General features: G+C 43.0%; 13 protein-coding genes and 1 long non-coding RNA gene across 22 annotated transcripts in view; 5 read left to right on the forward strand and 9 right to left on the reverse strand.

Moving 5' to 3' along the window:
* The first annotated feature begins 3,759 nt into the window (after positions 1-3,759).
* slc1a7a (solute carrier family 1 member 7a) lies at positions 3,760-34,038 on the forward strand. Its single transcript, XM_068702009.1, has 11 exons — positions 3,760-3,900; positions 11,323-11,402; positions 22,300-22,515; positions 25,280-25,322; positions 25,795-26,026; positions 26,251-26,350; positions 27,025-27,258; positions 28,167-28,361; positions 31,141-31,275; positions 31,619-31,718; positions 32,389-34,038. The coding sequence occupies exons 1-11, from the start codon at positions 3,760-3,762 to the stop codon at positions 32,653-32,655; spliced, it is 1,743 nt and encodes a 580-aa protein (XP_068558110.1). The 3' UTR covers positions 32,656-34,038.
* Positions 34,039-34,784: 746 nt separating this feature from the next.
* scp2a (sterol carrier protein 2a) lies at positions 34,785-50,881 on the reverse strand. The gene is made up of 16 exons (XM_068702010.1): positions 50,761-50,881; positions 49,387-49,444; positions 49,188-49,259; positions 48,894-49,025; positions 48,641-48,705; positions 47,827-47,953; positions 47,635-47,698; positions 47,457-47,543; positions 47,159-47,309; positions 46,250-46,397; positions 45,048-45,155; positions 41,859-42,012; positions 41,387-41,483; positions 40,769-40,898; positions 38,654-38,733; positions 34,785-36,918 (listed from the first exon to the last, which is right to left on the reverse strand). The coding sequence occupies exons 1-16, from the start codon at positions 50,809-50,811 to the stop codon at positions 36,823-36,825; spliced, it is 1,620 nt and encodes a 539-aa protein (XP_068558111.1). The 5' UTR covers positions 50,812-50,881; the 3' UTR covers positions 34,785-36,822.
* A 910-nt stretch (positions 50,882-51,791) lies between these two features.
* czib (CXXC motif containing zinc binding protein) lies at positions 51,792-55,402 on the reverse strand. The gene is made up of 8 exons (XM_068738050.1): positions 55,371-55,402; positions 55,195-55,278; positions 55,002-55,058; positions 54,812-54,893; positions 54,674-54,705; positions 54,287-54,364; positions 54,093-54,158; positions 51,792-52,101 (listed from the first exon to the last, which is right to left on the reverse strand). The coding sequence occupies exons 1-8, from the start codon at positions 55,374-55,376 to the stop codon at positions 52,024-52,026; spliced, it is 483 nt and encodes a 160-aa protein (XP_068594151.1). The 5' UTR covers positions 55,377-55,402; the 3' UTR covers positions 51,792-52,023.
* A 672-nt stretch (positions 55,403-56,074) lies between these two features.
* Positions 56,075-61,880, reverse strand: uck2b (uridine-cytidine kinase 2b). The gene is made up of 7 exons (XM_068701663.1): positions 61,767-61,880; positions 59,427-59,586; positions 58,661-58,757; positions 58,339-58,481; positions 58,133-58,230; positions 57,805-57,853; positions 56,075-57,507 (listed from the first exon to the last, which is right to left on the reverse strand). The coding sequence occupies exons 1-7, from the start codon at positions 61,872-61,874 to the stop codon at positions 57,374-57,376; spliced, it is 789 nt and encodes a 262-aa protein (XP_068557764.1). The 5' UTR covers positions 61,875-61,880; the 3' UTR covers positions 56,075-57,373.
* A 283-nt stretch (positions 61,881-62,163) lies between these two features.
* On the forward strand, positions 62,164-67,291 carry aldh9a1b (aldehyde dehydrogenase 9 family, member A1b). 3 transcript variants are annotated; one of them, XM_068701656.1, is made up of 12 exons: positions 62,164-62,279; positions 62,505-62,732; positions 63,272-63,417; positions 63,759-63,888; positions 64,008-64,142; positions 64,813-65,009; positions 65,187-65,327; positions 65,418-65,606; positions 65,688-65,775; positions 65,897-66,038; positions 66,212-66,324; positions 66,521-67,291. In XM_068701656.1, the coding sequence occupies exons 2-12, from the start codon at positions 62,549-62,551 to the stop codon at positions 66,613-66,615; spliced, it is 1,560 nt and encodes a 519-aa protein (XP_068557757.1). In that variant the 5' UTR covers positions 62,164-62,279; positions 62,505-62,548; the 3' UTR covers positions 66,616-67,291. The 3 variants fall into 3 exon arrangements, with proteins under 3 accessions (XP_068557757.1, XP_068557760.1, XP_068557758.1); XM_068701659.1 differs by having other exon boundaries at positions 62,164-62,275; XM_068701657.1 differs by having other exon boundaries at positions 62,164-62,732.
* Positions 67,292-67,296: 5 nt separating this feature from the next.
* On the reverse strand, positions 67,297-70,020 carry zte38 (zebrafish testis-expressed 38). 2 transcript variants are annotated; one of them, XM_068701661.1, is made up of 12 exons: positions 69,717-70,020; positions 69,359-69,503; positions 68,985-69,048; positions 68,768-68,804; positions 68,635-68,655; positions 68,514-68,540; positions 68,338-68,405; positions 68,106-68,254; positions 67,781-68,013; positions 67,622-67,670; positions 67,503-67,543; positions 67,297-67,369 (listed from the first exon to the last, which is right to left on the reverse strand). In XM_068701661.1, exons 1-12 carry the CDS (start codon positions 69,765-69,767, stop codon positions 67,322-67,324), a joined length of 933 nt encoding a protein of 310 aa, XP_068557762.1. In that variant the 5' UTR covers positions 69,768-70,020; the 3' UTR covers positions 67,297-67,321. The 2 variants fall into 2 exon arrangements, with proteins under 2 accessions (XP_068557762.1, XP_068557761.1); XM_068701660.1 differs by having other exon boundaries at positions 67,326-67,543.
* Positions 70,021-71,026: 1,006 nt separating this feature from the next.
* Positions 71,027-74,769, reverse strand: prdx1 (peroxiredoxin 1). Its single transcript, XM_068701662.1, has 6 exons — positions 74,693-74,769; positions 73,325-73,441; positions 72,970-73,123; positions 72,741-72,863; positions 72,378-72,508; positions 71,027-71,518 (listed from the first exon to the last, which is right to left on the reverse strand). Exons 2-6 carry the CDS (start codon positions 73,428-73,430, stop codon positions 71,436-71,438), a joined length of 597 nt encoding a protein of 198 aa, XP_068557763.1. The 5' UTR covers positions 73,431-73,441; positions 74,693-74,769; the 3' UTR covers positions 71,027-71,435.
* A 3,553-nt stretch (positions 74,770-78,322) lies between these two features.
* Positions 78,323-81,909, forward strand: LOC137892749 (histone-binding protein N1/N2-like). 2 transcript variants are annotated; one of them, XM_068738111.1, is made up of 14 exons: positions 78,323-78,438; positions 78,586-78,696; positions 79,066-79,146; positions 79,243-79,346; positions 79,464-79,748; positions 79,852-79,943; positions 80,063-80,142; positions 80,257-80,330; positions 80,436-80,624; positions 80,721-80,902; positions 81,147-81,197; positions 81,350-81,430; positions 81,524-81,642; positions 81,731-81,909. In XM_068738111.1, the coding sequence occupies exons 2-14, from the start codon at positions 78,596-78,598 to the stop codon at positions 81,735-81,737; spliced, it is 1,446 nt and encodes a 481-aa protein (XP_068594212.1). In that variant the 5' UTR covers positions 78,323-78,438; positions 78,586-78,595; the 3' UTR covers positions 81,738-81,909. The 2 variants fall into 2 exon arrangements, with proteins under 2 accessions (XP_068594212.1, XP_068594213.1); XM_068738112.1 differs by having other exon boundaries at positions 78,591-78,696.
* Positions 81,910-83,269: 1,360 nt separating this feature from the next.
* On the reverse strand, positions 83,270-93,801 carry gpbp1l1 (GC-rich promoter binding protein 1-like 1). Of its 4 annotated transcripts, none has more exons than XM_068738093.1 (12): positions 93,759-93,801; positions 90,773-92,179; positions 90,264-90,378; positions 87,829-87,958; positions 86,111-86,442; positions 85,924-85,999; positions 85,639-85,835; positions 85,378-85,521; positions 84,589-84,744; positions 84,298-84,422; positions 84,044-84,146; positions 83,270-83,933 (listed from the first exon to the last, which is right to left on the reverse strand). In XM_068738093.1, exons 3-12 carry the CDS (start codon positions 90,321-90,323, stop codon positions 83,763-83,765), a joined length of 1,494 nt encoding a protein of 497 aa, XP_068594194.1. In that variant the 5' UTR covers positions 90,324-90,378; positions 90,773-92,179; positions 93,759-93,801; the 3' UTR covers positions 83,270-83,762. The 4 variants fall into 4 exon arrangements, with proteins under 4 accessions (XP_068594194.1, XP_068594193.1, XP_068594195.1 ...); XM_068738092.1 differs by lacking the exon at positions 93,759-93,801 and adding an exon at positions 93,609-93,749; XM_068738094.1 differs by lacking the exon at positions 93,759-93,801 and adding an exon at positions 93,490-93,557.
* Positions 93,802-94,073: 272 nt separating this feature from the next.
* Positions 94,074-95,715, forward strand: LOC137892742 (transmembrane protein 69-like). Its single transcript, XM_068738098.1, has 3 exons — positions 94,074-94,239; positions 94,437-94,483; positions 94,639-95,715. Exons 2-3 carry the CDS (start codon positions 94,445-94,447, stop codon positions 95,344-95,346), a joined length of 747 nt encoding a protein of 248 aa, XP_068594199.1. The 5' UTR covers positions 94,074-94,239; positions 94,437-94,444; the 3' UTR covers positions 95,347-95,715.
* Positions 95,716-96,161: 446 nt separating this feature from the next.
* Positions 96,162-101,123, reverse strand: ipp (intracisternal A particle-promoted polypeptide). The gene is made up of 10 exons (XM_068738091.1): positions 101,069-101,123; positions 100,333-100,745; positions 100,010-100,221; positions 99,558-99,777; positions 99,263-99,418; positions 98,956-99,123; positions 98,640-98,777; positions 97,875-97,997; positions 97,472-97,692; positions 96,162-97,384 (listed from the first exon to the last, which is right to left on the reverse strand). Exons 2-10 carry the CDS (start codon positions 100,658-100,660, stop codon positions 97,160-97,162), a joined length of 1,791 nt encoding a protein of 596 aa, XP_068594192.1. The 5' UTR covers positions 100,661-100,745; positions 101,069-101,123; the 3' UTR covers positions 96,162-97,159.
* A 6,427-nt stretch (positions 101,124-107,550) lies between these two features.
* On the reverse strand, positions 107,551-114,023 carry LOC137892741 (phosphatidylinositol 3-kinase regulatory subunit gamma-like). Of its 2 annotated transcripts, none has more exons than XM_068738097.1 (10): positions 113,686-114,023; positions 111,457-111,571; positions 111,257-111,355; positions 110,992-111,172; positions 110,774-110,890; positions 110,488-110,627; positions 110,188-110,364; positions 109,983-110,057; positions 109,689-109,859; positions 107,551-109,564 (listed from the first exon to the last, which is right to left on the reverse strand). In XM_068738097.1, exons 1-10 carry the CDS (start codon positions 113,738-113,740, stop codon positions 109,288-109,290), a joined length of 1,407 nt encoding a protein of 468 aa, XP_068594198.1. In that variant the 5' UTR covers positions 113,741-114,023; the 3' UTR covers positions 107,551-109,287. The 2 variants fall into 2 exon arrangements, with proteins under 2 accessions (XP_068594198.1, XP_068594197.1); XM_068738096.1 differs by having other exon boundaries at positions 110,488-110,630.
* A 17,153-nt stretch (positions 114,024-131,176) lies between these two features.
* The window catches only part of sgip1b (SH3GL interacting endocytic adaptor 1b), a 17,716-nt gene continuing 9,663 nt past the window's right edge, over positions 131,177-139,229 (forward strand). Inside the window, exons 1-8 of the mRNA XM_068737906.1 lie at positions 131,177-131,566; positions 136,061-136,124; positions 136,463-136,508; positions 136,995-137,051; positions 137,401-137,458; positions 138,049-138,224; positions 138,372-138,383; positions 138,939-138,950. Of these exons, the coding sequence (XP_068594007.1) occupies positions 131,557-131,566; positions 136,061-136,124; positions 136,463-136,508; positions 136,995-137,051; positions 137,401-137,458; positions 138,049-138,224; positions 138,372-138,383; positions 138,939-138,950 (435 nt within the window). The 5' untranslated portion in view covers positions 131,177-131,556. The remainder of the gene's footprint in view (positions 131,567-136,060; positions 136,125-136,462; positions 136,509-136,994; positions 137,052-137,400; positions 137,459-138,048; positions 138,225-138,371; positions 138,384-138,938; positions 138,951-139,229) is intronic.
* LOC137892626 (uncharacterized) lies at positions 134,597-138,889 on the reverse strand. Its single transcript, XR_011105424.1, has 3 exons — positions 138,737-138,889; positions 135,510-135,684; positions 134,597-134,801 (listed from the first exon to the last, which is right to left on the reverse strand). It is a non-coding gene; the product is annotated as an uncharacterized lncRNA (long non-coding RNA).

Here is a 139,229-nt window from a genome sequence, read left to right on the forward strand (position 1 = left end):
TCTTTCTAATACATAAAGTGTTACTCTGCTTCTGTTGCTTTGCATGGTAGCATAAAACCGCCTCTCACGGGGTCTGTGACGGAGCAGGAGAGAGAGAGCGCACAACGTCTCCAAAAGCCCGATTTGTCGTTCTATAACACTTCAAATCTCCTTCAGTGACGTTGCATTCTCTGACGTAGAGAATTTAAGGACAAGATAACACATGGGAACCATAAATATCCATCCCAGTATCTATTGTGCCAATTGGTGCTTTGCAAACTCTTCTTACAGCATTTGGATTTTGAGCGAGATCCCCACGTCCCCGTGCTAATCAACGACGGAGGTTTCATTCACCACAAGTAGCAGCGTTGAATGAATGCGGAGATGTCGAATGGCCTGGTTCTGATCGACACCTAAAAGTGGCCTCTTGGCTTTTTTTTTTTTTTTTGAAATTACATGTTCCAAAAAAATGGCAGCAGCGATTAGCCGGCATCTGAGTCCACGTCTTTAGCCGCAGACAACATCACATCCTGGAGCCCGGTCAGGGATTACACAGCAGCCTCGCAGCAGATGTGGCATCTGGGATTACAATTAGAGTAATATCACCCATCATGTGAAAGCTTGTTACGTTAACGTAACAGGAGAGCCTCTGGTTCTGCCCATGTGCCACATGCGGGGGCATTGTTGTTAATGGAAATGAACTAAGCTGTTTCCATTGTGAAGGACTTGGATGTAATCAGCATGATGGAGATCTGAAGGTGTATGCACAGGGGCTCTTCTTTTTTTTTGCTTTTATTGTAATATCATTTGTGTCTCTCCTGTCTTCATAACTTCATGAATCGACTCTGGGCCTATTTTTTTTTTTTTGCTCTCTTGACACTTCTCCTCCTGTGGTCGATCATCTCCCATGGTTGTTCCATTTCCTTTTTCCTTTTTCTCAGTTACTTTAGCTTCAAATCCCTCCTCCATCCTTGGGTGTCTCTGTCAAACACAAGCCGTCCTGCTCCCTGTTTTGCCTCTATTACAGGCTGTAATAAGATAAGATAAGATAATAATCCTTTATTAGTCCCACAGCGGGGACATTTGCAGGATTACAGCTGCAGAGTGAATAGTGCAAACAAGAGACATAAATAAATAAAAAAAAACAAGTATAATAAATAAGTAAAACACATAAAAAAAAACAACAGAAACTAAGATGTGATATAATCTGACTGAGTGGTTGTTTATGTTGCACAGACAATTGAAAATGCACAGTGGATACATTGGAATTATGTTGCATAAATGAATGAGGAATTTGTCTTTTTTTTTTTTTTTTTGGTATGTGCGATCTTCTGGGAGCAGTGTTGCACATGTGGGGCGACCGTGGCTAAGTGGAGAGCAGGGCCGTCTGCGGTTCAATCCCCGGCTCCGCTAGTCTCATGTCAATGTGTCCTTGAGCAACACACTTAAAGCCTACGGTGTGTAGATAGATACTGAATTGTAAGTCGCTTTGGATAAATGTAATGTAATGTAGGTTGTGCAGTCTGACAGCAGCAGAAAGGAAGTGCAGAAGTTGTGCTAAACACAACCTGTTAAACATTTTACCCAATCAGAAGCCAGAACAGACTGCAGTCATTATTGGCCCTAATTAAGCACCCTGCAATAAAGAGCTGCTTATCCTTCCGAACACACAGCAAATCCAGACAACGACATTAACGATACAATGAGCCCAGAAGTTATTGTGTCCTGTGTGGCATCTAATGCCTTTTGCATACAAATATTTCTCTATTTTACAAATGGCTCTAATGTTTAACCTATTTGTTCACGCAACTGAATAGTTTTTATTCTTTTGATGGGCTTACCAAAGCACAAAACTAAATAAAAATGTTCAATATTGGTCTAGAAGTGAGTTTTTCTTATCACGCTGTATTTAGTCTTTGGGCGCTTGGGACTGCTGGTTGTTTTTAAAAGATAAAGGGATTTTGATTGTTTTCAGTACACACATGGGAGGGGCTCCTATCTATCTATATATTCCAATTAAAGTTGCACATAACTATAATTAAATATGCAGCAGGTGAATACATTTGCCTGAGGAGCCATCCTCCATTAGCTGCAATGCACTTTCAGGAAGTATGTGTGTTTGTTTCAATTAAACCTCACAACTACTGGCTCTCGAATACATATAGGAACCTCTCTCTCTCACACACACACACACACACACACACACACACACACAATGAAGAATAACTTACACAAAATCAATAGGGACCCTAAGAAACTGTATTTACAAAATTTGGCCTTTGAAATAAGTCTTGACCTTTTTAACCTGTTGATCTGTTGGGGTCTCACGACTTGACTCAGAAGACATATGGAGAGGCAATGGCTCACGAGAAGAAATACAATGTAGAGTAGATATTTGAACTATTTCAATCAGAAGACGTGTATATGGCAGAACTGTCCATGGAACCACCTGACAGTGAGAGTGGAGACGGTGGAGACGGTGGAGAGGATAGTGGGGATTGGGAATATGGGGCCGTATTCATGTGTAAATTGATAAACTGATCCGCTGTTCGGGTCCAAATCAATGAATTAACCGATCGGAGATCTTTCGTTAAAGTTCATTTAGTGCATCTTGATCTTTGTACTGAAATCCAGAAATTGCATTATACATGGCATAAGTACCCTCATATTGTAGGCAATGTTTCTTTTTTGTTGTTATTATTCCCAGGTTGTCTTTAGCCAAACCTACATATGGCTTTAATACTGAAATATATATATACTGAATATAATCAGTAATAATATTATCTCCAGATCCCCTGTGCTCTGAGAGTGTGTGAATTAGTGAGCCACACGCTGTGTGTTCAAGTGCTTATTTCTGTGTTTACCTTCAATCGTGTCCTCGCCACTGTGGCCGAGCATTTACTGTACCTCTGTGAAACAAGCCAGCAACTCACCAGGGTTGTAAGATCCTATTTTATTTGTAGCTTTTATCTACTTTATGTCACTTCAGCAATTTTTTTCTTCTTCTTTTTTTTTTTTGCGGTCTGGAACAATCCGCTGTCCAATTGTTCAGAGAGCTCTTTAATCCAGCCTTAAATCTGAGTCGTGCAGCGCAGCCTAATAGGATCGTAGTATTAACCCTGATGACAATACCACCAGCTGTCGCAGAGCCCCCTGCTGGCCACCGGGAGGAATGTGTTGGGGGGGGGGGGGGGTTTAGCGAGACGCAGGGGGAGGTGACTGACAGAGAGAGAGGAGACAGACGCAGATAGTCGGAGATAGAGAGTGTGTGGTGCGCTTACTCTCATGTGGAATAATCAAGGAAGCTGTTCGGAGGAGGAACGCACAAACTCATGAAGTCCTTCGCTTTTGGACGACTACCTCTTTAATTTTATTTGAACCCCCCTTCCCTCCTTCCCCTCTGTTAACCAAATCCCAACTTTTTTTTTTTTTTTCTTCCTTTAAAGTTTTTTTGTTCTCATCCGTTTCTTCTCTCAGTCCCACCTACTCCTTCGTCAGTCTGCATCCTTTCTATCTCGCCCCACCTCGCCGCGTTAACGCTCTTTCTATTTCTTCCGGCGTGGTGGCGACTGTTGGCCCTGGGCTGGCTCTATATGGCTGAATAAGTGGTAAAAGAAGGGGGGGTGGGGGGGGGGGGGGGGTGGGGAGGCTTGCTCTGGTGGTTTTCTCTCCGGGGGGCGGGCGGGGGGGGGGGGGGGGGGGGGTTGCGAAGTAGCAGTCAGGACCAGGACAAGGAGGAGGAGGAGGAGGAGGAGGAGGTGGAGGAGGTGGTGGAGGAGGATGGCAGTGGCTCTGGATGAAGTGTGGGGGCGGGTGAAGAATGTCTGCAAGCAGAACGGACTGCTCATCCTCTCTGTGCTGGCCGTGGTCATTGGCTGTCTGCTGGGCTTCTTCCTCAGAGGCAAGCAGCTCTCCGAGCAGGTCAGTTGGATAAAATGCCTGGTGATGATTGTGACGCCTGGCTCCCTCCCACACACACACACACACACACACACACACACACACACACACACACACACACACACACACACACACTACACACTTGCCCACCTTCCTTATCTCCTCCCCTCCAGTGTCCATGTGTGACCCCCCCCCCCCCCCGTGTCCTTCTTAAACGCCATGATGTATTTGGACACCACAACTCCTAATACAAGCAATTCCCTGTTCCCTGCATCTACCTTTTAACCTCCACTCCATGTGCTGCACACCAACATTTTCTCACACACACACACACACACACACACACACACACACATTAATGCACAAATACAAAAAAATGTCTTTCTACTAGCCAAAAGTGGAGAACAAATAGCCATGTATGTTACTTGTGCAAAACACACACAAACGTATATATTAGTATCTTTGTGAGGACACAACATTGACTCACATCCTCTGAGGCTTCATCATAACTGCTAATTGCCAAACGCCAACCTTTACCCTAACCTAGCATTAAAGGCAGGAATGGAATATTATATTAATAATTAATGTTTTCTTTAATCAACTGAAAATAGGACTTGTTGTGTTTTCGCCGCCTTATTTCTACAGTAGCCCAGAATGGACAAACCGAACACTGGCTCTAGATAGGGCTTTTTACATTTTCACGTTGGCCACTTTAGAAGTTTCAGTTGGTTGCCATCTAAAACATCACTGCTAGATACCGCCAAACCTTCACAGTGCTCCTTTAAGACTCTACAACGGGTAGAATTCACAGTATACCCACTCAGCCGCTCACAAATTCACTTCAAATAATAAGGTTTTCATCTTAACTTCATAAAACAGCCTCTTTTTGCCTATTCAAGCCCATCTAATTCTACCAAAGTATAGATTTCCTTCACCACAATAGGACCATTCATGTAAAAAGACAGGACAATGTTCTGAGGGTCTTTACCTTGTTCACACTGGAATTGTAAAAGAGTGTAAAAAAAAAAAAAAAAAATACAGCATTAAGACGTTTCTGATGAGAGGAGAAGAACACCAACACTACATGGCAGTACTTAGCTTGTTCCTAGAATGCCATTAAATTGGCTCATCCAAAAGTAAATTTGTCTGATGCAACGGGGGACACTGAGGCCTAATGGAAAAGACATGAGAATTGGGGGGTTTTTTTCTACTTTTCAGTAACTCATCAGTCGCTCAGATTGCCCGTAGCTTCTCAGTTGGACTCAGCGCAGCCATGGAAAAGGATTGCCAGTGAGGAGATTAGTTGTCAATCACTCACAGAGACATGAATTCAACTACATACCATTTCTGTTCACTTATATAATTCATACGTGACTGAATGGAAAGTGGAATTAAATAGTTGGAATTTATAATTCATACGTGACTGAATGGAAAGTGGAATTAAATAGTTGGAATTCAGAGAATGCTAAGAGGCCGCAGATGAACGGAGAAATTACAGTTCTGCAGATAACTGAGTGGATTATTTCTCCGAGCACTTTGACACCGAATGACTTTACGAAGAGAGACAAATGTTTGATTTGTGTAGAAAGCATGCATGTGTGAAATGAAATGTGACAGAAAAGCTACTGCTTAAAGGGTGCTTGAAAAATGAAAAAGGTTTTACAATTGGGTGACGTTGGAGGTGGAGGAGGCGGTGGGTGTAGGCCATATGTGGGATTATGATGTAACATGCTTGTAGGTATTGCCATTAATATTTGAGCATGCCTGTGCAGTCAAATTCATTTCTGATGGGGGGGGGATGTCAGATGTGTGCCTTCCAGATGATTCTGATTCCATATGTGTCGAGCAAACTCACACTTATATAAGTGAACCTTTTTTTCTGTCTGTAGCAATTGCTGATGCAGCTTACAGCTCAAAGTCAGTGAGGTGAACAAATGGCTAAATCACTGCATCCTCCTCCCACATGGTCCGGGTTATGGTGGTAAAAAAAAAAAAACGCAGCTCCGGTTCGCTTGTCCTTGATAGTCACTGACGTCAACACAGTGAGCTGGGACTGTGGTTAGCATGCTAGACACCTTTACTCTCTCAGCAGGTACAAAGGAAATAGTGTAGTATTCATTTTGCATAAATTATAGCACATATTCAAAAAAAAAAAGCAGCTCTGTATATCACACACACACACACACACACACACACAATATTTAACAAGAACATTCAAAGATGGATTGTTTCTTGATTGATCAGATTCCATGCTGCTCTACCAGCTCAAAAGGAGATTTTTTTTTTCCCTCTAGTGAAAAACTGTCTCTGTTTCTGCCACACATGACATAATCCCAGCATGCATTGGTCACAACACAATCAGTGTCTCAAACGTTCCTCAAGCAGACAGGGATTTGACAAAAGGCTGGATGCACGAATGTAAAGACGAGCTTCCTGCATTAACATTATCTACTGTATCTATTTTCACGTGTGTGTGTGTGTGTGTGTGTGTGTGTGTGTGTGTGTGTGTGTGTGTGTGTGTGTGTGTGTGTGTGTGTGTGTACCAAATGTCTAGCAGGAGCAGCCTGAGTGTTTGTTCTACTACTAACAGATGAGGGACTCAGTGACAGCTTGTCCGTCCTGCACACAGACAACACACACACACACACACACACACACACACACACACACACACACACACACACACACACGTGCACTCTGAATATGTGCACAGACTGAGAAATGACAACACAAAGCATACAAATGTACCTGGCCCCACTCCAAACACACACACACACACACACACACACACACACACACACACTCAACCATTTGGCCTAAAAGCTTCGTCTCTCCAAAAAAGCTTTTATTGCTCCATCATCTCACTGCACAGATGTGCTGCACTCTTCACCTTTGTTTTGTTTTTCTATTGCCTTTTTCTCCTCATGACTTATCGTCATGATAATTTTTGGTTTTATTCTTACATAATTGTTAAGTTTTTAAATCTTAGCATTGTGTTAAGTCAGATGCTTAATGCATTTCACATTCATACTCGTTATTAGACGGAATAGCTGCACTCGCCGACATTTTGTTCTTGTTTGGAAAACCTTTGTTAAACCTAAATTAATGTATTTTTTTTTACCACTTCATTTTTCTTTGGGTTTTTTTTTGGCCTCAACATATCAAAGTCTTCTAAGTTGTTATCAAACAGCATATTTACACACCCAGCAGCATTAACATCGTTTCAGATTCAGGTGTTTTGGTCCTTTATCCACTCTCCTTTCAGCTGTTTTTGGTCTCCACCAGCTCCTGAGAAGGATGGCTCTGGCTCTTTAGAGGCTAAAATGTGCCCCCATGTTCACCAGCGAGTTGTGTCTCTCTGCCGTTTGGCGCTGGTACAGGTAGCGCACTAAAGGTTTTTTGGCTGAAAACAGCTGCCTGCTCAGCTGGAAACAATGTTGATGAGATTAGACTGGTGAGACTGAATCAAAACGGTAAAGTTTCAGGCCGGAAAAAAACAAATCCAAACTCTATAGAGCGGAGGGGAACGGCACAGTCAGGTGATAATTATCTGTGGGTTTATACCTTTCTTTATATTACACACTGTTATTCACATCAAAATATTGAACACTGCAGCTTTAAGTGACGTTGGCTTGGGCAATGTCTGGTCCATGTTCTGAGCTCTTCACCTTTTTACCAAACGGTGAAGAGCTCATTGCAACGTTTTCTATCCATGTCCAAAGAGGATGTCGATAGGTGAGGGACTCACTGACAGTTCATTGACAGCAGAGACCAACCCACCTTTTACAGTCATCTCACAAGTCTCATTACAGGTGTTGAGGATTACTACTGCATATGTGATACGGTTGTAGAAAACGGGAGCCGTCAGAAGTCTGATAATTTACCTCATGTGATGTCACTTGAGTCAGCATCAGAAAGGGTTTAATGCTGCTTTCCAGACAACTAGGAGGTCAGATTTCCTAGTTGAAATTTCCAAATTCCAACCTCCAAACCTTCCAGGTGAATGACACCAAACGTAAACCAAAACTACGGCCGACTGTGACGAACACATTTTTTTTTTTTTGGCAAGTGTTCACGCAAAGCCACTCTTAGCAATGCAGCCTACACATTTTTATGTCCTTTTAATGTTTTATCTACAGAGACAATAACTCTCAGAGGTTGTTTTCCTTAACCTGCTACCCAATTACACAGCAACATATTTTGACATCAATACACATGCAGGTCAGGTAGGAACTTGACTAAGCAGGAACTGCGACTTCGAGTGGCGATCCATTGTACTTCTCAGTCAACCCGGCGTCACTTCCAACTGGTCAAATGCCCCAAGGTTGGAGCGACGCACCAGGTCTTTCAACCAACTTCAGCATAAAACACACTTATCATCATTACTAGACAGTCAGAACAACTGACGTAGTACAGATAAGGAGATAGCTCTGTGTGGACTATCTCATTGTTACTCCCTTGACTCATTTGTCACTCGCTAGTGTCGTTAGTCAGTCGAGTCAATGTCTAATCCTAAATAAGTGGTTTTGTTGCCAAAACCTAGACTGCCTGTGAGAGGGGCAGCTAAAGCGTCATAGTTAGAAGCTTAGGGCCACTGACCGAGCGTCGGTATTTGTCGAGTTGGAAGTGACAATGTGTTTTTCTGAGTTCTGAGTTTTCTGGAACGCAGTATAAGTCTACAAGTTTGTGGCTGTAGAGAAGGATAAAGAAGTTTGTGGATAAAGAAGTGAGCCTAGCAGACCTTCAAAGCCCATCATCAGCTGCTATTAGCCGCTTTAGATTGGAAATCCACTCGCTCATTTACTCGTTCTGAAATGAACTAAGTAATAAAGCTTTGCCTTTTTACTGCTTTGCACTCCAATTAAGTTGCAGTTATGGATTGTTCTTTTCTTGGTGGATTAAAGGGACCCGATATCCGACACCTTTGTGGTAACTGCTTAAAATCAAACCCATAACAAGCAGGAAACGAGAAGACAAACACGGACATTGTGGAAATGATTTTGTAAATTTGGTTGTCTCGTATATTGCAAATGTTGCCATATACACTATCTGACTTCTCTTCGATTGCAGATTTTCAGTAATCAAGTTCCTTCCTGATCACAATTGCTTTACCATACAATAGTAATACAACTTATAATTTAAATAATGCTTTCATTCATGTCTACATTTCAGAATTACCAATCTTAAGGAAGTCTCTGCAAGCTGTTTGCCATCCTGTACATACACCTAAACCAGTGTATGTTTCATCATGATGAAACATACATCATGATGAAACATACAACCTTTTTCACGTGAAACTCCACACTGCAGCATCTGTGAATACAGATGAGGAGACGCATAGAACAGATAGCATTCAAAGAGCACTGTGGTGGATAGTTGCTCCATTTTTAATGACAGTGTTTATTAGACTGAGACTTAATTCTGTTCATTAATCTTTGATTTAAATCAGTAATAAGCTACATCAGCTAAATGTGTACGGAACATGATGTTCAATTAAATAAATGGCGACGGCATAATGCAGCACGGCACTGTGTTTATTAATGGACGGAGGGGGAAGACAAAGTCGGAGACACGTTATTTGCAGTACATTCTAACCAGCGAGGTGTGAAAAAACGTGCTGACCACGTGTCGGTTTTTGTTACCCTCGCACTAACTGAGGTTCACAGTGTGATTTAGCTTGTGTCATTTTCAGGATGACATGCAAAATCTCATCTTCAAACTCTTGATCAAATAGGGGTGACCATGGCCTTAAACCTTCATTTCTAATACTGTTGAAGAATTACTTGAACTCAGGTCTGCTCTGTTTAGCAACCATCGAACCAACTATTGGATGGTTTGCCATAACATTTGTTCAGACATTTGTTCTTTTTCATTTGAAAAAGTCTGTTAGGGGAGTGGCACTTTTTTTTGGGGGGGCCCATTTGGGGCCGCGGGTATCCGTTGTTTCAGACAGTTCATAGATTGGTTCAAGTCATTGGTCATAGTGAAATTTGACAACACAAATATGAACTTTTCTCAAATAAAGAGAGAGAAATAATTTTCCTGCTTGTGAAGGAAAGACGGATAAACTAGTTTTCATATCCGCGTCATTCCCAAATCCTAATTCTTAAAGGGGACCGCACACAATGGATGGAGAACGGACCTGACGGTCTAATGACATCACCAAAATAAAAATAAAAAAAAAAATATATATATTTTTTTAAAGCCAATAATGCCAAATGATTTGGGGGGGGCTAACGACGCCCGTGGATCAAAGTCCATCTCGATATTTGGAATAGACTGAAGCTTCTTGCAAATAATAAGAACCTTTTCTCGACCACTCACACAGACACAGAAAAAGCATATTGACAAATGGGAAAAGTTCAAGGATATTTTCAAAAACAGTTGGGGAAAAAAAAAGCATCAGAGTCTCCAGGGAGACCATTTCATCGACAAAGAGCATAGTTTGAGACCTTGAATTTCTAGCAGGAAGCCAGATGGGCAAAGAGCTTGGTGGCTTTTCAGTAACATCTAACATTTTTTAAAGGGCCATTCAAGCTTCATACGAGAGCAAAATAATATAAAACTCATGTCTGAAAGCCACTCCACGACCCACTGTTCGTTCTCTCTCTCTCTCTCTCTCTCTCTCTCTCTCTCTCTCTCTCTCTCTCTCTCTCTCTCTCTCTCTCTCTCTCTCTCTCTCTCTCTCTCTCTCTCTCTCTCTCTCTCTCTCTCTCTCTCTCTCTCTCTCTCTCTCTCTCTCTCTCTCTCTCAGCTCCTGTCAGAGGTTTCGAGACAGCACAAGTTGGCAGATGTCTGGTTTTGATAGTAGCTTCTTATTTTTGCAATATTGCAACAATGTTTAGGTGATAAAAAAAAAAATCTTCTGCAGATTAAAGAAATAGATATAACATGTTAGAGGTGCTAGTAGAGGTGTTTAACCTTCGGACAACGCTAGGCTAGTTGCTTTCCCATGTGTCCTGTCTTTGTGCTAAGCTAAGCGGCTGCTGGCATACAGACCTGAGAGAGGCTTCGATCTTCTCATCAAACTCTAGGCAAATAAAGCAAATATGTGCACAATTGCAAGAAATTAAGATAGGTCTTCATTTTTGTGACTCTTCTTAGCATCAAACCCTCTTTTGTGAACAGCAGGAGCCGTTTTTGAGAGTTTTCAAATAAGAAACTCAATCATGCAAAGAGAACTGGCCAGACAGTCAAACTCATTTCAATTTGTCCAATATTATGGCGGCGCAGTGATTGTTTGAATCTTGATGTCTTGTTAGAGCAGAAAAAAAAACAACTCCGCAGCCATGAGCACATTGCATTACAGATTCCGTAACTAATAAAAAAAACAAAACAGGACTAATGCAGGTCACCATCGTGAGCGAAATACTTCACACCACATATTTTGCTTGTACAACTCCGTGTTACAAACTGTGTTGTGTTTTACTCTGGCACTTGCAGGAGGTGAAGTACTTCCAGTTTCCCGGAGAGCTGCTGATGAGGATGCTGAAAATGTTAATTTTGCCCCTCGTCGTATCCAGGTAAGAGCAACACAGCTCCACACAACACACATAAAGAAAAGTCAGGTTCTGCAGTTGTACTGTACTGCATCGTCTATGCTGAAATGGTTTGACCCAAACTGAACTACGAGGCAGACATATCTGTAGTCACTGGTATCGCTGTCCTCCACCTATAGAGCAGGAGGCGCGCTGTTGCCTCTGGCAGCAGTTAGTATTATTTTGAACACGTACTAATGTTCTGCTGAGAGGATTGAGACGGCAGCAGAATGAAGTGGTTTTACTTCGTAGTGACGTCAGAAAGAATTTATTAGGAATGTTTGACTTGGCGAAGAGCCCTGTGCTACACTGAACCGCAGAGAGTGAAGCCATTTTGAGAAATTACAGTCCATAATAAGACATGTCCTGATATTAATGTGAATTTGTTTAAGTGCTTTTTAATATTGCCTCAGAGACACTTTGCAACACACTTGTTGCAAAGTTGTTTGTGGCGCTTGATGACAAAAACAGGTCACTCACTTTAGTTGATGATTTCAATATTATTCCATAACCACCTTTGACTTGGAGTCACAAGTTCAGACTTGTCTTATTGGAAAGGCGTTCTTGGAAATGTCGGAAATTACTGTTGAAACACAAGATGATGCTGGTTCATTTGTAAAGCACTTTTCAAAAACAAGGCAATTGAAAGTGCGTTACACAAGACATGAAAACAAAAAGGTATTAAGACAAGATATAAAAGAAACACAAGTCAATATAAAAAGACAGGATTTAAAAAGAGGATATAATAGAAGATACAAATAAGCTAAGATTTAAAAAAAAAAATTGATTAAAGAAGTTTTAATGATCCGTTACATTGCAGTGCAAGATATTAATGAATAGTTCTGAATTGGATTTAATGAAAGGCAGTGATGCAAATGCGCTGTATTTATAAAAATGTATAAAATTGTTTCGAAATCTTGAAAAAAAAAAAAAAAATTCTCTGCTTGAAAACGCTGAGGGCTCTGAAACCATAGCGACAAATGTACAGCTACAGTATACGACATGTTGGCCATCTCACTGCTGCTGCAGTTCGGTTGTGACGCTCAGAACAACGTAGCCACCATCTAACAGCCGCAACATAAGCGACGGAGTAGTAGGCTGAACGGCCGCACGCTAAGGCACACAGAGACGGGCCGGTGAGGAGACAGACGGGGCCGGACGGCTGGTAAAATGACTGCATGGCGATTAATGTAGACGAAAGGCACAACCTAGATGACATTTTTTTTCTGCACCCAATTACCCTTTTTCCAATATCAAGGATTAAAGGGTAATGCGTATATAGAAGTAAACCTGTTGCCCTTTTATAGCTTCGGATGCATTCTTAGAAGCGTAGAGTCTGCCAGATTTTCCAGTTTGACTATTTTAGGCCCAAAGCTCTTAGTTGCCTGCATGAGGTCAGTGATGTCCACCACACACACACACACACACACACACACACACACACACACACACACACACACACACACACACACACACACACACACAAAAACTCCCAAAACAAATCATGCAAACGTACCGGTTACATGCTGGGTGCTTTGTGCAATAAGCTACTTACAATCTATGCAACAGCAAAGACTGGATGAGAAGTTAATCCTCCCTCCGTCACGCTGTCCGTCTCCCTCTGTCTGTCTCTCTGTCTCTATCTTTCTGTGCTTCTGTGTCTGTCTCTTGCACGTTTCTCTTTCCGTCTTAATCTACGTTGCTTAAACAAAAAAGGCAAAAAGGGCAGCAAGACTCCTTACCTGTGCCTTTATTCATGCTAGTGGTCCACTCTCCCAGTTTCACAGATTCAGAGCAGATTACTTCAGTGCAGGTTTCCAGCCAAACATGAGGCACGTGAGGACAAGCGATGTTAATTACATCTAATCTGAAACATGCATGTAGGCAGGGCGCCAAAGCCAGCCAGGTTAAACATCATTTCAGCACATGGGAACGTTAAAAAGGCAATCAGGGCAAACATTCCACCGGCTGCTGGAGCTTCTGTTGAGTCTGAAACACACCACGTGTTTTCATGGTGCCTTCCTTTGACTCGTTTGAGGTAAGAATGGACAATGACGGTGGAGGGCAAACTCGTGTTTGTGCTAATGTCTTTCTACCCGCTCCCATCCACTCGGAGATGATTTGTGGCATATCTGCATATCTTTGCAAACCTCTGCAGACACGCACGTCAATCCATCCACAAGGCATAAGACACAGTCTTGATCGATGTCCTGCTTTTCTCTCTCTTTGTCTCTTGTCTTTCTCTTCTGCTATACCAACTAGTGACAGCGGAGTGTATCTAGATTGGGACGCAAAGAGCGGCTAGTTGACACGGTGCATGGTGCAGTAGGGCTTATCTAGGGGTGAATATCCGCCCCAGCCCTATAGCCTGCCCGTCCCTATTTTTTTTTTTTCTTCCCCCCCCCCCCCCCCCCCAGCACCATCTGCGCATCAGCCAGAGCGGAAACCAGATTATCCCATGTACACGTCACACAGAATCAATGGGCACTCCACTTACCGCCTCCTTATGTTTCAGGTTTCTTTCATTTTCACATATTAAATGGAGCTAGATTTTTGAAAAGAACATATTTTTATTCTTAGTTTTTTTGGTGAAAGAAAGCGTTAGCATTTTGATAAAGCGCTCTCTCTTATGTATCAATGCTCTGACTGAGATCTGAAGGTGAAAAGCAGTTTAATGATATGCAGCAGCCGCACAAACGTATGGCTATTCAGAGTGTTCGTCAACTGATGTTACTAGGGTTGTAATGAGAATAATATCACAGATTAATGGTATTACATTATCATCATCAGAACAGAATTATAATAAACCTGATAAAACAATAACATGTAACTTTAATATGTCATATAACTAAAGCATGTTAGTTTATATGTAAGCAGCATTCCACTCTATGTATTTATCTGTATGTCCACGTGACTGTTAGTGTTTTCCTCAGTCAGTCTCGTCCTTATGTTGGCTTTAAGCTGCACTGCTCAGTTGCACACAGTGAAGAAGAAATAATTGGCATGGAAGATAAGCGTTGAGAGACAGATTTGCGTGGGTGTGTCCCGCAGGTTGTTTAGAAGGTGTTGAGGAATATGAATATCATATATCCTGGAACGTGTCTCATTTAGATGTGAAGTGAAAGTGTTTTGTCCTCAGAAAATGACGTTAAATGTACGGTTACTCCTAAACCATGAGCGTTGTTGTCAGACTGAAATTCAAATATGTGATTGATATCCTTGGATACTGTACTCATTATCTCCGGAGGATAAAAAAAAAAAAAATAGATCAGTGCACAACAGACATTTAAGTGTTGTATTTCTTGGAACAACATGTTTTTCCAATTAAAATGCAAGTTCACTTTAATTGCATTTATATTTTTTGTTTCATAGGGCGGTATATATTCATATCATCCGCAGTTTGTTTTTTTGAATATGTTGAAGGGGTTGTTTTAATGATTTTAATGAATTGATATTTGTCTTGCCTATTTTCCGTCCTCACACGTAGACTGCCTGTGAATATTTCTCTGACTAAAAGAACAAAACAGAAGAGGAAAAAAAGTGCTACTGTGAGACAGCACTAATGTAGTGAATAGAGCATAAAAGACTGATTTAAGTCCATGTAGCCTTTTTCCCTTAACGCCATGGTGACTCAGAGGTGTCGTTTGAGCACAAGCCATGCGCTCATCAAGTCCCATAGTGATGGTTGGTTGTCAGGCTGTGTGGTGCAGGTCATGATGTGTGTGTGTGTGTGTGTGTGTGTGTGTGTGTGTGTGTGTGTGTGTGTGTGTGTGTGTGTGTGTGTGTGTGTGTGTGTGTCTCTTCAGCTCATTGCAGCCTAATTTTGTTTTGTTGGTTGTACTGCAAGAGAAAAAAAAAAAGGTTTATATAACAGAAATGATGTTCGGGTCAATTTGAAAATGGAGGCTATAAAGGGGTCAGAAGTGTCAAGTTTAGACCATTTATTTCTTTGAAAACGTGACAAAGTATTTCTTACTCCCTCCCACCATGTTTCACCCCATTTCTCACACACACACACACACACACACACACACACACACACACACACACACACACACACACACACACACACACACACACACACACACACACACACACACACACACACACCTTTTATTTTCCTGCGGGAAAACTCCGCCCACACTGAGCAGGGGAGGGTTGCTTGGGAGTCCTACCAACATTACACTCTGCAGATGCATACAACACAGCAGAATACTGTAGGACAACATGAGCAACATAAACAAAGGATGAGGCTCTGGAGCACATCCTTGATCACGACAGTGAAATAGGGGAGGATGTGTCTGAAGATGAAGACCATCTTGAGGTCAATTCAGATTATAATGGTACTGATTATGAACCATCAGATGAGGAAACTGATATACCTGTTCCTCCAAGCGAGACATTCGTGTCAGAAATTGTGAAATACAGTGATCCTCCTCACCCAATACACGTCAGCCAAGACCGTCTGCCGAAAATATTATAACGACAAAATGTATTTGAACAAAGCACACCGTGACGACATGTCACTCGTGTGCTGTGTAGACACAGATACACGCATAAAAACACACATTACAGTCATTTAGCAGACGTTTATATCCAAAGCGACTTACAATTCAGTATCTATCTACACACCGTAGACGCAGCTACGGGAGCAATTTTGGGGTTAAGTGTCTTGCTCAAGGACACATTGACATGAGACTAGCAGAGCAGGAGCCGGGGATTGAACCCTCTGATTGAAAGGCGGCCCTGGTCTCCACTTAGCGACACACACACACACACACACACACACACACACACACACACACACACACACACACACACACACACACACACACACACACACACACACACACACACACACACACACACACACACACACACACACACACACACACACACACACACACACACACACACACACCTTGATTTTGAGTGAGCGGGTCAACATGACCCTGAACAGCAGTGGTGTCTCATTTCTATTTTTCTACATCACCCCATGAAAAAAAGAAAGTTTCAAAATGTAAAAAAAAATGTAGAAATAAATACATGTTATGGTAGACTAATGCAATTTATATCTAGGTTTTTCCAAAGTACCTAAAAATTGTTTAAACATGTGTTTTTCATGAAAACAAGTGGGTTATCTATTGAACTACGATCTATGGAGGGGTGAATAACTCCATTCCACTAAATACTGATTGAATTGTTAGTAATGGAGTTGGTGATGAGGTACAAACTATATTTATTAGGATTTTTTGGGTTTCTGACCACTTTTGGATGATTAAACATGCACCGGGTCAAATTGACCCGGGAACATCATTGCTGTACCTAAGAAACGAACATAACAGGAGGGTTAAATTCCTGCAAAGGAATGTCATTATGAGGCCATTCAGGAAGAACGTCTAATGTCACACACATTCATAAACTGCAATACTCACTAGAGAGTACACAACATTGAAGAACATAAAAGTACAAGTAGGATCTTGTTAAAAGGAGGGCGTATAACTGATTAGTTAAAAGGAATGTTTAACTAGTTATGAAACAGACTTGATGTAATACTGATGCCACTATGTGACCTACTGTCAGCTGGAAGATTGGCTATTTCTATACGGTGATGGTGGATCATCGCAATGCCTGTCATCAAGTCTGATGCAGGTTTAGACCCAAACACAGATGAAGAAGAGTTGACGAGGCAGCAATAGAGTACTAGTAGTGATTTAATGAGGAAAGTAACTTACAGCAGGAAGGCCCAAAAAACAGGCGAGGAACTGGAGACAATCCAACAAACTAAGAATCCTAAACACTGAGGAAAACTAAACACAGCGAGGCCTTGGATAAAGAAACCAGCAGACGACCTGAAACAAACAAACTAAATACATAAGAGACTCATCAACTAATGAAACTCAGGTGAGGTAGAAATAAGGCAGGAAGTAAAAACCAACATTGCACATGAGCAAGGTAACTTTCAAAATAAAACAGGAAACAGACTAAAAAAATAAATCCAAGTCCATGATTAGTCTATTCACAGCTGACTAGCGTGTTAGCGGTTAGCTCAAGAAGCTACAAAAGGTCACCAACTAGCCCAGAGAATAGTCATTACCAAGCCCAACCGAAGCACGGTACAGCTCATTATGTAGATACATGACATATAGAAACGTATCGTTTCGAGATGACTGCCGGAAATGTTTCTTAATAATGTTATTGTTTTGTTTTTTTTTCTACCTTTCTGGGAACATAAACCCAGCATCTGACAGCAGCTCAACAGTTCAGGCAGCAGAGTTTGATGAACAAGAGGTTTATCGTGAATTGGTTTTCTTAATCTCAACGTACAGAGAGACAAACAACACACACACAGCAATGTACTGCAGGGCACAACGTATTTCTTTGATCCCTGACTCTGGTGGCAATAAAACCACGCTAACCCAAACTATGAGCACAAAGCTCAACTGAGAAAGCAATCAATTTGTGTATTAATTCCTTAGAGCATGTCTGTTTTGTTGCTTCCTATTTTTCATTAAGCAATGGCAAAAGGACCTTCTCTTGGCTTCACTTTGATGTGGCCTGTTTCCCCACATCTCCAAAAGACTGGATCACTCCACGAACAATAGCCCACGTCACAAGTCTTGACCTTCACGTGAACTGTTTTCACAGACACCGACTTGTTTCGAATTACTTGCGGTGGCGAGTTCAGTCTCTTTGGTTGATGAGTGTGTCATTGAGAACTGATCCGGAACAGCCTTGAAGGAACATTTTCTCATAGAAAAAAAAGGAACGAGATGAGTCAATGTATTTTGAATTAACATTCATTCGATGTTGTGGCAAATTCATAGAAATGTCCTGGATTCCTGATATCTATTTGTTCTCCATTAGTAGTCACCATTTGTTGTAGTGAGCTGCTTCTTTCTTACAACTACGGTATCCTGAATTGTGAAGCCGTTGACATCCAGAGACTTTGAAAATCCCTGGAGCATCAAACGGTGAAACTGCCTTGAAGTAGAACATCAATGATCTGAGCTGCTGAAGCAAAGGCCACAGTGTCACTGCTACATTTCATGGATGCTGTGGATAACCCCACTCCAAGGAGCCTCGGCCTTCTCTCCTCTCATCTGGACGAAGGATTACTGTAAATCTCTTGCTCAGCAAAGGTGCAGGACTGTAAGCCCCTTATGGTCAAACAATCTTTTGGCAGATCTACTATACGTGTACTTGAAACCTCACGATCGAGGCAGCTATAAACATGACACGTGACACGCTATAATCCCTCTTTACCTCCGACATCAGAGAGGATAGAGATCTCGATGTATATAGTCTGTGTTCAGTATCAGCAGGCAAGCTATTCAATTTCCTGTCAATATGAAGCAGAACACAACAGCTGGAATGCGTGTTTTGGCGCCCCAGTTTTGCAGAGGCCTGTTGAATCGTGGTTCTTGGTTTTCCTGCTTTGTTGTCATATAAATATATATATGACCGGTTCTTGTGAGTTTGTTCTTGTCATTGAGTTAATTACGTTGATTTTGACTACATGCATTGCCCGTTAATGACGAAGCATCCCGTCATGCTGGCGTCACAATGAGGTTAGTCAGGAGGTGGTTCAACAGCACCGAGGGCCCAGGTGTAAAATACACCGGCCCGCCACTGGGTTACATCATGGCTGGGCTTATAATAAGTAAGCAAAGTAAAATGTTAAAAGAAATATATTAGACTACGGGAAAAACACGTAAATTCAAAGTAACTCACCAACACTTTGGAACACAAAACAACCAACTGTCTTCACTCCCTCAGACTCCCGGAGCATTTTCTCAAAATGTACCTCAGGAGTTGGTGGAGACCGAAAACAGAACCACGGGGAGTGAGTATTAGTTCACTCTGTTGCTGTGAACTACTTGTTGGCCAAGTTGCCAAGTGCAGGTTATAAAGGAGTCACAAACCAAAAATGGCCGGGTACCATTGAGACATTATCAAAACGATATCTGGGAATATCTGACAGCAGGTGTGAGGCGTTACAATATTATCTTTTCCCCTGTCTGGTAGCCGGTTTAGGAGGACGTGTGTCAGAGGACGTGAAAGATTGTTCGTATTTTAATCCTGCATTAATATTCTATTCACTGATATTCTTGTATCGGCTCACTCTGAAGTTTTTTATCAGATTCACAGTTTTAATGTGGCACATCGAAAAAAAGGTCGTGGGAGGGAAATACGATGTTTGACTGTGATATCATCGTCAGATATAAATGCAGAGCGTAGGGAGGTGGAGGAGGTCACGAGGTAAATCCATGCAATAGCAAATGTAATCTCCCCCCACCCACCCACCCACCCACACACACACACACACACACACACCTTTTGACCTCCCAGTTGCAGTTTCTGGTTTCCCAAAGAGCTGCAGTAAAAACATCAAACATCTGCACATGTAATTCCGTTGAAACAGTTTGTCCGACATTTCCCAGAAGATTGATGTTTCGTTGTGCCGTCAATCCACCTCAGCTTGACTTTCTACTTTCAACATTTTGATTGTCCTGCCGGAGGTCGTCTAATCCCTCCCCCCCAAAATGACCAGTGCTGCAGCTGCACCTGTTGTCTGATATAACAAAATGATGGATGCACGGTGTTTTCACCACAAGCTGTGTATCTCATCCACATTGTAATTCCAGTCACATCACTCAGTACCAAACGAACGATTGTCCCCATTTATAAACACAACAATTTACCAGCAAATTGCATTCATATAATCGGCACACCTTGCCGGGTAAGAATGCATCATGAGGGCTATTATGCTTTTGAGATCTGTGCAAAAGATGTAGAGCAAAGAGGAGCAATCCAACCAAAGCTGTGATTTTGTGTCGTCCTTCGAGATTGAGAGAAGTGTGACATTCATTAATAGAGAGCTGGTTTTAAATAAATAATGATTCTTAGCCTCTATTGAATTATAAGGAAGAAATTCATTTTTGTAGCTTGACTCTCGACTGCCAAGATAAGGAGCATAACTGCAGCAGTGGGGTTGGTGCTCCTGTGCCTGCTTAAGCCGGTTCAGTCGGTCAGATAGCTGGCTTTTCTTTCTATTTGTGGCAGAAGTAAGTAGCAATCATTTGCTTGATAACTGACGTAAGTTTCAACTTGTCAACTCAATGGAGTGAGCTGATTGAAAGGTAGGACCCAGGACAGGCAATCATAGTTTTCATTTTAACACTTAAAGCATAAAGAAGAAAGAATAACTTGACAACCCAATAGACCCATTTGAGGTTGCATTAATGCATTCCTGTTTCGAGCCACGGATACATGACAGAACATTTTAGCTGGATATATAATTTGATGGTTGTAAAATTCTTCTTGGTTAGAAAGAAAATGATTTAAACCTAATTTCTCATCAAACCCTCAGCAAGAAAGCAATTACTGGCGAGCGTATCTCACACAATCTGTTACTTGTGGCTACATTTCAGTCGTGCTTTCAATTTATTTTTCAAGGCTGATGTCCTACCTGGTCCAAAATGTGCTTAAGTGATGTAGGAAAATGAATCTGGACTGTTTGGATTGTAGACTACATCGATACATGTCAGCTTCTTTGCTGCACATTTGATTGTATTGGTGCAGCTAATGTTGTGATCCCATATATATATATATATATATATATATATATATATATATATATATATATATATATATATATATATTCTGGGGCTGTAGTGCAGTAAAAACATTTCACTTTTTTTAAAGATGTAAATATTGAGCAGACTCATCCCCAATGTGACTGTGAAAGCCAGACGTGATTCAGAGATGATACATGGAGGGTTGGCAGGATGAGGTGGAGCACAGGCAGCGACTGCAGGGAAAAGTCTCAGCAGCCCCCGTCCAAACAGAACCAGATCACCAGTTGAACAGGGAATCCTCTCTCTCTCTCTCTCTCTCTCCATTCTCTCTTCCATTTATCATGTTAACCCATAAGAACCCAGAGAACAAATCTGAAAAAAGATCTGAAATATTACATACAGTATTTGTCACAATGGGCGTTTACGTATGAATGTGTTACTCATTAGAAAATCAATCAACTTTGCCTTTTTTTTTTGGGCTTAGTAACAAAGTTATGCCTTTTTTATTTGCAATTCCACAACACATATCAAAATTATAACTTTTATGGTTAGGTTTAACCAAAAATTCTGATTTGTTTTGCAAGACAAAAATGTCTTCTCCTTGTATGACCTTCAGCGCATCCTGAACACTGACTCTAGTTGAATTAGCTAAATCAGTTGAGCAGCTCGTTGCTGTTGTTCTTATTGTGACAAATACGTCACATTGGTTTTTCTGAGACTAGTATAAGTTTTTATATATAAATCAGTTTGACGAAACATGGTTAGACATGTTATCAAAGTAGTAGAGTTGTTAAACTTACCTTTAGCAACAAAAAAACAAGCTTTTTGAAATTAGCTATAGTTCCGTCAAATGTGCTGACCGGCACAGGCAGCCGAGTGATGTCATGGGTTTACCCAAATTAACTCACGGTCACGTGACCTCACCAGGATGTGCAGCAGGTGTCACTTAGGGACTTCCAGAGTTAAAATCAAGGATAAAACTGTTTACAGATCTTTCCAGGATATGTCTGTGGCTTCTGATATAATGATTACAGCACAGTGCTGTAAAAAGGGGTACACAGCTCAGAATGGCACGATCTCACATTTCACAAGTTATAGAAGAGAAGCAAATGACAAAGAGACAGACAGGGTGACAGGGTGACAGGGTAGCCCCCCCCCCCTCCCCAAACACAGAGGCAGAACAAATAAATTCTTTGACAGCAGTTTCACAAAGTCCTTCTCGATTTCAAACCTTAACCTCTACCTCCCTGTCTTTTTGTCTCTCTGCCGTTTCTGTCTCCGCCTCCTCTCCATGCTTTCAGTTTGATGTCAGGTCTGGCTGCCTTAGACGCCAAGTGCTCCAGCCGCCTGGGCATCATGACCATCTCCTACTACCTCTGGACCACCTTTGTCGCCGTGGTGGTGGGCATCCTCATGGTGTACATCATCCACCCGGGTGGAGCCGCTCAGAAGGAGGACTCTGAGGAGAGCAAGAAGCCGATGACCAGCTCTGCTGACGCTCTGCTGGATCTCATCCGGTAAGAGACTGACATGTATCTCCTGAATTTAAAAAAAAAAGTGCCATGATTCATTCTTTGAAATCTTTGGAGTGTCTTGTTTATCTTGTATGTGTTGGAGATGTACAAAAAAACAACAACTAAATGTTCTATGGTTTTGATCTCCAACCCGGGGGGTCATGATCTCCAACCCGGGGGGTCATGATCTCCAACCCGAGGGTCATGATCTCCAACCCGGGGGTCATGATCTCCAACACGGGGGTCATGATCTCCAACCCCGGGGGGTCATGATCTCCAACCCGGGGGTCACGATCTCCAACTCGAGGGTCACGATCTCCAACCCGGGGGTCACGATCTCCAACCCGGGGGGTCATGATCTCCAACCCCGGGGGTCATGATCTCCAACCCGAGGGTCATGATCTCCAACCCGGGGGTCATGATCTCCAACCCCGGGGGGTCATGATCTCCAACCCGGGGGTCACGATCTCCAACCCGAGGGTCACGATCTCCAACCCGGGGGGTCATGATCTCCAACCCGGGGGGTCATGATCTCCAACCCGGGGGTCATGATCTCCAACCCCGGGGGGTCATGATCTCCAACCCGGGGGTCACGATCTCCAACTCGAGGGTCACGATCTCCAACCCGGGGGGTCATGATCTCCAACCCGGGGGGTCATGATCTCCAACCCGGGGGTCACGATCTCCAACCCGGGGGTCATGATCTCCAACCCGGGGGGTCATGATCTCCAACCCCGGGGGTCATGATCTCCAACCCCGGGGGTCATGATCTCCAACCCGGGGGTCATGATCTCAACCCGGGGGGTCATGATCTCCAACCCGGGGGTCACGAAATGAATCTGGCTATATGCACATTGCATTGTCTGTGCAGACTAAAGGGAACATGTGTTTTATAAGCACTGAGAGTAAAAATAATTGTCTGCTTGTAACCTTCAACCTGCAGAGCACCTTCATCTAAAGCTGTTTCATAACACGGTGGCCGTGACATGTATATTTCTAGACCAGTGCTGTTTCACGTGGACTGGACTGGGGAGTAATGCTTGAGGTCAGAGCGCAAAGCCTGTTGCCTCGTGTGCCAATGGGTTATTGTGCTAAGCTAATTAGCGCCGTTGAAGGCTGTAGTGGCCGTGTGTTTGAGGTGAACCTGGGTCAGCGGTACAGTGAGAGACATGACAGCGAGGCCCTGAGAGCCGCTGTGTCAGTGTTACAGTCGGTCAGTGGGCTAAAGTCAGCGGCATGTAACGCAGAGAGCTGTTGACGTAACGTTCATGGCGCTACATATCGCAAACGTTCAACGAACTACGAACGATTGTCATTCAAAATGTTGATCCTTTTTTTAATTTTTGATAACAAAATCAAATCACATGAGTCACTTTCAAGCAGAATGTAAAAAAGATGGAGTCATAAACTGGCCAAGCCATGAAATCCAACTATGTACTGATCATGTGGCAGAGGTGAACTCTGACGTTCACGGGTTCTAAGTGTGTGTGTGTGTGTGTGTGTGTGTGTGTGTGTGTGTGTGCGTGTGTGTATTTTACAGAGCACAGCTGTGCTTTGGATTTATCTCGCAAAGCTTCTTTACAGCGTTCATCTATCATGCAGGCATCGGTGCTCTAACAAATGGTCCCAACTGTCTGCAGTGGTGTGTGTGTGTGTGTGTAGGTGTAGGTGTGTGTGTGTGTGTGTGTGTGTGTGTGTGTGTGTGTGTGTGTGTGAGAGCTATAAGTATGCATAATGAGCACAGTATGCATGACTATGTGTGTGTATACTTGGATGCATTAGGGGCACAGGGGTCAGAGTGGTTCATTAGCCTGCTCAAACACAGGATAGGCTGCTGAGTGGTTAAGTGGTCAAATCCATGCAGCATACTGACTCCAGTCCACTGAGTCCCCCCCCCCCACATTGTCCTCGTATGTCTTATGTGTTCATTCAATGTCTGTTTTGTAAGTCCTTTGTAATTCTAAAATAATGATTGTATTCTTTTAGACCAAAGGGACATTTATTATCAGAAATGCATTAAGTTGGCGGCGAAGGACAAAAAAATTTTTATTATTGGAGTGAACCTTAATCTAATAGTTTTTTGAGTTGCAGCCTCTGGAGGTAGGCATGAAGGGAAACGTCACGCATTGCACTGTGTTCCTGCATTATTACATTATTGTTATTGTGTTCTGTGTGTTCTATGGTGTTCCCACTGTTTCCACATTGTTGTTATAGCATTAAGTGTGACATGCTCCCTAATATAAGAACATGGCTCAGCACAGTACAGGTTTTTAGTATGCTGGCGGGTCATTAGCTGACTTTTTCGCAGAGCTCTCAGTCAAGGCAGTCAGTAGCCTATAAGTGCACCTGACGAGCGGGTCAGATCTGACAAACCATGATAATGGAGAATTATAGTGCACCAGTATATGTGGTCAAGATGCAAACCAACAGGACACATTTAAGTGCATGTATTAAGTAGTGTAAACTCAGATTCTCCAGAGGTTCTCCTGACATCTGGCTACGAGTGTTTCACCTTCCTACTATCTGAGGAGCTTGTCGGTGCGGAAGAAAATGAAGATTGTGAAGATGTTCATGAGCCAAGATCAATGAAGAAAAGCAGATTGACTGACTGTACAAACTGCGTTACTTTCGTGTGGAACATAGTTTTATTGATTGTTCTTGTTTTTATTCAGTGTGACCTTGCATTTACTCACTTATAGCTATATAACACCTATGTGTAAAGTATTATCTGAAGGACTTAAACGAGTCTTAAAATTCTCTTCCCCAGCAACATGTTTCCAGCCAATCTGGTTCAAGCTACTTTCCAACAGGTAAGTAAAAAAAAAAAAGTCGAAGACAAAGACACACTAAAAAAGAAAAATCACAAAACGATGTTCAAAACCCAAACAGCTGCATCATCACTAATTTGATTTCCTAGTTCCAGTCTTTATGCTAAGCTAAGCTAACTGCTTGCTGGAGGTAGCTTCTTGTTTAGACATCTAACTTTCTACAAGAAAGCAAGTTAGTGTATTTACCGAAATGTCAAGCAATTCTTTGTTTTAGATGAATTGTAAAACGATATGTTACTTAGTATATAAGAATCATCTTTATTATAAAATACCATAGAAACAGAGTTAATGAAGTAACACACTGTCTATCGCGTTCATGGTCATTTACTACTGTAATGTGACTTTTCTAATTCAAAAGTGACCCCCCTCCCCCATTCTGCCGCTTTGAACATCTGTATCGGTGTTCATGGATACTCTGCTGATGTCGGGGCTTGTGCTGTGCTTTGGTTTCAAGTATCGAACCCAGAGAGTCCCCGAGCTCATCCCCAAACCGACGGTGGCTCAGCTCCTGGATGAGACCACCACGCGCAGGGTCTACATCTACGGCATCCAAGATGACAACGGCACAGATGTGCAGAACTTCTCCCTGGATCTCACGCCGCCACCTGACGTCATCATGAAAACCTCCCCCGGTACCAGCGAGGGCATGAACGTGCTGGGGATTGTGATTTTTTCCGCCACCATGGGTAAGCGGTTAACCATGGATCCTGCACACACATCTCCAACAGAGTAACACGGAACAATGCACATACAAAAAAATTAAAAAAAATTAAAAAAAATTGCATAATTGCAGTCTTGGCAATCTTTGAATAGGTTGGTTTGGAATGCGTCATTGTAGGTGTACGATTGATGCCTTTATCAATTAATGACTGCAACAAGTGTTGTATTTATTTATTTTTTTCCAACGCAGGAATAATGTTAGGAAGAATGGGACCCAATGGAAGCGCTTTGGTTAACTTCTGCCAGAGTGTGAATGAGGCAGTGTTGAAGATTGTCGCCATTGTCATCTGGTAAGCGTTGTTGTATCTTGGAAGTAATAAGTAATAAAAGAACACCAAAGAAGAGCCGTTTAGCTGATACAATTTTAGCTGAAACAGCATTAGGAATTTCTCATTCTTAGCTTTGGTGTATGGACGACAATGTTGGTCTGCTGGCCATGAATTTAGTAACGGCATTCATGCTCCCCAGAGAATGAACCCTACTGATATTTGGGATCGCCTGACTTTTCCTCTAGAGCCAATTTGAATTTGTCATTTATGGTTTTTAGTGAAATGTCTCAAAAACTATCGGATAGATTGACGTTTCATTTGGTACAGATATTCATGGTGCCCTGGGGATGAATCCTCATGGCTTTGGTGGATTGGCAGAACATTTTGTTCAGATAGTCGTGGCTAGACAAAATATCTCTGGGACATTGGTCATCACTTCCAATGTCTCACAAATTGTCATAACAATTGTTCCAGACAGTCATATCTTTGGCGATCCCTTACCTTTTGATTCTGCATCATGTGAGCAAATTAGCATTTAGCTCAAAGTACAGCCTCACGGGGCAACTAGCACGGCTGTCGGAGAAGTCTTGTTGAACAGAAAATGCATGACCGTTAACATTTGATTATAAATTGTCTAATGTTGAATAAAAACATGTATTTATTTTATGAACATGCACACTTTACCTCCCTTACAGGTATTTCCCTTTTGGGATTGTATTTCTGGTCGCCGGTAAGATCTTGGAGATGGATGACCCTTCAGCCATGGGGAAGAAGCTGGGTTTTTACGCCATCACGGTGGTAATGGGTTTAGTGCTGCACGGCCTATTTATCCTCCCGGCCATGTACTTCTTCATCACTAAGAAGAGCCCCATCGTTTACATCAGAGGCATTCTGCAGGCCCTGCTCATCTCCTTGGCCACCTCCTCCAGGTAGGCCCTGCTTTGTTGCACATTTAATGTTTTTACTTACAATGAGTACAACCATTAAGCTTCCATTCAAGGTTCACCAGAAACAGATGACTACCTACCTGCCGAGGTTAGAGCATAAGACATGCTTTTGAACAGTATTGCCACTGTAAATAGAGTGGATCATAGAATTGTCCTTAAATGGATGTTTGTGGGGTTTAACTGTGACCCTTTTGACATCAAAACACCACGTCTTTTATGTTAAGAGTGGCTATATATTTTATTGTTTCCAACTACACTACACTTTGCAGCTTTTTTTAAAGGGATTAACAACATTACTAATATGTGTCAGAGTGTTCACCCCTGGTTTAGAATCAGTAGGATGACATATGTTAGTCTCGTGACACATCTCCCCTGTTGATGAGAAACTATTCAGAGGTCCCTACAAATAATAAATAATACAACGAATATATTTGCAGTGTCATTATGTGTCACAGCTAACTGGGAGTTAGAACTAAATAATAAAAGGATATTTTTTGCACCAGTCAGGTCCCCCATAGCTAAGCTAAGACTTTTATCACACGTTTATCATCTCAAAAAAATGTATCCAAATTTGCATGCATACTGGCTATTCGGCAGTTTGACAGTTTTATGGAACTTATTTGAATATTTAAATGTTTGCTATACTTACATTATGTTATTGTACAGTATATGTATATCAACCCCAGTACTAGCATTTTCCCCCATCAAAACATTTCTGTCACATACTTTCAGTTTTTGGTTCTAATATCAACAGCTTTGTTTTGCGAAAGGGCCCCCACCGAGAAAATTACTACATGGAGTAATGTGTCAAACCCATCATAATCAGCTCCTGTATTTTGTGATATTATTCAATTATTGATTATTATTATTATCATTATTTCCTGCTGCAGCTCTGCCACTCTGCCTATCACCTTCAAGTGCCTCCTTGAGAACAACCACATCGACAGACGCATCATCCGCTTCGTGCTGCCCGTCGGGGCCACCATCAACATGGACGGCACCGCACTCTACGAGGCCGTGGCGGCCATCTTCATCGCCCAAGTGAACAACTATGAGCTTGACTTTGGACAGATCATCACGATCAGGTAAGGCCGGTCGACCTTCATCCAATATCAGAACTGCTGAATATACAAAACAGCAGTTTATGTGATTTAATGCATTTTGTTGGATGACTTACAGTAAATTTAAAAAAAAAAAGGTCTTAAAGGGCCACTCCACCTAATCGTAGCCCCGGTTTATGTCTCTCACACATATTCTAGCTGCTGGTCGCGTTAGCATAAGCAATTCTGATAATGCCAGTGGAAAAAAAGTAATCATGCGTGAAGATGTATTCCTCCTCTGTGACATTAAACACAAACACAGAGAGTTGCGCTATATTCAGCAAGATGACGAACAGCAGGGGCAGCTATGCTCTGACATTATGATGAGCTGTGGTTTCATAGAAGGTTATGTGCTGTAACTAATTTCAGAACCAGGCAAACTCTTTTCCCCTTTTTTCCAGTCTTTATGCTAATCTAACCTAACCAGCAGCTGCCTGTAAATTCAAATCGACTATACAGATATGTGAGTATGCTATCCATCCTCTCAACTAACAAATTGGCAAGCTTGTGTCAAACTATTCCTTTAAGATGATGATAGCTCTTTGGACAGAGTCTTATCTCAACAGCAAGTTTGCTGCCCAAAGTGTGACAATATTTGCACATTTCATCTGGGTCAAAAGAATGGTGAGGAGGGGCGTACTCGTGGTGTTTTGAGTGCAACGTGAATTAATCTAACGTCACATATTTAGTTTAATTCTGAATTAATACAAAATATTATGGGATTTACTAGATACACATATATGTAAATGTCACACGGATTACGCCTCATATGAGCTTCTTAGTCTGATCTGATTTCTGCTAAATCAGTCTGGAAGCCCCGGGGACACAGACACACAGACAGACACACAGACACACACAGACAGACAGACAGACAGAGAGACAGACAGAAACACCAATGGTCCTCTTCCCACCAAACGTCACCACCACAGAACATTTGACCACAGGTAAACCAACCCACTCAGGTCCAGGGAAATGGTCCTCTGATTTCACGACATGTCCTTCTGTAATAACATTATGAAGCAGACCTCTGCTCATGGCGGCAGTCTGTGCCATTCCCTCATAATCCCTTTGGCGGTAAAACCCATATGACCCGTATTACTCATCTCCCTTGTCACGCCAGAATTATAATAATTTTTTTTTTCCCTCTCTCCGCATCCTGTTCCCGTGCCGTTTGGCTGCTGACCATGAAGCTGATCCATCTGCATGCTAACCCTAACCCCCCCCCCCCAGCCCTGCTGAGAGACAGTTTGTCTCAGAGGTCCATGTCTCGAACAAAACATCCGCTCAATCATTCTCGCAAGATGTATTCAAATACTTAGCTTGATAACAGGTCATACTGCTACAATGTAGAAAATATTGTGTTACAAGTAAAATCCTCGCATTGAGAACTTGACCTACAGGTCTCTACATCAAGATGTACTCAAAGTAAATTCTCGGTATATAATATATACGTTACTAGCTCTGTACTTTGCATTGACACGTGGATGTGTGTCATTTGTGTATCCGCCACAAAAAAAGGATCCTTGACTTTCCGCTCACATTGTTTTCATGCTAGGTGAAAAAAGGAAAATCCATGGACATTCAATGGAAATGTATACGAATCACTAGATTTCAGTTTCATGGCTGTTTCACGAACTGTCTTGAGAATGGATTCGCATTTTGGCAGCATTTTAACGTCGTAGCTGGTTGAGGTAAAGCAAATTTAAACTTCTTTACTTTATGGTGTTGGTTCATCTCATCCTGAACCCCAGGATTGTGGACTGGAATATGGAAAACCATATGATTTGACAAAAATAAAAACCTGTGATTAATAATCATATAAAATGTATAGGTTATTATACCTTCACTGTACTCCCGAGCAGTGATTGTCCAATTACAGCCGAGCAGTTGTAATTAGGCACAATAGGCCCGTCAAGCTTTGTAAATCTCCAAATGCTGACACTGTAAATGGGACTGTAATAAGAGTGGTGCTTGATATCTAAAGAGTGTGTAGGCTAATTACATTACAGTCATTTTAGCAGACGCTTTTAGCCAAAGCGACTGACAAGAACACGGATATTCAAGAGAACTGCTAGTCACCAGAAGTCACAAGTGCATCTCCTTTTTTTTAAACAAGCGTCTAAGAGCAAAACAGTGCAGTGCAGAACCAAACCAATACGAATGACTCTTACCAAAACCAAAACTATAAGACTAAAAGTGTAATGAATGGATTCGACTTTGTTTTAACTGCTCTAGCATGAGCTACGTTATGCTAGCACGCTTGGCTACGGTACTAGATCACTGAACATTTCTTCTAAAGGGACATTATGTTATTAGCTCTCTGCATTATTTTGTGGGGTGAAAACACCTCTTTTCATTTGACAGTGGAGATTCAGTGTGAACTGCAAATGAGCCGTTCTTGAATGGAAGGCTTGACAGGCTGACAGCCTCACCTTCCTCCAGTTCAGAAAGAACATGTAGACCTTAGATTACAACTTGTTCTTGTTGTAATGAACTTTTTCTATTTTAGCTGATATTTTTTTTTACTCGTATTGCTATTCTATTTTGCCCTGGTGTCAGTATTACTTCTATTACACTTGATAATCATCACTCTATCGTTCATATACGTTTACATCTTTGACTCTATTGTCTTTTGTCGTTCTTCTGCTGTAACCTTTGAGCAAACACAAGGATTCCCTTCAGTATTAATACTCCATCTTATCTTACCTTTGTTCCTGTACGTTATAAAAAGGAATGCACTCTGTTCCTCTGTCTGTTATCTCAGCATCACGGCCACTGCAGCCAGCATCGGGGCAGCGGGAATCCCACAGGCTGGACTCGTAACCATGGTGATTGTTCTGACCTCCGTGGGTCTGCCCACCGATGACATCACCCTCATCATCGCTGTGGATTGGGCTTTGTAAGTAAGGGTTCATCTCTCCGTCATGAAAGCTTGAACAATACTGCAAGCCAAACTCTGGATGTGGTTATGACAATCAGTAAATCAAATCTGTAGCTTATTAGCTGGAGTTTATATAAACCGTACCACCAAAATAGTGCACAACAGGTACCATACTTGATGTGTTTGGAATATCATAAGCCGCTACGTTGCAGAAACCTGCATCTCATTGAACCAAATGACCACCAACTCTATGAACTTTAAGGGACTGCAATGAAATATTCTGTTTTAGATCAGGAATAATATCTTGTTTTTCCCCGAGCTTCGTGAACACGGTGGATGACTTTGTCATTTTGTTATCCAGGGATCGATTCCGGACCATGGTCAACGTGATGGGCGACGCTCTGGCCACAGGCATCATGGCTCACATCTGCAGAAAGGATTTTGTCAAAGAAGGGGAGCAGGTGAGGCACACAAACCATCCGTGTTGTCTTCTTACGGCCGTACGGACCTGTGTGTATGAATGTGCTGTTTTTCCCTGCGTCGTCGTTACGTTAAGCTAATCAACGCCGGGCTCCAGCTGAATATTTAACAAATAGTGAGCGGCGTCAATCTTCTCATCTCAGGCTGAATGTAGAATATCGTCAGTGGAAATTGTAGTAAACGCATGCATGGCATGGTTTATCCAGTTTTACCATCAATATTAATGCAAAAGCTTTACGTTTTCTCTTTCATCTGTTGGAGGTCAAACCCAACGTGATTCTGATAATGGTGAATATGTTCACAAGTGGCAGGAGGCTACATTGCATCTTCATAGTCACAAGCTTGGCATCGGGCCATTTAATCTGTCGGTGTGACAGCAGCGTATAATCGCACATGGGAGACGGTTGTTTTTAGGGCTTTCTGCCAGAACAAACCGACATGGTAAGGTTTAGGAAAAGATCGTGGTTTGTGTTGAAATGAACCCTTTCTGGCGGGGAAAAAAAAAAATCCTGAAAACAAAACTTCTCCCGTGTGTCGTATAATCCATTGCGTTAACTTTTCCAACCTTTTTTGTACGAAAGACACATCTGCAAATGTAAAATCCCTGCGATTCTGATTCCTCTTCTCCTCCGCGATCGCTGCGTCCACCAGGTGCCTCTGATCTGTGAAACTAAGCCCATGATAAGCATCCAGCAGATGATGACCTACCAGAATCAGAAGAACGGCTGCTACCAGCCGCCTCCACCGGGCAGCAAGCAGGGCCACCTCTCCCCGGATGTGGCTCGCCTGATGCAGCTGGAGGAAGGCGTCCGGCCGCTAGAGAAGAAGAAGCACGCCCACTCCTCTCACCACAAGAGAGAGCACAGGGACAAGGACCACTGTTCCATCGATATGAACGGGCTGGAGACTAATGTATAGAAGCAGCTGCTCGGCCAACAGCCACTGACACGTCTGCAGCTGCAGGACCGGCAGGGAGAGGAAAACATGTTAAAGATGGAGGTGATTAAGTTCACCGAGCATTTCCCCTCCGAGAAGGAGAGCAGCCCAGGGTGGATATGAATACAGACGACCCTGTAAAAAAAGAAAAAGAAAAAAAAAAAAAAAAAGACAATTTTTGTTTTTCTACATAACCTGAATAACAACCCACATTTGTGTATGTTTTGTGTGTGTGTGTGTACATATTTATCAGATATGTATTTGGTACAAGCAGTGACAGTGCGCTGCTCTAGCTGACAGTCATTTCAAACGGAGGCACTCATCCTGTTCCTCACGAAATTCCCCCCACCCCCCAGATCTGTGAGTCAGCCCACCTCAGTGGAGCGGAAATGGAGACCGTAATGGCAAATACCAGATATAATTTAAGGAACCTATCCAGCTGTGGACAGAAAACATCCACTCATATCTCTTCTTATTCATTCTGATCTGGTTCGGTATGTTTTTAGCAGAATATTTGTTTGTTTTTTTGCCTGTTTTGAGCATTCTTCCAATAAATTAACTTAATAATGCACACAACCAAGAGTGAGACATTATAAGATAATTGAGCTTTCGCAAGAAACCTTTACTTTAAACACACGTATGCAACAGTTTGGGTCACATTGAGGAAAACAAATGTCTCATATTTTGAAGAAAGGATTATGTTCTAATTTATCAAATGTTGCCAGCTACGTCTTTCCCTACGCTTCTCTTCTCTGCCTTGTTGTCCTGAGTCTAGGTGGGTTCTCCGCCTCATACCTGCAGTACTGTACGGTCATTGCCCGAATCGAGACAAAGAGACGATGAAGGTCACGATGAAATCGAAGACGAGTGTTTGCCCTCGTGTTGAAGTCGTGTTAAGTTCTCCGTGCGCCCCCATGTTTTCCCTCTTTTGCCTTAAACGACCAAAGGAGAAGCATGCGGGACCAGTGCGCTGATGAAGTACCCTGAAAACAGCTGAGACGACGACAACGACAACAACAACAACGACAACAACAACAACGCAGGTCGACAATCACAGGTCATACTCGGAACCCTGTCCATATGTATGTGATATATACTGTACATGTGTGTATTTTAAAAGTTTAAAAAAAAAAAAAAAAAATGTAGTTTTTATGAAAATGTCAGAGTGTTTCAAGAGCTGCCATTCTGTATTTGTAAAAAAAGAGAAACGTTTCACTGTAGTCCAAAAATGTATAAAAATGTATCAACTCTGTAAAAAAAAAGAAAAAGAAAACATCAAAGAAATGAAAAATATATAAAAATGTACAAATAGTGTACTATTGGAGTTATTTTCAGTGGTTTGGGTACATGAACGTTTGAGGTACAAGAACTACAGGTGCAAAAAAAAAAAAAAAAAAAAAGGACTAAAAGGTGCAATAGAACACGCGTTTAGTGCACCAAATATCTACAACATATATTCCACACACTGCATCCATACAAATAGTTTTGATTCAAAACAAAAAGCTCTGAGCAGAAGCAACAAGAGCTGCCTTGGAGGAAGACTGGGTCATAAATATCAGAGAAACAACATTATCAAGGCAGCTTCGGAGGAACTGTGAGCATTAAGCTGCATGATGTTTGCAGTTCTTTATAAATGTGACCGCTGTGGATCCATTTTAGCTCCTCTTCGCAAAGATAATCAAAATCCTTTGTTTGCGTTCAATACCTTTAGTTCCCATGTTCTGTGATGAAGTAGATATTTGATGGCAGATAAGACTCCTTTCCTTGCGTCCCACTCACTACTCATCAGGTTCAGTGATGGAGTTCTTAAAGCAATCGACTCAAGAGAATTCTAGGGACATGAGGGAAATTCACTGTGCAATGATAGATAGTGAACATCTTCTGTACAGTGGTCTCTGTGTTCTGGTGTTTAGAAGAATCTAAATCCATCTGCAGTGCATTACAGTCACTTCTCCCTGAAAGTCAAAAGGCTCGTATTTGTTTTTGGTTGTTTAATTAAGTTTGTCTCATAAATGTCATAGGAATTGGCAGCATCGGTCCACATCACAGTGTCTGTTAAATTTACAGATGCAGGCTCGATTTCTTTTCAGACCGTATTAATAGGCAGATGGTGAACTTGGATGTTTTTTATTTTTTAATTTTTTATTTACAACACTGTAAGCAGAAGTCTAATCAACGAACAAATGTCAAAAGACCAGGCCTCTGCAGTATCGATGGGTCTCACTCAAATAAGGTCCAATATATACCAAAAACCAGCCGAGGTTATTTATTCGATTGAGTCGAGCTAAAGTTGACTAAAAGGCGAAACCGAGCCTGAAAATCCTCCGCTAACATCAGTGCGCCTCACCTCATCCCACCCCATCGCACTGTGTTCGTTACAATACAGCTCCTAAAGAGCCATTAGCTCACTGCTAATGGTCAGTGAGTCAGGCCAGACATGCAGCTTGTGCAGCATCTGAGCATCACCATTTGGCCAGCTGGCCACTTGGCAAAAAAGGGACAGGATGGGGGGGGGGGGGGGGGGGGGGGGGGGGGGGGGGGGGGGGGGGGCTAAAGGGAGTTGGCCGGATAGGAGCAATTAGGAACGCAGGCTGGATCTGGCAGAAGGTGCCCTTTAGCGGGCAGAGGCCAAGAGGGATAAATGAATAGGAAAAAAATGGAGGAAGAGGGGAAGTAGGGCACAAAAACAAACTAAATCCCTTTGTTTGAATTAGTAGAGAACTAGATAAGCCTGATAGTACACAAGTCTACTTTTAAACAGAAACGACACTGTTGTATGAACAAGTATTTTCTAATTTGGATGCAGGATTTAGACAAACAAAAGCATCATGGCCTTATTACAAGCTGTGGTTCGCAAGGGTTGCGTGTTAAAAAAAAAAAAAATCTCTTATTTGAAAAAAAAAAAAAAAAGAAAAGCGATTCAGAGTCTGGATTGTATGCGTTTCTATTTGGAGTGCCAGATTGCCGACACTTCGGTACTCTGTACTCTTTAACGAGTGAGTCTACAGGTGCGCCTGTAGTCATCTGGGGCTTGATGGAATGCACACGAGACCAGCGGGTCAAGTCATTAGAGACACACCAGAACGCAACAAACCCATCACACTGACACGTCGGGCTCGTTTGAGATGAGCTGCGCCTCGCCTGTAAAGTGAATGACAGCAGGCGGCAGCAGCAGCGGGGGGGGGGGACAGTCCAAGTCAGACAGTTTTCAGCTGCCTTCTAAGGATAAACAGGAAGTCACAAAAACATCCTATTGGAGCCGATCTGTAGTTTACAGACCTCGTTTGAATTTATTCATGTGCGTTTGTAAATATATATTTATGTGGAAACTTGCCGCTCGTCTTGATGCGTGTTGTATAAATAGGCTTTATGACGATCAATTACACAAGATATGTTTTTAGATTAAACCTTCATTTCACAACACGAGACTAATAGCCAACCATCTAGCGTCAAGTATTACAATTACATGAAATGGGATTTTCTACAGAGCCAATCAGCTCTTTGATCTGGCGACAGCCAGGAGTTTTCCCATCATGCCCTGGGTCATGCAGTCGGCGGATAGCAAAGCTTTTTTAAGATATATAAACCTTACTTGAAGGAAAAACAAAATTTAAGAGGTTGTTATTGTCAGAAAAGGATTCATTTTATTTATTATTTTAATTAGATAACTAATTTAAACTATTTTAATTAGATAACTAAATTCGATAACTGCTATCATTTACAGACGTATATTAAATACATATTATCTATCAAAATGGTGGAGACCAAAAAATGGCTTCAAACCACAATCTTAATTTCATAGATAGAAATTAGAGGCACATTAAGGTTTCGACTACATGATTAAGCAAACATGGAGAAGCATCACATACGTTCAAAATCTGCACTGATGTTGCATAGAAGCATGTTAGAGACAATCAGAAATGATATCAGACTTTAGGATGATCGGTCAAGGAGATTAACAACATAACAGGATATTTAATACTAGATATACTCTATGCAGTGCTCCGATTTCAAAGTAGCAGCTGGAATTAAAACTTTATCGATCTCTCAAGATCAAACGAAGGTTTTCCATGAGCTCGTTGATTAGCAAAGTGCAACCGGAGGAATCGTTGAAGTGCTGCTCAGAGGACACAACGCTAGCTTAGGCTCTCACAGCTTGGCCTTCCCCGGAGAAATCTGCAGGTTCTGCAGCTTCATAGCGATGCCCATGTTCCCAGTGATCTTCAGCTTCCCTTTGAAGAATGCCTGCAGACAGCAGTTAAAGAGGACCAACATTAGAATGGTCCAACTTCATCAGACTGCAATTTTAATAAAAAAAAAAACATTCGGTGAAAAAGAAAACCTGACGTTTTGCTGAGACTAATCTTTTAAATGCACGACTCAAATTCTGCAGTCTGTCTCCTCGGGCAGAAAGGTGGACTGCTGGAGCGCACAAGCCGAGGAGAGAAGGCTACTATGGGCGGAGCTATCGGACAGGTATTACCACCCAACCGGTACATCCCCACCTGCTGTTCTATCAAATGCAGCCTTTTTCTTTTTAAGATGATGTAACGTGACCCAATGAGTGCTGAGCTCAGTTAAATGATTGGTTTCGTCTTGAGGCCTCTGGATGTCTAAACTGAACACACAAAAAAAAAAAAGAAAAGACTACATTCAGGCTCAGAAGCTTCCAGCTTTGAGCCTCTAGATATCACTCGGAAATCTACCGCAACTCATTATTTTGAATAAACTCCCCCTCTCTAAACGGTAACCGTTGGAACCCGTTTATTCGTTTCCCTAAAACTATCGGTGCTCAAGAGGCTGTAGAGAGTTGCTCAACAGCCCACTTACAGCTCCACAGCCAGAGGGTTACATGGACGAATCATTTACCAGCCATGTGGGGATCATGTTACATCATCCTAGAAGTAAAGATTTGATAAACTAAAAACATTATATCCTACTTGCTCGATATCAGTTCTAAGAAAACACACTGAAATCCTGAATTACTTTATCTAAATGTAAACCATTGTCTCATTCTTTTATCATCCGTTTATTCATTAACCGTCTTACACTCACTGTATCATCCAGTTGTGTGTGTGTGTGTGTGTGTGTGTGTGTGTGTGTGTATAAAAGTGAGTTAATGGTATTTTGTATTTATTTGGCGTCACAATCATCCTGATATACAGTATATAGAACGTGATATTTACGTCTCTCTGCGCTTCGGTCTCGGTGCTTTCTGACTGCCAGTTGGATGCAGCTGCGCTGGCAGGAACGCTTCAGTCAAAACTTGGAATTTGCTAAATGTTCCCAGCATGTCAGTGTTGATAACATTGACCAGAGCTTACAGGGAGGCCGGCGCAATTAACACCTTCACACTGCTAATGACAATTGACGGCCTTTTGTTGTCGCTTTAAGAAGCGCGCTGGCTGACTAAGCGGAAATGTGTCCATACAGAAACCGTTCAAATGGATTTAAGTTGGTTAACGGGCGGCAGACCGGGACGTATTTGCCGCATAACACGCAACAGATCAGCTCCTAGTGAAAAGAAATGCACGTCAATGGGAAGAGACAAGAGATGGGTTTGGCTGCTCAAAAAAACCTGCACCAGAACCGAGAGCATTTTAGGACTTTTTTTTTTTTATGGATTTAATACAGTAGTGTGTTAAATCAGAGGCATTCAGGGAGCTTTCACACAGAACCTGTTTGGGTTGGTGAAAACAAACTCTGGTGCTTTTTTTTTTTTTGGCGTTTAGTTCCATCAGTTTGTTTGGTGTGAAAGCAGTCAATCAAAGTGAACAACTGGACTAAACATCTGGACCAAAGTCCCTTCCCAACTGGACTGTGGTGCAGTTTGTTTACGGGGTGAAAGCAATTCAATTTGATGGATATTGTCAATTGTTCGTAAATCGACCCTGTATATTTACACTATTGTATTATTCATGAACCTCATAAGAGTCACCATGCGAGCACAGAGAGATGCGGTGAACGTAGAACTACATACCGTCTGAGGATTCAACTTTCCCGTCATCAGTTCCATAAGGTCCTCGTCGCTCATGGATAAGGTGCAGTCAGCCTTTGTACCTAAAAGAACAATAATGAAGAGGCTTTTTCCACCATGGCTCACTACCGCAATTTATCAAATGCATTATAATAAAACACACACACAGAAACAAATGCATATTTACCGTTCCTTATACACACACACACACACACACACACACACACACACACACACACACACACACACACACACACACACACACACACACACACACACACACACACTAAGGAAAAATAGCCGCTATGTGCTAAGAAGACAGACCCGAGAAGAGAATGTTAGTCATCATTATGGCAATGCTCGAAATAGAAAAGCACTCAAGAATACATTTGGATGAAACTTCCATTTGCCTAAAAGCATTCAGGTCCAATGCAGTTTATGCATCATGAAAATTGTTCCGAGGCGTTCTGGAACAAGCCACCTGAATCAACCCCCCAGCCCGTCAAAGAAGCAGCATGCACAACCATTATCACCGCGATAGGCATGATGTCTGCCTCCGGCATCGCGTTGATGGATCGATACGCTTGTGGCATCAAAAAGTGGAATCAGGAGAACACAGCTTTGTTTGTTTTTTACTGCAGAAACTGTGTATATGTTTGTGTTATGAATTGCTTATCGTCCTGAGCAATCCTTTCAGGCGAACAGTCCAAAAAACAGTGTGCGTCATGAACGCCGACGGCAACGCGGTGCATTGAAGTTGTGTGTCAGACGGCGAATCGATGAGCTGGAACTCACTTTAAAGCTCCGTGACGCCAGAGGGGGAGCTGCAGATTCAGGTCATAGTCACCTCCGCCAACGAGGTTACGCTATCGGGGTTTTTTTTCGCTTGCTGGTTCGTCAGCAGCATTACAGAAGAACTAGGCAGGCTGCAGCGTGGATCCGGGGGTGAATTCACACCTGATTGTCTCTCATGTAAACAGCCTCTGAGGTCTGCGCTCACTCAGTGCCCTTCAAGTTCTCTGGAAGTCATTTACTGCGTTGATTTTTTACTTCTCAACAAAAAAAAAAAAAACACTTGTGAGACAATGTACATTTTCCTGTGGCATCATCATCATTAGGGCACCTCATTTTCAATCTGCGATATGTTATAAAAATGTAGTTTAACATTAGGAAGAGACAATATTATCAAAGTTTCTTTCCATTTTCTGGACGGTGAGTCAAATGGAGAGTCAATGGTACCTTCAGAAATAACGGTTTGGATCCAGAGAGCATCACAAGATGAGGCAGCCTAATGAAAACAGCCAAGGGGGCTATTTCTGAGAGAGTGTGAGTGTGAGTGTGTGTGTGTGTGTGTGTGTGTGTGTGTGTGACTTCTGCCTCTGGCGTATTGACGATATATCAAAACGCAGAAAGCATCGTTTCTGCGACGCTCGTTACACGTTTTTAATTAAGTTTCATGTTTTCATATGATTTATCCTTTGCAGCAGCTTCAATCGACATTTAAATCCAAAGAAGACATTTAAAAGATAATTGTTGTGATAAGTGTGTTGAAAATGTCACCTGCTTTGATTGCTTCACTGGTGAGTTTTACTAGACTTGTAAATTACTAGAATTACAACTACACAGCCAGAGGACCAAAGCAATGTCTCACATCTTAACCAAACAAAACAAATCAATTAAATAGCAACCTTTTAGTTGTTTTGGCAAGAGACTCCCTAATACACCCCTAGACAAACATGAAGAGTTTCTCAATTTAAAGGTGTTTTTAAAAGGGGATTGAACCTATTTATCTTTTTCAGCTCCAAAGACAAAGAGCCGATCAAAGAAAGTGGTTCAATCCCGTTTCTTTTTTTACTTCCAAAACACAAACCACGACATATATGCATGTGGTCTCTGAAAGAAATGAACTTCAGTGAATACTAAATGTTCAGGCGCTGCCGAGAGGTAGACATGACAGAGAGAAGTCTTACAATGTGAAAATCGAAAACAACATCCATGAGTTAAAAAGTAGGAGAAAAAGGCCTGGGATGGAAAAAAAAAAAAAACACACTGCTGCAACCAAAATAATGAATTAACATTATTTTTTTTCCTCGACAACACCTCCGCTGAGATACACACCTGGGTCAGTGGTGACGGAACCTTTGCCATTTTTCACATCGACAATCCAAGTCCCCTCTTTCCCATCTGGTCCATCCTTCACTTTAAAGGCAAACACTCCGCCGATCTTCTTGACGAGCTGCTCTCCGTCCTGCAGAGGCATCAGAAGGTGTTAGACGTGACACATGGTAGTTGTGGGCAAGATGTATTTGCTACCTGGGACAAATGATCATGCCAAAAAAAAAAAAACAGTCTCTAAAATATACTGTGGATGTCACCCAATGTTGCGGAACCACATTTTAGACCCCTTCAGCGGTCAAATTCTTCAAACAACCCAAGCTATTCTGGGCAAGAACACCTTGATAGTCACCTGAAATCATGTCAGCTCTTGAGAAATGTGACCAACACTTGCAATCACCAATCAAACTGAACTCTCCTGCATTTGTTCAGAGCCACAGATTCTAATAATAACCCAGTGAGCAGCACAGCGATTACTCGACGTAACATTGGAAAGGTGGGAAGTGAGGGTTGAACATCCAGAACGAGGAGAAGTAGCGAGTAAAGTTCAAACCAATAAGAAAGGATAGTTATCGTAAAGGTGTGAGGTGTGATTTTGTTAGTGACAGTGTGCCGTTCTACCTGCTGCAGCTGTTTTTCTATCTCTTTGAAGACAGGGTATGCTTTAAACCCCTCCAGACCGCTGGCTGAGCTGGTGGGCACTGCAGCTACCGAGGAACTGTGGAAAGCAGGTAAACAAAAAAAAAAAAAGATTCAAAGTACACACGATGAGAAAACGTTAGCGATCTGAGGTTTCACTTTGATTCAAACGCATGTGAGGCTGTACACATTTCAATCTCGATGTTACACTGCAGAATAGAAACGGTGGATAAAGCGCTGCAGTGTATCGAGAGCCCAAATGACGAAGAGAAGCTCTGTAATTGTTACAGAATATAGAAGCGGGTATCCCACGCATTACGCCTCTGGCGTATTAATCAGCAGATCATCTGTCTTTTTGAGACTGCAAAAATGGATTACTAATAAAAAAAATAAATGCTGCATAAAGAATCTAAACTGAACTCATACATACATTTATTGGAAACTACTTGCTCACCTGGACTCCCGAGGGAATCCCAGCCTGTAGAGAGCGACGACGACAGCTCCTCCTAAGCCAATGTTGTGTTGCAACGCCACCTTTGCCCCCGGGACCTGTCTCCTGTCCGCCTGACCACGCAGCTGCCAGCACAGCTCTGCACACTGGGCCAGACCTACGAGAGGACAAGGAGGCAGAGAAGGAAACGAGGGTCACGTGACCCATACGGGGAGATGTGGTGCAGGCTGCCAATGCAATGTGTGGTTATTGAAGCGGGAAATGGCTGAAAATGTATCATCACACCCCAACTGAAGAAGAGAGGTACATTAAACAAAGTGAGAAACACTCAAAAATAATTACAGATGTCATTATAGGGAACTGTTTTTTATTTACACTTGGTTCAATATGTTTTGGCTGTGGGTCAGTCTGACTGTGGGTCTGTCTGTCTGTCTGTCTGTGGGTCAGTCTGTCTGTCTGTCTGTCTGTGGGTCAGTCTGTCTGTCTGTGGGTCAGTCTGACTGTGGGTCAGTCTGTCTGTCTGTGGGTCTGTCTGACTGGGTCTGTCTGTCTGACTGTGGGTCAGTCTGTCTGTCTGTGAGTCAGTCTGACTGTGGGTCAGTCTGTCTGTCTGTGGGTCAGTCTGTCTGTGGGTCTGTCTGACTGGGTCTGTCTGTCTGTGGGTCAGTCTGTCTGTCTGTGGGTCTGTCTGTCTGTGGGTCAGTCTGTCTGTCTGTGGGTCAGTCTGTCTGTCTGTGGGTCAGTCAGTCTGACTGTGGGTCAGTCTGTCTGTCTGTGGGTCAGTCTGTCTGTGGGTCAGTCTGTCTGTCTGTGGGTCAGTCTGTCTGACTGTGGGTCTGGTCTGTCTGACTGTGGGTCTGGTCTGTCTGACTGTGGGTCTGGTCTGTCTGTGGGTCAGTCTGTCTGTTGGTCAGCCTGTCTGTTGGTCAGCCTGTCTGTGGGTCAGCCTGTCTGTGGGTCAGTCTGTCTGTGGGTCTTGTTTATATGCGCGGTTCTCGTAGCAGCACCACAGGCCAAGCATTCAGCCCATTCCTTCCAGCCATGTTTTGTACGGTCACCGCACTAGTGCCATAAAACACATTTCTTTTTAGCAGCTGATGTTTTGACAACCTGAGCGCAGCAGAAACCAGCTGTAAACACAACATATTCTCACCATATCAAGCTAAAAGGGCAAACAGTTGCTTAGTTACACATCCGGCAGACACAGGGAGAAATTAGCATTCATTTAGAGTTGTGTTACTAGTCGCCTAATAATAGTTAGATTCAATTTCAAACTCCTTTTAGCTCTCTTTTGGGTGTCATTTAGCTGTCAAAAGTCTGTCTCTTTTAGACAGCTCCACTTTATTCACCAGTTAATTGTTAACATTGTCTGTCTGACAAAGCTTTTTTTTTTTTTTTTTTTGCTTAAAACGTTGCTGTCTTTTTGCAGCTGTAAACAATGCTAATGAGAGAAGTGGAGAGTAAATTTGCCGACTGCAAAACCAACACAATCAACTGCTGACAGATGCTAAAACTCTCTGTGGAGCTGAGGGGGAAGTGCAGAGTTAGAGGTAACGCATTTGTTCCCATTACAGTCATTCGATCCAATGTGAATGCTAAATATTTTACTAAAATGTCTAGTCAGTAGCAGAACGCTCATACCGGTGCCTTAAACAAAGAGGCGGAGAATGAAAAATGTAGTTTAGACTCAAAAATACTGAGTTGCAGTAAATCATTTTTTTATACTTTAGTAAACAAGAACACTTAGTATGGACAACAATCCCGTTGCATGTCTCGGTCCCCATGTCTTGATTCTAGTGTTAAACACAATATCTTCACTCAGAGGGGTGATAATAACTCCTTGATCTCGGCAGGGACAGCTCCTGCGCTAGCGTTACAGCTAAGCATTTCATCCCTTCTCCGTAATGAGCTTTCGCATTTCTCGATTATGCCAGTAAGCTAAAAGGACTTAAGGGTTAAGACTTCTTCACGGTGCGTCTCTTACATCCTGCAGCTCTCTCCTAATCTTCTCCGTGGAGGACTTGTTAGTGTCAGAGCAATTTGGTCGAAATGCCATTTGGAAAATGTATTGCAGGCTTGGCTACTTATCCAAATAAAGAGCCTCTGGATATATCGCCTTGGATGTTATTCATACATAATGAAAAAGAAACGTTCAGAAATCGTCCTCCGGTAAATTCTTCTAAAGAGAGAAAAATTACACGTTTGATGATCACATTTTTTTAATTCTGAAGGGGAACGGTACGTGGTAATTTACCACACACACACACACACACACACACACACACACACACACACACACACACACACACACACACACACACACACACACACACACACACACACACACACACACACACACACACACCACTTCTTCCTGAGGCGGGGCTCTCTGCGCGAGCGAGTGAGTGAATTAGTCATCTCTATTTCTGCTCCCGAGGTTAGAGGTGACAATGAAGATTAGGAGCAACACCGCGGATCAGACGGAGCTTAGCGCTGACCGGGGCACTCGCACACCGGGAGAGTGACCCAGGAGATAGAGGGAGTATTGATGAGATGAATGGGGAAAAGTCAATGCAAAAAATAACGAGGTAGAGGGAGTGAGGTGTGAGGAAAGAGGGGGCAGAGAGCAAGAAAAGTAAACTCAATACCGATAATAAATCAACGGAAAAAAATCTATCGATCAGTTTGAAATGAATGACGGAGAAGACAACAAACGTTCACTTTGTTGTCGCCCATCAGTGTGTGTGTGTGTGTGTGTGTGTGTGTGTGTGTGTGTGTGTGTGTGTCTAACATTAAACAGTACATGCATGATAAATGTTGGACCTGCAGAGTCAGCTGCACCGTTTAGACTTACGACATGAGAGATTACAGCGGAGGCTCAGTCTGCTGCCCTCTCACACGCAGGCTCACCGCGTTACTAAGGCGGTCATCACTATGTGACACACGCCACCTAGTGGCCGCTGTGGAATATTGTTTGAAGATTCACACCAGCGTGCGCGTCACTATAAAAACACAATTCTTTATATCTTGTGTACAGTGTAGCGACTCCTATTCATCCTCCGCTCCAAACAAGTCAGAAATAAACATTAGCTGCAAATGCTTTTAGACGTCGATCTGGCAGTTTCACTCCCTACCAGGCTGGATTATGCATCGAGTGACTTGTCCTCCTGTATGACAAGAGGCTTGACCTACCTGTGGCACCCAGAGGATGTCCTTTGGAGATTAGTCCTCCGCTGGGGTTGACTACAAACCGGCCTCCATATGTGTTGTCCCCTCTGTCGATCAGCTCTCCCGCTTTACCTGGTCGTGAAACACACGAGACGATCACAAAACAGAACAGTGTGAAGTGTTCACCGCGTTGTATTCTGACACGCTAATATGATGTCATAAGTACATGCACGGTGTTATCAACAAACAGAACTTTGTTTGTTTATAGAGTAATGAAAAATGTGATTTATTAGTTATAAAAATGTAAATTTCAAGTGAAGACAAAAGAGCAAAGATGAGAGCAAACTTAAAATATTTCATTTGTATATGTACAAAGTACATTCATCAAGTTAAGTTTGACCATCAGGAAATGAACATCGTAGATATTAACAAAGTCATAATTGCATCAAGACTAGTCAGAATTTGTATCCAAGCTCTCCTCTCTATCACGGCATTCTGACGCCACTGAAAACTCACGACTCGTCACACATCTGTAGCGACAGCTGCAGATGTGACTAAGCAGAATGAAAGTTAAAGGTATCTCTTAATGAAGTATCTCTAATCAACAGTAATTTGACATCTATAACTTGACCATTAATATCTATTCATTATTTTATATATATATATATATATATATATATATATATATATATATATATATATATAAATAAAACTATTCCTAATTTTGACATTTGACTGGTCAGAATTCATTGTAGAGGTTTCAAACTGGATTTACAACTAGTCATAATAAAGTTACAGATATCTACAATTTACATTACGGATATCTGAAACTGAATTGTAGATATCGGAACTGAGAAACCCCACATATGACTGGAAAAAGTAGTTTGACTTTGACTGTAATGTAATAAAGATCTCTAAGATTAGTCAAAATATAATTACATACATCCTGAATCAGAGCTTTGAATAGACAAAGGTATGCTGCAGACATCAGTAATGAATATGCAGTTTAACTAACTCACTTAGCAAAACAAAACAAAAAAAATCATCTGAATATCAGATTTATATTAAATTAGTTCTCAATAAGGATATTCCTTATTATGGCACATTTGCATGTCTCTGTATTCTCTAAAAAGTAGAAAGTGAAATTCCGGTGGAAGGAGGACAGCTAAGCGTATTCATTCCTGCTCTAAAACAGCAGCTTAGGGTTTCCGGCGGTGCGGTCTCACCCTCCGGACACAGACCCAGAGCCTCATACGTGATGAGCTCATTGGCTGAGAAGCAGTCGTGCAGCTCAACCACGTCCACGTCGCTGGGCTGCAGACCCGCAGCTTCATAACACTTGTTGGCAGCCGACCGAGACATGTCATATCCCACCTGACCGGAAAACCCAGAAATAAGGATTTCAGGATCACATTTAAAAAAAAGGAAAGAAAATGATCACAACAGAGTTATCTTTCAGGTGATTTCTGCTCTCCCATTTAGACATTTTGTATTATAATGACCTCAATATGTCACCCCTTGTGTTTTTCCTACAATAGGGGTGGAAGCTAAGTAATCGGTCGTTTCAAGACGGTTTCAGGGTATTAGAGCTGCACAAATAATCAAATATTATTCACAAAATAAACAAATAAATAAACAGGATCAACTGCAATCCTGATTGTGAAATGATCCGCTCATAGATCATCTTAGATCCGCCTCCGAAAACCAACAGTACATCTTGAAAACGATTATACAACTCAATGGTGAGAGTCCTCCCTGGAGCTTAACGGTCTGTTCAGTTTCAGGTTTATTTAAAAAACCATCAACTTTGAGCTTCAGATTTGTACTTGGATTTAGACTATTGAATAGTGAAATTGATATGATTTGGTTCAAATATTAGGGAGCCCTTTCACTTTCAAAAATACTTGAGTTGAATATTGCAAATGCAATATTAGTTTGCAAGTATCTCTCCATTATTGGCTGCAACGCAGCAAAATGTGTCATCATTAAAGTCCTATTAACCTTGAGTTTAATGTAGATCCAGACAAGGGGAGAACGTTACAGAGACGGTGTGTTGCCATGACACACACACACACACACACACACACACACACACACACACACACACACACACTTTGTTAATGTCAGTTCCATACCATCTTAATGCAGCTGTTTTCTTCAAACGTGGAGGCGAGGTCAGTCACCATCTCTTGGGCCACGATCTCCACCGCCTGGTTCTCCAGACCGTGTTTCCTGACGAAGGCTTCGCTGGCCAAAACCGCTGCTCCGGCGCCATCCGATGTCGGGCTGACGAGAGAAGACGAGCGGGACAAGCTGACGCGTCTTTGATCAAATACATAGAACCCCCGTCCTGACAGTTACACTCGAGGCCGGGACGATCGATGCATTTTGAAGAGATGACGACGCTAACTGCAAATCGGCTGAAGCTCTTACCAACACTGCAGCAGAGTGAGGAAGTCAAACACCTTCCGGGAGTTAGTCACCTGCTCCAAGCTGTACTCATCCTGGAACTGGGAATACCTGCATGAATGCAGACACACATATACACTTGAATAGAGTATAAATTCAAGGATATTTTTGAAGAGACTCTTTAAAGTGAACCCTGTCTTACGGGTTGTTGGTGGAATGCTTGTGGTTTTTCCAGGCAATTTTGGCAAAGTGTTCCGGTTTCGTGCCTGGAGGAGATTTAAACATCGACACAAACGTTTACCGTGTATCATGTAGTAAAACCACGACCTCAATGCGACATCCGTCCATCACTGTCACGTGTTAGACCCTGCGAGATGTTTTTTGGAGCGCGTACCATATTTCTCCATGTGCTCCCTGCCGGCGTTACCGAACATCTGCGCTGCCGCTGGAGCTGCCACCATCCCGTAGCGGTTGATCATCACCTCCATGTGCTTGTCCATTGGATTGGTCCTGTCCATAAACTAGAAGCAGGTATTTGTTAAATTACATTTCACCTTAGAGAATTGTGGTATAATCTGGCAAAATTGACATTTATACACCAACAAGCTGGAATTTCCAGAATGTTTAATAATTTAGAAACAGAAGGGTGCCAGAAAACAAATGGGCCATAAACATCTGGAATGAGCCAACACATCTCTAATGGCATATAACATAGCAGTGTTTGTTTTGTTGATAATATATTTCTATATTTTGGTGACAAGTAAAATTAATTTTGATGCCTTTTTGTGTTTGAGGTTTGCTTTTTTTTTTTTTTTTTTTTTTTAAAAAGGCAGATCTCTTTATTACAGCCACCACTCGATCCCCTCAGCGCTCCTGTAATAGGAATTCACTCAATAGCAATGAGTTGCTAATGAACACTGGAGGCAGAGATGCATTCATTCATCAATAAAGAGCAGCAAGAACTAATTTCTAGAGTCTGCTGTGATGCGTTTTTTTTTTTTAATTACACATCAATGAGCTGCATCCCTCTGAGGACGACTGTGGAAATCAGCTGATGTTCTCTGCTGCTCGCAAAAACCCACACAATTACAACAACACCTATAGACTGTAAAATAATGTGACGTGTTATTTTGTCCACCTCCTCTACATCCAGTACAACAACAACAACAACAACAACAACAACAACAGCGTCACAGTTCTTTTTATACCTTTGCAGACAAAGAGCCTCTCTCCATCTTCTCAAACCCGAGGGCCAGCACACAGTCAGCGAGACCTGCCAAAAAGAGACGGGAAGTGCAGAGTTCACAGTTTCAGTTAAATAATAGATAACGGATTTAGTCTGTTTAATCTCTGTTGTGTCATCGTTAGAATCCACTGAAACCGTGTCAGCCTCCTTATTAAAAGTATAGATTTTTTTTTTTTTGGTGGTTTATCACTTTCAAGGCGTCCTGCTCTGCTCACCTCCCTTAACCAGCTGGCGAGCCATGTAGAGAGCGGTGGAGCCCGTGGAGCAGTTGTTGTTGACGTTGATGATGGGGATCCCGGTCAGGCCAAGGCTGTGGTAAATGGCCCTCTGCCCACATGTGGAGTCCCCTGAGGGAATGAGATCGGAGAGAAGACGTTATTCCCGATTTCTTTGACTGTTTGTTTCACTAAGGTAGTTAAAATATGAGAGACACTTCGACTCATACAGGACGTTATAAGAGTGTAGTACGAAAATATGTAGTATGTAGTACAATAACAGTCACATTTTACCATAGACATATCCTACACAGGCTTGTTCAATGGCAGAATACGGGATTCCTGCATCTGCCAGAGCATTTTGACCTAAAAATAGGATGAAGACATACAGTAATAAAACACTTGTTATGCATCAAGATCCATTTCACAGATATATTCAGATATGGTATCTTTTGAGCGACGGAACAACGTCCATAATCCGAAAGATAAGCACCCGCTTCCTTGGCCATGTCAGGATAATCGTAGTCGCCTCGGCGTCCAGGCTTGTCGAACTGCAGCAAAAATACAGAGAAGCGGGACAGACGGTGAGACTCAAATCGACACGTGCGTTCACGTCTGTTTTCCTGTTCTCAAGTACAGGATGACTTCAACATTCGACGCTACTGTCACAGTATGAATCACATGGGATGAAACTTCAGTGAGAGTCACACTAATCAAGCTGTACGTGTAAAAGGCTTGTGATGAACTTGACTTGAAAACAGAGGTGAAACGATTAATCGAAAACTATTTAGTCGTTATCAAAACGAATGACAAAGTGCTCTAAGTCTGGCATTTTCAAAATAAAAGGATTTGCTGCTATTCTTTGTTATACACAGCATTGTTTAATAAATATTTTTTTCACCATTATTTTTACATTTTTGATTGGTCAATTGCTAAAAACACACAAAAAAACATCTGCAGCAGAATAATACAAATATTTAGTTTTATAAAACTTATTTATGGGGGCATGTATTTGAACACAAAACATTTTAAATTATCATCAATGTTTCATTTTAGGGAACATGGAAAATATTCCCTTACTTTTTGGCAACATTGTCCACTGAACACATTTGTTTTGCAACTTGAAACAAGTTGGAATATGAAGCGATAGCAGCAATGGAAGAGATACACAAACACCTATGAACAGTTAAGCACTACTGTTCCCATCCTCAAGAATCACAATCAAACCAAACTAACATGACCTCATTCATAAATAAAATCATTATTAATTAATTTTAAAAAAAAAGGAGCAAAAGAGCTGTAATTCCCATCACTAAATTATGACGGGGGGGGGGTGAAGTCATGACCCGCCCTACTCTACATCTGATTGGCTAGAACTGTCGGTTAAGCCAATCAGATGTAGAGTAGGGCGGGTCATGACTTCGTGTGAGGAGACGACCCTTTGCACAGTTCGTAACTGTTGGCCATGAACTATGGACTCAAAATAAGTGCATGAGATACAAAGCAACGTACGTTCAGCAGTCAACCCAAACCTATTGCTACATGTCTTGTTAAGACATGCTAGACGCAAACCTAAAGTGCAACAATGCTACCTTGTTTGGGCTAAGCTAACTTAGCTAACGCTAGCTGATGTTTACAATGTGTAGTGTCAGGCGTGACACGGATCATTGGACGCTTGTTGAAAGAATATGAGCGCAGTTAAAAGTTCACTACACTTTGGCCTGTTGACTAACCGCAACAAAAGACGTTTTAAAAAAAAAAAAAGGAACATGTCCAATCTGGAGCCAACTATGCTAGCCTCAAGTCTCATAGGGACATGTCGTATTACTGAGACAATGACAGTATTAACTAATAATGTTGACATTACCTTGGTCATGCCCACACCGACGACAAACACCCTGTTCTTTCCAGCTGCCATGGTTGGTTCTGTTCAGCTGGTCCACACTGAGGCAGGCAGGTCTGTGAGGAGCAGAGAGCAGCAGCGCTGACTCCACTTATACAGCAAAGATCGTCTGTATCCAGGCTGATGCGTCACTCGGAAAGAAAAAAAAAAACACACCTTTCTCTGGTCATGCTGGAGCGAGTTAAGACAAAAAAAGTGCTCTCTTTTAAATCTTATTACATAACTTTATTATTACAGTTGTTGTCATCTTTGGACAGATTTGCATAGCTTCTGTGAAAATAATCAGGTGTCTGTGGCAGGCAGTGTTTCATTGACACATTATACTACTTAAGGCTGGTGTACTATAGAGAAGCTGAGTAAATGTAACAGATTTAGTAACATTTTAAGCTCTCATTTGTCCTTATATTTGTGTTAAATACTTTAATGTTAATAGTTTCTCTCTTTTAGAACTTTACATAAATACACTTTTCCATTGGTGCTTGCTTAAGTGTTATATAAAATGTGGCTGACCTGAGCCTTTATAGATGGAATAAATGGTTTTACTACACAATGTCTGTTCATTTGATCATTGTAAAAAACTAATTGTTTCCTGCTGTGTTTTTTTATTGTCTTAATTCTATTTTATTGAAGGGGAAGTCTACTGTATGATACAATATATCCCCACCCCTGTACATTGTTAGCAATTTCTAGACAGTTTACAGTACTTTGAAATGCTGACAGAGTGAGAGATCTGACGTTTCTTCTGCTTCGTCTCCTTGGTTGACAGCAGTCACCTCTCACTTCTCTCCAATCAGCTCATGTTGCTCCTCTTTTGGTTTTTGCTAAAGAGGACATCTTTTCTATTTCAGCTGTATTACAGCTATTACAGCTGTAATAAGTATTTTTATTGTATCATCTCACAGTTTGGTTGTGCTATAAGTGTGGTACTACTACATGCCTACTGACCATTTAAAGTGGCTCTCAAGTGTGCATAGAAAAAGCTCAACTCAAAAATGTCACCTTTTCATTTTATTGAGGCAGTGGAAAAACGAAGAAGCCTTAAACATGTTGATCAATCCAAGACGTGTATAGACAACCTGTGGTTTTAATCCACACCTGTTAATGTTCATCATCATCCAAACCTCGCCACCTCAGCACCCGATGGATCCTCGATGGCCACTGAGAGACCTGAGGATGTTCGGCTGTAGTGTTCATTCGCCCACCTCGGAGGCTCTTCACTTGATGACATCAGCACTTGATGAACTGGTGAGTGACCTCATATATTCCCACCGACTCCTTGGCTTCCTCATCGTAGTCTGTCCAGTCCTGAAATTCACAAAATGTGGGTTTGTCAAATGAATGAAAGAACCTGCAACTAAATAACTACTGGTATTAAACTTCACACATAATGAATGATATACAACAGTGCAGCATCAAAGGTTGACATCCTGTTGAAAGTCAAATATTCTCAATGAAGAAATTCTAAACACAAACTGTCTCTAACGGACAAGTTGTTCCCTTCTTTAAACAGACAACATGTAACACACAAAGAACTCAAAGAACTGTAGGTAGTATGATACACATATACACAAATAAAGACAATTATGTTACAAAAACACACACACACACACACACACACACACACACACACACACACACACACACACACACACACACACACACACACACACACACACACACACACCTAGAAACAAACTAAATCAAAGATATCAGGGAAAAATATTCAGAGTTAAAATCAAAGAGAAAAGTAATAAAACTTAGGGAGTGAATTAGAGAATGTCTGTTAATGAATGAAAATTAAATTAATTCAGTGTCTTAAAGTACCATCATCTGGATTTGCATTGTAACAGAAAATATACTTAAGATTAAAAGAAGAAAAAAAAAAAAAAAAAAAAAAAAAGATTGTGGGATATTTCACAATCGAAAAAAAAGAGAAACTGTTTCTGTATCATGTTTACAAATGGTAGAAAAAACATCAACGTCTGTAAGTTCATTGATAAGATAATGAGTGGGGTATCGTTCATGTAAATGCCAAACCCTCCTCCAGTGTATCTTCTCAACTTTAGACCTTCAGAAACACTTGCCTCTAGGTCCAGTTGTATTCCTTTCATTGTGTCATAGTATCACACCAGAACTGAAGGGGACACGTTGTTCCCACTGCCATGGCCGTAGCCAGCAATGAGTCCTCAAGGTTTCAGGACAACGGATGAAAAACAGCCTCTTGGCTAATTCTGGCGCATTTACAGCAATATTTTTGTTAACGTGCACCGTCCCTTATCAAATAAACCAATACAAAAAAAAAAAAAAATAATAATAATAATAATAATAATAATAATAATAATAATAATAAGGGTGGGACCAAGCTAATTAGTTACTAAAGTGTCCACTATCTCTCTGAAGCTATGACTTGAAACGGACAGATATCAATAAGACAGATATCTGTGGTGGTGACGATGAGCAGGGTGAAGTGACTGGAGAAGACAGAGTGAGTGAGTGAAGTGTGGAGAGAGAGAGAGAGAGAGAGAGAGAGAGAGAGAGAGAGAGAGAGAGAGAGAGAGAGAGAGAGAGAGAGAGAGAGAGAGAGAGAGAGAGAGAGAGAGAGAGAGAGAGATCTTCTTGATGATATATGTACAGCATTAGAAGATATTATTGATGTTAACATCATTTGTACAGTTGATGATGATGATGATGATGATGATGATGTGCGGCTCCATATCTGAACCACAAGCGTCAGCAGCGTACAGTCGGGCGCTCTTCTCTGCGCTCCGGTGGCGCGGACGTGATGGTGAGACGTCTCTGGTGAAATATTGAGCCGACTCTGATTTGAGATGACTGTAGGACAGGTACACTGTGTTCTTATCATACTATGACTTTATTCTTGACTTCTCAGAGAACAGATATACGGGAGACGCTTTGACTGCGCAGAAGGTTTGGGACACGAGTCTTGCTGAAACTCACATGAGCTTTTGAAGTCCAGGGATTTATAAATGAATGAATACATCATTGCCACATGAACAATTAAAGAGATTACAAAACAGAAGACACAAAAGGAGATGGGAGAGCAAACCTACGTGTGCTGACTAGAGTAGAGATAAAGAAAATACTTGATCTACAGGAAATATTTGAAAGCAATACAGAATACCTGAGAGTCTTAATGTAGCCCATTACATTTCCATATCTTGAATTGTCACCTGCCGCCTGAATTTTCCTTTACATTTCCACCATTTTTCACCAGAACGCAGAAAATGACGTGTTTGACGCTCACTAACTTTTAAACTCTTGACTACGACACTTACTTTTTCTTGCAGGTTAATTTCAGGAAACTTTGTTCCAGACTCCGCTCCTTCTGCAGCGAAGCCAGCCTGGAGTGAGTTAAATAGAGACGATCAAATATTATCCAGTTTATAGAGTTTGAGAGCATCAGGCTCCTGGCGTCATCGTTAAGGTTATTAGTAACACCTGTGCTCCCTTTACAAGTTAAAATACTCACTTGAGGTTGGAAGTCGATGGGCTCCAGACCTCGACACTCGAACTGCACCATCGTCTTGAAGCGCTCGTTGTCCTCTGCCTTCAGCCCAGCAAACATACGGAAAGAGAGACACAATGTTAACGGCTGGGGAAAAAAAGAAGCAGCATTCAACTAACTCATTTGTGTTAGTCGACAAGACAGAGAGAGGATTTTGAAAATCTTTTTTTTTTCCACCATTCTGCTGTTGCTTAATTTCAGTCATGCGTTCAAGTGGCAACTACAGTGTATGTTAGTATCTGTGTGCAGCTGCACTGGAGAGAGGACAAAATGCGTCTGACTGTCTAGTTACACGAATACAGACCGGTGACGTGTCAATAGTTTCAAAAGTACAAGTAGACGTTTGCTTACATTATAAGGTTTGATTGTGTCTCCCAGGATATCTGTTAAAAAAAAAAAAAAAAAAAAAAAAAAAAACGGTTTACATATTATACTTCCAGACCTTTTATCTCAGAGACAAAGTGAGTCAAATGGTATGTCAGCTCGTACCGATTGAATTTTCCCTGGCACAAAGTTTACACTTCTGCACCATGCTGGCACTGCTTCTTCCTCCTTTTAGTGGCACACTCTCCTGTGGAATAGTTAAAACAAACAAACAAGTTGGACACCGTGTGTGTGTGTGTGTGTGTGACAATGTGGGCAAAATATTGCCTAACTGTGCGAACACACGTCTCTTTACCTCTAGGGTTACATACTGCCATTTATCTGGGATCTCTCCACAGTTTCCACACTTCAGCTACGTTGAGGGGAAATGACGAGGAAAAAGCATTGCTTGTGTAAATGAGACAGAAGGCGAGAGAGGCTGTGACACATCATAGGTAAACAGTGGAGTGAGTTAAATAGTTAGCATGCTAGCTTGACAGCCACCCTACCTTCAGAAACCAGCGGAAATCGTCGCCCAGCGGTCTCACGTTAGTGACATTTTCCAGAGTGGCTTTGAACTGGAGCCCAAATTTCTGTCACGACAAAAACGAGAGGTTAAAATCCCCCCAAAGTTAGGAAAACTGCTTCACTGTTTACATCAGAAACATGCTGCAGCGACACATACCACCATCTTGAAGCTTTGCCTGCTGCCTTCAGGTACACCTCGTAAATGATGGCTTCTGAGGCGTATGGGACGAGTTTTTATTTAGTTCTGTTGAAATCGAGCAGCACAGCTTTGCTTTAGTAATAATGTAGCTGGGAATTCATTTGGGAACACGTGGATCGTGCTTACAATATATATATAAAAAATCATACATCTAGAACAACCTACACAACATTGCTTTGTTTTCATATTTACAGTTAACAGTTTGTGTTTTATTAATATATATATATATATATATATATATATATATATATATATATATATATATATATATATATATATATATATATATATATATATATATATATATATATATATATATATATATATATATATATATATATATATCTTGGTAGTTTTAAACATTCGCAAACATCGCATTACAACTAAACCATCACACGCATCTAAACAGTCAAATTTCCGTTATCACTTTAAGGGAGCATAACTCCAGTCAATTGTACCCTCTAGTGGTCACAATAAAAGCACATTGAATGACCTACTTATTGATGACCCGTGTAACACTACTTCACAGTGAGAAGTCTTTGTTCGCATAACCACCACACACACACACACACACACACACAAACACACACACACACACACACACACACGTTTAATAGTCAAATAAAGTACATTAACAAATAATCACACTCTTCAGACAAAGACACTCGGCTGCATCAGTTTATTAACCATTAAGCAATTGCCTCGTAATAAGTGTAACACAGCCTACAGTACAAATCTCCTGGTACAAATCATTCATTCAATTTCTTTATACACAATAAATACAGCAAGTGGAATACAAAATTGATTCAACAGTTTATTATACCTTGAAGTTAAAGAATGGAAACTGGCTTTTTAGCGTGGATACTTACTGTAAACGTTAACCTGAGGCAACTTTGCAGAGGCATTGTGGTGGGTCTTGGTGGTTAATGGCCACACACCTGGGAAAACTAATATTGCTGTGGCATTGAACACCTTATTCTGGCATTTGAAAATGTTTTTTTCCAACCTGAGAGTATACATGTCATATCTTAAATCGTATTTTTAAGGGCTCTCATGAATGCTAGTCTATCCATTTAAAATTAGGAATATTTAAGTAAATCATACATCCAAATTTAAATAACCATCTTGTAGTTAACTCAACAAAATAGTGCTTGTGTAAATTAGTTGTGATTGATTTGAGTGTATCCCCAAAGTGTTACCATACCCACAACACTAGACTGGGTGAATACAGTGGTCAGCTGAACCTACCCAGCCTTTGGCTTCGTTGACCTGCACCTGACGATCAGTACTGAAAAGTCATGTGGTGTGTCGCTGCTGCTGCAGCAGTCATTGTACAGAGTCAGTGTTGTGGATACTTTGTGGTAAACAGAGTGAAACACATTCCACTAACACGAGACGAGGGAACTCAAATACCAAGAAACGAGTTGGAAACACTGCCAAGATTGTCGGTACAAATACAGAGTGCAATCCTGGTTTCTTCAACTCGTGTTATAATCTGCATCCTTCTCGTCTGGCACCCGACCAAACATGCATCAGTCTCCCCTGCTGTTAGGGATTCAAGTTTTATCAGACATTGCAATAAAGAAAAAGGGTTCCCCTCTTTTATTCATTAGCGGCACGATTTACCATGGAGCAGCAGGGGATACATAAAATAAAAAAAAAAAATGCAATTTGGGAGGAAAATGCATGGGGTCAACTTTTAACCCATGGTCTCATCACAACAACAGCTTCCTGTTTTAACCTGCTGACAAAAAAAATAAAAATAAAATCTAAATCCCAAGTTCAGTAATAACAATGAAAGTACCCAATAACAAGAGTAGTCATAATAAAAGGCATTTCAATTAATTTTGCGTCGCTTCCCCCCCCCCCCCCTCTCTTAAATACAAGAATGCCAACAGGCATTATTTACAGCGCAACCCCTCCACACCCCTCTCCGGCCTGTGAAGAGAGGTGTGACGAGGTCAATGAGGCCGGCTGCTGGACTCCGAGGTCCGCCGCTGGCGTGGAGTGCTGTGGCCGTTCGTGCAGCCATTGTGGCGCTTTAGTCCGCCGTTCAGAATGTCTTGGATGTGCTGTACTATCAAGTTGATGGCCACTGCAGGAAATGAGGAAGACAGATGTTTTACACACACAGTGCCCCACCGATTTAGCATTGCACTCCTGTAACAATGTCAGACAGACGAAGAAAAAGTGTCAAAATACAACTCTCTAGTCAAGACATTTTGGCGATTTGTTGCTAATAGCAGCTAAAGTCGTCTCAAGCAGCAAGAGGAGGAAGCTCCAATAAGCTCACTTAATTGTAAATCCTCATTCCAAAACATGTCGTCTTCAAACCCAACTGATGACCAGCAAAAATGCAATGTAGGCGTAAGTGTGTAATAATTGTCCATACCAAGGTTATCTGCTCCTCGTGGAATAATCACATCTGCATACTTCTTCGTCTGGTAGAAATAAAGATACGGTCAACGCTTAGGTCAGTTAACTGGCCAAAAAAAAAACATTTCTGATGACCAGATATACATACACTGAACAAACATACATACACGAATTGTGACCTAGATATGAATTCATTTTACAGTCAAAAATAAAACTCAGTGCTCCCTGGTTAATAAACAATGTAATGCAAGGTTATTGATTCACAAAAGCAGACAAATACATTAAAACCAATATATCAGTTGTACTCTGGACTCTAATGCCTGTAAAGTAGAAACATCACTTACTGGTAAACAGAACTCCTCAAAGGCTGGCTTCACAAAAGTGATGTACTGAGCCAGCACTTGTTCCAGCTCTCTCCCACGCTCACTGATGTCTCGAAGAACTGAAACCACACAAACACAACATAAGTACTAGTCCATTAAGCACAAGTTTAAAAAAAGGGTGCAACGCTCCACACCCTCTGCGTATTAACCCAACTCTCGCAACGCACCTCGGCGAGAGAGCCGTGTGTCTGGATCCGTGTCGACAAACAGCTTCATCTGGAAGAGATCTCTGATTTCCTGCGCGTAGAACATGAGGATGCCCTCAAACAGGACCACATCGGCCGGGTACACCGTAATGACCTCCTCTTTCCTGAAACACAGAGGTCCTCCTCGTCAGCGGCTACATTCAGACATGTAGTATGCAAATATTCCAATCGAGTTTATCAGGAACCGGTTCAACACGACTATCCGCGGTAATCTATTCTGCTGGAACATGATATTGGGTGTTGACTAAACAGTAACTTTGAAGTGTTGCAGATAGGTGCTCACCTGGAATGAGTGACAAAGTCATAAACTGGGATCTGGACAGTCTCACCCTGCAGGATTTGTTTGAGTGTTTGCTTAATCAGCTCACTGTCAAAGGCATCTGAGGAAAAGAAAAAAAAAAAAAAAAGGGCAAAACGCTCAGTTAGGATCTTTGAGAGACGTTGTGTAACTCAGCCCCTAGTTCAACCGGCTTGGTGTGCACCAATGCCCATGTGGGGGGACCCCCCCCACCACCGCACGTTTGGTAACCCAGGAATCCCTTTCCTGTAACAGGTGTTGGGTTCAGTCTCTGAGCCGTAGAGCAGCTGCCTCTGAGAAAGGCCTGCTGACTGTGGGGAGTTAAAACCAGCCGAGAAAGGAAGCAGGAGCTTCGGGGGGGGGGGGGGGGGGGGGGGGGGGGCAAAGTCAGACTCCAAAAATGGAGTTTATGCTTCTGCCAAGACGCAGTGATCATCAACGTGGCAGCAATGCGTGCTGCTGAACACAAGCCGGATGTTTTATATCATCTTGGTAAATTGCTTGATTGAACCCTCAAGTTATTTTAATCTAAATCAGAAAGCATTTTTTTAAATCTGTGTAGTCCTAAAGCAGCCTCAGCTGTTATTGCATCTCTTTGGTGGAGAATTTCAAAACCACAAACCCACAGTGAAACTGCACTTGCAGAACCTGGTTTCAAATTCGTTGGGGCAACTGAAATCTGCGATATGAACGGCACACATGTGCCTTGCTGTAAACCAGAGGGGATATATATCCCATACACTGTGCATACCTGGGTGATCAAAGTTGAACTGGCCCTTAAGTGCTTTTGCCTTCTGCTCTGCAGTCAGCACCTTGTAGAAGCTGTCCTGGCTGAGGATCACCACCTGCCGCTGGTGGTGGTCGATCTTGTTCTGGCCCAGCAGCTCCATGATCTTCTCACACACGGACGACTGCAGAAACAAACAAATGGGGGAAAAAAGAAAAAAAAAGATGAACTTACATGGGTGTGTGGTTAAAAACCTGCAGGAACACAACCGTCAACCCAAATGTGAGTGAAAACGTGTTTCAATTTAGTCCAAATTGATTGGAATTAAAACTTGCGTTTCACCCACAACCACATATAACCAGAAATAGGTTGTGTGGGTAATGTCCCACCTTGTGTGAGGTCAACTAACAATCAAAAGGTGAAATGCTTAGTGGTCCCACCATGTTTGTCCCCACTGACCTTCCCAACCAAATGACTCTCATACCCAGTGCTGACTGGGCATTCTCCCGTTAACCGGGGCTCTGTTGCCTTTGTGTAAATGAAATTGTAGTACAATGAATTTGGACAACCCCCCCATCCCCCCTTGATAGGGGGTAGAGGTTGTGTCAACACACTCAAATGCAACAAATTCAGAAGACCAGACTAATAAACACTGACATTTAATAAGGCAAATCTACAGCACAATTGTTTATGCTCAAACTCTAGATTCTAGAGTCCATAAATAATCCATTGTTATTCATTAAGTGAAAAGCAAGCATTTCAACCGTAAATCACCATCACAAAAGCCCAAAGGTGGCACTTTCCTTCATATCACTATAAAATAAATATTAGTTTAGAGACAGATACTTGATGTTCTAGTCACTTGGCGGGGGTTAGTAGTCTATTATATGACAATATTAGTTTAGTACTGTAAATAGGGATTGATGGGTTAATCGATGCTTGGATTTAGCGACAGTCTCTAAACTTTTTTTTTTTTTTTTTTTTTATTACCGGTAGAACAAAGAAATGCTTCTCTGTATTCAACCAGAACTGCCGACCCATCGTTAAAACCCGAGCCTCAGCAGTGAGGCCGAGAAACACAAAAATCTGCATTTCTGCCACGTTGAGCTGGGGGCTGCTGCCAAAATTCTCCCAATCCATGAGCAGTCACCTTACGACTTAAGACCGGTGTAGTCCGGCGTCAAAACAGTACAGGCCACCCTTCCTTCAGCGCCTTGTGTAGGGGCTTACAGAAAGAAAAACACGGACTCGTTGCCAGCGCGGAGATATATGGGACAAAGTTGGGAGGAGGGGCTTAAACCAGAGACAGCAGAGTGGAGGAAAAGAGGCGATTGTCTGCCCTCATGTCTAATTCTGTGAACCTACACCGCAAGTGAGGCCCGTTAGAGCAAAGATTCCACGCTTTCGTTTTTAAATGCCATTGAAAAAATGTGGTCGTCACTGACAAGCTTGTATGTTCAAATAGTGTCTCAAGGCGCGGCCTTTGGGGACACAGAAAAGTCGCAAAATACACCGGTTCATAACAAAGAGAACGACGTCATAGAAAATATTCACATCCGTGGAACATGGGTGCGTGTGTGTGTGTGTGTGTGTGTGTGTGCGTGCGTGCCGGTGGCGTGCACTGTCGCCTCAGTTACTGTAAAAGGCAAATCAGGGAGGGTATACGTTTAACTAGCGGATGAAAAATAAGTGTCTTTTAAAGCTTATTTCAGCTAATTACATACTACAGTAGACTTATAGCACGGTCAACATCGGTTTGTTTTTTTTATTAACCTAAACAGAACAAAAGGATGTGGACGCGATGGCAAGACATATTTAGAGCCCGTGTCGGTTAGGACTGTTACACCAACAACTAGGTTGTGTTAACGTGATTTAACTTAGCGTTAGCGGTTATCCCAGGTCACACACTCGGGTGGCCTAGAGACAAGTTAGCTCTCATTGTCTAGCTATCGTTAGCACAAACCGGTGCTGCTCCAATGTGATGGAATTTAGCCGGGCAGCTAACTTGGCCAAAGTAAGCTAAAGGCTGACATCAGTGCTTTCCACGTAGTCTGACGGTAGTTGATCCTGCTAACTACGACATGGGAAAAAAAATAACTGAACAAACGGGAAATTCAGTAACGTTAATGTACAACGGGCGTTGTTAAACGCGGACCAAGTAAAGCCGGTGATAGCGGTCGGTTAGACAGATGATAGAACTGTCAATCAAAACCCAAACGTTGAGCGCATGGGGGTTGAGTCGCTGTAGCCACGCGGTCAACTAGCACCCGGCTGCCGACAAACCCTCTGCCGTGATTAAGCTCAAACTAAAACAACGGCAATTCGCAAAAAAACCCGTAATATTAGCTAACTAGGAGTGCCAACCTTGCCGCTAGCGGTGCCCCCGGAGACACCGATGAGAAAAGGCTGTCGGATAATGTTGTTGGTGTTCTCGACACGGTCCTTTAGGTGGGTCTCGCTGTCCCCGGCCATGCTTGCAATGTATCGTCAGAGCTGCTGTGCTGGAACATAAATGAGGCGGAGCTCCTCCCACAACGCCGACGTTCATTTTATTTATTTTTTACCTTCATGTGTTTACATTTATTTTGTTTCAGTATAGGTTAACTCTAATACATGTCAAGTGTATAGTCGATTAAATTAGTAATTTGTAAATATTACCTTTATACATATATGTTTTTTGTGATTGACAGTGATAATAACCAACCGTCCGTTATGTCTGTAGACTCCAGCAACGGTCATATTTCACTTGCCCCGCCTCCTGGTTGCTCAACAGCAAAATCATGTCGTGAACCGAACATTAGCGTTCATGAATAGTTATTTACGTTAGAGTTAGAGTTCTAACCTTAAAATACGCACCATTTGGGAAGAAGCCTGTAAGTAAGTTGAAGAGTTAAAGACAACGGTGAAACATGACAAATGGCAGGGCGAGGAAAAAGAAGTCTGCACGTTAACAGTTTTATACACTTGTCGCTAACTTTAATCTGTTAACCGTTAGTCGCGTGAAACTCCTTTTTGACGTTTTCTAACGTTAATGTTGTCGGTTTTGTTCAAATGAAGGCACGGTGTTACATTACGTTTACCAGCAGAATGTATGTTTTCCAGTTATCGGCTAAACTTCAACCAATAGAGCCATTTGGAGCAACGTTATGCTCCAGAGGCTCGCGGCGTCCCTGCGGCTGCCCGCTGCTGCGGCGGCTCCTCTCGCGGCGGGGGTACGATGCGTCTCCTCGGGCTCAGTGGAGATCAAGGACCCGCTGAACTTCTGGGCTGGGAAGAGACAGACGATCCCAGAGACATGTAACAAGGAACATGTTTACGAACCTGCAACAGGTAAGCCGCACGAATATTGATTTTCTGTTTCCTAACTGGACTTTGATCATTGCTGTGTGAAACGTCTGTCTAGTGACATCTGACCTGTGAGCACAATATACTGTATTTTGTTATGTTATCTTGACCTTTCTGATAGTCTTTTTACACTATACATTTTCCATTTATGACATTTACTTATTCAAGGATTTTTTTTCTTCAGCAAGACACTCCTTTACAATGCTTATCCACACATCCATGCAGTCACACATGGCCACAATCTTTTGCAACCAGTTATGGCCCCTGACCAGCTTCAATGGGCAATATGGCCGCTCCCTAGCTATTATAGCTCTTTGTGGTACACTGCAGATGTTTCACTCTTATTGATCTTAATGTCTTAAGGTGCTTCTCAGCCTGAGAGTAATAAGAGAGTGTCAATGTATTTAGTATAATACAGGCCTCGTCTTTATTAATTAAAGGATGACTTTGAACCGGTAAAAACTAAACGAACAAGCATGTTTTGTACTTAACCTGTGTCACCGTCATACGTTTCACTGTTGCAGGGCGAGTCTTGTGCCATTTGGAGCTGTGTGGTGCTGCCGAGGTAGATCAGGCTGTGAAGGCTGCCCAGTCGGCGTTTGGTCATTGGAGCAAATTGTCTGGGATGGAGAGGACGAAGATCATGATAGAAGCTGCCCGTATCATTGAGGTGTTTTTTTTTTTTTTGGTTTGGTTCATTTGCTACCCCTGGTTTCCAAAATCATTCAGTGTGTTTGTAATTTGATTGAGGTCCTCCTAAAATTAGCATAACAAAGATCTAAAGAGTGGGAATTACTATCCATTGTGTTTTATTTCATGTAAAAAGGAAATACCAGAGACATCTCTACTGTCTCAGTGGAACATTTGAAGAGGTCAACACCTCAGCAACACTTGTAGTATAAAGAACTCAGCTGAATGTTAAACACCAACAATTCATGAAAAGAGTTTTTGTATTTCCAGTGTTGCTTCTGAGATCTTGTCTAACACACTTACTCTGGCTCTCGTGTTCAGAGCAGGAGAGAGGAGATAGCTGAAATGGAGGTGGTCAACAATGGGAAGTCCATCACAGAGGCCCGTCTGGATGTGGACTCTGCCAGACTGTGTATAGAGTACTATGCAGCCCTGGCTAGCACTCTAGCAGGTTGGTCCATATCTGTCAGTATTGCTCTATGCAATACATTATTTACATTTAGCCTAGTTTACAACGTCACCTTTTTTATACCTGTTTTTACACAATACTTTTGCCTTCTTTTGATCCAGGCCAGCATGTCCAGTTGGCTGGAGGGTCCTTTGCCTACACCCGCAGGGAGCCTCTGGGAGTGTGTGTCGGCATCGGTGCTTGGAATTTTCCTTTACAGATCGCTTCCTGGAAATCAGCTCCAGCCCTGGCCTGTGGTAAAGGATCCCACTAAAGTTACTAAAGACATAAATAATAACCTTGAGGACACCTAAATGGCTTCCCCTGTCAGGGAGGTTATTTAGCAGATTATCTCAAAAACTACCTTAAGGGATTCAGTGACATTTGTTAAGAATTTAGAAAAACATAGAAGATTTGGGTTTGGATAACACCACTATGTCCACATTTATAAAGTATTCATATAACTCCTCAACAGTAAGTCTTTAAAGTAAGAAAAGGTTTTTAAGGTTTTGGGATATTGGATGAATCGGGTTGTTTTTCTTCATAACGCTTTGTCATTTTTCTTTAGGTGGTTTCCAAATTCTTTTAGGTTTGACTTATTTGGCTTATTAACTGCTACAACTCACCCGCTTACTCTGCAGCCAAGTTTAAATGCACATTAAAAGCATTCTGAAAAATGTGAAGGCTTTTCACCCGTAGATGGTACTACATCAACACAGTATGTTTAAATCCCAGTGGTCATAAGTCTGTTTCTTTGCCCAAAATAGCCCAATGTTCTGATGTAATAAACCCTAACATTCTAAAGTCATGTTGTGCTTATTGTGCTTATTGTGCTGACCTGGCATCAGTCTGACCTCTGAGTGATTTCTCGTTAATTAAATCAAGTCAAACAATGGGTCTCGCTCTGTTGTCTGTCATCTGAAACAGGCAACTCCATGGTGTTCAAGCCTTCACCGGTGACGCCCGTGACAGCGGTCATGCTGGCGGAGATCTATGCGGCGGCCGGAGCTCCGGAGGGGCTGCTGAACGTGGTGCAGGGCGGCCAGGAGACCGGCAGCTTACTCTGCCACCACCCGGACGTCGCTAAGGTGTCCTTCACCGGGAGCGTGCCCACGGGCAAGAAGGTCGGTGCTGTTTACGCGGTAGAACTTAAAAATCCGCGCACCGTGTCAACTTTGACTGGTTTTAATAGCACAGTGTATTAAATAGTAAACACGACCGATCGATTCCCTAGATTTAGGATTTGTAGATCCTAAATGTGAGCAGAACAATCAACGGTTATTCCTCCATGCGACCCACAGATTATGGAGATGGCCTCCAAGGGGGTGAAGCCGGTGACTCTGGAGCTCGGGGGGAAATCTCCTCTGCTCATCTTTCAGGACAGCGATCTGGAGAACGCTGTGAGGGGAGCTCTGATGGCCAACTTCCTGTCTCAAGGCCAGGTCGATATTGTATATTTTGAAATGCTCACACAACATGTGACCAAACTACAAATTAAAAGCATATTATATTTGATTTAAATGTAACAACAGGTCTGCAGCAATGGTACAAGGGTGTTCGTTCAGAAGGATATTCTGCCTGAGTTTGTGGAGGAGGTGGTGAGGAGGACGCGGGCAATCCAGATCGGAGACCCGCTATTGGAGAGCACACGAATGGGAGCGCTGGTCAACCAGCCACATCTGGAAAAAGTGCTCTCCTATGTTGATCAGGCAAAGAAAGAGGTAAGACTCGTCGTAATAATTCATTTTGCTTCTTGTGCAGCGACTTTAATGAGACCTTTTTGTAAATTGCTCTGTTTGTAGGGAGCTACAGTTCTGTGCGGAGGTGAAGCTTTTGTACCATCAGATCCCAAACTCAGAGGTGGATACTACATGACTCCATGTGTATTGGGTAAGACCTCCGTGAATACAGTGCATTCAGAAGATGCACATCTTTACTCTTTGGTACTTTAGTGCTGCAACCTATTTTTTTTTTTTTACCAATTATTACTTTTCTAATTGCGGCTGTTCAGGCGACTGCACGGATGAGATGACCTGTGTGAAGGAGGAGATCTTCGGTCCCGTCATGTCTGTGTTGTCCTTCGAGACGGAAGAGGAGGCGCTGCAGCGAGCCAATGACACCACCCTGGGTCTGGCTGCAGGAGTTTTCACCAGGTGAGGGCGACCTCACTACTAAATGAGACTTTTTCCAACCATGATTGTCTGGAAACTTGGAAGAATCTAGATTTAAGTTGAAGGCAGCAAAATGACCAGTAGTTTCAGTAGAATATAACAATCGATAGATCAGTAAAGGCACGTGTAAATATTATTAAAATGAACTTCTGTAGGGATGTGAGGCGAGCCCATCGTGTTGTGGAGCACCTCAAGGCCGGTTCCTGTTTCATCAACAACTACAACATCACTCCAGTGGAGGTTCCCTTCGGAGGCTTCAAGATGTCAGGTACAGACAGACCAGACGCCGCTGGCCTGGTATTTGTTTTTCTTGAAATCATTTGAGTCTGCTTGAAGGACTATCGAGGTGTTATTTGTGATATTTTTCTTATTCAGCACCATCTTACAAAACAACAGCAGCAGCTAATCTGATCATTGTTTTGAGTTCTTCCATTTTATTTCCTTGTAATCTCTACATTCACCAGGCATAGGGCGTGAGAACGGCCAGGTGACGGTGGAGTACTACTCGCAGCTGAAGACGGTGTTTGTGGAGATGGGAGACGTGGACAGCCTCTTCTAGGACCCGCTCGAGAGGAACAATGGAGCTGTGACATTGACCCAGAGACCGAAAACCGACGGTCTGGACCAGAACTAACACTTCAGGGAAAAGAGCTCAAAGTGATGAGGAACACGCCTGGATCAGAGGAGACAGCAAGTCTGTACGGAAAATACGTTCAATATTTTCTGAATGTGAAATAAATGTAATTCTGAAGCAACTAGCTATGTAGAATAGCAGGAAACCTAAAACACATTTGAATCAAAGTTATCATCTGTGTGAAATGGATCAAATTAAAGATCGCTGAACCTTGATTGATTTCAGCTCCTAGAGAATCGAGATGAGTTTTGATGTTTTCTCACTCTTGATATATTCTGTCGCCTATGTGCAAAATAACTTCACAGAGTTGTACTTCACAACAGAAAAGGGTTTACAAGTCGAGCTTTATTTCTAGATCAATATATTTTTATAAACACAAAAAAGAAAATGAGCCCCTTGAGTGTTTGATTAAATTCATCTAGATTGCACATTTCATTTATGCTTTTTGTACAATGTTTAAATTAGAACCAGACAGTAACATCCTGCCTGGTGGCTAAAATAAAGATGTAAGGAACCAATCTTGACATGTTTTCATGTCAAATATATTGTAACATAACATAAACCTGTGTTTAACATTTCAATAAAATGAAGAACTAATTCATGTTTGTGACTGTCGGAGCTTTTGTTTTGTCTAAATTCTTCTTTTCTTTCTTGACAGATTTCTGGCAGCTGCATTTCTCTAAGATAGACGAAAAGAAATAATCACCTGTCAAGTTTGCATTGTGTCATATATCGTATAATATAATAATTCAAATATAGTGATCCGTATGAGAGGTTTCCACTGTATAATCATGCCTCTTGTACAACTGTACCTTTGCGAGGGGTCTTTTAGGTTTCTTGAACTGTGCAGACTCTGTTTAAAAGGAAAAGTAACGGTGTAAACCTTCTGATGTGTTTTCACAGTTTAGTCACAGTAGCAGCACAGACGTACCGTCTTCAGAAGGTAGCTCCTCTTCGTCGTATGTATCCTTACGAGGATCCTGTAATCCAGGAATGAGCTAGATTTAGCAATTTGTGAAAGAGGGGCCGAAGAGGGAGACGAAGACTAAACTGAAATCCAGCCTTTTAATATCCCTCTTTCTGCACCCACCGTGAACGTTCGACTCTCTGGAGGATCGCTCTGGGAAACCTGCTCGGTCTCCTTCAGATGCTTCCCTTCTTGAAGCTTCTCCAGCCGGCCTTGTTCCGCCGACACGCGCACTCTCAAGGCGTGAAACGCCGTCTGCACCTCGCCCACCTTGAAGTGCACAGCCACGCCTTCGAACCAGAGGCTGTCACATTCGCCCTCCTTGAAGCCCGGTGGTTGGTAGTCAGCTGGGGTGACTTTGAAAGGAGAGCAGGATGGAGACGTTTACAGGCGCGCGAACCCCAAGAAATGACACAAGATTCTTCAGAGACGTTAACGCATTCCTTACTGTCGTCGTAATAGTAGAGCTTCATGGTGAGGTACACGTCGCTGGGGAGGACGTCCAGGTTCTGCATGAGCAGGAAGAGCTTCCTGATGAGCAGCACCGAGGCTCTCTTGGTGTCCTCCAACGTCACCTGCATCTCCACGTCGTCGTTCCTGCGGTTTCCCAGAGTCATCATCACATATGGAGGCTTTATCTAGTACATCTAGAGCAAACATAGAAACTCTTTAATCCGAACCTGAGTATGTCCATCTCTGGTCCCTTCTCAGTGTATTTGAATTTGAACTGGTAGGACTCAATGATGCACTGCAAAGGGAGAAATGCTTCTCAACGTTGGAATTACGATTTGACAAAAATAAGTGTTTCTATTCAAAATCTTAAATCGTTTTTTCAGTATTCTCGGGGGAAGCTTACATTTGGGTCGTCTGGATTGGTGTACACCTAGATTTAAAAAAAAGCATGTACAGAGTTACTGCTCTGTTTTGTAAGCAATGTGTGAACTATAAATGTTGCCGTACCGACTTCATTTACTTACCCCAATGAATACAATCTGGAGCTGTTAAGAGGACAACGTTGAATAAAGAGTAAAACAAAAACAAACAAAAAAGTAGCAGCATGGATCAAAAGATGAAACGTTACAAATTAAAAGTATTCACGGATGCACTTACAAACTGCTTCTCTAACGCGTCAAAGCAGCCCATCATCCTGGAACATAAGAGATTAAAACAGGACGAAGACATCAATTAGGAAAAGGAAATGTCCTTCAGCCACCTAGTGATCATCACTGCCCACTTCCTACTCCTGGTGTTCAGCTGGAGTCTGGCTGCTAGACCGAAATCACTGCTGTATGTTCTGGAAGCATTAGAGCAGGAGTATCATAATTACCATTTAACAACTTTGCTGGCGCCAGCGGTGTTGCAGTCCTCACGCAAAACTTTGATGCACAAATCTGGTGGAATGGCAAAAAAAAAAAAAAAGGTTTAAAAAAAGCAGCATGTATTAGTTACTGATAATAAGCAACGTGTACCACCATCACCCTGTCAAAGTTCTGTGCATTTTCAATACGATTCTACTACTCGAGGTCTAAAATTGTATTTTTCTAGATTTCTAGGTTTCCAATAAGGCTGAAATTGCCATGTCGAAAAACATAGTTAACAACATGTGAAATGTGTGAAACGAGTTCTGATATTGCATTAGGTTTAATCCTATGAACATGCATGAAATGTTCCTTATTTTTCCTCTGGTCATCTTGTGGTCACCTTCCAGATATCTGGATCTGTAGGCATCCTCTGGAAAAATCCCCCTGAGGTAGGTGATGGAGGAGACCGCCACAGCCATCATCCTCTTCACGAAGACGAGGGACTCTTGCTTTGTTTTCAAGTCCTTCAGAAACAACCCGGTCCACTAAACCAAGACGTTGAGAAACAGGAGAAAAACATCTGGACTAAATTGGACTTGAAGACCACGCGATGGCGCAGTTGTCCACGTCAAGTGTCCCCCCCCCCCCCCCCCCCCAGAGACTTGACAATCATGATGAACATGGATTTATAAAACGCAGAAACTGATTAAATCAACTCATAAACATGTCGTTTGCTAGTATGTGGTGTGTGGTCAAACCTCGGCTGTTTCCTCTTTAGTCTTCCTGATGCACATCTTCCCAGCGGCCATGTTCTCCTCCTCTGGCGCTGAGGGATCTCTAAAGCTAACGGTTAATTAACCAAGCTAACAATGTGACGACAGGCTACACCGACATCAAGCTAACAGAACTAAACTATAATGTCAGTAACGGAACCTTTCCTCACATACATATTTTTATATGTTTGCTTTATGCTGTCTTGAAAAAAGCCTATCTCAAGTCTAAACAGGTTAGGCTTAAGTTAAAGTTACTCAAACGGTATAGTTACTCAAACATTAGCCAGGATATCGTAGTTTGTCTTTCCCGCCAAAAGTATCGCCGTCTCTCTACAGAAATGACCGGAAGTCTATTTGTAAATATTTATCTAATATGCCTTTATACGACGTAATAATCAGGATTGAATGAATAAGTTATTAATATTACCTTTCCATGAGAAAATAATGACTTTTTCTGCACTTAATCCACTTCCATGGATTAACATTAACGTCTAATTTATGAATTTAATTCAAATACTTTAAGAGTTAATTTACTACCAGAGGTGCTTATCAGTTAGCAGCAACAGCACAGGTGTAATGAATAATATTAATGATGGCCCTGTTTGATTTAAGGGTGCCAGTCAATAATGCGCAATACAGTCCGTAAATGGAACACAGTCATGATTTATGATTATTAATTTTCGCACTATAGCAAGGAAAAACGTCTGCCGTGAAGTTTTAGAATAAAGAATAAAAGTCTATCTCTCAGGGGTCTTTTCAGTTCTAGTTAAAATGTGGAATGGCGCTATGTCGAGGTCACTGAACTACATATATTCAAAAGAGTCTAAGTTAAGGGTTGTTCTGTCCCAACAGGTGAATTAAAACAGTAGAGTTGAGGAGACGTCAATCAAACCTGTGGATATATGCGATAGTAATGAGGACTAATCAGCCAAATTAAGTGAAAACACCTGTGTGTGGCAGTGTGCAGGGGCATTTAGCAATCAAGTAAGCGTCTGGTAACCTGTGAGGGAAAGCTAATATATTCTAAACTTCACTCATTACTCAGTGTCACAACGCTATACATGGACATAATTCAGCATAAGCCTCAATCTTATTTAAAATACTTAAGACTGGAGTTTATCTTCCACCGTAATTGTTCAATGAGGTAATAGATGTGATCAATATAAAACAATCATAGTGCCACAATCTAACGCTGTGCCATTTTGAAAGTACACAAAAAACATATACCTGACCATGAAAAACATCCCAACATTCCCTTTGTGATGTTTTGAAGTGAATATGTTCTTTTAGGACAGTGTTATTAACTTCTTTATTGCGATGAAAGAACATGTGTTCACTGTTAAAAAAAAGAAAAAGCACGACATGACATAGAGATGTGCTTGCGGCTTCAGTCTAATAAAACTGTTTGTAATGGTCCTTTGCAGTTAACAATAGCAAGGAAAGACATGAAAGAACAAACCGACATTTAGCTCAGCCCCACAGTAAAAACAGCATACATTACCACCACAACATTACACAATGAAATACTTTGGTCATAAGTGCACTATTCACTCTACAGACGACCGAACGCACACAGCATGTTGACAACGGATTCTGGCTCCTAACTACTCCTCTACAGGCACAGCGGCTGACTTAAAATATTGTTCTCTGGAAACGTAATCTCTAAATGAAATCTCCTACAGCAGGCTGCAGACTCTGGGCTTATTACTGCTTGGAGAAGAAGTCTTTGCTCTTCTGGACGTCAGGTTTGATGGTGTCACTTCCTGGTTTCCAGCCGGCTGGGCAGACTGAAAAGATAAGCCTGTAATGAGTCCTGGCCCGGCAGACGAAACAGTAAAGACTTCTGCCGATATGTCGCACATATACAGTGTGTATATATAACCTGTAGTGCCTTTGGTTTGAAGCAGGGAAATGCAATGTCTTATAATGACATTTATTGCCCTCCTTTCTACATTCATTTCTCAGTTCACATGAACATCAGCACTGATAAGAATATCAAATGTTGAATTTGAATAAACCTTTTTTTTTTTTTACGGTCTTTGCCCCGTCTGACATTTATGTCGCAAAATTCATTTTAAGATGAAACTTGAACACATATTTGGGTCGTGGAGAGCGAGGTGAGAGTAATTATATCACATTTCAAAAAGCTTACAGCAACAGAAGAGTTTAATAAAATACATCATATACTTTAAAGGGCCAGTGTGTAGCATTACAGGGGATTTATTAGCAGAAATGTAATATAAAAGTCATAACTATGTTTTCATTAGCGTAGAATGAGTCCTTTCTATCTACATAGAGAGCGGGTCCACCGTGTACAGTAGCCCAGAACGGACAAACCAAACACTGGCTCTGTTACGCTACCTGAAGGCCACCGTAGTTCTCAGATACGCTTGTGACACTGCTGTAACGTGAGCTGCAGAGTGCAAAGCCGTGGTACAACCAGCCGCTCTGTCTGAATTACGTTGCGCCTGAAGTAGTGTCATTACGGTAAGGATGGCCTCTGAGCGAGGCGAGTGGCGTCTCCACAGTTTTGCACTCGGCAGCTCATGTCAAAGGGAGAGGTGAGCGGAGAGGGTGTTCAGTTGGTTGCAATCTGTCGCCAGGCTGTCCCTTTAAGGTCTGCAGTACGTTACAGCAGTAACTTACCTTCTCCGTGTTTGTCAGTGAACTGAAAGGCTTGGACCAAACGCATGGTCTCCTCGACAGAGCGTCCAACTGGGAGGTCGTTGATGGTGATCTGTCTCAGGACGCCCTTGTCGTCAATGATGAACAGACCCCTGAAGTAGAGAGAGAGAGAGAGCGAGAGAGAGAGAGAGAGAGAGAGAGAGAGAGAGAGAGACGTTGACGAGTCTGCAAAGACGTAATAAGCGAACGCGGGAAAGTTCATGTTTCAGTCGCTGCCTGAAACGTCTTTAGGTCGGCGCATTTAATGAAAAGAAAGTGTGCCATCTCCCTCCAGCTGGTTCTAATGTTTCTGATCTTTATCAAACTCCTCATTGTTAAACCCACCTGTAGGCAATGCCCTCATCCTCCTTCAGGACACCGTAGTCTGTGGAGATGGTGCGCCGTGTGTCAGACACCATGGGGATCTTCATGGCACCCAGACCGCCCTGCTTTCGTGGCGTGTTGACCCTTTGAGAACACAAAAACAAAAACAACAAAAAAAGGAGAAAAGTGAGACGTTTGCGAGAGCGAATCCACACAATCGACGTGTAAAAAAGGTAAAGCGTGTAACTACCACGCAAGATGGGAGAAGTGGGAGTCGACAGAGGCGGCGATGATCTCGCAGCCGATCTTCTTGAAGTCGTCGGCAGCGTCGCTGAAAGCGATGATCTCAGTCGGACAAACGAAGGTGAAGTCCAGCGGATAGAAGAAAAAGACGACGTATTTCCCTGCACCAAAGGAAAAGAACACAGATACATCTGTTGCGTTTGTAATGTCACAATGGATCTGTGGTAATGACAGGCTAATTCATTCTAGTCTTCAGTAGTGTAAATGAAAGTCTATTCGATACATTGAGAGCAGCAGTGACTCAATAGTCCAGAGGAGAGCGTCATCAAAGCGTGTCCTTCGCTCAACAGGTTGAGGTGTACCTCTGTAGTCTGACAGCTTCAGGTCCTGGAACTGTCCGTCTGGCATCACCGCCTTCGCTGTGAAGTCTGGGGCCAGATTTCCAATTTGTGCTTTGCCTGCAGCCATCTTCAGTCTAACTGGATAACAGAAGAAGGAAACGGGTCGATGTGTTACGCAATCTCTCCTCAGATCCACAGCTGTGCATTGTTTCTTTTGTGTGTACAATCATGGATAAACCAAGACAAAAAAATGTCTCCTTGTCTCCTTTATGTAGAATGTCCACCCAACCTGTATATTTTCCTGTCTCTTATGAAAAGCACGATGAGTTCATGGGCTGCAACTAATCATGATTTCCCGAAAACAACTCCTCTGCTGATGATTATCTGGATTAATCAAGTAATTGATTGTAAATAAAAAAAAAGTGAAAAATGCAGATATCTGATTTCCAGAGCCCACGGTGACAGTTTGAAACATTTTAAAACCTAAGTATATTAATTAAGCTATGCATCAAATCATCCCATCTGAGAAGCTGGTGCCAGAAATTGTTTCTAATGTTCGCAAACAAAAAATTTAACAATGAATTTATCAAATAGTTGGTAATCAATGAATCGTCAAGCGTCATATCAAAAGTATTTTGATAATGGATTGATATCTGTTGACATCACCTTGGACTTGGACATTTTTTAAAATTATTTTCCTAATAATCAAAGGTGAAGCAAGAAACGTTTTGTTGTATAAAGCATGTCTTCTTCAGAGTGAAGCCATTCTTACAGAACTATGCAAATATCAGCAACATAAAGAATTAATAAATTGTGTAATAATGTCTGTAATAGCTCTTATAAAACCAGAAGAGATAAAGAAAAACTGAAGATTGTTGCTAAACTCAAAATTAAAAACGACAGGTTGATAAATGTACACAGACCTCAATCAGCTCTGATTCATATTCAGCACCAAGCACTTAAACTGGCAACGACCGAAACCTATGAACCATTTCCACTTCTTCTCTTTTATTAAATTAACAGGTGTTTCCTCATATGGATATCCACAGCAGTGTTGTATCATCAACAGCAGCATGACAGATTTGAGTTATATCTCCGGACCATCAACTCTGCCATTAACCGAAACTTATGCTCCTTTCTGTCAGTGGAAACTTCCGGTCAACAAAGACAAAACAACAAATTATAATTTTCTTTAACTCTCAAATCGCTACTCTTAAAACCGCGTCGGTTTTCCAGAATGAACAAGAAAATCAATTTGTAAAAATACAAAAAATAAAAACACTTATTGAACTGTAGATCCTGCAGCTAACGCTACGAAACTAAAACAAACTAGCAAACTAGCAAAAGAGCATAATAAAAACATAATGAAATGCATTGTATAACACATACCTCGGTTCTTTTCACACCACAGCAGCAGAAACAAGAGAGTGCGAAGACTGGCAGACTCGAGTGAGGGAATATTTATACCGAGGCTCACTTCTCGCGATACTTCCGTCAAGCTCGTGACTACAGGCGCTTTCAGTCGGTCCACTGTCAACCAACTTCCCGCAACACATCATGACTTGCACTTTTCCTTATGACTTTTCTGGGGAATTTTGTGCTCTTGTGAAACCCCCTATGGAATCAGAAGAGGAGGAGGAGGAGACCGACAGAAGTAGTGGCCCACAGGAAATATCCTCCACGCTTCATTTTTGAAAGTCTCGCTCTTATTTAACAACCCCTGTGGGACACCTGGCCTCTATATTTCATACATCTTCAGCAATCAGGACGGCCTAAATGAGTTCTACATACAGTTGTGATGCATAACACTGAATCTGTTAATCTAAATTTTTAGAAACAGCTGGGTTTTATGGCTTTTAGTTCCCAATTCCAAGTTGACAGGCATGCAGGAGTCATGAGGTTTCTTCATATGACACCAACCTCTTCCAGGAGGCAAAGCCAGAATGTTGTTGTCATCATGATTAGACATTAAACAACACATTTACATTGCTCTCTGTTGCAGTATTTTAGTAGCTACCTTATCATTGATTTACTGATAAACTTTCCCGTTCAGGAAAGAAACCTCGACCCCATAAAACCCACATTCTTTCATCTAGTCTGTGGACTGATTGTTGTCACCAGAGTACATTTCAGAGGAAACTGAGGGAACTAATTTCCGTACTTAGAATAGAAACGGGAGTGCATGACAGATACAAACTACAACTAATTCAATGTACTTCATTTATATTATTGATCGACTTTGACCATCGCACTTTAAAATGTTCATTATATCATGCTACGTAAGACCATTACATGCGCCGGCCAGTTTACTCCACGCTTCCTGAATTCACTACTGAGCTCTTCTGTATTTACAGTGGCACATGTGGGTGGTGCACTGTTGCAACACCTTTGCACTATCTTGTGGGCTGCAGAAGGCCTTTTTCATTCTCATTTCCTCCTCGCCACTGCTTTATTTATTCAATGACTCAAGGCTAGGGAACACCAACTTCTGTCTCTGCTTTGTCACACTGGGAGCAGCTTCTGCAGTTAAAAGGGAAGTTTAATTGGCATTTCACCCCTTACCAAAGAGAGTGTGTTATAAATAAGACATATATCATTTATTAAGAATGCCTTAGTTTTTAAGTTACAAAATATTCCGCTATTGTCACAAAATATGCTGGTTTAACAAACATCACATAACTTCTGTTGACATATGGTAAGTGTTGGGAGAACCTGTTGAGTTATATAAGACAATCCTCTTAAATGATTGGCTGTATGGCCCTGATGTCACACTGAGAAGTATGTTAAGACCCTTCTTTTATTTTATAACCCCTCACTTTTATAGTTTATTGAAAAGAATTGAGCAAAAAAGAGCATTTACCCATTCATTTTGATATTCCCAAATTAATTTCCCCTCACACATGTATTCCAGGCAGTTGGACAAAAGTGCAAAGCTTTGACAGCTAACGTGTCTAACTTGTCTAACTTGTCTAACTTACACAAGCGTAATATCCCGTATTTTGCAACACGCCTTGTGTGTGACAATTATGATACTTCAAGAAGTGAAAACACAATGAAAGAGAAGTGAACCATGGTGTCACAGCGTCACATGACGTATGGGTCACAGTGTCAAACTACAGCTGATAATAAACACTCTTTAGTGACCCTGAAAACAAATCAAATATCAGAGTAGAGATGCTGACGCCTTGATTTTTAAGGAAATGAAGCTCTACATACTGTCTGTTTTTTTTCAGTGAAATTCGTGCTGTTTTGCACGAGTACACCTGAGTCTATAACCTGCAGGGACAGAGGATGTTATCCGCTCAAACAGCCTCTTCTCTTCCAGCCTCTTTTCTCCGCTGTCACCAAGCGATGTCTTTGCACGCCGTAGCCATGGCCACCGCATCAAGGGCCAGATAAGAGGGGGGCCCCACACAATGACCTCCTGTTAGAAGCTCCGGGGTGGGCTGTAGTCATCAAACGCATCCCTGTGTTCAACAGCCGTTTCACAATATGCACGTAATTAGCGCATCTGCTCCACGGCAAGGATGTTTGAAAGGCACTCGTGTGTCCCTCATCGTGGTCACATTCAGCCACGCAAATGATCAAAAACAGTTTGAATGGATGACAAAAAAATCGTGCAAAAATACTGGTGGTGCTAATATTGGTTATTTAAAGCAGTGCCGTGTCTCCTTTGAGTAATTCCCCAAATTCATTAACATGAGGGTATACACAGCATGTTGAAAGGCTTCACATGTTGGTTGAGCGGTGGATTGATGGTGGATTGATGGTGGATGCATCGCTGCTGTGTGGGGTGTTCATCAAAGGTGTATTGGTTGTAAGCTCCAACACAACCAACACATGGAAGCAACAGATCTCAAAAGAGTATCGAAAGGCGTTTCAATTCCTTTTAGAGTCAAATTAAATTAATTTTTTTTACATGAAATTAAAAACTTGAACCGGTTGAGAATGTTTTATTGAAATGTACTTCTGTTGTCATTGACATGGAATGAAAGGAAACACAATATAAGACATATGAGACTCTTATCTAACTCTCGGCAAGAAAGTGAACAAGTGAATGACCCACAATGTCTTGTATTTAAAGATACAAATATACTCCTGCCCTCTTTACCAGTGAATGAGTACACAATGTATAGACTATGGCAAACAATGAAACATGTTTTGTAAAGCCTTCAACCTTCTGCAATATTGACTTTTACCAAAAATAAAAAATAAAAATCCCCTCTCCAACTGATTGCCTCTACGTTGAAAGACATGTGAGCTAAAACGAGCTGTGGTTTGCTGTGCTGGTGGATTTTACTGTGAAATTATAGCTGTTGTCTCTGATGATGACACTGTGAGGAGGGTTGAGTGCAGTTGTCTCAGTGTGAGGTTGATTGGATGCCAGGCCCAGACTTGTGTTGATGAGGCAGGGACACGGTGGAAGCCAGCAGGAGGTGTTCAGACAGTGTCCCTCACAGCGGGACATGACAGCAGCACTACACACACACACACACACACACACACATACATATACAGTACCACCACCACCTCATTTTTATTATATTATACTGAACAGCTTTAATACAACAGTTGCTTACAGTTAGGCCTAGTAGTTATGGACACCTAAAAATGCTCAGTATCATATAAAATACAAAATAAATTTGTTTTCTTGACAGAAAAACAGCTGCAATGAAATAAATATGACGTGAAAAAAAAATCAGAATTCGATAAAATGTCGTTTTAACAGGCTGGTTTTCAAAATTACATCAGAATTAAATCAAGTATAATTATAAAAGGTGTTTTTTCTCAAACATGTATTGATTATTTCACGTTTTTTATTATTATAATAAACAGTTTTTTTCAGTATTGCTTCAATTCATGATTTAATAATATCATTTTTATTTAATTTCGAACACTATAGTAGCCGGTGTAGCACTCTTGCAGTCAACTTTGTATTGGGACAAACGCGCTGTGCCTTTAAGAATTATCCCGCGCTGGTTTACGAACACGGAAGTCGACCGGATAAGGCAGGAATATTTCGCGCCAAGTTGAAACAACGGCGTAGTAACTCTGAGCACCAGGAGACGAGCTGCCGACGCACAAACCAACCGGCACCGCTTTTAACGTTTCAGTCGCTATCTCTCGGACAAAAGGTACGTCATTGTATTATAACGCAACATATATTATAATATAAAACGGTGCTTTCGCACAGGAAGTTAATATTTGTAAAGATGTATGGGCCCTAACTTATTTATCGGTTCGGGGTTTGGTTCGTAAAGTTGTTTTTCCCGTTTGCCCAGTTCAGCGAACATGGAGGAGGCCAACAAGCTCATCGGCTCGGGCAAGAAGCACCTGGTGATGGGGAAGGTGGTGGAGGCGGTGAGCGCCCTGCAAGAGGCCTGCGGCATGCTGTGAGTTTAACTAGGAGACAATAGAAAGAAGCTGCAGCTTCAGACACGTGATGTCGAGTCAGACCGCTGCAGCTGGCGAGCTTTAATCTAACAACAAGAAGGTCTTTTTAAGGGACTCTGATAATGATCGACGTGAGGAAAATAAATGAATCATATCAAGCCCCATTTATTACACACACACACACACACACACACACACACACACACACACACACACACACACACACACACACACTTATAGTTTAGATAAAGGTGTATTACTCAATTGAAGGAAACTGTGCAGCTGTTTTGCATGTGCAATAATCGGTGTTTGCCAGGTGTGCCGCCATACTGATTTATAATCTGACTTAATCATTCTACCTTTTTCAGAGCTAAAAAGTACGGAGACACAGCAGACGAGTGCGGAGAGGCTTTCTTCTGGTGCGGTAAAGCACTGCTGGATTTGGCACGGTAAGGTCTTCAGTCTTGCGCTTGGCTGTGTTGGTCATTCTGCATTTTAAGGCGTTTTGTGAGAATGCAGACCTAACTGACACCATTGTTTTGTAGGATGGAGAACTCTGTCCTTGGTAATGCTCTGGAAGGAGTACCAGAAGAGGAGGATGAAGAGAAACCCAAAGACTCGAACGTTGACGGCACAGAAAACGTTGATGGTGAGGGAATCATTTTAAAGATAATCTCTTCTACTTGGGCTTGTTTGTTTTTTTGGGGGGTTTTTTAATCAGGGAAGCTGTTCCACTCCTCCTAACTGTTCCCTCTAACTTTAACAGAGAAGACCAGAGATGAGCTGAGGGTGCAGGTGTACGACGCCATGGCGGAGAAGAAGAACGAAGACATCGAAGGGAAGAAGGGCGACGCCGCGGAGAAGAAGAACGAAGACGCGGAGAAGAAATACAGAGACATCGAAGGGAAGCAGAGTGAAGAGAAGAAGGCTGGTGATGAGCAACAAAACACTCCGAAGAAAGAGAACGATGAGGATAAAAACAGCAAATGTGATAAAAATGAAGACGAGGAAGCCCAGAACAAATCGGGTGATAAGAAAGAGCAAACGGAAGGTGACTTGTCTCTTCAACTACAGACCTCGATTACAAATGGCTTTGTGATGATTGTAATGATGCGTCGCCCCGTTCTAAACGCATGTTGATACTGATGTTTCAGATGGTGAGGAGGAGGAGGAGGAGGAGGAAGATGACGATGATGCAGAAATGGAGGCAGAAGAGCAAGGCGAAGAAGACGGTGCTGCTGGAAAGGTACTTGACCCAACGGGCTCAAGCACACGTCAGAACTACTCTGCTGGGTGATTTTAAGTGTGTGATCTTAAATCTGTGTGTGTGTGTGTGTGTGTGTGTGTTCGTGTGTGTGTGTTCAGGACAGTGACGAGGAAGAGGAGGTGGGGAACCTGCAGCTCGCCTGGGAGATGTTGGAAGTCGCTAAAGTCATCTACAAAAGGTAATGGAGACACCAGCTGTGCCCTGAGCCCTGATGGAGACGATCTGAACGTTATGGTCTCTAAGCTGCAGCCTCCATGACAACTGATGGTTCTTTTCTTTCTTCTTTAACAAGGAAAGAGACTAAAGAGGATCAACTCATGGCAGCCCAGGCTCACTTGAAGCTGGGTGAAGTTTCCTCTGAATCAGGTGCTAACAGATCGCTCAATGAATCGGATTATGTTCAGACTGTAGAGTAACTTTTTAAATTGTCCTCGTTGAGAAAAGTGTCTTGAGTTGCTGCCTGTCTTCCAGGAAATTACACTCAGGCGCTGGAGGATTTCCGGGAGTGTCTGAAGCTGCAGGTGAAGCACCTGGACTCAGACAGCCGCCTGCTGGCCGAGACGCACTACCAGCTCGGTCTGACCTACGGCTTGGACGTCCAGTACTGCCGGGCCATCGAGGAGCTCAAGAGCTCCATCTCCGTCATCAAGAGCAGGCTGGGTAAAGAGGGCTCGGGCCGCCATGTTTTTTTTTCCCATCCTATTTTACGACCGCTGCGTCGGCCCGCGTGCTAACGGTCCCGCTTTTGTCCCGCAGACAAACTGCAGGAGCTGCTCGACCGGGCCGAGGGTGCGGATGCTCTGTCGGAGGAGAGGAAGGAGATGGAGGAGCTGAAGGCTCTGCTGCCGGAGATCCAGGAGAAAGTGGAGGACGCCGCCGAGGGCCTGAAGATGACGAGCGCTGCTGCTGCTGCTGAGGAGGATGGGAAGGGCGCACTGGTAGGTTAGGGATTTAAAGGGGCGTGGTTTGTCGTGTCGCGACGTGGGTATTTCAGACATGTATGGATTATACTTTTGCATATCAATAGAGTGCTGTAGGGATGCAGCATTATGAAATATAAGATCCACATACTGTATGATGTATTCTACCCTTTAGACCTCATCTTAGACTTGTTGCGGGTGTGAATCAACCGGACCGATTGTATACAAGCTTGACTGTTCCTTCATTTAATGTTCCTGTCAGGACGGAGGCTCCACTTCCTCTGCATTCCCCGCCTCCACATCCAGCTCAAAGGTACGTCTCACAGACTGATGATGGGGCCTCTGTGCGTTCATAAGAATAATAGATATGTTTGGTATTGCCTACAGAGGAATATTTGGTTTGGCTCAATCATTTTCACTTTTAAGTAGCGACATGTCTTTTTTTGGATTTTGTCCTCCACACAGTCGCCCGTCGTGGTCGGCTCTACCAACGGACACGCCCCCAAAGCTCCAGTCTCGGACATCTCCCACCTGGTCAGGAAGAAGGTGAGGGAGCTAGATAGTTGTTTTGTTAACAGGATCTAAAAATGAATTTCATATCGGACTGTTGTCTCATTCGCACGAACGCGTCCGTTTCAGAGGAAACCCGAGGAGAGTCCGGTGAAGGAGGGCGTGGTGAAGAAGGTGAAGCAGGATGACGGACAGACTAAGGAGGTTCTCAAAGCCAACGAAGACGCCGACAGTGTGGACGTCAAGAGGTGAGAGACACCAACTTCTCCAGAGTAGTTTAATGTACGTTTTGTTTCCTGCTGTTTGAGTCTAACTTCAACTCATTTTCTCTTCCAGTCAGTGAAGATGGACTGTTTTTTTTTTTTTTTTTGCCTCCGTCCATGACGAGTTCTTACTGTTCCACTTGTTTGCTGCTGTAGATGTGTGACTTTTTCTATGCCTGTTGTGACGTCAGTGTTTTCTTAACATATGTAACCTTTAAAGTTCAATAAAGAATATTCTTTGATAAACCTCGAGTTGCTCATCTTGCATAATTAAGCTGCCCGACACTATGAACAATATGTGGCTACAGATGGTTTCAACCTGAGGATTACTTTACCATCATCCTGATGTTGCTTCTCACTTCACTGTGGAGCTTTTACCATAAAGTATTAATGCAAACATGGTGACTCTGGTCTGAGGCCCAATACCAGTGTCCCCCCTAAAGCCTTAAACCCTGAACCCTCAGGGACTCAAGTGGTTGAGTGTGAAGGGCTGGAAATGGTAGAAACACTTAATCACTGACATGTTATGAACAATTGTGGGTATTTAATTCATACTTTTTAATCCCTGATTTTCCAGCATCCTGCCTCACAAGATGAGATATTTGTCAAAACTGCTTCAATAACAAAATGTAAAGAAATGGTTGAATAAACCAGGTGTGTAATGTGGTTTCTTAACCTTTTTTTTAAAGTTCCAATTCATTCAGCAATGTGACGTTAAACATGAGGTAACCAGTGGAAGCATGGAGATGTTGGAGGGGGGGGAAAAAAGAAAAGGTAGACGAAGATGTGTTGGAACATAAAAGCAGAGATTATATTACAGATTTATTCAAACATTTAATGTTGTCATTGAAGCAGTTCTGACAAAAAAACAAGTTAATAGATTTGAAATGACATCTTGTGAGGAAAGCACCTGGAAGACGTTCAAATCGGAGTAAAAAGTAAAACACCCACAATTGTACATATTTTAACGTTGTCATAGTGACGTGTTGTGTTGCAGCAAAGTGCTGTCCCATTTCAAGCCCTCAGTCTCTCACACTCAACCACTTACCAGGAGACGTCAGTAAGTCCCTGAGGGTTCAGGGTTAGAGGCCTTAAGGGGACATCGAGAGCTCCCTGAACCCTCGACGTGTGAAGATTGGGACTGGGCCCACGTCCGTGTCTCAGTGAACCAGCAGGACCGTAGACAGATCCTCTGGCACCAACGCGGAGACAGAAAGCAGCAATCGAATGGGTCACTTTATCGATGACAGCTGTGCTTTTCCTGCCAAACCGTCTGCTTATGGACTCGTCATAGAATGAAAAGGTTCAGGTGTAGTTACTTATATTAATAATGGCTCTGGTCCAAGTGTTGCAACCCTGCATTGTGAGACACCTACATGGAATTAAGCCATCAGAAGTGTTATCAGTAACCTGTGCTGACCTCTAGAAGCTGATCTTTAACCTCAAATGAAATGAGGATAAAGTTACCAAGTAGAAAACTGTCAAATGTATGCGCCGGCTCTTCAAGTAACTTTACTCCCCCCCCCCCCCCCTAAAGTGATTAAATCAGCAGTTTTTGTTCTTCACAAAACCCACTTTATAACCCATCTACTCAAACACCACAGTAGCCAGATTCATATTGAAACATATCAGCTTGTCAGGAACCAATTTTTATTAATATCATTAATAATGTGTCATCAGCATCATCAATGAAATGAGTTAGTCTGTTTAAAGCAGAATCAAGTGTGCATTCATTGCCCTTCTTTTCTTGATGAACACGTCAGTTCCACAAAGCGAGGAAGAAAAAAAAAAAAGGAAGAAGGGGAGGAGGAGGAAGAGGAGGAGGAGGGGAGTCGAAGAGGACCGGGACTGCAGTGAAGGAGGAAACGCAGGGAAAACAACGTCTGGCGGAGCAGGAATCTCCCCCTTCACTGGGATATGATTGGTTTTTCCCTTGTGCAAGAATGACAACAAAAAAACAAAAAACAAATCAAAACAAAAGAAATTCAAAATGGTGCTCTAAAAACAAAAGATGAGAGGAAGAGGGGGGATTTGCTTGCTGGGATGTTTTGTTGGCATTTGTGTTTGTTGTTGTTGTTGTTTTTCTTTTGTTCCGTAAAGCCACGTTAGGATTTGATGCAGTCGTCGTCGTCGGAGGTCTGGCTGCTGCTACTGGTTTCGGACTCGGAGCCCTCCTCCACGTGAGCCTCGGCCACACTCCTCCAGGGGGTGAAGTGGAGGGTCACACCTCGCGCCCTCGGGAGAGCCCCGTTCCTCTGCATGCCGTTCCTCTTCAGCTGCTCAAAAAAAAACAAACAAAAAAAAAAAAAAAAGGGACACATGAGGAGTAAGGACCAAAAACAAGGACGCAACAAAAAGGGATTCGAGTTCTTCCGGCTGAGCTCACCTGTTCCGTTTTAGTCTGGAACTCTCTCAGCTCGTCCTCAGTCAGAGGCAGGAAGTTGTCGTCATTTTCTGGGTACTCCTGCCAGCCCATGGCTTTCAGCAACCTTTAAAAAAACAATGCAATTTTCTGCTTAGTGGATTGTTGTGAGTGAGTGAGAGAGAGACAGAGACAGAGAGGTGTGTGTGTGTGTGTGTGTGTGTGTGTGTGTGTGTGTGTGTGTGTGTGTGTGTGGATGCCTGTCAGCGGTGACCTACCTGTGCTCTGCCTCCAGGGAACTGGACAGGTGTTCAGTGTCTGAGTCACTGAGGGAGTAGGACAGACCATTCTCGTGGCAGACTTCCTCGCTGTAGGCTTTGGGCTCTGGGGTGCTGCTTTCACCCTGACAAAAAAAATGCACACAACACACAAAACATTAAAAAAAAAAAAAAAATTGCAGCAACCTGATACAACACCGGCAAAATGTCTTGTTCTTTTGGATTTGTTTTTGCAATATTTAGCAGTTTGAATTTAGCACAAATAAAGTCGAAGTCGGAAGCGGCGCCTACTTCTCCTGATGTTCCTGGGCTGCTGCTCGTCACCAGCTCTCCGGTGCCCTCGTCCTTCAGAGCTCGCAGGAACTCGCTCTTGCGGTCCGGACCGCGCCGCATCAGCTTCAGCCTCGACGGGGCGATGTCTATGGGAGGAGTCGTGCTGGAAGGGTGCTGCAGGAAGGGAGAGAGGGACCGCGGGACCGGGAGAGGACATTCAAAAGAGGAGAGTTAACACAGAACATTTGAGCAGTGACAAATTCAGATTAAGAGGCAGAGCCAGATGTATGTTCTTATAATTGTTTTTTTTTTTTAAGCATTTGCAGTAGTCATTTTGCACGTTCGGTGCACTTTGAGTAAGGAAAGGTTCACTAGGCATTAAGTAAGGGCCTTGTCTTAGAGCTGCTGTGTGAAAACATTACAGATTACAGCACACGTATAATGCAAAATGTGACTTTTTTTATATTAAAGACTGTTTAAAAAGCACTTTTTAAATAGAAAGAGGGTTCAGATTAATCTAACTGCTTGTAGGTGTTGTGCATTCGTTAACATGTTACTACTCTGGACAGCACATGCACTGCTGCAAAGGAAAACTTCCATGTGCAAATGCGAGGAAGCATCTCAGACGCAAACCACACAGACACATAATCGCTACGTTTCCATAAAACCTGTGATTTACTCAAACAGTCACGCATGCAGCCTAAGGGTGTCTTGAGTAAACTGCTGCATCACGGTGGGGGTTGGAAATTCCCTTTTATGTCCGTTGTAATGACAGACAGAAGTTACCCGTCCGTCCCCATTTCCTACCTCTTTCGGGGGGTTGTGCTGCGGTGCACTGACTGGGGTGCTGGGTTTGGCTGCAGAGACGGGGCTGGTGAAGACGGAATCTCGGCCCGGCATGTGAAGGCCGGACTTCGTGATCTCTCTACCACCGGATTTCCACTGGGTGCTCTGGAAAAAAAGAAAGAAAAAGAGACGGCTTCCATCACAGCAACTACATAACTGGCCCTAAAACAAACGCAACGCTCGTTATTTTAATACAGATGCGCTTGTTGCAGTGATTCCTACCTTGGTGGGGGCCACGGCAGGCTTTGGGACCAGGTTCTTGTAGATGCTGGAGCCTGAAATGGGAACTTTGCTGCCATTGGTGGGCAAGGCGCCAGCAGTGGCAAAGCCAGCAGAGAAGGCCGTGCTGGAATCCTCCTTGGAAACCTTCTTGATAACCAGCATTTTGGACACCATCTGTTTGCCACTAGGGGGGTTTTCTGGGACATAAAATCAGTGAGGGAAGTGTTACGAAGCTGAGGGCGAGAAACTGTCGAGCAGAGAGTGAACATTTTAACCGTCTCTTACCCCACACTCCAGCGTGGGGAGCCACTGCTCGCATCGGAGTCCCAGGCTTTCCAGTTGTTTCAGGGTTGAGGGAAGGCTAAAAAGACAAAAACACCGGCATTAAATACCGTAGCAGTAAGTCAACATTCAAAAAGTCTGAGCATGGATTGAGGATTGAGCCCGATGCATCGGTGAAGGAGAAACTCACAAAGTCCTCTTCCACAAACTTCAGCTTGTCGTCCTTGCCGTCCTTGCGTTCCTCGTTGGGGAACTTGTCCTGGTACGAGGGGCCCTTGCGGGGATGAAAGTTGCCGTTGCGCTGCCGGTGCCCCACCTGCCTGTCCCTGTCGACTCCTACCCGCTTGGGGTGGCGTCCCTGGTGGTGGTGGTGGCCGTCCTGGGCACCCCGCGGCGCTCCGTGCCAGCTGGGTGTTTCCTTCCAACAGGAGCCCCCCGCCAGCCCGCCGTGCCCTCCTTTGGCCACCCCAGAGTCCACCGAGTCATGCCTCAGAAGCAGAGAGGGCTGCTGCCATCCGTCACCTCGAGAGAGAGAGAGCAGATATACATATACTTCAGTGAGCAAAAGGTAAAGCGAGGGACCCCTGAGACTGCGGGACAAATGGATGAAGAACCCGTTTAACAGGAAGCTTAATTGATTAATTGACGACTGCTCGGACACGCGATCGAATTTTGCCACCGAGCCTGAAAGCACGGTCGCACAACTGATCGCCGACAACAAAAACCCATTCATCCAGAACCGCTGCACAAACCGAGACCAAACAATTTGAATGGAAACATGAGATTTCACCAAACCGCGGAGCAGCTTGTTGGCTCTTCAGCATCATTTCACAGAGGAGATGAGAAAAAATAAACTGGCATTTTTTTTTTTTTTTTAAACGTCACAACAATTCTTAGTTCACACAAAGAACCGCATGCCCACACATCAGCAGAGCAACAACATCTACGTACAGAGTATGAAACCAAATAATGTGCATAATCTAGAGAGAGAAAGGTTGGTTTGAGTGAGTGTACAAGGGAGGAGACGTGTGTCACGTAAAAGGAAGCATCAAAAGGACTCCAACGCCACCTGTCTGCTGCTCGCAACACCGCTACAGCGTCACTGTCCTCTGAGACAGGAGACCTCAATTATGTCCTCTTTAAGTAGAAGTCATCTTCAACGTCATACAATGAAAGTCCAGCAGAATTATTCTATTATTACTTGGCAAAACTGATTTAAAACATGGTTTGAAACATAACCGGCTTAGTTTCCACCCTGAAAGCTTCATGAAGTCGGTTAAAGTAAAGACCATTCAATGAGTCTCCACTGAATTCAGAACTGCAGCTTAAGTTACACTGAAATGACCTGTTTTTCCTCTGGTTCAATGAAGCGACAAGAAAAAGAAAAAAAAAAGAAAAAACAGCTCCAGGGATTTCTCTCCACATACGACCAAAAACAAGGTGCACAAAGCTGCTGTAAGCTTTCCTCATATCTGGTTAGTTCAACCAGCGCCACGGCAACAGGTGGAGGCGGGCCCTGATTTGCATGGAGATGGGGGAAAAACCGAGACGGACTTTAAACAGATTTGGAATCTGGTCAACAGAGACACTACATGTAGTTCGGTGTAAATGAAGCCCACCTTCAAGACGCATGCAAAGGCCCTACACCACCCAGGACGGTGTTGATGTGTACAAACTGCACTTGATTGACATTCCCCTCATCAACTTGCCCGGATTTCCTTCTTATTAGTCCATATAGTTTGGTTTAACATATGATTTTGTTGCACAACCCCGTGGTGCAGCAGCACTTGCATCGTAGACGATTCCGTTCCTAAACGCGTCACGGTTTCGTCGTTTCTGCTCGTGTTCTCGGGGTTTCTATAGTAACGGGGTTAACAACAAAGCGGGTGACTGCTCCGAGCGGGTTACCTGCTGGAGCGCGCAGGGAGCCGTTGTTAAAGAAGCCATCGGAGGAGTTGTGGCGGCGGCGGCTCACAGCGTTTCTGCCGTCTCTGTGGTGGTGGGGCTCACCTTGTTTGTCAAGGTTGGCAGCAGGGGACTGGAGGAGGACAGAGAGAGGGGGGGGGGGGGGGGGACATGGTCAGTCAAAGTGGCACCGAGACAGTGGACAATGAATCACATGCCAGGTTAAACTGACAACACAAAAGCAGACGTTATCCTTTAAACTATACTTCAGGATGTTACTGTTTGTTTCCTCTCCATCATCCTCTTGTGATGTGAAGAAACGTAAACTTGCAGAAATCCTCTCCATACTTCCTCTCTTACTACCTCAGAGACCTTAAATACCTCCAAAGTGAAACCATCGCTGTAAGGATCTATTCTTAGTGAGCGACACCTCATAGGAAGTGAAAACAATCTTGGAATGCTCCATCCTGAGAGATGTGCTGCTGTGGAAGAGATCCTGAAGTCTCTGACACAGCTAAGGTTTCATAATATTGTGTGCAAAATGCTCGGCTCCATCTGAATCATATCCTTGACATAAGCGGCGGTTTAAAGATTAAATTAGACCGCGTCCTTCAGCCCATCTCTGCAGGCGTCATCTCAAGGATGTTTTTCATAACTTCCACAGACAATATACAGAAATACGATGTAAAAAAAACAACAACGGAGGAGAACGAACTGTCGCAAGCGCATGCGAGTTAATCCCTGAAGACGAATGACATTGAGATGAAGTCATCCGTCGGCAGGACGGTGACTGTGGACTCGTTTCTCCGTCTCGTCTCTTGGATTCACAGACAGGACTCTTAACTGAGCAACTTCCTGATTGACACTTCAAAAACACAAATCAATACAATTGTTCAACAACAACAACAACATCTTCATCTGCAACTTCCCTCCAACAACTTTACTCACAAGAGGCAATATTTTTTTGGATAACCATTTGTGTTTTCGTACAATATTCAATCTGAACTAAACGTGATGCATCTTGGTTCCACATCCCTAAATTTAGCCCAGCAATTACAATAACTCTGGTGTGATCATGGTTTCTCCTGTGGGAGACAATCAGAGCCTTTGTGGGAGACAACTAAAACAAATGTGACCAGATCAGTGCAGTCAACACTCGAATCAGTGCTCATTATATTTTATATATCCTAAAGCATGGAGGAGAATAAACTTGGCTCGCTCACAAATGTCACACAGCCAGCCTCCTCCTCCTCCTCCTCCTCCTCCTCCTCCTCCACCAAACATCTGCTGACTGGACAACGCAAGAAGTAGGTTGAGTCGACCGTCTCCAATAAATCTCAGTCGGCTCAAACATTTAACGATAATGAAACGCAGCCTTCGTTTCGTTGGTTGGTGTCCATATTATAACGGTAATGATGCTCGTCATACTTTGTGCTGCCTGCCGGTTATGTTCCTTTATTAGGATACCTCAGCATGAATTATGTCATTTTATTTTACTTACTCATCTTGCTACAACTGTTAACACAGCTTCATTGTTTACCTTATAAAGTGACATTAGAGCAGCCAGCTGTGCCAGTCACTTACTATTACTTTATTATTAATAAAGTCAAATCCTCTGCCAAAAAAACAACAAAGAGACGGCAACAAAATTGCCATGTAGTTGTATCAGAAAGTATCAGTACCGGAATGATAGAAAGATAAATAAGTGATAATATGGATATGAAACAAAAGCAGGTTGAGTATTTGTTCTCCTTTTCACTCGGCTGCAGCAGTTAAGTAGTTTGAAGAAACTGCATCACTTGACTGCAGCATATAAACAGTCATATAGACCACCATAGTATCATATCAAGATATGAATTTAATATAACTATCTAAAGTCAGACCTTCCAGGAATTCAATTTGTTATCCTTCATTGAATCCCAGCAATTTCATACAATCTTTAATGCATCTGCAAGTCCCTCTAATCTTGGCTTTTTAGAAAAGCAACTGAAGATTTAGGAATGCACAAAAACCTTCCATGAAATTCTCAACCAGCACGCCGAGTTGTCATCTGACGTTACTAAAATGTTTCTTTCCTTCCGTCGTCGAGGTAGACGGCGTCTGGGTGTCTCTCTGCTGAACTATATGAGCCGACTGCACCGCCGCTGCCCGAGGCTCCACACGCCGCTGACGTCACACAAACACTCAGGAACACATCCGCATCCGGTGTTAGAGCGGTGACACCGACAGCTATCATTTCAACCTCCGTCTATATCAATTTACCTTTTTTTTTTTCCTGTGATAAACTGGCACACACCACACACCACACACACACACACACACACACACACACACACACACACACACACACACACACACACACACACACACACACACACACACACACACACACACACACACACACACACACACACACACACACACACACACACACACACCTTGGCAGGCTGGGGCGTGGAGAAGTTAAGCCAGGCAGGGACAAAGTCATGCTGCGCCATTTAGGTCCAGTGTTTCCGGTCAGTGGATCGAGGCATCAAACCTCATGGCCAGGATCTAAACAGAAGACAAGGACAGCAGGAGTGACATCTTTAAAACTCAAGACGCAGCTGATTCAAGCCCAGAAACATGAATTAAAGTCCCTTTTCGCATGCATCCATCTTTGATTTCATGGAACGTCTTTCAAGTGTTTTTTTCTACCAGCAGTTGTTTAGAAATTCAGTGCGTATTAAAAGACTTCTATTCTTAGCAGGAAACAAAGCTCGACTTGCTGAAGCTGATAACTGCTTGACAGCATGGACGGAAAATATCTTGTATATAGATCTTTATGCTTCTTCATTTTCCTTTAAAGCCATTGTGCATACAAGGTGACAAATGACTTGTTTAGGACCACATTACATCAAATACTTCCATGGCTTAGTGAGGCAGTCAGGTGAAGCTGTGTCGTTACCCCAGAGTCTGTGGCTCTGAAGTCCTCTGCCTCCTCTCTCGGTCTGGCTGGGCTCGGTTCCTCAGGCCCGTTGGCACTGATCACAGAGAGCAGCACACAGACGACCCGCTCGCCACCTCCTCCAGGACAGCACAGCCCCTTTCCCCAGAGGCAGATCCCTCCGTCCAGGATGAAAACACAGAGATCGGTAGACAAGGTTGCAGGAATGATCTGGAATGGCGATCCAGAAAACTGGCTGGGAGCAGAGAAGCGGATTTTTGAAGCGGGAGGTCTATGAAGGGCCGACTCTCCTACTGGAACCGGATTCCCAAACGGCTCCTGTGGAGGTCACGTCTGTGTGCTGCCGTTTACAGTCCAGGTTGTTGTTGTTGTTTTTCCCTCCAGGCGTAATTAATCCGTCACCAATTTATTTGAGCCATTATCTCTTATTGTCTGGAGTAAGACTCAAAACCTGATTGGATTTTTATGCTGAATGGCAAAATGAATTGGTTTGACAGGTGATGTGTCCCACCGGTGAGGAAGAGCCAGGTTGTGTTATTATTATTATTGATATAAGGAAGCAGCCTGTGAAAGTCGCTTGCCCTGGAACAAGGACAGCAGTTTTTGTAGCAGTTCCACTCTGACACCAGATGGAAGGAAGCAGACGGGTGTTATCCTGCCACACTGAGTGCCAGTACGTCTTCACGTCGACTCACCTTTAACGAATCATTTTAAGATCGACCGGAACACATGCAGAAAAGGAAAAAAAAAAAAAAAAAAAAAAAAAAAAATGAGCTAAGAGACAGTCTTTTATTAGCGATGGAGGTCACTGAGAACCACTGCTCACCTCATTAAACTGATGAAAAAAAAAAGACTGTCCGAGTTTGAAAAAAATAATGCTCCAAAGGTTCAAAGTCACATGACAATGAAGGAAGTAAAACCCGATGTTACATCGCCGTCATTTTTAGTTTGGGTTAGTGAAATAAAGATGCTGCTGGATGATGCATTATAATGCCGATTTTATCTTTATATGTTTTAATATCACATTTGTAAGACGCCCATTTAATTATGTGCTGTTTTCTGATTGAAGCAGATAAAGGGTATAGCTCTGATTTCATAGATATGCAAGCTCCAAAGCCTCACAAAAATATTCCACAAGTCCAAAAAGGTCTCCGTGTCAAATGATGAACAAGAGTTCTTCAGCAGAAAAAAAAAAAAAAATATCAAACGTGATCAAAAATAATTCCTCAAGATAGCTCAATCCACTTTTTTTTTCTTTTTTTTCTCGTTTTGACTATCCAAGACAGTCAAGTGAGTCTTTCCGTCTCTTCTTCAATGAGTTTTTTCGTCACACATGAAGGTACAGCGGTGCACTTTTCAGTTTTCTTGCTGAGGGTTCACTGGTATTTGCACAGGAACACACCGGACCTGCAATAAAGAACAACAGCCTCAGGTAAGAAAACAATACCTCAAAAGCTACAGGTTCACAAATACACAAATACTTACACTGCCGGTTTATTCGGTACACCTAGCTTACAATGAATACACCAGTGCTGCACAGAATAATTCATAAAATCCTACCTTCATGCAAACTGTAATGATTATTTTTGGAGGTGTGTTAGTGAGGCTGTTGTACTAGACTTAAGCGTAAACCTCCATTTATATAGCTATATCTGTGGAACTGACAATACTTGTCAGACAGTAAACCCCAAAATAGTTCCCCATTCAAGATGCAACCAATGCCTTCAAAGAAACTGCTTTTTGACACTTGAAATACATTTTTGAGAGACGAGAGAGAGAAAAATATGACTCCGTAAACTTGGAACCATTTTATCCTGAATGCTGAGTCTTTCATAAAAATGCGTCCGCTTTGGTAAATTAATTATTTATAACGGTGTAAAAATAACTCTGAACACTTTCTTCGTCGGTACTTCCCCCCCCCCCACAGACTGCTGCGCATCCACACGGGCCAATGCTGGATGAAAGTGAGGTTTACAATCTCCACGGAAATTCCTCAGCCTTACGCCATGTTAAACCGTTACACAGCTTAAACAAAACACATCCCCCCCCAAAAAAATGAATCCCCGCGTGCACAAACTCAGAGCTACCCCGTCAACGTGTTCCCACTGACATAACAGCTCAACATCAATGAGTTTGCCACGGACACGCGCTACAATGTGCGGCACAGACGTTTAACATTTAACATTAATTCACTGTAAAACACTTCTCAGGTGAATGACAGCATCGCACTACTCTTGCAAAGCACCCAGTTTGACATTATTCCACCATGTGGTCTACATGTCCACAAACACTGCAGCAGATCAACCCAACACACAGCAGCGTTACATGCACGTTTCACCAAGCTAGCTACCGTTAGCTGAGCGACGCTATACGACAAACTGCTAAACAATAAATTACCACGCAACACGGTCGTGGTGTTAAATAGTCAACGTTAATCGGTAACTAAGTACCGTTTACGTTATCAGATCCGTCCCAACTCTGCTGCTGGCTAACTCTGCTTAGTTAGCTAAGGTTAATGTTAGCGTAGCATCTGTTAGCTAATAGATAGCGTTACACAGCCTATTAAGTAACGCCAGCCAACGTAAACTGCTAGGTAGTTGAAATTAATCAATACGGTTCGAAGGCTTAGCACTGTAACAACGCACTCAATGTGCTCACGATGGCTGAAACTGTCTATTTGAGCAGCTGTCACGTACATAGAATAGAGGTAAACAGACCTGGCTTCGTTGGAACAACACAGTTTCAAAATGGCTACCTTAGCAGCGGCAGCACACATTTATCAGCTTGCTAACTGCTAGCGAGCTAACTTGCAGTGTTTCATGACGATACCGTGTACCTTCTCCTCAGCAGCATAGCCTCCGATAGAGAGTGGGTCGAGTATATATATATAGAATCTGAATTCATTAACCAGACTTCACCGTCTCGCAACTATACACTTCTTTACTAATAGGCTATTGATGTTTGTTTGGATTTTCGGAGGGCTTACCACTGGCGCTGGCACTGTGGGACGCGAACAACCTCAATGATGCTACGTTCAAGCTCTGTCGAGATTATGCAACTCAACGAGGTTCCGCAGTGTTTTTAAAGTCGAACAGGCTTAAGAGTTAGCGTCTGTAAATCATTTTATATTTAAATAAAACAACGTGTCCATATGTGAAATTATGACATATTTTTAAAAATATTTTATAATCATATATATTCTAGAACATGGTGTTGGTAGCGCGGACATGGGGATTTTACCATCTTGAATATAACTTAATATCTCCCCCGCCAACGACAGCCCAATCAGTCGATACAAGCATCGGCCTTATTCAGTAGGAGACAGGCATTTAGTCGAGCACCGATAGAATGGTAGCCCGCAAACGACCTTTAGTTTAGCTAGTTAACATTAACTGTGTGCCTACTAACTCCATGCAATTGTGCCTGCAGTGGCCGTGGCACACCATTGGATGACAAATAATTTCAGGGTAAGGCTTAGTTAATTGCAACAGCTGTGTTTTATTGGTTGTTACAGTCGGATAGCTCTGCGTTACATCAGGTTGAGATTATGCATGCTAGCTGATAATGGCACCACCGTTAGCCCGTGGCTGTTATATCATAAATACAACTTCAGTGTGTTTGTGCTATGCAGAGTGATTACTAATTAATAGCGTCTCTTTTTCAGATTCTAGGATGATTAGATTTGCATCTGGAAGACGCATCATTTCTGGGGTGAGAAAGATACTTTGACTGTTGATCACTGCAGCTTGCTTCTTTCTCGTTATCACAACATTATAACAAGTCATGATGTTTATTGCCTGGGTCCAGACCTTTTGAATCTGCCCACTCGTGATGTTTATGCACTTGTATGATTATTATATTCTCAGGTTCCAGTATGGAGATGTCTTCAGCAGACAAACAGAGCACCAAACATCACAACAAAAGCTCGGCTGCCGTTTCACTCCAGAGCCTCCTCGGGGTCAATGCCATCCAGACTAACTCCCACCAACAGGTTGTTGAGCATCAGGCCTGTGAGCTGGCCAGTCTCGTGTCTCTGCCACGGGGATTCACGAGGCACCTCAGAGAGAGGCGACCGCGAAGAGGGTTTCAGTTTGAGGGCCCTCGCCCAGGCTCCCAAACCAGCTCTTTACCTCGGTGTCTCCGGGCTCATCCCTTTCCTGTCTGTCCCTCTCCTGATGGCTGCCACACAGTCCTTCTACCCTGAACTGGCATATGCTCAAGTGGTCTACGGAGCTTCTATAGTCTCCTTCCTGGGAGGTGCCCGCTGGGGGTTTGCCCTCCCTGTCGGTAGTCCCGCTCAGCCTGACTGGATGAACTTGGGCAACAGCGTGGTGCCTTCCCTTCTGGCCTGGCTGGCACTGCTCTGCCGGGACAACGTTGCAGAGGGAGCCCTGGTAGTTATCATGGGACTGGGTCTCTCTCTGCACTATGACCTGACCCTGCTGCCCGGCTACCCTGCCTGGTTCAAAGCCATGCGAACTCTCCTCACTCTGGTCGCCACCTTCTCACTGGTGGCTACCCTGACGATTAAAAACCTCTGCACTGAGAAGAAGATCAAAGAGACTCAGAACTAATTTAAGACAGTTTGTACTTTCAGCCATTTGGACTCCATGTGGAATTAGATGCAGATGTGCAGACAGTCCAGTTCATACAGTACACCAAAGCACAGCAGTCGTTTTGTTACCTATAATACTTTTAATATCTTTTTGGGACAGATGTGACATGTAGAAGTGTAGCGAGAACAGTTGCAAAATAGGCACAGACATTTCCAGCAAGTTTAAAATGCAGAACAAGACGGACTTTGAAATGAATGAAACATTTATCAGAAAACATTTGTAAAAATCATTCTTTGCTGTGAAAAGAACAGACACAAAGTACCTTTATTGAAATGTGTTTGAGTTCAGTTTATGTGCAAATTGGAGGACAATAAACATTGGACTATTTGCATACCTTTCTTTTCCAACTCCAAACTGACACAAGTCAGTTATGTACAGTATAGTTCTGTTATTAATGGTTCAAAAACATCCTGACCGATCTTTCAATTTACACAATTCAGACACCAGAATTTGAATTAGTCACATAAAGGAGATACATTTTAACACATCACAACCGGTCAAAATGTATCTCAATGAGTTTAACATTGACATTCAACGTTTAATGTTCCGTGTAAATCACAAGTGGCGAGTTTCGTGGCAGAGCCGGAGGTAAGCGGTCCAATATTTTCTTGTTTGCACGGCTCGGAAAATCTCTTGCAACCGTATACAGTCTACTCCGATGTGTTTGTCTTGTATGTGCAAAATCAACGTGATGTTACAGTTTTAAGTTTTTAAAATGTTAACTATCCTACATAAGGAGAAAAGGTAACGTAGGTGAAGTTTAAACCCGGCAAGAACATTATTATTTTATTAAGTTTGAAAAGCAATCAATAAAAGTTTTTACTACTGATTGGAAGTACTGTTACTTCCAGTCAGCTTGCAAATGTGATGAACTCCAACATCCAAAGAGGAAACATGAGAAAACGTACCATTATTAAAAAAAAAAAAAAAAAGTACAAATATTTCTACATGGCGGTTTGGACATTGTCTTAAAATGATGTTGCTTACCTCAACATCAGAAAGTTGAAATCTAAATTTTTAGTGATGTCAGGAATGAAATGACCAAACACCCTTGAGTGTAAATAGTGATTAAGAGGCACTATTATATACACAGTATCATATATACAAAAATAATCCAGTGGAATAACTGCACTGGTGTGCTGTTCAAGTTTATAATTGCTTACAGGATTCCACTTCCCATGGAACTGTGGTTCCATTATTCAAATCGGCTCAAGTGGTTTGATAAATGTCCCAAGTAGCAACGCACTCACCTCAAACGTTTCTTGAAGAAAAAAATAAATAAAGAGAAAACCAAGGAAACGAACACACACAGTGCTTTCACATGTTAGCCAAGAACTGGTCCCAAAGGAGCAGAACTCCATCCAAAATAGAACTCCTCTGCTATGAAAAATATCCTTATCGCAAGGATCGCTTTGTCTTCACATACAAGTTTGTTTCCACTGACATTCCTGTAAAAGTATTATGTGGACTGAAAATGAGACACAGACGAGTCGTCGTGTATCAGTGGAAGAAGTTTTGGCAGTTTCAGATCTGCTGTCATATGTTCATTGAATGTCAAACGTTCTGGACAAATAAAAAAAAAAGGAAAAACATGTCCAATCCATGTATAAATAACATCTATGATCACGCAAAAGCTGACATGACAGAAACACAACGTTGTGCTTCTTAAGATGCAGCTTTTTTTTTCTTTTTTTTTTCAGTCAAAGCAGTTTTTTGGGGATGATTGAAGTGCTGATATGGATGTCCACAAAGTTAAATATTCCCTGGCCTATCAGAGCACAGCTAGCCCGCCGTCACAGCGGCTGGTGATCATGTTGCCAACTTCAGTCCAGGTATCCAGATGCGGGTCATAGATCTCCACTGAGTCCACCGTCACCGGGGCGGAGAAGTCTCTGCTGGCGGCCCTGCCCCCGACGGCGTACAGCAGCCCGTTGACAGCCGACACCGACACGCCCGCACGAGCGGTAGACATCGGAGCCACCTCCACCCATTTCTCCTGCGGAAAGAGCAGCCACAGCGGTGAGGACGCTGCTGGGGGGGGAGACACAGATATTACAGGGAACTGAAATGGTCCCACTCTCACCTCTTCTGGACAGTACTTCTCCACTGTCTCCAGTGCACCGAGGGCCTCGTTCCAGCCGCCCACGGCGTAGATGCAGTTATTGAGGCAGGCGACGCCCACGTAGGCTCGACGCGTGACCATGACGGGCAGAGCGCTCCAGCGGCGGGAGATCGGGTCGTACACCTCGGCTGAACGCAGCTCCATTCCTTCGTCACTGATTCCTCCAATCACGTAAATAAACCCTGGAGAGAGGGAGAGAGAGAGAGAGAGAGAGAAAGACGGTTTAGTTTAGAGCTGCTTCACCGAGAGTACGAGTCATCAGAGAAGTAAAGAAAAGTGAGAAGGGGAGTTCAGCGGCAACACTGAGAAAAGCACTTTATTACACGTTTGATTTGATTCAACGAAAAAGGGGGGAGGAACACACCTTGTAGCTCACAGCAGCCAAAATAGTACCGAGGAACAGCCATGCTGCCGATGACCTCCCACTTGTTCTCCTCTGGGTCGTATCGCTCCATGGTCTTCCCAATCTCAGAGCCGATCCAACCCCCTACAGAGGCACAGTGCAATCATCAGCTCATGCTGTTTATCCCAAGATGCTGGTTATCGGTTGAATTGCAAAAGTAATTTTGCTGAACTTTGGTATTTTAACTCTCCAAATGTCCATGTTGTTTTGTTCTGATATTGATGAATTATATGACCCAATCCAGCTGTGTGTCATTGCTTGTAACTCTTTGTTTTCTTCTTTTACAATCTACAAGCATAACACATCTACTTATTATTATAATATATAGTTTTTTTTACAGTAACAGCTTTAACTTATTTCAGCTTTTGGTTTTCCCCAAAGTCAACATTTTTCATTTCTAGTTCAGTGATTCAAAAATCATGTTTTTAATAACACTGCTTCTTGGAGGACTTGCAAGATAGCCAGATAGACTCTTCCATACATAGTATGTATGTATGTATGTATGTATGTATGTATGTATGTATGTATGTCAATAAGTATTGACTCAAATGCTCCAACTCCTGAAGAGCTTTTTGTCAAGTCTGAGAAATCGATTGAGACTCTGCAGAGCCACAGAAGACGTTATGCAACTGGTTCTGAGTAGCACTAACCACAACTAGCAAACTGAGTGTCACGTCTGCGCCTTTCGTGTATTTTGGTTAAAAATGGTGATAGTGTGGCATTTACCGAGTGCATACAGAGCTCCATGGCAGGGGCAGACACCAACTCCGCAGCGCGGAAAGTTCAGAGACGCCACGGCGGCCCACTGCTTGGTCACTGGGTCGTATCGCTCGGTGCAGTCAAAAATCATCGAGTCTTTCTCCCCTGGTGAGAGAAAAAAAACAAACAAACAACGATTCCTTGTTGAGTTTATTTTATTTTTGGGCTTGAACACAAACACAAGACGGCCTCAGCTCTCTCTCTCTCTCTCTCTCTCTCTCTCTCTCTCTCTCTCTCTCTCTCTCTCTCTCTCTCTCTCTCTCTCTCTCTCTCTCTCCCTCACCTCCCACCACGTAGATCATGCCCTCCAGTACCGCCACCCCCAACCCGCTGCGGGCCTGGTGCAGGGACGACACGGTGGTCCAGTACTGGTTAAAGGTGTCGAAGCGCTCCACACAACTCAATGCCCGGCTGTCACTCCAGCGGCCGCCCTGCAACCGAGTGTAGCCTCCTGCCACCAGGAAGGAAAAGTCCAAGATTAAAAAAAAAAGAAGGCGTTTTTATTATTTGAAAACAACTGAGATACAGACTTTATTCACTCAAATGCATCTGGTTGCTCTTCTATGTTGATACAAGATTTGAAAAAGAACCTATGGCATAGAGGTATTTCCTGGCTTTTCTCCTGGGTCTCATCTTGGCTGGTTGCAGCTGACTGTACATCTTATTTTCTTTGGGAGACTTTGTGACTTCAGTGTATTCCTTCAGCAGAGTCTGCAGTGCCACCCGCAGGCTAAAGTCCGTAATACCTTCAAGAATAGTCAAACATTTCAAGATGTTGTTTACCATGCCTGACCTAAATCAATTTCATGGCAATATCGTGAATAGAAATCAAAAAGAATATCAAAATATAAAAAAGGGATGTGTGAAATATGATGTGTTCCTCACCCTCTATGTACTTGAACAGCCTCTGTGGAGACAGCAGAGGGAAGCGGACGGGTTCCAACACCTCCACTACATGTTTTTTCCTTTTGGCCACATCTTGGAGAACCCAGTCCATGGCTGCAGTGAATACCTGGTACTCATCCTCGATTCTCAGCTCCTCACTTCTCAGCAGCCTCACCAGCTGATCCTTCGACAAGCCCCTGAACTCATCGGTGACACACACCTGGAGCAGTTGATAGAGGTGATCGGTTAGCATCAATTCAGTGCGATTCGGAACATTTTTGGCAAAATAAATGGTTAAAATACAATTCTGATAAAATGCTGGTGGTGTTTGCTAAGGACAGAACACACACACACACACACACACACACACACACACACACACACACATACCCTGCAAGGTGAGTATTGTCAGAGAGATAAAATAACATACAGTGCCTCTTGTTGTTTCGTACCTCCAGAAAGTGAACATGGATGTAGTTCTCAGTAAACTCCAACATGTCCATGCAGGCGATCTGCTCCAGGAACTGAAAGATGCCCACACAGTTGGACGGGTCCATGTGGCCCTTGAGGAACTCCCCGCAGATAGACACCACCTCGTTCAACTGCAGCATGTCTGCTGCCACCATCATCTCCTGGACGTTCTCCACTGTCACGCTGATCACGCCTGACATGAGAGGGTACACAAAGCCACTCAGCAAAAAAAAGAAAATGGGACGAAATGACACAGATCTTGTAAGGAAGGTGGTGATGGGGGAACACCAGGATGCACACGCACCTGTGTATATGAAGTCCAGCAAAACCTCGAAGACTTCCGTCTCCACTCCGAGGATCTGCACCTCCTCCTTATCCGCCTCCCTCATCCTCCCGGAGAACAGGGCGGAGAAGTACGGGCTGCTGGCAGCAAGCACCAGCCTGTGGACCCGGAAGACCCGGCTGCCGACCCTCAGCCCCACGTCACAGAAGTCGGTGCGCAGCCGCATCTTGTTCATCTGCGCCAGGATGAGTCTGGCGTAGCGGTCTGAGGCCAGCAGAGCCTGCTCGGACGCCGCCTGGGCATCGCCACCAACACAGCCAGCGGATGTTGACATAGAGGTGGAGGACATGGCAGCTGGGGTCGGTCTGTGTTAAACATGGAGGCCCACCTCTTCAGTGAGTCTCAGCAGGAAACAGACCTGAGAGACACACGAACTGATGCACCAGCGACAAAACAAGTCAGTGATACGCCTGGAAATATCCGCAATATAATGAGCCATACACTTTCTTGACTGTCTCGTGGTTGGAGTTAAAGTCACTGTCTTTCACCCTGTTGATATATTGGATATAAAAAAGAAACACCCACTACCGCCGTTAGCCGTTAGCCATTCAACCATGTTCATCAATCAAATGAACTGCAATGAGACACCTTCACAGCTCGATTAATCCCTTCTCCGACGGTGTCAACTCAAAGAGAATTACGGACTAGTGTAGGAAAAAAAATGTCGAAATTCAGCTTGATTTTAGCTGCGACTTACCCATAAGTTTACTGATGAGGATGCGGGCAACTTCCCCTCGCCCTCCAGACTGTCAACACTGGATCGACTGCTCTGGTCTGGCATCTCCAGTTCAGTCATAACTAATCAATCCTCGAGAATGTTGCATTTGAATGTATCTGCATCGTTTTTGTATTGTATTGACAGCCCTGGGAGACGGCATTTTAAATTACACGAAGGAATGGCTCATTTAGTTTAAGTTTCAATTATTTTAATAATTTTTTTCCGTCAGTTTACGCAACAATTCTCAGTTTGGAGTTTGCTATAACACACAACACCAGGTGGCAGTGTTGCCTTTGAACAATAAGTTAAACAAATGGAAAGTCCTTGACAACAACCCACAGAAACCTACCATGTAGTTAAATTATCATAGTATTCTTAGCATGTCAGCCTATAGCAGCAGGGTCATTTTAAATGCAGCCATCTTCCACTGTATTGGCTGTAACCTCTTCCACTGAAGACTACGTTTTAGGCAACAGGCAATGGGCAGTCTAGTGTGTTTACATCAGTAGCTTGACATCAAATTGATTTAAATATTAGGTTGGAAACCTGTTATCACTTACACAACTTAAGCATTGCCTGGGCCTATTAGAACCCCCCCCGTGACAGTTAGGCTGCAGGAAAAAAAAGTCTTTTTAACTGTCACTTGACTTGTATTTCCTGCTGTTTCAATGTGTCACCCATAAACTAGCAGCCAGTGATGTGCTCGAGAATATGAGGTGGCACCAACGTTAACCAATTAAAACTCAAAGGTAGGTAGATGTGCCAACCTGGCAACTCTTTGTGCAACACGTTTGGTTTGGTCTGCCCTGTATTGTTACATTCCCAGCATGTCCTGTTTTCCTAAAGGACATCCATCATTTCCATTATCTCAGCTGAACAATTAGCTTATTGGATACAGCTGTATTGGACTCTGAGTAAACTAATACAAAGTAAAGCTCACCCTTTGAAAAAATACTAACTTTCCCTATCACTCAAATATTTTGGGAGGTATTTGATAATCTAGACTTACTACGTGACTTGTCTGCCCTGAGAAAAGGTTTATTAACGTGAAAAGAATCATTTGTTCGACCAAAATAAATCTGTGATGACAACCTAACTTTACTCAAATGAATAAATACTTCACATATATATCGTATATGCATTATAATACTACTATTTTTCATGATATACTTTCAGCATTGATCTTTCCATGACTAAACTTGCACCGTTGTAACGTTTTAACCTGTAATGTGATACCTTTTGTTAAATTACCCCATTTAAATGCTGAACAAAACAGTCTTAATTCGGCAACATGTTTACCATAGGAGCCCAAAAATCTGAACATTTGGAAGGATGTAACCTTCATCCTTTGTTTTTTTTGTTTTTTTTGTCAACGGTGGCTCGAGCGCTGTCACTTTCCACCCAAGCCTGAGCAGCGTTAATCACGTTACATATTTGTGGTCCGTGCCGTTGTGTAATTCAAGAGCCTCATTAGTTTCTCATAAGTTTGACAACAGACTCCCTTCAATCAATAGATGATGCATGTTAGTGAGGGACACACACGTGTTCTCTACAAGTCCAGCGTGGAATGTGGTTTAAATAGCTCAGAAGCATTTGTTGTTGTTTGTTTGTCACGACTGACTTCATTACTAGAGATACATAAAGCTGCCTCTGCTAAATCCTTTAAATGAGCCTTAATTGCAGAGCTCCCATGCGTTATCCCTCGTGTTAAGGCTTTATGTGTTTCATTTGTTATATGAATGTGTTTTTTGTTTCCTTTTTCCTTTTGTCCTTTATGCTGCCTGGGCAGGTGTCTCCTGTAAAACAGGTTTTAATAAGTAGCTGCTAAAATGAATTTGTACGTGGTGACATAACCTTTTTTTTTTTATGTGATTCTGTTACAGTGTGTCATTATGCTTTTATTTTTTTTAAGGAATGTCTCTAGTCTCTCATTTTTTTTCTTCTTCTTCTCCTATAGGCAATGTTTTTACTTGTCATCATTTTCACCAATCATCATGTCTCTCCACTGTGGTGATGGGAGGCAGAGTGTTTGCCTTGCTCCCACAATCTCCCATGTAGTGGGAGAAAAAAGTAAATACTGTGAGGGTCATCCTATGGAAAGCGTTCACCATAATTACCATTCTGTTTTAAGTGCAGGGTATGTCTGACTTTTTCATCAGGGCTCTGTCTACTGGCTAGACGTTGCTGTCACCAAAAAGGAAAAACATCATGAGAGGAAGCTGACAGCCAAAGTTCAGCGTTTACTTGGTACTTGATTTTAAATCAAACCAGATAATGCAAAACAAGTAATAAAAGAGCTCTGTCGGAGTTTTTACATATATAACTTATTATGTAAAAATATCTGTTGTATGATGAGGGTATTTTATTTTGTGTTGATCATACAATATCCTTCTTATTACATTGTAGTTTCAAAAGTTATCTCATCTACAAAGCTTCTCCGATCATCTGCCAGGACTTGTGAGTTGCGTAATTCCTACTTTATCTTGATTGAGTTCACCACCTACAATGTACATACAGCATTACGCTTTCAGACCGAGCTGGATTTTTTTGGATTTGAACTCTGAAGCTCCTCAGTCATCTGCATTCACTCGGTCCGGTGCAACGTTGTTGTTTTTTTTTTCTGGCCATGAGCCTGCCGGTTCTTTTTAATCTATTTGAAAGCTGAACTCCCACAATGAGATTGTCCTGAGAGCTTGCGGGACGCTGAGGTCCTTCATTTATTACAGCTGAAATCATTAGTGAGGATTTTTTTTTTTCCAAAAGGAAAGGTATAATTTTAGAGTTGAGTATCTTGCTCGACCTGTTTCAGGGAGCTGGGATCATCTTCCGTTCCTGTCTAAGCTGGTACATGTGACTCAGATGTGGTTGTGGATCTGGATTGCCATTTTCCCCCTGAATGGTTTGTCAGCAAGCAGCATTATGTTATCCCCTAATAAGAGCTTGCTCCGTGTCACCTCTCATCTCAGTGTGATCTGAGGCCCTACTTCAATCACCGTCACCAGAGGTCACCGACATTGCAAATAGATGAAGCATCAGTGACTAGTATGTGATGCCACAGCAGGGAATTCTTCTTTATCATTAAAGTTTCTTTAGTAAAGTTATTCCATGCAATTTCACTTCTAAGTTTAGTCAACTTGAAATACAAGTAAAGTTACAATTCATATAATGATTCATTCTAAACTGATTTGATTCAGGATCCATGATCTAGTGTCATTTTCTTCGTTTTTGTTTTTATTTGAGTACACAAATCAGTAAAGCAGGAGACCTCTGGTAGGATTGAATTGGGCCACCAGAAGGACATATGTCTTAAAAACCCCTGTGTGCCTAAATGTTATCCTAAAAATACAGCCTATTCACTGTAGCATCCACTGTATTGTACTGTACATTGGGGTTTACTGTTGTTTTTTGGGCTATTCTTTAAATGACAGCCAAGATATTGAGCAATAATGTACCTGAAGCTCACGTACAAACTTTCACAACATCATTTTTTTCTTTGTGAAACTGTTTGATTGTGCATCAGTTTCCCATAATCCGGCCAGGCCTGGAAACAATTTTCCACCTTCATTTTCTGGCTTTTTCCATGACCTCAACAACTCAACAAGGCTGATCAACCTGTGAACCGAAATTGTTATTTTATAGATACATTCACTGTATATAAGATACGTTCAAACACACAGATAAACAATATACAGACACACTGCTATGTCTATTTGTGGTGGAGCTGGTATGTTTAAGGGTTCAGTCTGTAGCCTACATGCTGCTTGGCAGGCAACAGGATCTCTTGCCTTCAGCCTATAAGCCAGCTATAATGTGAGCTAGTAAAAAAAAAAAAAAAAAAAGAGAGAGAGAAAAAAAAAATGCCTCTTATCGATTCTGCCTCCAACATAGCAACTGGTCGCTGATTGGTCGTCACACCGGCACGTTCTCGGCCTCCCATTGGCCCGTCGGGTAGCGTGAAAACGCTGGAATCGGACGGAGACAGAGGGGAGGAGAGACGCGATTGGCTGCTGCCAAACTGAAAGCGAAAACCTCTTCCTCCGAGAGCCTGTGAGACAGTTGAGAGTGTGTGTGTTGTGTGTGTGTGTATGTGTGTGTGTATTTTAGGCGTGACTCCAAAGGTAATTCGTCCTGCCACCCCCCCCCCCCCCCCCCCACGACCAGAACTTATTTAAATTGAGAACTGTAAAGCACAATGACTATGAATTTAAACGAGCGAGTTAATGCGACTGAGGTGTACCGATAAGGGAAGAGAAAAGGAAGATAAGTACTATGTGTATGAGCAAGAAAAAAGACGTGGGGGGCTTTTACATAGATTAAACTTTGATTCAAGGAGCCAAGGAAAAGTGAGACTGGGCAGTAAAATGCTAAAGTGCTGTGAAAGCAAATAGCTTTGGGAAAAACCCGGAGGGGGGGGTAGTTTCAGGTCAACGGAAATACAGCAACGGCCTAACTTCACCTCTCCGGCCTTCATTTTTTCTTTTTCATACCATCCTGTACAGGAGGTAGAAAAATGCACTCTTTCCTGTTGCTCCTCCTCCTCTTCCCCTTGTCTGTCTACCCCACACACTTTCTCTACCCACTCTCTCTCCCGAGTGTGACTCAGCCGTTGGTACGGTCTGTTCTGTCTTTTCTATCGGCCTCCCCTGCATCTGGTGGCTCCATCCTAGCAGGGCGCGCGAATGCATGCCTGTCCACCAGCTCTGTGTGCTGACACAGGTAAGAGGGAGTAATCCGTGGCCTGGATGGAACTGAGGCTCCACCCCAGTACATCCCTGCCCTCTGCACCTCATTAATCCCCGCCTAACACAGACCTCGTGCGACGGTTGAAAGAGGCCACCTGTTGCTCTGGTCACGGGAGGACCGGTGGTCGGTGTCACCGGGGTCGAGGGTACTCGTCAGCGTCAGTGACAAACTCAAGTGTTTCTTTATAGATGGCGCTAAAGTTATTAAAAACGAAATAATAACATTTCTCACCATAGTAATACCCAAGCTCAAAGGTAGCTGGTGCTAAATGGAAAACGGATGAGCGGCATTCCTTTTCGCAGGAGCTTCAGGAAAGTCGTCTTTAACGACGTGGCAAATTCCTCGTGAAGTAGGTTCGATGAATTGTTTTCTGGTGAGTCAACGGCGGGCCGAGCAGGGAAAGGGCCGGCACATATCCTGCTATTGTCTTATCGCTTCCTTTCCTCTTCCATCTGTCCACAGCGTGTCCTCCGGTGCCCTCGCTGCCTCCTATCTCTGCTGACCCGAGGATAAGCTCAAAAGGACGACAAACGGCTCCACCGGAGACATACGGTGCATTTCACAGAACTACTTATCTCATTTTGTCAGTCAAAGAAATACCGAAATTGGAAAACAAAAAACAGACATAATGCACAGTGTCTGTTTTTTTTTGTTTTTTTTACAGCAATATACTGTGAAAGAAAGCAACGGATTACGTAAATTGACAAAACCCTCATCAGTTTATTGTCTTTCAGCAAGAAAAAGGTCAGGATCTCACATTGCTTAGCTTCACCCGAGGAGTTTCCTCAATCCCCCCCCCCCCCCCCCCCCAGTGGAGTTATATTTTTATAAGAGGCTTAATCACCCTCCTTCCATAAACCAAACCTCAGAAATACATTTTACAGTTTCTCTGTACAGAGTATCTATTGTCCTCAAACTTGAAAAAATGTGCCAAGTTCAACATGGATTCCTTTCCTCTTAAGCTATGTAGGCTGCATGTCATGAAAAAAAAAAAACAAACATTCATAGCTCGAGCAATGCCACAGTTCAAGTAATGGAGGCAGGATACTTCCGGACCTCTGGCAGTTCACACAAACATCGGAGGCCACATCATACCGACGCCACCAAAAGAGAGTGCATGTTTGTGGCAAATGTCAACCTCTCATAACAGCATTACCTTCTTCACCACCACCACCATCATCATCATCATCATCATCATCATCATCGTCACACACTGCAACAGTAGAAACACTGTTGGATTGCACTTTCTTCAAGCTTTCATCTTGTGGCATGTTTATAGAAAAAATATATATAGAATACAAAAAGGTTATACTTCTTTGAGTAACAGAATATAACATACAGTACTTCAGATTATGTTTTGATCAGCACATCAGCAGGTGTACATTAATTGCCCTCCCCTTGCCCAAATTGCAATAGCCAGACTTAACAGGGCTGTAGTTTTGCTCACTATTAAGTGCTTTGGTCAATGGGTATAACATTGAGTATGCTCTTACAATGGTATTCTACAGGATGTTAATGCTACATAGTTGTCCACTGTATATGAATGTCTTGTTAGGAAAAGGGGCAAATTGTCAAGATGCGCCACGACTTTTCACGTATTCACACGTGGCATTTTACCCAAAAAGAAACGACGGTTTGGTCCACCAAACCAGTATGACGGAAATCAGCCTGTTTACAGCACCACCCCCGCCCCCCGCCCCCCCCCCCCCCCCCCCGCACAAATGCACCAAGTAGTAGTAACGCATTTCTCATTCACAAGAACACAACGGGACATTTGGAGCACAGAAAAAATACATTTTACAATTAAAATTTTCATTTTTTCTAAAAAATTTTTAAGAGTGTCATGCAAAGAAGTATTTCATTCGAGTGAACTAAAATCTATTTTGCACTCCGCATACACTTCTGACAGCGTTTCCTGTTCTCCACATGAGTGCGCCTCAGTTTTACATGTGTGACACTAGTTCACCGTTTCTCTGACCCTCGTCATGGGTGTGTAAAGACAACTGTATACACCGGTGAAGGCAGCGCTCGGTTCATTTCTAGCAAAGTTGCTCAGTGACGCATGAAGCAAAAAAAAAAAAAAAAAAAAAAAAGTTTGACCTCAGGGTATAAAATTACCCGGATCTTCCGGCTGTCTAACTTTTAGGACCGAATGATTTAAACGAGGGCTATTCAAGTGTCAAACAAAAAACATTGTCAGCTGAGTTACAGACATCTCTTTCCCACTGTAGGTCGATGGGGAACAATCTTTCTAGGCCCCATGGCATCACGTGACAAAAACTGGAAATTGTAATTCCCCCGTTTGGCCACTATGTAGATTTGCTTCGTGTTACAATATGCCACAATGACAGGCAATCATAGAACCGGAGCAGGTCATTTTCTGATTGTTAGTATTATCGGTGACTAGGGAAGCACCAGACGATGATTACAAGCAGCTCCACAGAAGTAGTCTAAGCGGTTTTGGTTTTATGAACCTTTGTTAGTCGCTCTTTACTTTATAAGCTTGCAGCTCCTCGCGATCTCGGGTAGGTTGCTAGCGAACGTCTGCCATATATATGAAGTAGCTAGCTAAGCTAATTGGCTTCCTTTGTGATTGCCAGAGCATTGCGTAGAGCCCTGAATGTGTACATGGCTAGCTGACTTAATTGACTAATTGCTATAAACCAACTTATGGCATTCTTCCAAAATGAGGTGTAGCACCCTCTGCCCAACAAAACCATTTCATGAAATGTACACAGAGAGGGCGAATGTTAAAAGAGGTTCTCATTCTGTGCTTACGTGGAAATTAGCGAATACGTAAATACATTTATTGAGAAGGAAAAAAAAAGTTAGTTTTTTTTCTTCCTTTTGCTCAAATTAAAATTGTCTTTCCATGATACAGAATGTATCAACTAAATATAATTTATGTGTTCCAAAAGTGTTTTTTCTGTGCTCACAATGTGCCATCACACGCTCAGGAATGAGGCACAAATATAACTCAATAGCAACCAAATACATATATATATTTTTCTAAACTATTGGTCAAATTTTTTCAGAACTGAATACACTTTAACTAGAGAAATGGACATCTCCAGCAACTCTGGTTGTAAAAGTCAAAGTCAAACAAAAAAAAAAAAAAGGTGCAGCACCCGATGTCAGTGAGCAATTATCTGGTTGTCAACATCCCCACCGAAAAAAAAGGTGTCCATTAAACACACGGCAATAAATGAAGTACAAAAAAAAAAAATAATAAAAGCTTAAACGGTCTCTTCGAAAAACAAAAATTTAAAAAAAAGTTCAAGCTGACATTCAAGTTCCACTTCAATCTGTGAAATCCCATTCACAGAAACGATGGAATCACTGTAGTGCAAAACGTAACACGATGCACCTTCGATGCAGTCATTCTCGCAGGATACAGTAAACATGTCCTTTTTTTTTTTTTTTTTGTCTCTTTCCCCCCCCTCCCCCCGATGGATTTACATCTCTGGAGCGGCGGGCGGGAGCCCCGCCGTGTGTTTCGGAGTCTGTAAGAGTTTGCGTTCGTCTGCGTGTTGAGAAGGCGTGGTGGCCGCAGCTTTCGCGTGGACGGGATGCGACAGCCGGACGTCCAGGGCGTCGTTGTGTTGCGCTAAGGAGTGCAGGCGATAGTGCAGGACAAGGTCTTTCAGCGAGCAGTGGGCGTCGTATGGCTCAGCGAAGCCGTAGCCCTGCGGTGTGCTGTAGATCATGCAATGCTTCACTTCTTCATTCACGCTGTAATGACAGAAGAATCTCATCAGCGAGCGTCGCGCAATTACACTATGCGTTATAATAATAATAACAATAATCTTAAAAATCGATTCCTGATACTGCTTTCCAAAAAAATGATTACACTCACACAACGGAGCAGGCGTAGCATCCCTGTTTGCTGCTCTCGCGGATCAGGAACGTTCCGGGAGCCTTATCTTGAAGCACCTCCTCGGCCTGCGTCCGGCTCAGCTCTCCGACAAACCAGTTTGTCTCATCCTGATGAGGCAAATTCTTCTCGTCTCCCTTCAACACATATGTGCTGGAGAAAAAAAACCCAAAAACAACAAGCCTTGTATTGTAACACATCCGTAACAGTTGCGTTAAAAGCCTCTCATTTAAAAGCTCAAAGTCGCATCGTTAAATGTTTCTTTTTCGTACTTACTCATCGAGGCTGTCGCTCAGTATCCCCAGCCAGTCGTTTATGCGTTTCTGCCTGACGCCTTTGTGATTAAGCCAGCTAGCAAGGAGAAGTGTAAAGAAAAGCTTTAATTTTTGGATATTAGAATAGTTTAACGCTTCACAGAGCGGCTGGAGAAATATTTTTTTCCTGCAGATGCCACAAGACAATACGCCGACGGTACACTTACTTAAGGTACAGGTCTCTGATGTTGCGTAGCTGGATGATGTCAGGCCGCAAGCTGTTAATCTTCCTGTCCGTCTCCCTGTAGTCCTCCACCTGCGTCCTCAAGTCATCCTCCAGATGGATTTTGCTCTCGTATATCTCCCCGAGTCGACACTTCAGCTTCTCATAATTTATCAAAAAGCTAACAAGGAGAAGTAAAGGTCACGGGGTCTGAATGCGGTTCACGACAATAGCTCTGCATGCGGCCAAATTGAACCCCAATTTAAAAAAAGGACATTCTTTGGACCGTGATGTAATGAATTACCTCTCCAGATCTTTGTCGGCTCCCTCCGTCTGATTGTTCATCTCAAACTTTTCTCCGTAGCGCTCCTGTTCGCGACACTGCTCCTCGAAGATCAGCATCGTCTCGTTAAAGGCCTCAATTGCCGTTCGCTTCATCTGGATCTCCTTTGTCACAAACGATACGTCCACTTAGAAAAAGGACTCAGGAGACTGATGAACGTAAATCCTGCCGTGCTCTAACCTGAGCACTGATGTCGCAGCACAGACGGCAGAGAACATCAGAGCTCATTTAATGGGTTTGCTTTTACCTGTGAGGTCTTTGTGAAAGCTTCATAAAGACGATCAAACTCCTTTGACTTCTCCTGATAGTGACAGTGAACCTCCTTGAGCTTTCTTCCCGCGACATCGACAGTATCCTCTTTCACCTGAAGTAAAAAAAACCACTTAATATGTACAATTCCTCAGTATTAAAACAATAAACATTCTTTCAGACTCTTGAAAATTGAAAATACTGGCGCTCACTGACCTGCTGGAAGCGGGACACAGGATGGGTGAGCATTAGGTCCAGTGTGGCGTTGTACTCCACCAACGGGTGGTGCTGGTAGTGCCAAATGAGCTCCACCACGGAGGTGAACGTGAGGGGGTCGGAGAAGCCGTACTTCCCGTCGCAGTGGTAAATCTTGATCAGCTTGTTGTGCCCGTCTTTCCTGAGAAAGAATTCGATTATTGACTTAAAACTGAAACCCCCTGTTGATGTTTTTTTGCGGTCGTTACGATCAGACCCTGCTTACCTCAACGTCAGCGTGAAGTCTCCTTGTAGCTTCGTGGACGCGTCGCGCACCAGAAAAGAGCCATCCGGTGTGTCTCGGAGCTTCTCGTTCACCTCATCCCTGAAGGGAAAAATCAGTTAACGGTTAACAGGTCTAACTTTACCGATACGCTAAAGGATCAAACGGCACTATACTGGATGTTGGTAGTGAAGATATTTTACCTGGTTACGTCTCCCCAATACCATTCGGCGTCCTGTAGCGAATATGTAGGTGGCGAAGGGCAGTTGTTGTTGTTCATGGTGGAGGACACTGGCTTTGTTGACCTGGGGGGGAGAGCTACAAGCAGAAGGGAAAGGCAGTTTAAGGAAAGGAAACGCAAAAGGATCGGGATAGCAGCGAAGAGATCGCACAGCATTGATCCGTTGATCTGAGATCAGGTGAAGTACTGCAAACGCGGCTCTTTTAATATTATGACCCTTGCATTCACGGATGTCTCAGTATATGCGTGTTTAGGAAATGCAGTGTTCTGAATGTATACCCCCCCCCCCCCCCAACCGACACACATACAAACACACACACACTCTCTCTGTCACACCCTTGCTTGATGGAGCCTGTCAAAATCTTGGGACAAGCCCAGGCATGTCTCCAAGAGATATCACTTGCCAAATCATTACTAAGTGTGGTCAGCACTGAAAAAAAAAAAAAGAAAAAAAAAAGAGGAAATGTGGCAGTCAGTCCTCGTTTTCTGAGCCCCATCAGTCAACAAAATGTGAAACATGTTTTCTTTTAGTGGTCCAGAAATCCTAAACCTCTGTGTGCTCAGCTGCCTGCAACTCTTGCAAGGCAGATAAAAAAAAAAGTCCAACTTGTTAAGTTTGCAGCAGCCTCTGGCTCTGTCCTGAAGTGCACGAAAAGGCATTGAGTAATCCATAAATTATATTATGAGTCTCTTGGACCACCCCTCCCATTTTCAGAACGACTGCACGCCAACAGGCACTCTTTAAGTTTTCCATCAACCTTTCAAGGAATATTATCTGCGAGCGTGGCTGAAAGACTAAAGCGTTTTCCCTAAAAAAAAAAAAAAATAGAAAAAAGAGGGCAAACCGCATCAAGAGGAGGTGAAGGGCGATATATTTCACTGCGGGACAACAGTGCCTTTCATGAGGCAGTAGGGGAGAATACAAGAGCGGCCTCAGAGAGGAGAAAATGTGGGTTTCTCCCACCATCCGCTCTCCTCTTTTTCCTGACCTTAAAATAAACAAAAGGCAGGTGCAGCAGCACAGTGGCGGTGCACAAAAAAAAAAAAAACGTTAAAAAAAAAGCCGAAGCTCCTGAACTCAGCAAAATTAAATCCGCACACCTCCCCCCCCCCTTATCTGTCTCCTGCCAAGAAACTCCACCGGCTTCCAAAACACACACACACGCGCGCGCGCGCATACCAGCACAGACGAGAGCAACGTGAATTAAAGTGTGGAGTAATAACTAATATTTAATCAAATGTGTCCAATTCAGAAAAGACAGCGAAGTCTGAATTGTCACGAGGAGCGTCTTTGCAGCACAGGCAGCACAGGAACAATAAAGCGCGTCTGTATTGTTGTTATGGTGTCACTAGTAATCCCTTTAAGCCCTTACTCTATTGTGTCATATCAACTGCAGGCATTTATAATAAACATACAAATATATAAAGTGCGGGGCTTACATTAATGGTGCAATTTGAATTTGCTGGTGTCAAATTAAAATGAGCTATAGGTGGTTATTTAGAATTAAGGCACTATAGCGCCACAATTAAAAGTGTTGTGCACATGTTAAGCCAACGCGATAACGCGCGTTGAGGTCAAGTGACAAAATGTAAATAAGAAATGAAGTGTTCGTGAGTCACCCGGAGTTTAAGTCATGAGACGAGCCGTCTAGTGCCTCTAGCCTACTTCCAGAGCTAGCGCACAAATTAACCACGGCTGGCTGCAGAGGAGAACAAAGCGGTCGTTTCATGCGGCGCTTTATTAACGCAACGCTTCTAAACCGCGTTCTATTCCTAAAAAAAAAACCGCACCGATTCACGTTGTCACCACGCATGCAGTGAATTGCGTTCGATTCGTGGGGGAGAGATGCGAAAACTGTCACAGGTTTTGTGTCCCAAGTTTTTTGACATCTGCGCCCGGGACAAAAGAAAGCCACTGCGCCTGGTTCCACCGAAAGGTATTACGTAATTGGCAAGTGAATTGCGCTATGCATGCCTGGGCAATGCCACTGGGGGAGCTCAGCACCGAGGACCCGGGCCATTATAACGTTTTTACTATCACCTGCACGGCGTTTGTCAGATGTCAGCTTCAGTAAAAGGCGCTACATGAGAGGATGCACGCAAAAAAGGAGAAAGCAGAAAAAGCGAATTCTTTTATTTTTTGTTGGACCCTCCGCAGATCAGACAATGGCTGCCTTTAACCCTAACTTACCTGGTGGTGCTTGATCCATTTCGATGTAGAATAAACCTTCGGGAGGATAAACCATTCCTGATCCAAAAGAGTAGTCCAGGCTGCTGTTGCTGTCTCTTGCACGAAAATGAAAATTAATAAAAGAAAAACGCTCGTTTCTTTTGCCGCAAATTTAGACTACTTCAATGCAGTCGCAAACGCCACGTCCTGCATAGATTCGGAGAAAAATAAAACTCCTTTGATTCCGAGTTCGTGAAACATCCCGAAGTCCAACTGTGTATTCTCAACATATCCTGTCTAACTGAGGGTTATTTCGCACAGATAGATTGTCACTTGGTGCCTTCTTGCTGCGCGGCGGAGCTCTACTTTACTTCATCTCGGAAGTAGAGCGACTTTAAAGGGCTGTTCGTAACATCATCTTGGAGCGGTCCAACCGACGACAGGGGGAGGTTTGTTTTTCTTGCAAGGTCTCGCGGTCACGTAAAACATTCCCAGTCAAGTTTATGTGTCACAGCTAAATAAAAAACACTGTTTTCTAAGTATGATTTGCGAAAAAACATTTTAATATGTGAATTCCACTCGCGGATACTTGGTGTGTGCCACATTAGCGACACCCTAAGCTGTAATGGTTCATTCCAGACCGTTTCATTCAGCTCTCCTCAAGCTGCACAGTTTAACAGCTGAAAAATTCCTTTCAGAGCATGAATGGAAATTGAAAAACCTAGTTTATTAAGCTTGAATCATTTAATGACAACACAACTTATGCCTTATATGTCTACATACTTTCTACAACTTGGAATTAAAGCATTTTTTTCTGACACTTTAGCTTTGCCCCAATTTACCGGTCAGTGAATAGGTTTCAATAGAATGACATCATGCATTAGATTTTTTTTTTTTTTTACGATAATAAAAGCGTCTTCAGCTGTTTGGCATCCAGAGAGCAGCAGACTCGAATCCCTTTGTCTGAGAGGTGACGGAGTTGCCTGCCTATTTGACAAGTGTGTATTATATTCTTGTTGAGCTTGTCAAACACGTTCAGCAGCAAAAAAAAAAAAAAAAAAAAAAAAAAAATGGAACAGAATTATTGCTGCTCTGACACCGTCCAGCTGAAGACATGATAGGTAATAGCAGGTGTGTTAACATCAGGGCCTTGAAAATCAATGTAAAGGTATAAAGAATTTATTATTTCACTATGGGAAATTCATGATGTTCCTATCTTCGCATGGTGTAAAGTACCAGGATTAATACCTCCCATGTTGGGTGAATGCATGCGTTGTTGTTCGTTCATGACACAGAATTAACGTTGTGCTATAAATTTAAACAACCAAGGCCTCTTCATCCAGCTGACAGACGTAGCTGCAGGGAGAGTGAAACAAGGCCTGCATGGTCAGAGGTCTGTCTCTGTTGGTGTCCAGGCGTTTATGGCCGTTCCCCTTTTGACCCGAGGACAGAGAGTCAGGGAGGTAATTGCCTCCAGCGTCCCTTTTTACCCATCAGTAAGACCATTCTTGCCTGTGTCCATGTCAGCGCCCATGAAACGTCCTAAACTAACTGCCACGATGCAGCGTATTTTCGGCAAGAGAGCCTCTATGCGTGCTGCACTCGCAGACATGAAGAAAAAAAACACACTCGACAGGTATTTCCAACAAATACAGCGTCTATGAAAGAAAATATAAAAAAACCGGTGTATTATTTGCATGTTGTATGCAAATGCTGTTTATCTTTCTAAAAGGTAGTTATGGGACGTTAGCAGGTTTCTTTTTTTGGCATTATAGCCACCATTTGACAGGTATGTTATTGTGTGGGTGTGTGTGTGTGTGTGTGTGTGTGTGTGTGTGTGCACACGTTGGGTGGATGCACTAGCTGCTGTGGTAAGGAATCAGACTTACACGGGGAAGCTCGCTCTACCAGTTCAGTAGACCAGGGCGCCAATACGTGAGCGCTTGTGTGTTTTACATGTGTTCCTACTTTAAGCCTTTGAGGCCTGTCAGGACATGTCACTTTCTCCCCCCCCCCCCCCTCCCCCAACTCTGGTGTCCGAAGAGCACAGAATTTGCCCCCTTTAACTTTCTGGGTCTGAACTCCGTGACACATTTCACGACCACCATCCTCTTGAAACATTGGGGCTCCAGACGTGACAGTGAGGCATGACAAGCTCCGGTCTCTGGGCCTTGTGTGTTTGGAATAGGCCGCCTAATCCATCATTAGTATTAGAAAAAAACGCTGAAATATTTGGGGTCTGCTGAGTATTTGTATGTGCCCCCCCCACCCCCCACCCCACCCCACCCCAGTCGTGTTGTGTGCGTGTAGTGACCAGGGTACGGGAGGACTGACTTGCAGGATAAACCTTTAGGCTTTGCACCCCAGATCCAGGCAGTCCTGATGGGATCAGTGAAGGCTAATCGTAAGATTAACGGGATAGGCTGATACTGCAAGCCTGCCAGCTGCCTGCTATAGCTGATGTGACTCATCTTGAGATCCACCATCGCAATATATACCACTTGACTGTGGGAGTGTTGGGAATATGCTGCACGGGTTTCAAATTAATAGACAGATGTGTCTCTGTGCTGAATGTAGATAACGGTTCAACTCTAATTCTGTTAGCTTTATGTTTTGACACTGATCTGATAAGTGACTTAGAATGACTAGAGAGGAACCGTTAAAAGCAGCAAATATGAAGGAGGGTTGGTGTTAAAGGCGTTACAGTTTGATCTCTTCTCTCGAGTCAGGAAAATAAATGTGAATATAAGGAGAACGGCAGACTTGGTTTTTTTTTGTGTCCTTGAGGTTATTGGGTCAGTGAGGTTGGTTCAGTGTGTTTTCCATGAACTCTGGTGAAATTTTGGAAAGTGCTTTAATCCCCATATTTAAGAGTGTTAAATGTGGACATGATAGGCCTCCTGCTGTCATTCACTCAGCCACCCTAAGTCACAACAACCAGTATTTGTAGAATCAGGGGTATAATCTCCTGGCTTTTTAGACTAATGCTTGTTTAGACTTTGTTCACCAACTGTGTCAAGGAATATTATGTATCAGCTGTTTTGCAACTAGGATGCATTTTATCAGGAGTTGTTTTGCTTGTTGTCGGAAAAAGAAAAAAGACTCAAAGACACAACACGGAGAAACAATGTCAGGAATTAGTTCAGTTCACCAGTGTTGGTATCTGTGTCATGGTCTCGCATTGTAGCCCAGGGTGAATTGTACATCTCTCAAGTCTTCTGTACTGTAGTGTGCTGCTATTCACGGCCATTGAAGGCATGCATAATGGTTTTGGCAGGGCGTTCGACATCCACCATGGAGAGACTGTGGGGTTTCCCTGATAGCCGGCCAGAAGCAGCACACAAAGCACGCAGTAGTCCTGCCAGAGGCAACTCGACTGTGGGCAGAGTTTAGGGCGGCTATGGTCTGGCCCCCAGGACCCTGCCATTGTGGAAATGTAAGTGGGGACAGTGTCTGAACGGCTTGAGTTGGAACACAAAACTTTGGATGACCAAAACTATGAGCTTCAAATAGCTGGGGCCCTGGGAAACATAGCTTGTTCTTTTAAGGAGGTCAAAGAGAAGCCAAAAAGAGGAAAAAAAACAGAAAAACCAATGTTTGGTGGATGTCAAATTGGAGGCTACTGTTACTATAGACATCAGCAAAAACTGACATACCATTTTTTTTTTTTTTGTGTCTGTCTGCCTCTTTGTCTGTCAAGTCCGGCCCGCTTCCCTCTCTGTCTCTGTCCTGGAGCAGCCGGTGGCCGTACCCAACACTCATCATCTGTCACTCCATTCTGCCAGAGTCTAATCTTACTAACAGAGGTGACAACTGAGGTACTCGCGGCACGCCACCACATAACGTTTACCAGCTGAGTGTCTGAGTAATGCCCCGGATTATGATCCTGTGGTATCAGCAGCCTCTCAGTCTCTCTAGAAACTTTCCCCACCTCTCTGCTTAAGTAGTGTCGTCAAATAAAGGCCCGACCATGAAGAATGGAAGTGGAATACATCCATGGGACGCTGCCTGTTTTTACAGTCCTTGTGTTAGGTAAGGATTAAAGTGTTATTTTCACGGGTGAATAATCTGTTGGGTCTTTTTGTTGTAAACAGTGAAAAATCTCGAGCACAGTTTCCCAAAGTGGCATCTTGACATTGCTCGTTTTGTCCGGCCGACAGTCAAAAGCCCAATGATATTCAAATTGTTTTAAATGAAGCAGTATTTTTGGCTCGATTAAATTCTGAATTTCCTCAATTGCTCAGAAACTAAAACTGTATTATTCCCGGTTCAGACTGCCCACCTGCACGTCACCACGAGAAGAACTCCTCTGATGCATCTTCAACTGTGACTCAACTATGAGTCTCTACAGAGAGGATGTGTGTGTGTGTGTGTGTGTGTGTGTGTGTCAGTGAGTGAAGGATTCATGGCTGGAAGCTCAGTGCAGTTAAGCTGGTAACTTAACCCATCTCTCTCTCTCTCTCTGTCTCTCTCTCACACACACACACACACACACACACACACATATACAAAAAATGCACACAAACACACAATCCCGGGCTTTCATGCCGAGCAAAAACCGAGAAGCCATGGACTCTTTTTCAAGCTCCTCGGCAGTTTCCCCCCCCCCCCTTTATATAAAAAGGACACTACTCTCCTCGGCTACACAGCCATCCCATCAGCGCTATAACTCTATTAGGCACAGCTCCAGGACACACTAAGCAACCCATGGCCCACAATGGCATCATTGTCAGCCGGGGGATCGCATCCATTGTCGTCCATGCTACAGGATTTATTCCCCCTCCTCCCATATTGTGACCTTCACCTCTGACCCGCCATCTCATATGCTCTGGGGCCGAGAGCTTGTGAGGCTTTATGCCTTCCAGGTCTTAAATGTTCCATTACAATGACCCGAGCCTGCTAAGTGGCTTCTCTCCACAGCGCCAGTGTTGGGATGATTCAGGTTAGTGTCAGCGAGTAGAGAGAGAGTGAGAGAGAGAGAGAGGGGGGGAGGGAGGGGAGAGAGAGAGAGAGAGGGGGGGTCACCGTAAGGAGTTGTGGTTGGACTGATTGACCCTTGGAAAAGGTCAGTTGGAAGGCATGAGAGGAGAGGTTCTACCTAAATGGCTCTTTTCTCTCCCTTTTCTCCCCTTGGCCAGGGCAGAGACTCTTGTATGGTTATTTATGAGCGTGTGGGAGAGCGAGAGGGGCTGCAGTGAAACCCACCAGCCCCTCTTTGTTTTGCGAGGGCTGGGCTGGGCTGAGGTGCCTGTCATTGGTTCGGTTCTGTCATATATATATTTATATATATATATATATATATATATATATATATATATACATGCACATGCACGCTCACGCAAAGCGCTCACACACACACACACCATTAAGAAACCCCTCCCGAAGCTGCAAGGACAGAGGAGAAGACTCTGTTGCACGGCAGATTTGGAAAATGAGGTGTGCCTCGCACAATAGCTGTCAGCAGTTTGATAGATGCGTCTCAGGCAACTAAACCCCGTGAAACTTCCAGAAACTGGAGGCCGTTGACATGGCAGATATGTTAGTATAATGTCCACATTGTGGCAGAAGTCAAGACGTCATCGAATATGTTTTTCCTGCCGTGCGATAGTTAAATTATATGATAATTTGATTTCATGTGACTGTTCTAATTACGTGTCTCTGTCTGGCACCCACAAAGCTGATGCTTCACTTTTTAAAGTTTACAATAAAATAAAAACACATCTAAAATATTGTTATGGTATTGGTGCTGCTGTAAATATGACTGCACTTGACTTTGACAGCATTGTCCTGCTCGATTCATGCACAAGCCCAGTCGAACCATTTCTCTCAGTAAATACACGATGTGTGAGATTATCATGAGTCACATATTCCTCATGAGTGTGATATTCTCCAGAATAAATTAGCTGTGCCTTCCCAGAACTGCATAAAGTTACTGTTCACACTAGAACAGCACTCTGACAGTGTAACATACACCGCTTTTTTTTTTTTCTTTTTTTCTTCTTTTCCCCTGACAAAGTTAAATTAAGCTCGATTTCACGCTGAAGTCAAATGGTCATGATGTCATGGTTTGAGGACAGAATGACTCGGTTTGTCTGTTGACTGAGAAGGCCTATTCTTGCATGTTTGGGTGGGAGCGTAGCATATAATTGCAGAGCGGGATAGCATGAGGGGATGGGGGGAGGGAGAGAGTTAGCACGCAACATGAGTTTTGGCCCACAGTTGCTGGTGTGGGTGCCAAACTTGTCCAGAGGGCTGCTGTGTATATCCGTGCACGAGGCTAGTCTCTGCTCTGCCGAGAGGCTTGCGCTGTTCCAAGACACATCTTTCATTTGAACACGCTGAATAGCTTAAGGGAGCCCGAGGCAGTTTGGACTGGGGGACGGATCTGGCTTTTTTGGACTTTTTAAGGGATGTTGGTTGGTTGCCTGGCTATGTGTGTGTTTGTGTGTGTGTGTGTGTGTGTGTGTTTGTGTGTGTTCCCACGACGCATGGAGTCCGAATCTTTTCTGGACGTGCAAAATTCTTCTTGAGTGTCCCTTTTTCAGTGAAAACCATTGCATTGTTTAGTTGTCAAGTTAGTTGTTAGGGAGCAACCAAACCGCTGTACACGTGTTGCAGCCATTTGAGGATTACGCTGATCCAAAAATCTGACAGTAAAAAGAAGAGAATGGAAAGCTCTGTCGGCCTTTTCATATCCTCTCAGTGGGAGGTAGAAAGGCAAGACCTCCAGACCTGGGCTTGCAGTGGTGGGTGTTAAATGGGTGGTGGTGGTGGTGGTGGGGGCTCTCAACTGCCAACCAGATGGACAACCAAGCCCTGCTTATTTAGGGAGATCATATGGGATAACCTTGCAAAGACAGATTGACATTTTGCTGACAGAACAAACCACCCCTGTCTCGCATGCAAGCAGCCCCCTTCCCATTTTGCCTCCACACACACACACACACACACACACACACACACACGCGCGCATGCACTCTCATACAAATACTTTGAGTGGTATTTGCTTACTTTGGTCTTAAAGGAAGTTATTTCAGCATATGTTAAGCGCTCCGTTAGGAGCCATAACAATAAGAGGATAGGACAAAGGAATCTAGGATTACACATCTCCTGCACTAACAATGGCAGCGACGGTGACCTGTGTAAATGAGACAACCTTGAGCCGTGAGCAATTGAACTCATTTTCTGCGTCATGCTTTGGGATTTACGTCGGTGCATTAAAGCCATAGGTCAGGATGTATGTCCCAGACATTATCTCTTTAACTTAACTTTGTGTCTCCGTTATCTCTGGTAATAGCATTAGCCTACTTTATATCAGCAGCAGACTAGAGCAGGTCTTTGATTGTTTTGTTTTTTTTACTAAATTAATCTGTTATGTTGAATTTATGTTACCGTGCAGAAGAATCAAACCATATCAGATTCCAGTATGTGACCCTTTTGTTTCCTCCTCCGGTCTACTCAAAATAGCTCACTCAGTTTCGGAAATAAGTTTCACGAGAAGAAAACATTCTCCGACATTAAAGGACAGAATAAATACAATTGAAATGATCAAGAGTCACTCTGCTCTGTTCCCCGAAATCTCTACTGCAACGATCTGAATACAGGATTTATGCCACATAAACTCCCTCCCACACACACACACACACACACACACACACGCCACTAATTTACCTTATTAATACAACTCGTACCACTGCTCTGTGTTCAAAAATACTGATTACAGTTGTTGTTGTCATAAAGCATTACTATCATCTTTCCACTTCACTTGCCTTTCAAGTCAATCTCAGGACGAGAGAGTCTCGTTGGAGTGACTAACACTGACTGCAGTGCACAGGCTGAAATTATTATCATAACGACCCAATAAAATGTAAAGATTCAAGGATAATTTATCGTCATTATGCAACACAGGTTTACGCGACAGAATGCAGTTGTAGCCCATTTACAACACAAGAAAAAAAAACATGACAAAACAAAAGAGAAACAGCAGTGAATGTCAGACGTATCCCTCCTTTTTGTCCGGTCCTGCGCTCTGTCTCTTCCCATTCATAGCAGCTTGAAGATGTGGGAAGGCTCATTTCATCCATCTTATTTTCCTTTTTACCGGACATTAACCAGGAGTAGGCTGGGGTGGTGGAGTAGCCTTTAAGTCCTATAGCTGGGTTAGCTTCGCATCCGTCTCTCTTCCTGGGGCGGTCGACTCCGCTTTCGGTGGTTATGCCAGAGGTATAGCTTTGTTTTGTTCCTGCAGAGTGAAAGCCAAATTATAATAATCGCTTACGTCTTGTCAATTTTGAAGCCAAAACAGGCCACACTACTTCTACAATGTCATTAAAATGAGTCTGAATGCAAGAGGAAAAAGACAAAAGAACAACACCCATAGAACATTTTAAAAAAAGGACTAATATATGTATATCATAAGAGATATAGTTTAACAATCGGATGTAATTATAATGCTGAGAACCAGCAGCAATCAAGAGACAGGTATCTGTCTTTTATTGGGGTCTGGCACAATTTAATGAGGAAAGTTGAACCAAATGTAATTAGAGGAAGTCGAGTAAGAAAGTCCACAATCTCAGCCTCACTAACAGCCTGCTTTGTGTTTTTATGTCCCACCACAATGGTCTGTGGCGCATGTGTGGGACACCAGAATGTTGCGGTGACATCTCTGTGTGTGTCTGTGTAGACTCACAACACGTCTCCCCTCTATAGAGTGGATGATTTCGATATAGGTTCCTGAACACACTTATTAAAGGAGTAGAACGGATCGAACGCCCCTTGGTGTCGTTGCCCCCGCTCGTCCTGTAAAGTCCCCCCCGGAGTCAAGACTAAGATGAGCTTAGTGAATGGATCCAATCCTGTTTGATCGTCTGACGAGGACAGAGCACGCCGCTCGGAGGTCAAAGGCCTCTTAAGCTTGTATTACCACTTTTCTCCGACAATTAAGCCCGTCAGACAGGGTTAGCTTTTATCAACGCAGGAAATGCAATCAGGTAAACAGGTCACTAGCAGCCTGCACCTGGGCTTTAAACGGGAGACAGGTAGACGTCCTGGGAGACGGGAGAGACAAAGGAATCCTCAACATCACATGGTCCTGAAGATAGTTTATTTGGCATGTCTAACCCATCTCAGTTTGATTACACTCATCATGTTCAAATTTATGTTACCCACAGAGATTCTTGCTCGGGCTATTTTAGTAAAGGCCGTTGCTTGGGCTTGTCTCTGACGATCTGAGCTCTCTGCAGCTCCCTCTTGCACTCTCTCCATCTCTCTCTCACACACACACACACACACACACACAGACACACACACACAGACACACACACACAGACACACACACACACACACACACACACACACACACACACACACACACACCTCTCTGCCTTTCTCTGTCTTTCCCTCGCTACCGCTCCAGCCACACTGCCACACTCAGTTTTCCATGGCCTCTCATTCCCGAGTGCTCTGCGAACTAAAGCAAATGAACGACATAATCCGGAAATAGTGTTCCAGCCGGAGATGGTGGGAAGGAAAATCCCTTGACTTGCGCTGGCAGGAAGGTAGGGAGAGAGAGAGAGAGAGAGAGAGAGAGAGAGAGAGAGAGAGAGAGGGGGGAAATAGTTCTGCAGCTATTCACACTTCCTTTCATAAGACTCTCTCAAACGCCAAGTCTCGACTCCTCATATAATTTTACTGTTAAACCAAACTGTTTAGTAAGGGGAAAAAAAACAACATGTTTACTTAGTTTTCCTCGTGCGCGCTAACACAACAGTGTTACCAGAGACCATGTCGGTAGCTTCGCGCCACGGTAGCAGAGGCTAACTTATCTTTAGACCAAGAGGTCAAAGATCAATATAAAAAAAAAAGGCTCAGATGTCTCTGAGGAGGCTGGCGTGGAGGAGTGGAGCACAAGGTGCTGGGTAAATGTTGTCAGGGTTTGCCTGGAGTTTGGCAAAGGCGGGTTAAAAGCAGGGTGAACTCTATAACCAGGGTGTTATCTCGGGTCCCTCTCCGCGGCTGCCAATCACCGCCATGCGAGACCAATGACCCGTCGCTTTCAGCGGCTTTAGAAAGGGATTGGACGGCGGTTCAGTCACAGCAGTCATACATGCTCAGGAAATGTTTCCGGCTCTCTGGCAAACCTTGTGCAGTGGCCTCTTGGTCCGGTCGGCGAAACGCTCCTCCTCCTCCTCCTCCTGCGTTCTGTCGGAGGATGTGGTCAAACCTCAGCCGAGAAGCTCGGGGCTGCATTTGTGAAGCAACAGTGTGACACTGGTCTTTTTAGATCAGTGTAACTTAGCTCCAGTATGATTTTTGTAGAAATAGGCAAATAGTGTCACGGGTTCTTTCCTTGATGCCTGTTCAATGGCCAACAAATGGCATTTGGTAAGGGGAGGATAGGCTGCGTGAGTACACCTCACTATAACAGTAAGTAACATGAGATGGGGAACCACACAACCGCTAAATCAGTAAAATGGGAGCCCAGAGTCACTGTAATTTGGGAGAGAGCTGGTTTACCACTCCTCATAATGGATGGTGTTTCTGTTTAGCCTAAGGCGTTGGAGCTGAGGTCATATGCAAACAAGCCGGTCCTCGGCCTCGGCCTCGGCTTTTACACAGTGCAAAATGTTTTGCGCCATGTGTTTGATCAGACGCGAAATTTGCATACGAATCTTTCACATAATAAGCACCTCATAAAATATGTTCTTAACTGGCTGTATAATAAGAAATGTATGAATATATTACCCATTTTACAGCCAAACCGTTCACACCACACCCTTAATTTGCTTTATGTAAAACAGAAAATTATCAATTATTTGAAAAATGCCTAAGGCTGTTTTACCTAAGGGTGTCTTGTTTTGCCAGTAAAGTTCTTCCATGAAACTCAAATTTATGTTTAGAGTCTGCTCCATAGAGTTCATAGACCAGTTCCCCCTAATTGTTTTGTTTGTTGGCCGTTAAGCTATTTGCTATATAGCATTAATGTGTCCAACTACATCGAGCTTCATCGCACAGAAAACACCAATAGCCACCAGCCACTGAATTTAAGACGCACGCCACACAACTCCTATACATATCTTTTTTTTAATATTACTTATTAATAGTTCACCTGTTGCCCTTAATTGACTTCTATCAGAATCACATTCCTGCTTACAGCTACATTTATTCCCTTATTGCAGTCATAGATACACACACCCGTGATCACAAATTATTAAAGAGCTGAAACATTACTCTCTCTACTCTATAAACTAAAGTCACATGACATTAGATCAAACAGCTATAAACTATTTTGATGCCGGAGTAATCGTTAAAGTCATTTATCAAGCATAAACACTAGCTTGTCCCGGCTTCTCAAACGTGATTCCCGCTTCTTTCTGTTTCAAATGATTGTAAATCGAATGTCTTTGTGTTTTGGACGGCAGGTCTGACAAAACAAGCAGTATGAAGACGTCTTTTTGGGCTCTGGAGAATCTGATGAGCATTTTTAACTATCATTAAAAACAACAACGTGTTTGTACATGGTCATCTCAGCTCTACTGCAGCCTTAGTATCTATGGCTCCCATATTTATTTTTTGGGAATGTCCCTTTAAAAGATTACATCATTCTTTTTGCTCCTTTTTTTTTTTTTTTTTTTTTGTCCTCACCACATTTCTCAGCGTTCAGCCTTTTTCTGCCCAGAGACAATTGCTTAATTCACCGGTGTGTAACACTGCCACCTCCTGATCCACGATGCCATCGAAGCCGACGAACGAGCCGCCGTCGTTCAGTGGCATGTTTAGCTTTTTCATGATGTCAGACATTATCCGTCACACCTCTCCGATCAGATCGCAGTGCTCAGAAACAAATGGCATTACCGTATTGACTGTAGTTTTCATTATCACTGGTTATTCGGTGCAATTTTTATTGGTAGAAAGAAATTACACAACAAATGCAAGTGCTTTGTGTTCACCTCTAATCCACTATGAGCTGACTGGGGTCTTTTAGTGTGTGCCGTGTGTGTGTGTGTGTGTGTGTGTGTGTGTGTGTGCATAGTGCTATTGTGCCATCAAGTGGCAGAAAACAAGAAGGATCTAACTCTTCCTCCATTACCCATGAATACAGTGACCATGATGGAGTGTTATTAAACCATCTTTCTGTTGTGTGATATCTCTTTTGGATATAGAAGCACTGTTGTGTTTCAGTAGTTCTTTGAGTTGTCAGCTGACATCCACGAGTGTGTGACTTTAGCTGCACAGCTTCCATGAACACTTAGTGTCTCTTTGTTATCCGCCCCATAAAAAAAAAAAAAAAAAAAAACCAGCGCTGGAGGGAAAGATCCTTCAGCACAGAGAGACTTTTGTTTTGGCAAAACATATTTCTTTTATACGGATAATTAAGTTTAGCGGTGTGCTTTGGCCTTATTCTTTTGTGTTTCCTGTGCGTTTGTGTAGAGATTGTTTCATAATTTCTGGAGCTCAAATTACTCTCAAATTTGGCATCGGTCCATTTAACGTGATTGCTGCTTGCTGCTAGTTCATGCAATTAGACGGCAATAAGCGGAAGCCCGATGTGTTTATTGTCACAGCCGGCTCAAAACTGTGACAAATAACGTGAGGTTACACAAACAATTACACCAAAGAAGCCATTAATCTGTGTGAAACTACAAACGACTAAATATGTAAAAACATTATGGGAAAGTCAGTAGAACGAGAAACCCTAACCAACTTTTCCTGTATGAAGAGGAAACAACTGAGAGATACATAGAAGTTGATCATCTGGTTCATTTCAATGTCTGTCACGTCACATATAATATATTATTATAGAAACACAACATTTTATTTCTTTTATGTCCCGGAGCATCTGACCAGACAAAGAAAGTTTAAATTATTCAGTAAGGCGACATCCATTCAGCTTGTGTTTAGTACAGCTCTGGCATGTTATCATGTTAACTGTTTGGTGTATCTACTGTAGGTTGCTGCTTGTCTCCACATGTTGGATTGTCTGTAGCTATAGCCAACAGGTATCCCGACACATTGAGCACATCTTCAGTGCTCCTCAATGATTTCCTCAGAGGTTGTTCATGAGAATGGCTGGTCTGTTAGGAGTCAGGTTTAGCTTCCTCTTTGTACCCGAAGTTATTGGAGAAGGTTAAAAGTACTTCTCTGTCGTACGCTGAACGATGCAAGTGAAACAGGGTCTGGTGCTCGACCAAACGCAAAGTGAAAGCAGAAATTTCTCCGTGGAACTGATTTCTGCTTGCATTCCCCCCCCCCCCCCCCCCCCCCCCTCCTCAGCTTGGCCTCGTTCACGATGTATTCAGAGAGCAGCTGATTTCTTCAGCTGATCCTCCTGCTGGGAGGCACACAGAGAGTTCAGGGAGGCTTTGGCTTTCTTCGCAGCGACAGAAGATGCTTTATGGCTTTAAATCTGGCTTTCAGCTCACACGTCCAAAGGAAGCAAAGCAGACACGCAACGAAATGTCGCTTTTGCTGGAGCACCTAAAACTCTCATGTTACTTATTAATTCACCTCACGTAATAGTTTAGTAGTTCACGGTAAAGATTTAGTTTTGTCTCATGTTGTGATAATGTAGGGAGGTGAAGTCAGTGCTAAAACATACTGTATGCGTATATATACAGTATATATATATATATATATATATAACATGTTGCACTGGGCTTGATTGCATCAGCTTTATCTTCGTTTCGTCTCATATGTTTTAAACATGGGTCCCGGATTTCTGTCCATTTTCCCATTTCTCTTATAAAGCAGTCGTTCATTAGTATAGTCGTTCATTTTTTATGTATTTACATTTCTCTTGATAAAAATGAAGAGTCAGAAATCAACAAAAAGTGGCCTCTTGCCTTTGTTACATGCGCGTGGATTTAGAGTTGGTGATTAATGAACTATCATCTAGTCTCCTGTCCTCTGGTGGAAAAAAACCTCCGGACACGTCTGACAGCACACGACATGACCTACAGTGATGCTGTCGCTCCGTCAGACCCCGAGGGGGGGGGGGTCATGTGCTGCTTTGACCCACACAGGATGGACGACAATAATCACACATGGAGGACACAAGCAGCCTCTGCTGCACAGACAGAAGTAGAGGCAGAGATATGTTTGTGGTTAACTTGCCTTTAATGCAATGTTATTCACATGTCAATGTGCACACAGGGATATATTGCCTGTTTTTCTCGCTGTAGCTTCTATAGTGTTGTGACGAGCAACCCAATGAGATATATATGATATATATATAAGGATGTCTGTTTGAATTGCATCAAAGCCACAAGGTTGTGTGTCCACATCCACGTTGTTATATTATGTAGTGCTCAAGCAAAAAGGCAAAAACAACAGCAAAAAGAAAAAAAGGCACCCAGACACTGAAAGGATTTGTCCTGATATTGAGAGGATTGTGATGACATTTTAATCTAAATTAATGAGTACCTTTAATACATCACCTGCCCGACCCACTCTCCATTTATCAATATTATCCCTGCACAGCGCAACGTTGGGTTTCTGGGTGAAGCACTGGCTATAAAATTGAGTTTCTGTCTAATATGTTAATGATGATTTTGATGACAACTGACTGCTCGAAAACTGTAGCTTTCAGTGACTTTATTCAGTAGGTGGCGGTATTGAGCCACACAGAGTGAACGGATTTACAGGAGCAAAAGTAATCCCATCACTGTGTCCTTCAGGTTGGGGGGCCTCTGGACTCGGGATCCGTCTCAAGACCACTTCTTGAAGGTCTCGGGATCGACCGTTTTATTTACTCTGTCTGGTCTCAGTCTCAAGGCAATGAGGACTCGGGATTTTATTTCAAGACCACAAGTGCGGCGATATCACTATACTGCCTGTGTATTGTCTCATAGAAAACAATGGAACACTCCCACACATACAATCTACAAATTTTATGAATATAGTACAGCTTTGGTTTTCACGCGGAAGACTAGAATATTCTGCTTCCCTTAACGTGCCAAGGACCAAATAGCACAGCCAGTATCCCTCGGCTCACGGCTCTTCGTCTTTGCTCTGTCCAGCTCTGCTTTTGCTAATCCCAGTTACCGTGACTTCTGACCTCTTGACGGCATCTTATGTAAGGAGCTGGTTAAAGAAAGCACACAGGAGCAGTGTGGGTAAGCTCATTAACAGTTACTCCAGGACGCCTACCAACGGCTACAAATAAACCACCGTAGTGGGAATAGTCAACCGAAGTAGGGATGACGCTAGATAAAAGGTGTTGGGTTCTGTCTCCGGTTTCCTAAATACTCTGGGTTTCTGGATTTGGAACGCGTTTGACATGATCGTCTCAAACGCACTGAAACTTGCACTTGCTGCGCATTAAACAAACAGTATTGAGTAGCCCACAGGGTTTGTGTGTCTGCGTCTGATTACGCTCTCTTACATTTCACCCTGACATACAATCTCTCAACGCGTGAGAATAGAGACATCAGACGGAGAGGAAACACACCAGTTAGGTTCAGATACGTCACTGCTTTTTAGTTTTTTGATTGTTCATCTTTTAGAAATACGTGACCTCCACAGCAGAAACCTCTCTACCCCAAACACACACACACACACACACACACGCACACACACACACACACACACACACACACACACACACACCACAACACTATCCTCAATCTGTCCTTTCTTTATCAGCGAGGATGAGTCACTCTGCGTAGATAGTCCAACAGGCAGCCATTAAAGCAGCTGAATAATCAAACCATTGCTTTGACTAAAGCACCAGTTTTTCTAAACTGTAACACAAGAGCATAATACTATTAGGATTAGTTTGTCCTCTGCCACGCTCTTTCTCTCTCTCTCTCTCTCTCTCTCTCTTTCTCTCTCTCTCTCTCTCTCTCTCTCTCTCTCTCTCTCTCTCTCTCTCTCTCTCTCTCTCTCTCTCTCTCTCTCTCTCTCTGTCTTTTCTTCCAGCCTAAAATGTGAGGTCCCTCCTTCCAGTGAGCATGTGTCACGATCACAGCTGACAGTGTTGTACTCTGCGGTGGTAGACGCACTGTCCTCCTCCAGTGTGACACATTTTTTGACTAAAAAAAAAAAACGTGTCACACTGGAACTTGTAAAGCTCCAGTGGGACAACTTGCAGTTGTGTGCAGTCGATATCTATATTTTTTCTCTTCAAGTTTCCAGAGTGCTATAAAAACATTTATTTTTTTTCCAACCGCTTCTTAACAAAAAGTCTCATCTGTCTTCAGTTTTTCTGCAGAATAAAATCCATCCTCCCCAAAATTGGACAAACGATCTTCTCTTTGCATCCTCTTGTTCTAAAGTCTTTGACAGCACAGAGCACATGATTCTGATCCATCAGCTGAAGCACAAGTGTCTCTCTTTAGACGGGTTTTCCCTCATATTTATGAAAATTCTTGCTTATCCTCAGCTTCCATATCCTGCAGGCGAACCATGAGGCTCGACTGTTGGTCCGATCCTCTTCTTCATTTATTTGCCCCATTCGGCCATACCGTTCAAAAATATGTCTCTTCCCATTAGTATCTTGTCGACATTTAATTTAATCTCTCTTTAAAGCCCCCGAAAGCTTGTTTTCAAATCTCAAGTTTTGTCTCCAAGCTGTCATATTCAATTACTTAACTTGTTGGTATCATTTAGACTTCTCTATTTAACCTCCACAACATTACAGCAATACCTCTTAACGAGATTACAACAGGAAACAGTATTATTATTATTGTCCCGCTTTAGAATATTTGTGCGACCAGCACTGAACGGTCTCCCGGCACACAGTATACATTGCTGAACTCCTTCCCCATGAGACACCTGAGGTGCTTTTATCAGAGCTTTTATCTGTCGCTCACTCAAAGACAAAATCATGTGCTTCAGTAACTGACCAAAAAACTGATGGGATAATCTTTCCTCTTCTGTTAAATCTTTTTTTTTTTTTTCCGGTCTATTCATGATTTCAACAAAGAACTTAAGGAGACTTAAGGCTTTTATAACAGTGCCTGACCTCTTATTTCTATCCTGGGTTTGTCGGTATGTCTCTGGGTGAGTGATGCTTTTGTCCCACTTTGTGGATTTGTGCATCTATCTTTGCTCCTCTCTGTCCCGTAAAGCTCAAGAGCCCCCCCCCCCCCCAAAAATAGAAATAGAAATAGAATTTCACATTTTAATTATTGTACCAAAATAACCGCAAAGACAAATATAGCAAATCCTTGTTTTTTTTCTTGTCTTTAAAGCACATCAAAGTGAACATTTAGACACACTCTGATTTCAGCAGAAATAATTTTCTCCAACAGTGCGTAATATTATGTGAAACCTTGTATAATATGTATGCAGATGGCTGTAGAGTGTCTGCTCCAGGCAAGCCGAGAGGTGCTACCAGGGGACAGCAGCCATGTGACCATGATTGCAGGGATTGGTTTAGTGCAGATGTGACATCAGCAAGCCTCCCTCCCTCCTCCCTCTCTCTCTCCCAGTCTCTCTCTGCCTCTCTCTACCTCTCTCTCTGTACTGCTCTGCTTTTTTTTTTTTCTCCTTTGCCTTTCCTCAGCGTCCCCCCTCTCAGAGATGGCGTGTGTCGGTGAAGCTCGGGCAGCCGGGGCCTAACGTGCACACAGAGAGGACCCCCCCCCCCACCCCCCACCCCCACTCCCACCCCCCCCATCCCCCTCTTATTTGCTGCATATTCCTCGGCTGTCTCTTTTGACTGTGTCCCTCCGCTGCTGCTGGCTCTTAAGATTCTTCCCCCACCCCACCTCCCTGTGCGGGTGTCTGGGAGTTGGGCCCTTGGGGGTGGAGGGAATCAACATCGTGCGCTTCGCTGGGGAGCTGTGCAGAATTAGCTATGCCCTGCCCAGGCATCCTTTGACCGGCTGGATTTCTCCATTTCTGTCCGCCTGCGCACCGGAGGACAACGTAGGATGAACATCGGCAGTCATGATGCAAGGTAAACGATCTGTGCACTCCTCCTGCTTTATTTCCCATGTTACCCCCCACCCACCCCCTTCTGCATCCTCCTCCTGCCCTCTTGTGTCCTGCTGGGCCATTAAAGCTCGTGAATCCAGTGATGTGATCCGTCGTAACGTGAGGACCTTTGAGCTGCAATGAGCTACGTGCAATGACCAGTGTGACAGTGTCATTGTGTGTGTGTGTGTGTGTGTGTGACGTTGTCTGTGACAGATTGAGAGAAAATGTATGAGAGCAAAGAGGTGTGTGAGGTGTGATTTGTAATGGAAGAGCGGTGCGGTCCTGCACTTGTGGTTGTTTGTGTGTTTACATGTGTCTGCATGCCTCTGTGTGCATGTGTGCACATTGTAGTTCTGCCTGGTAGCTACACACGCTCAGTCCGCTTCATATCAGTACGTGTTTCAGGAGTCGAGGAATCTGCACTCATTCATTCCTCTGCTGCTGTTGCTGTTCCCTGCATGAGGTTATATCGCGCCGAAAGGATGATTAAACGATGCATTATTCGGTGCCCGCGTTGCATGCTTTGAAGTAAAGGATGCTGTACCAAAGTCAACGGTGGTGAGATGAGGTAAACGTACATGCACACGTAAACTATGACGGAGGAGCTGAATCATAGATCTAACCCTCCATGACAGTTGCTGGGCCTTTTACCATCCATTAATGCCAACGTGGTAATGGAAGTTGGCTATTATTAGCAAAAGGCCTGCAGTCAGCCTACCATGGTATTGTCAGTTCATGGGATACACAACTAGGCAGATGTCACGGGCTCATCATAGCCCTCGTTAGCTACACACACACACACACACACACACACACACACACACACACACACACACACACACACACACACACACACACACACACACACACTATAAACTGTCAGGCGTAGTTGCATTCAGTACATTTGAGTTTGACTCAAACATGGCTGCAGAACATATGCTAGCAATTGCAAGCTTTTTTTTGTTTATGCAACATTTGGGTTTATCATCTCTATAACTAAATAATGCAATGTCTCCAGACTTATAATGTTAGACTACTTGAGCATCTAAGTCTTTTATCAAATTTGTGAAAATGAACTCTTTTTGACCTGTAAGTTTCTACAACTGTGGATCGACTCCATGGTCCGTACCGCTGTAACTTCAGATCAAACGATACTTTACACTCATGTCGACCATCAAACAGAGAATAACGTACGGTGTTACATTTGATTTCCTTTCTTCCAAGCAGCCTCTTGATGCAGTTAATCCCAGGACTTGTTTCAAATCAACTTGCCAAAACTTGAAACCTTCTTCACGCGTGCAATCCATTTGCAGGGAACACTTAAGAAAGACAAACGGATGCTCAATGCATCATCCAACCACGCTGTAAAGCCAGGCTGAGAATCTAGACATCATAGAAAAGGGTGTATTTACACAGTGGAATATGAATTCTATTATAATCATCAGTAGGTGGTGGTAATGTACCATTTGTTGGTTTGCTCACTGCCCAAGACCAGGTTTAGTTGATAGATGCTTTAAGGGAAGCTAACGCAATGTTTTCAAACAACAACAATACAGAAAATAGAAATACTGTGTTTATAGGTAGCTTTACACATGGAGGTGAAGTGTAGGGACCCGAGCGCTTGCAGCGTGTATCAGCACTGAACGAGTCTGTCCTGGACGTCGTTCTGAAACAGTTGGTCCCAACTTTGGTTGTGTTGCTTTAGTCGTCCTTCTTTGATTCAAACCTCTCTTATCACTGGCCACTGAGGCGTGCTGTTGTTAAGCAGGCAGTGTTGGTGGAGCAGAGGTAGGTGTTGCAATGAGTTTTTTGTCACACCTATACACAACAGACATCCAGCATGGATAACTGACAGTTTGTCTGTTTTAGGAATTTACAAAAACTGAAGCAGTGACTGCAGGGACGGTCTTGTTTGAATCATCAGAGATGTGAGAGATTGACCCTCAATGAATTCATTTTTGACCTTAGATATCATAGTACCAAAAAAAAACAACATTTCTTCCGGAGCTTTCAGTCGCATCTGGTAGCTTTCATCCGCACGTCTGCAGCACTTGTAAACTCCAAGCACTGATGAAGAACACCGAATGCTGCCGAAAGCTCCGGAAGAAATCTCACAATCGGTTACCAGATTTCTTCTGGAGCTTTCTGCTTATGAAGACTGGAAGATGCGGTTGATAGAACTCTAGTAAGCGGACCTTTGAGTTGAGATTCTTTCTCAAAGTAAGAAAGTTGTATGTTGTGAATTTTTTTTTTTGGAGCAGTAAGTAAAATGAAGAAAGTGAACTAAATTTACCGCTAATATTAATTACGCTGCTTAGTGAGTGCTGGGATCTCTTCAGGCAGACTCTGTAACCGATCTGCTTTATTGTATTGTTCAGCAAGTTCGTCAGATATTAATGTCAGGATTGATTCTCTATTTTTACGCCTTATCACAGAAGACACACGCAGGTTAGGAGTGGACAGAAGGCTCGCTGTCTCCACAGATAAAGAGCCGTGATGCAGGAATAATCTGCGCTACTGAGCAGCCCGGCTGGAGCTGCTCATACATCACAGGCCCTGACACGTCCTTCAGTACCCAGGAGAGCTCCGTCCCACGTGAAGAGGGCTCAGCAACCACACTTTTCAAAATACAACAGTAGATACATGACTCTACATTGAAATAATATTCATCTGAAATACTTCAAACGAGACATCAATAACGCAAGATGTCTGTTCAGGGCACACGGTATCAATACGGTATGTTGCTGTTCTTTTAAAAAAACACAGCTCTCAAATTACAAAAAAAAGATATCATGCAACACAAACTGAGCACAAAATGTTCATCCGCCCAACTGTCCGTCACGTGTCCCTGTTGCTCTTGTATGGATGTGAGACTCAACTGTGCTCTCTTGTCGTCTAAGACACTGTTATGCAAACGCGTCAGAAGAAAAAAAAAAGAAAACATGTTACACAGCCAATATATATATAAAAAAAGAGAAAATTCCTTTTGGCTGTTAGTCTTTGTGTTTTATTAATATGGTAAACCGTCTTTCTTTTATCAGAGCTATCATACAGGTACATGTTAAAGACAACATGTTACATCTTTAACCCGAGGGAAGCAGGAGGATTGTCAGTGTTGATGAACTCATTGAGCTTCAGGAAGTCTCTCCACGCTCGTGACTCTCTGGATAGAAATGTCCGTCTGTCTGTAGGTCCGTCGGTCCGCACTGAAACATCTCAAACAGACGCATGTTCCTGAGGTTTTACTCTCCATCTTTGAAGACTAAATCAACATCCACAAATTCAAACAATTGTGATTTTAACAAAGCACATCAAAAACTACCGCTTCCACGAAAGATTAAAAGCACGACAGCGTGCGGCTCATCGTCACTTCATTTCGTCCGTATCCATTAAATTCACCGACGCTCAATTGGCCAACTCTTTAGCTATAATCTCTGCCGCCTCAAAGCTTTTGCAGTGTTCACTCCTCTCTGTCCTGCTGGTATCAACGACACGTCTGAGCGCACCACGCCCCCTCGACTCTCCTCTTCTGTCGTGCCGTGATGTTTAGCCTAGGGTCTCGGGCATTTAAATGCCACTAGAAAAAAAAACGTTCTCATCCAAACATATGAAGCGAGCCTCACGACGCGCTGTTGAAAACAATAGCATCGTTTCAAATGTCAGCAGGGTTCTGGATGAGGTCTTGTTACTCCCGGAAACATGTTTTGTAAGTCAGTGAGTCCAGAAAACCTCAAAGAGTTTACCGTCAGACGGGAACATGCTGTATAGAAACGAGCAAATCCTGAAATGTGAGAGGCCGTAAACAGCGCTGGCATTTTCCCTTTAATCTGTCAGTCCACTAATAGTTTCAGTTTAGTTTTTGTTACATAATGTTAGTGACTAAGAGGTAGCATTACTCCAGAATCACACCTAGCAATACTTACTCATGCAGCAACTTTCAGGCTTTCGTTGAATGATGTCCTTTCTGCGTGTAGCTCCAGTCGTCCTGATTCTGTGTGGTGCCAGCCGTCAGCGCCGCAGGCCTCTTGGCACCGAGTTTCGGGGGCCGACGGTTGCGGCCCGTAGTAGATCTCTCCCCGCTTTGCCCCCTGAATCTCACTAATGAAGTGGACACATTGATCAGCCTTTGCTCGCTTTTTCTTCCCATTTTATAGAGTCAGGGAGGGGACACTTAAGGGGATTTGCATCTGCTGCTGCTGCTGCTGTTTCATTTTACATGGAGGCTTTCTCCGGACGGCAGGATGTTTGTGTCCCGAATCGATACGTTAATTCATATCAACTTATTGGGGTTACTGTGTTTCCTGCGTATCCGCCGTAGGACAGTCTCCTCCTTAAGTTACTGTACGTCAAACTGTTACTCTTTTGTGTTATTTGCTTTTAAGTGCATTTTAATGACAAGACAGTTAACTTTATATTAGGCTCTAAAGCATTGAATTAATTCTTCATGATGTTGTTCTCCCTCTCTCTGCACTAGGACTGAAAAACCGAACCAGGAAAGCCCTGGGCTTACGCAAGAGAGACAAGGATACAGATGCAACGTGAGTTTGCTCGGGCGCATAATTAACATGCCGGGTTTTACAACCACCCAACTCTGAAACAGCTTGGAAATTCATCAGTTTCAGAACGTGAATTAATAGAGGGGATGGGTTTCAAACCTAAATAGTCTTATGGTACTTATGGTACGTAATATGGTCCAAATTATGTCTCCAGCCTTGTCAAATACTGAATGGTGAATATTTCTATATATATAATATGTGGTCCAATATGTTTTGTTTATATTAGTCAAGGTTAGATTGTATCAGTACCAAACCTCATATGTTGAATTTGCCCTTGTCTATTGATGTAATTGTTTTCTTCTTCCCTGTTGTTCAAACAGGAGTTCACCTGACAAAGAAGGAACTGGAAGCGGAAAGAAAGGAAATGTATGTAAAATTTTGTACGTTTTTTTTAAAAAAGTGTGACCTTTCCTCTCTGTTCTCGCTCTTCCTCCTCAGGGGGAACTCATCCAAGCACAGAAGTGATAAAGTGACTCCTGCCACTGATTCACAGTGTGTTACAACACAGCTATTGCTGCATTTAAACCATCTCTTTCAACTTGGGTTCCTATTTTATTGTAGTTTTTGGCAAGCCGATAACTTTTTACTGCAGTAAATTCAAAGTCTGACGAGGCAAGAAACACGAGAAGTCAAACAATCAACCAAGACAGCAACATTGCCAATTATAGGAATAGGAACAACCAAATTGTAATGAACTCTTTTTTTGAAAGAATTCTACTATTTGATCGTCATTTATTGACAGAAATAATTATTTGCACTGACACTTTTAGACTTTACTTGTTGTAGGCTTTATGTAGTTCTCCTTTTTTATTATTCTGTCTGTCCTCCATGTTTTTTGTTTTTTTTTGCTAGAAAAAGGCCAATGGAGCACCGAATGGTTTCTATGGGGAGATTGACTGGGACAGATATGTGAGTACACTCCTCGTCCTCCTCCTCAATGTTTCTGACCGAGCGGCGACTTTGCAGCTCTGCCGCGATGAAACACTCCTCCTGCGCCGTGGCCGTCGGTGTCACGCAACACTACCGTGTAAAATTACTGAGAAAAACGGTGAGAATAGTGATAGCTGCATATTCTGTGAGTCAGCAGGAGCTTCAGCCAGGAAGCTGAACGTCTCAGGCATGACATCTGCGAAATCTGATCCGCGTTGATATGCAGAGCTGTTCACAGGGAAGAGTTTAGCCGATGCCTCCGTCACGGTGTGTGACCGACTGGAAACGGTTATCACCTTTCTCCTCTCTCTCTCTCTCTCTCTAACAGGCCTCTCCTGACGTGGACGAGGAGGGCTTCAGCCTCCGGCCCGGCGAAGAGGGCGATGATATCCTTTCAGTGATGAGAGCGAGCAGTCTTGGGACTCTTCTCCTGCAAAACTATTGACCTGTTTGAGCTGAGTGACTCATTGGATGAGTGCTTCTCCGCATTAAATAGGCCAAATCAATACTCTCTCCCTCTCTTGCCACATCACATGAGTATGACCCTGCAGCTGCAACAAAAAAAAAAAGGAAAAAGGAAAAAGGAAAAAGAAAGGAGCAGGAGGGCCTCCGGACAGACGCATTACCTTCAGACTGGCTTTCCAGTTGTCACTGAGCCACAGTTCTCATTAACAACTGACCCCCAGCTCACTGGGTTTTTTTTTTAAAGTTGTTTTTTTCTCCCGCAGGTGTCAGCAGCTGTAAGTTTTGAAATGGATTCATAGAGAGCTGGTGCTGTGGACACTACCCACGAGCACGGTGGTGATCTAACCGAGTGTCAGTTAAAGCAGGCGTGTTGCAGTTAACTGGGACGCAGCAGACAGAGACACGGAGCTCTTTCGAGACATTTCAAAGTAATATATTATCTCGAAATGCTGTGGATTGAATTAGCCTCCGCGTTTCACGTTATTCTACTTTGTCCTTGACGCGTGTCCACCAGCTTCCAAAGGGAAGCAGTTTTTCTCCTCCAGCGACTCCGAGGAGGACGAGGACAGCAAGAAGAAGTTCAAAATCAAGATCAAGCCGCTGGTGGCGGACAGCGCCAAGTGTGTCCCTCCATCTATGGACGAGCTCAAAGCCTCAGTGGGAGGCCTGGCCCTCTCTCCGTCTCTGGTGAGTGCTGCTGAACAACACGCTCTCCTCCATCTGCTGCAGCGAACACACGCTGCAATTTATACATTGCAACAGCTGTTGAATTCTGTCTCACGCCCTCAACGTGTTTCTCTTTTCTTCTCTCTTCTCCGCTGTCGTCTTGTATAGAAGAGAAGTCCGGTAAGCCTCTCATTCATTTTCACATCTGTATCACCACCAACAAAGGACCCCGTGGCATGAATTCACTTGAGTTGCTTGAGAGAGAGTTTACCTCCGTCTGAGAGTTCGTTGATGGATCGTCTTTATAGCGTCACCCTTTTTTTTTTTTCTGCATGCAGTTTGTGTCTCAACCCTCAGAGTCCTTTTCTGTCATATTTAGGCCTTCAAAATACCTCACCTTGTTTTTTGTTTTCTGTTTAGCTACAGCTTTACTTGAACCTTGTATGGCAAAGTGTCTGTGTTACATAATGCACGGCAAACACAACACTCACACAAAGCTCCAAACCCATTGATTTGGTCTCAGCGGAGCTTACCTGCCAAATCGAACGCCGTGTGTTGTTGCTGGTATTGTCCTCATAATCTCAAAGATGTTATGGCCCATGTTGCATTATTAAGGCTTTGCTGGTGCAAGTAAAGAGGTGCAATGTGTGCAGTTTTTAGTCGGTGTCCATTTGACTGATTATTCACTCACTCTCTGACCCAGGTCTGTTCTCTCTTCCTTTTTGCTGGTCTCAGAGACGCAGCCCGGTGAGTGTCTCACGCCATCTGCTGGCTGTTTCAGAGCTGACAGCCTGAAAACACAGCTCTCTAATCCTCTGCTGTCTGATCTGTTTCTAAAAAAAAAAAAAAATGCAGTGCAGAAAGTTAAAGGATATGCATCCAATAAGAATAATACATCTAAGTCCATCGCGATTTAGTATTAAGTAGTGTTAAGCATCTCAAATTTTCCTAAACCAAGGGAAAAATTTGATATTTTTGGCGACAAAAATGTATGCATTTCCATTTGTTTACATTCATATATTTTCT

The sequence above is a fragment of the Cebidichthys violaceus genome, unplaced genomic scaffold, assembly GCF_023349555.1.
Source record: "Cebidichthys violaceus isolate CVI_PGR_0920_01 unplaced genomic scaffold, fCebVio1.0.p SCAF_8, whole genome shotgun sequence".
Taxonomy (NCBI): Eukaryota; Metazoa; Chordata; class Actinopteri; order Perciformes; family Stichaeidae; genus Cebidichthys; species Cebidichthys violaceus.

Excerpts from the sequence above, each read along its gene's own strand:
- gpbp1l1 (XM_068738093.1), bottom strand. The coding sequence starts at position 90,323 with ATGGCGCAGCATGACTTTGTCCCTGCCTGGCTTAACTTCTCCACGCCC. Across the intron at positions 87,959-90,263 it reads CCACGCCCCAGCCTGCCAAG|TCCCCTGCTGCCAACCTTGA; the intron begins GTGTGTGTGTGT and ends GTCCTCCTCCAG. Across the intron at positions 86,000-86,110 it reads AGTTTGTGGAAGAGGACTTT|CCTTCCCTCAACCCTGAAAC; the intron begins GTGAGTTTCTCC and ends TTGTCTTTTTAG.
- zte38 (XM_068701660.1), bottom strand. The coding sequence starts at position 69,767 with ATGGCCGCTGGGAAGATGTGCATCAGGAAGACTAAAGAGGAAACAGCC. Across the intron at positions 67,671-67,780 it reads CAGAGAGTCGAACGTTCACG|GATCCTCGTAAGGATACATA; the intron begins GTGGGTGCAGAA and ends CCTGGATTACAG. Across the intron at positions 67,544-67,621 it reads GGAGCTACCTTCTGAAGACG|AGTCTGCACAGTTCAAGAAA; the intron begins GTACGTCTGTGC and ends CCTTTTAAACAG.
- LOC137892749 (XM_068738111.1), top strand. The coding sequence starts at position 78,596 with ATGGAGGAGGCCAACAAGCTCATCGGCTCGGGCAAGAAGCACCTGGTG. Across the intron at positions 80,143-80,256 it reads GCTAAAGTCATCTACAAAAG|GAAAGAGACTAAAGAGGATC; the intron begins GTAATGGAGACA and ends TTCTTTAACAAG. Across the intron at positions 80,625-80,720 it reads CGTCATCAAGAGCAGGCTGG|ACAAACTGCAGGAGCTGCTC; the intron begins GTAAAGAGGGCT and ends TTTGTCCCGCAG.
- slc1a7a (XM_068702009.1), top strand. The coding sequence starts at position 3,760 with ATGGCAGTGGCTCTGGATGAAGTGTGGGGGCGGGTGAAGAATGTCTGC. Across the intron at positions 22,516-25,279 it reads GCTCTGCTGGATCTCATCCG|CAACATGTTTCCAGCCAATC; the intron begins GTAAGAGACTGA and ends TCTCTTCCCCAG. Across the intron at positions 31,276-31,618 it reads ATCGCTGTGGATTGGGCTTT|GGATCGATTCCGGACCATGG; the intron begins GTAAGTAAGGGT and ends TTTGTTATCCAG.
- czib (XM_068738050.1), bottom strand. Across the intron at positions 54,365-54,673 it reads ACACAATCAAACCTTATAAT|GCAGAGGACAACGAGCGCTT; the intron begins GTAAGCAAACGT and ends GCTGGGCTGAAG. Across the intron at positions 54,159-54,286 it reads CCATCGACTTCCAACCTCAA|GCTGGCTTCGCTGCAGAAGG; the intron begins GTGAGTATTTTA and ends AACTCACTCCAG.
- aldh9a1b (XM_068701657.1), top strand. The coding sequence starts at position 62,549 with ATGCTCCAGAGGCTCGCGGCGTCCCTGCGGCTGCCCGCTGCTGCGGCG. Across the intron at positions 63,889-64,007 it reads CCTGGCTAGCACTCTAGCAG|GCCAGCATGTCCAGTTGGCT; the intron begins GTTGGTCCATAT and ends CTTTTGATCCAG. Across the intron at positions 66,325-66,520 it reads CGGAGGCTTCAAGATGTCAG|GCATAGGGCGTGAGAACGGC; the intron begins GTACAGACAGAC and ends TACATTCACCAG.
- prdx1 (XM_068701662.1), bottom strand. The coding sequence starts at position 73,430 with ATGGCTGCAGGCAAAGCACAAATTGGAAATCTGGCCCCAGACTTCACA. Across the intron at positions 73,124-73,324 it reads GAAGCTGTCAGACTACAGAG|GGAAATACGTCGTCTTTTTC; the intron begins GTACACCTCAAC and ends CCTTTGGTGCAG. Across the intron at positions 71,519-72,377 it reads CACTGACAAACACGGAGAAG|TCTGCCCAGCCGGCTGGAAA; the intron begins GTAAGTTACTGC and ends TTATCTTTTCAG.
- scp2a (XM_068702010.1), bottom strand. The coding sequence starts at position 50,811 with ATGGCAGCTGGAAAGAACAGGGTGTTTGTCGTCGGTGTGGGCATGACC. Across the intron at positions 47,699-47,826 it reads GGAGCACATGGAGAAATATG|GCACGAAACCGGAACACTTT; the intron begins GTACGCGCTCCA and ends AATCTCCTCCAG. Across the intron at positions 45,156-46,249 it reads TCTGGGTCTGTGTCCGGAGG|GTAAAGCGGGAGAGCTGATC; the intron begins GTGAGACCGCAC and ends TTTCACGACCAG.
- LOC137892741 (XM_068738096.1), bottom strand. The coding sequence starts at position 113,740 with ATGGTTTATCCTCCCGAAGGTTTATTCTACATCGAAATGGATCAAGCA. Across the intron at positions 110,891-110,991 it reads CTGTGTCCCGCTTCCAGCAG|GTGAAAGAGGATACTGTCGA; the intron begins GTCAGTGAGCGC and ends TTTTTACTTCAG. Across the intron at positions 110,365-110,487 it reads GCCGACAAAGATCTGGAGAG|CTTTTTGATAAATTATGAGA; the intron begins GTAATTCATTAC and ends TCTCCTTGTTAG.
- ipp (XM_068738091.1), bottom strand. The coding sequence starts at position 100,660 with ATGTCCTCCACCTCTATGTCAACATCCGCTGGCTGTGTTGGTGGCGAT. Across the intron at positions 99,419-99,557 it reads GCTGTTCAAGTACATAGAGG|GTATTACGGACTTTAGCCTG; the intron begins GTGAGGAACACA and ends CTATTCTTGAAG. Across the intron at positions 97,998-98,639 it reads TGGAGCTCTGTATGCACTCG|GGGGTTGGATCGGCTCTGAG; the intron begins GTAAATGCCACA and ends GTGCCTCTGTAG.
- LOC137892742 (XM_068738098.1), top strand. The coding sequence starts at position 94,445 with ATGATTAGATTTGCATCTGGAAGACGCATCATTTCTGGG. Across the intron at positions 94,484-94,638 it reads GAAGACGCATCATTTCTGGG|GTTCCAGTATGGAGATGTCT; the intron begins GTGAGAAAGATA and ends TTATATTCTCAG.
- uck2b (XM_068701663.1), bottom strand. The coding sequence starts at position 61,874 with ATGGCCGGGGACAGCGAGACCCACCTAAAGGACCGTGTCGAGAACACC. Across the intron at positions 58,758-59,426 it reads GTTCAACTTTGATCACCCAG|ATGCCTTTGACAGTGAGCTG; the intron begins GTATGCACAGTG and ends TCTTTTCCTCAG. Across the intron at positions 57,854-58,132 it reads TTGAGGAGTTCTGTTTACCA|ACGAAGAAGTATGCAGATGT; the intron begins GTAAGTGATGTT and ends TATTTCTACCAG.